At 40.2% G+C, this 144,179-nt stretch overlaps 1 protein-coding gene across 1 annotated transcript; it reads right to left on the bottom strand.

The window, feature by feature from the left end:
* Nucleotides 1-26,506: 26,506 nt before the first annotated feature.
* On the bottom strand, nt 26,507-121,290 carry brinp1 (bone morphogenetic protein/retinoic acid inducible neural-specific 1). The gene is made up of 8 exons (XM_044012986.1): nt 120,961-121,290; nt 97,627-97,894; nt 75,319-75,509; nt 68,506-68,675; nt 52,092-52,197; nt 37,775-38,011; nt 35,110-35,332; nt 26,507-27,947 (listed from the first exon to the last, which is right to left on the bottom strand). Exons 2-8 carry the CDS (start codon nt 97,842-97,844, stop codon nt 26,807-26,809), a joined length of 2,286 nt encoding a protein of 761 aa, XP_043868921.1. The 5' UTR covers nt 97,845-97,894; nt 120,961-121,290; the 3' UTR covers nt 26,507-26,806.
* Nucleotides 121,291-144,179: the final 22,889 nt, after the last annotated feature.

Genomic DNA, 144,179 nt, shown 5'->3' with positions numbered 1-144,179 from the left:
CAATAAGCAATCTGATGAATAAATGACGTAGGATCTGATTCAGCTTAAAACAGCGCAAATAAATTAGAAAAACAAATAAGAAATAATTTACTTCCAAATAAAATAAAGACGTTGTTTTCAGAGAGACACGGGGGACACAAATCAAGAGGGAAGCTCAATTTAAAAATGCAGTGTGCCAGGACAACTTTAAAAAGTGTGTGTGTTTCAATCTCAGGGGTTAGAGTAAAAGTAACAGAGTAAAAACATAAATCAGCTTAAAAGAATATACAAAATACACATTTTAAATACATATAAGGATGATGAACTGCAGTTTAATCCAGGACGGTGATGGAAATGGTCGTGTTTAAAGCCAGAGGTACTATTGTGTTGTACTGAGAACCTTAAGAACATTGTATAAAATACTACTATCTATCTGTCTGTCTGTCTGTCTGTCTGTCTATCTATCTATCTATCTATCTATCTATCTATCTGCCATTGGAAACCTCATCGAAGCTACTTGATGACAACACACTCAAGGTACCAGATTGCTGTTATTTGTACCTATAAAAGACCCAGGCCCATGACCTGGTCCGACTGAGGTCCTGCTGTGGCTTCTCTGGTTTCCTCCCAAAGTCCGAAAACACTCTAAATTGACGGTAGGTGTGAATGTGAGAGTGAATGGTTGTTTGTCTCTGTGTGTTCACTCTACAATGGACTGGTGACCTGTGGAGGGTGAACCCCATGTCAGCTGGAATTGGCTCCAGCGGCCCTGCAACCCTCATGTGGAGGATAAAGCAGTAGACAATGAATGAATGACTTTCTGTCACTGAACACACACACACACGCACAAACATTCTACCTACTATATATTCATTATTTTACCGGCGGTGAATGCTTGAAATTTGTTACATTTAAATGAAGCCACCATGTCATGTTTTATATGGAAATTGAGTGATCTATAGCGCCTGCATTAAAACACACTTTGGGGAAAATCCCCACAGACAATATTCATGTTTTAACGAATAATCTCAGTCCTCTGACTTCTGAAAGAGTCAAATAATAGAACGGAATTAATTTCCCTTTTTCAAACCCGGCGGTGGATAAAAGGTTTTTTGTGTTATCGCTTTCCGGTCGTATCCCACACTGTCCCGCAAATCAGGGTACAATACAGAAGAAAGGGAAAAGAAGAGCACTTAAACTCGGCACAGATCCTTGGAATGAGGGCATGACACTGCACCCGTGTATCCCTTTGTGTAGCGTCGTGTCTGTGTAAATCAGGATAGATTCCACATCCACACGGCCGAAATGACACTCCTGTGAGTTGGCAGGGTGTAGAGAGCAGGTGCGGGAGAAGGTGGGACAACTGTTGCTCAAACTTGTCAGAGAGCAGAAAGGTGTGCGCCGTTGCAAAGCCCTCAAAGAGCCATTACTGTCACGGAGAGTGGTCTTATACAAGGCATGAACGCAAAGACGTAGAAACTGTCTGCATTATAGAGGCGCCAGGAAATCTTGGGTGGACTACTGTGTTATTAATATTAAAGCGGATAACAAAAACAGTTCAGGTATAAATAGCACATTTTACGGGTTATGTAAAAAGGTATGACTCAATCACAGGACATTGCTTCTGCTGTTGCCCTTGCGAGAGTTGCATAAGCAACACATCAAACCAACACGAGCTTGTTTCTTGTAAGAAGAACAAAGCTTAACAAAGGGTTTTTACTAATTCACATTATAGAGACAATTGCAATTATTCCCCGTATTGCCGTCAGACTGGCAAACTCCATTTTGGAAATGTAGTTCTGTACAAGTCTACTTTAACTGGGTCACAGTGTTGACTGTTGTATTGATTTTCTATCGCATGTCGTAATTTATTTGTCCTGTCGTTTCCAGATCATCATTGTGCCGTATCCGCTCATTTTGGGAAACTATAAATGCAGATCACCGCACGTCCGTGGCCATCCACTGACAATTTCACAGTTTCTGCATGTGGTTCCCGGGAATGAGGTGATAGATCTCGTGATATGTTCTCACTTTGAGTAATGAAGTCTGCAAAGAGGTCGCTGATTACTGGTGTGTTGCCTTCTCCAGGAGAACTAACTCCTCTAAATCACTGTTTGATTTCTCACTCGGAATTTTGGCTCTAAATCATTTGCCTCGTCAAATATCTCACTCCGCTCATCTGTAAACAAAACTCATCAACGGAGTGACCTTGATTTTTGCTCTTATTGTGTGCACAGCTACTCCTCTCGAGCTTAATTCCTCATGTGGATGTGGATTTTTATCACCGTAGGAAATTCTCTCCAGAGGCAGATCATTACGACACTCTTCGGGTCTTTGAAACCATCTCAAAAGACTCAGAATGCTACATGTGATACGCCGTGTTCATATTAATTTACTCGCCCGACGCTCACAACTAATATTCAGTACGTATACATAGTGATTCTGTAGCGCTGCTTTTTCGAGGCGTATGACAAGCAACTTTAAAAACCAGGAAAAAGAAGGAGAGAGACTCGCATGGGTCAGAGGAAAATATTAATGGAGGCGGGAGAGCTCTGTGGCTTTTAAATCCCTGGCCTAATGGACTGTATTGACCACATTAATAAAACAGGATATGTGTTTCTAATGTCCTCTCTGTGGTGCATTAGGCTTCGCTTGGTCTATGGTTCCATTTGTTTGTGGCGATGGTAAGCGAGGCTCAAACAAATGTCTGACTCCAAAACTCATTTGATATCCAGCAAAACACTTCCATAACAACAAAGCAAAACAAACAAAAAAGGCGTTTCTTGCACTCGGTGTAATTATATTATTGCAGGTTTAATAAAGGTTTCAAGCAAACAACACAGTATGATCAAATATAACAGGGACTCATACTGTAGACGCAAAGTAATAAAGGGTAAACAATGTGTACTGATATGAAATATTATTCCTACATTATTGTTAGTGTTATTTTTGTGTGAGCCTTTCTTTTAGTTGTGCTCCTGCTTATGGAACGTCTCCCATCCCTTTTTCCTCAATAAAAACCCACCCAAAAAAAGGATTGCACCTGTATTTCACAGTTTTGCAGGGCCACACACATCATAGACAATAATGCATGCTGATTCTAAGTCTCATTGGTTTATACGGGAGCCATCCACAAAGTCACTGCCAGTGTTTGTTGGCGTTGTTGTGTAACCATCAAACTCCAGCCTTTGTACTTGTACCGACCTGCTTCAGTTGGTTTTTTTCCTCGCTTTTGTTTGATTTTCCTTGCCTTCCCGTTGTTCGCTGTCTGTTGCTTTTGCTTTGAACCAACCCACTGCGTCTCAGATCTCTGCGTCCAAACATCAGTCGTCGCCGCAGCTGCTGCACTGTAATGTTACAGTTATACGGTATAACTACGTGTAGCTCGGCGTCATACGGCTGGTTCAAATAGACGCCTCTTTCTCCGACGTCGTCTTTAAAAAAACGAAGACATCCACCCATCCCTCTGAAGACGTCTCAACTTTTTAAACCAGTCAATCACAGAGTCAGTGGTGCGTTCAGTCCCCTTTCACCCTTGAGCAAGCATCGTAGAGATTCATGGCTTTCCTAATTAAATTTTTGCAAATCTGGTGGAGCCCTTGGCAGCCATTATCTGCCAACAGGATTTTGATTAACTGGACACAAATCCACTATTATCTAGAGTTACTGTTTAGAGCTTATAAACAGCAGCCCCTTAATTAAAAAAGAATAATACACTGCATATCATGTCCAAATGAATCTACAACTAGCTTAACTTTCAGGGGGGGGAATCAGCCCCTTCATTTTTGTGCCTGAAACGCGGTAAAAACAAAGTAAGGTTTTGGGGCTTTGCCAGGCATTTAATCAATGAATAATAGAGTTTGTCACAAGGGGGGCGATATTTTCACTGTAATGGGAACTTATGTTAGTGCCTACACATAAAAATGTAGACAATGTTCCTGTTCATTCAACAAACCATGGCCAGCTCTCATATACATGCCAACTTTGTATATTATTACATTTTTCTTGTTTTGGTGGGGGGTGAAATAATCACTTGTACATGACGTACGAGCGTGTACCGTATTACTTCACAATTTATCTGTAAAACGCAACACTCCACCTTATGAGAGGAATCCGTGCTACATGAAACTATTGCCAGGAAAAAACGCTAATATGTGCAGTGTCGCACACTTTCCCTGGGAGATGTCAAGGCGGAACAACGGGATGAGAAAGAACGGGTGATAACTGTCATTGGACGCTATTAGAAGGAACAGGCCTGCACGGCCTATTCAGAATTCTGTTGTGTGTTATTTAACCTGCAGAGCCGATCTCTCAGCTGTGCCTTGCGAGCCGATGACATTTTTTTAGTATTAACTTTTGTAATGCTGGGACTGCAGGTCATGAAGGTCTGGCCATTTTTCTTTCGCGACGTGAAAGTCACGTATTGTGACAAACGAAGAGATCACACATGAAGAGGAGAAGCACGGGTGCAGCAGAAAATGCCAAACGAGGCAGTGAGTTGCAGGAGAAAAAAAGCATGCTTTTCGAGGGTGTCAGCACTTAAATAGGGCCGGTGTATGTATACGTATGTGATGTATTCTGCTGTTTCCACTATTTTAACAACTGCAATGTGCAATACACATCCAAAGCACTCTGCAGTTTGGATTAAAAGTTTCAAGGTCTTAATGAAGAGGTTCAGGTTGCTATGGCGGCTACTTCTTCTGCTGCTCTTGCACTTGTGCACACAGTCAGCACGGCTCGATTCATCCGCTCGCTGTTTTGCTGCCACTTTTGTCCGCTGAAATGAATCGGCGGGGAAATCCAATAGGGTTCAGAAAAGCGTTCAGAAAAGCTGCATCCATTTTGGTGTTGACAAGGCTTAATGTCTGCAGTGATTTAATCTTGTAGACAATGGTGTCACAAATAAAGGGGTTATTAGCATAAATATCTGTTTGAATACAGACTTATCTGTCACTTGTTTGCCTCGACTGAAGTGAGCGTGCAAGCCAAGTGGTCCCAGCCCATCTCGTTACTTTCAAATGTCGAGTTCTGTCTGTTGAATTCCACCCTGGCGAAGGTGGTTTGAGCTGCTATGTGTTATTTGAGCGATTCATATTTTACATGTACATTAATACTTGAATAATACTTGAATTTCAGTACTTCTAATCATCCCAGTTGTGTCCACAGCTGCCATGCCAGTACATGTAAGTAAGGAATAAATAAAACATACATAAAAAAAAGGGCTTATGATGCAGTTTCCTCCCTACTGTAAGATTCAAACGAGAAAATGCATTTCCAAGAACACGGTTCAAACCTGTAGGAGAAGCATAATTCAACACGGATTAATCCTTTTCATAATTAATGTATAATTTATCCTCACGCCATTAAAAATGCAAAGGACTAGTGAAATACGTTGCTATGATTTTTGACTGATATAAAATCAGATGAAACAACCTTGCAAACAGTCCCAGTCTGAGGAAGATGGGCAATTACATTTAAGGATCACCCTTTGAAGGTTGCTCTTTGAGGAAGACGTTTTTTTTTTTAACTTTAACATCAATCTTGGGAATCAGCACAGACCTTGCCAGTAGATATCACCCAGACTGCCTCAAAGAGACTTAAGATTTCTTGATAATTTTTTTATCTTTCCATGATAGCTGCTTCGCTCAGGTACTCCGGAATTACGTGAACGTATTTTCCGCAAAGATAGCGTGTTGACATTTTGTTAATGGCTGATAAGATACGGCATTTACCGCTGCGCGTTTTCCTGCACTACAAAACAGGGAGGGGCTGTGTAAAAAAAAAATAAAATAAAAAAGAGAGAAGTGACATCAAAGGCAACCCCCTGAGATACCTGGACCTTCCTGTCTGTCGACTGAGGAATCCTCGTGAACCCCTTCCTGTTGGAAATCACTCGTTTATGCCGTGACCACTGGCCATTACGTCAGCTTTGTTGAATTCAACGTAAACAAGCAATAAACAAACACCATGAGGGATCTTCTTGTGCGTCATGGATGACAACGGAATCACCGACCAGTTTGAGTACTCGCGGGCCGCGCATGCTTCCGGTACCAGACCTCATTCCAGTTCAGTGCGCAACGCCCTGTTTTCGGTCAAAAGAGAGAAGCAAAGACGACTGTAGCCATGGAAACTTGCTTTGGTACAACTCAGCGCTCACAAAACACAAGGACACAAGGAAATCATCTCGTCGAGAACGGATTGCGAGTACGTCGAGCATCTTTGTTGACATTTTCCGGTGTTTTCTTTTTGCCATTCTTTTTCGCCCCTTCCCTGAACATACTCTACCCTTTGCACAGATTTATCTAGATTTTAAAGCCTGAGCCCGCCAGCAGCCTCAGCTCCAGCTGACTCCCATCATCCATATAATTTTGTTTTGACGGGCCACAGGCCACAAAATAATTTGACACAACTGAGCCTTACTTCTTCCCCTGTCTGAGAATATTGTGACCTTTCATTATAAAGCTGCCATGAATGCAGTTCATTGCCATAGCTTAGGGATTTGGTGGAGTGGATTGATTTGAGAAAAGACTGTGGGAAGCACTCTTCTTAATGCTGGCACTGGAGCAATATTTTTTTTTTCCTCTAAATCTCCCAGACTCTAAAGTGAAGACTTTTACCTCAAATTGATTGATTCAGAAGCCGATGGCTTCAACCTCTGCTGAAACATAATTTGTCTCTTTTTTTTTGTAAGATGTCTAAATTGAGTGTCTGCATACAGCTGACTTTCTTTGTGCATAGTTTCTACTCTGAGTCGTCCTGCATGTATGAGCATTGTCACCATTGTCTATTAATGAAAAGTTAATAAAAAAAAGAAGAAGAAAATTGATAATGGATGTCCAGGTGTCTCAGGCAAAAAATGTATGCTGAGGAGGATTCACTTCAACCTGGGTGTCATAAGTGAAAGAGCAGCAATGCAATCTCCTCATTAACTCCACCGAGGCACCCAAGAGCAGGGCCCATAACCCCCATTGCTCCAGTGGAGCTGCAGAAATGAATGTTCACATTGCTTGGCAGCTCGTAGGTGTGAACTTTGTAAAAAGTTACCAAGTCACGCCCCCGAAACACGGAGCAATACTCTCAGAGAAAAACGTCATTAATAATGGAAATGCGCAACTGCATTTTTTAAAAAATATATAAACTTTGCATAACTTGTATAATAATTTGGACATGTAAGGAGACTGTAGTGCAAGGTGATCACTTGTGGCCTTGCTATTTTAAAGGATGTACAGAATACCCACAGCTTCTAATAGTACGACAGAATATTAGGGCGTAACCGAAAATCTCAGACGGTCATCTGCAACCTGCGTCAACATGAGAAAAGTTCCACAAATAAAGGAATATTTTTTGTCACGTCAGCACCACATTATCTGTAGCATCAGGACTTTGAAAAGATTGTGCAAGAACATGAGTCTGTTTGGAAGAAATCATCTCTTTTGTGGTCTGGAGGAGGAAATGGCTGGTGGTGGTCGCCTGCAAGCATAACGCTGGTTATATCTGTGTTCTGCTGCTATTTAATAATACATTAGATCATGATTTAAAAGAATATCTTAATATTCCGACTTTTTTTTCATTCTTGAAAGATTACATTTTTCTTCTCTTCAGTTTGGCTATAATAGACATCTTTTTTAACAGCTTATATCTATGCCAACTTTAAGCTCCAGGTTAAACCTTTAACAATGCAGGAAACCGATCTCATTATGCAGCTTTTACACAACTTCATTTGTACGCACAGAATATTTCAACAACATTTTCAATGCTTTGCCCATCAGAACCACGTTGAGATGGCTCAAGACGTTGTCCAATTAGTGCAATGTCTCACCTGTGTGAAGTAGGCCTGATGAACACAGACAGATGATGACAAGGACACGTGTCAACAACAACGCGGTGAAATCCACTTTATCCATTAAAGGGGCATTTGGCTTGTACACTGGATATGTCTGCGGTGGAAAGAAAATCAATTAAAACAGCTTCATTTAATTTCCTGATAGCTCTACTTAATGCTAAAGAGATGCAAATGCATATCTGAGGTATAATAAGCCCAGCCACAAGCCGGATTCCCTCCATGCACAATGTGCGACGAGCCTGACTCCCCTATTCAGCATTTGGTGAGTGTCTTCCTCTGCGAGAGAAACTCCCAAGATGCATTCCCTCAACAGCTCTGCACCTTCAAAGTAGCCTTATGCAAAGATGCCTTCAGACTCTATACAAGGGTACCTTGAATTGTCAAGAAAAGTAAAAGGTGAGCGGAGTCAAACCTGCGGTTTGTGCGCGTGTAAAAAAAAGTATTTGACTGCCGTATTGTTGTCTGGTTTGACAAAACCAATATTTCAAAAGAAAAAATGACATTTCAGCTGTGGAAGAAATGTGTGGGAAACTTAGTGACAGAATGAAAATATACTACCCATGGTTTCCCCTCTCACATGCGGATGGGTCTGCTTTCTGCCATGTTGCATTAAACTAATCCCTTACAGAACCAAAGCTGACATATCCCTGTCACATTTTAATAAGGAATATAGTGAAGGTGAGCGCATATTTGATTTCGGTGTTAAGGTGTTGGATCTTGAGTCAGAAATAAAGGGAAAACTAAGGCAATCAATGCTTACAATCCTCTACCATGCAGGGGGAAACATCAATAGGAAACAACAGCGGGGAAAAGAAAAAGCACTAGGTTTGACATCTTAAATAAACAACCCATTTGGTAATGGCAATGTGCACACTCAGCGGATGCAGGACGTGGCATTATGAGGCTGACAAAGGCTGCATTGTGATTCAGATCCTTCCGTGGTCGCAGTGTACATCAGGTTTGGCCCCAGGGGAAGGAACAGGCCTGCCAGACATTTCTATTACCTTGGTACATGAGATGACATTGTGCTGTAAATATTTACAGGCATGTATCCAGGCCCGCTGTTTGTCAGAGGATGGGATATTTAAGCCCCGTTATTAGACATGATGAATAAGAAGCACGGGGACCTGCATGGCTCATTAAGAATGACTGAAATAATTACAGCGGTACAGGGCAGATAAACAAACATGTGTGCGCTTGAATGATATTGGTTTCTTATCCCTCCGGTGTTGCTGTTTGTTGTTAAGATATTCCGGTTCTCAACTGACCTTATTAGATTTAACATTGATGACACGGTGACTTTCCCCATTTTGTCAGATGCCGTTTTCTATAAACGGATAGTGGCTTAAATAGGATTTTCTCCCGGGGTGCAGGAATAATAATCCACTTTGCGATGTCACCTAACGAGAATTCCACCTAAGTGATGGAAAGTGAGCCTTTTTGCTTAGACATAAAATCCGAGGACAGCTGTGCGTGGAATGTCGATGCACAAAAACAACAGTGGCACAATTTGACGTTATTTATTTATTTATTTATTTTTTTCCTGTCTGCACAGCGTCCTGGACTGGTCCCTAATCCCAACGTGACAGTAAATGGTCAGACATGTTGCACAAGAAAGAAAGAGAAAAACATGTCATTAATCACAGTGTAAGGTGTAATCAAGTGTAAGGCCAGGGAGGCAACAGCGCCCTCACACAATTCATCTCTTGTTCCTTTCTTTCGTCCTCCTTCTCTGTCCCTGATTCTATTCCGCCTCCGTCATCTTTTTTTTTTCATACCTCAGACCGTTCCCTTTCTTCCTCACTGAATTCTTTCTCTCTTTTTTCATCCATCCGTCATCCCCTCAATCCATCCTTCAACTGTAGCATTAATCACATTTTTTTTTTTTTTTTTTCATTTCCTCTCCTTCCTCTTTGGATACGTCGCTGTCTGACTCCCGGTTTCTGTCCATGATGGTTCTGTTTGAACATTTTATTGCAGCTAGGAGAGATGAAATTCCTCAGACTCGTCGCGATGGCTGTTCACAAGCAAACCTATGATTAAAGAAATGTGATAGTGTATTGATCATTGATTTTTGTGTAGACGTGTAGATGTTTGTCTGACGTCATTTACTAAGGTTATTGTGGTGGTAAAGAGTATCTATCTATCTATCTATCTATCTATCTATCTATCTATCTATCTATCTATCTATCTATTTATCTATGTGTGTAATTAGTGTTTTTCTTCCGGGTCCCTGAAAATATGGTCAAGACAGGAGGTAAAATATAGCTAAAAGGTGCAATCCATGTGACGAATGCAAGGCAACTACATTTACAGCTTCAAAAGTAATGGCTCTGGGAAAATCACTGTAGTTTTTCAGCCGCAGTACAGTGTAATCACATTTTTCATGTGATGGGGTAAGTATTAGAAGAGGAGTGGGGAGAGGAAAAATTTCTCAAGGACAAAAGCATGATGCATGCTTTGCCGTGTGATGACTGCACAAAACTCAGTACTCCGGGATTCTTTTATTGCTTTTATGTGATTTGTTCATGGGTTCTTCATGAACTGGAATTCATTCCCTTGAAATGCATTTCTAAATGTGAACACAGAACAAAACAAAAAAGGTACAAAGTATTTACCTTCAAAAGGCTTTTCAACAAGTGGCTTGAAAATGTTTTACTTGAAAATCGGTTTTTAATTTCATCCAATTAATAAAATCTGTTTATTTGAATATTCATTTTGGTGTTTGCACAGTTTCAAATGAAATCCTATTGAAATATTCTTCTATCCTTATCCATGGTAAATTACGATGAGGAATAATACACAACCTCTTACATGGACATCCTGGGGGTGTGTTTATAGGGATATGGATACTGTGTACACATATATATATATATATATATATATATATATATATATATATATATATATATACATATGTATATATGTATATACATATGTATACATATATATACATATATATATGTATGTATATATATACATATATACATACATATATACACATATACATTTACAGTATATACACACATATACATACCACACTTCCAATTTATTGAATTAAGTGAATAAAAGTCATTTTAATCTTTGATAACTGTACGAACATTTTGATAGAAATGGTTTCTCCCCATCCAAGAGAAGTAAACATATAATCTATGGCGACAAACTGGATCAACAGTATCAGTCAAAAATATCAGAGGCACATTTTCAGAAACCCAGCTCCTCTGATCTGTTGCTGCACAGTTAGAAACAATAACTTGCAATATTTCATATTGGAAATGAACAAACACAATAATCATTCGTAGCCTTTGAGCTGACCGGCATGTGATTAAAGGGCTGACAAACAACTCATACACCGACATAATCCGAGTCCATAACCAACATGAACACGCTCCGGCTTACCCGGGTTATAGGGACGTGATCCAGTGGCGAGGAAACCACTGGGTGCTGTCACTTTCTCTGTGACAGGTAGCACGCAGGGATCTAATGGTTTGCCCCCACTGTCAACTGCATCTACCCTGCAGGACTGCTAAGGTGTGCAGCTTTGTTGTTTGCTCCCCCCGAGACAGCTTGATGAATGGATATCTGAGTGAGTGGATAACTTATTTGCCCCCAAAAGATTTGTTGCTTCAGCCTTTTGTGGACACTTCCCAAAAGTACGTTTCCCGAAAGAACATTTTAATAAAAGAAATATTCAAATGTGCCTGGAGACAATGTAGCCAGCCAAACCTGTTTGGCGAAAAATAAGCAAAATGATCAAATGCACCTTACTGCTATTCTAGCTCTCAGTGGAATATTGAATTCATTTAAGCTGTGGAATATGAAGAATGTGAAGACAGCGTTACAATACAGCCATAAGGCTGTTAGTATTAGAGATATTTAGTTTATTTTTACATTAGCACATTAGCAACATAAACGTCAAATTCATTTTGATTGGATATCGGAGAGATAAAAATCTAAAATCTGATGCAATCAATAAATCCTTTATAGATGTAAAAATGTAAATGAAAATCAGCAACAGCATTTAAGTCCTGTTGTGGGTTGTTTATGTGTCTTTCCTCATTCTTTGGAGAATAATGTCTTTGAAATAGCTTATTGATGTTATTGTTGTATCAAGAGGAAATGAAATGGGGAAAACACAACTGTTCAGTCGCGGGTGGGTAATATGTGGTGAAAGTTAGATCACAATATTCCATCATGATGTCGCAATAAAGGTATTTATGATGATACTTTACAGAATTTCAAAGTAATAGGGTTTGTTTTGAAATGGAACCACGTGTACTTCAGTATAATGACATATTTATCGTGCAAAAACAGAGAAATAAATGTAACATAACTCAATAATAACATGGACAACTAAATTTAATAAAACACCAAACAGGCTTGTACAGTTTTTAAAAAAAAATACTGCTAGTAAAACATATTTAGTATCAAATTGTGTTTAAACACATGATATTTAGTGGTGGGCCGCATGTAATCGTGGGCCGCCAGGTTGACACCGCTGGTTTAAAAGGTCTAAAATGACCGAATACTCAAGTTTGTGATATCCGTACCGGTATCGGAAATACAATTGCAATCATTTTTAACCATGTTGTAAAATGGTTTTGTAATATTTGTACAATATTAACACAACTAAACTCTGTGTTTACATTACTTGGTAAATTCTATTTCAACTAGGCAATCAGAGATGGCAAAATCCCCCCCCTTCACGCAACGAGCCTCTGGCGGCCTCTGCTGGTCACGTTGGCAAGTGCGGCTGCACACACACACACACACACACACAGACAGAGCCACCAAAAACAATACTTTACTCCCACTCCATGGGGTGAGGTTATAAGCTCATCGGCAGAAGCAATTACAGATTGGAAACCCCTTCGCTTTAAAATTCGGAGTTAGTTCAGGAGGTTTATGAATCACTCGCATGCACTTACAAGGGTGGCAAAAACAAACTGGTGCACTGTGTGATCAAGGTCAGTGTAGTGTTTTGCTCATTCGTGCTCCATCACATCCATCTCTTTTGCTGCATCCAGAAACGCACTCTTGCCGCATACATTCCATTACAATATTACAGCACATTTAGTAGAGAGCTTAGGTTATTTCCTCTCATGCTGACAAAAACAATTTCCCTCTCAGCTCTTAATGAGGATTGCAGAGCCTTTCAAATTATGGCTCCACATAGCTTATCGTGTCTTGGCCTATGTGATATTGATGAGAGGCAAGCAACTGCATTCATGAAATTAAGGTCCCGAAGTCACCGCAACAGAATGCACAGCAGTTAGCATTTCTTTTCATGATTTAAAGGTTCTACTCGCTGGCAAGTGCGTGGTTTACTGCTTAATTCCCGCTCATAATTCAGCGGCAACATCATTATATACTTTGAATCACGGTCCGCACACAAGGTGAAATGGGAGAGTGAATGAGAAGAGGTACAAATGGGAGCGGGACAAAGGAGGATGTGAAAAAGAGAATAGGAGAAGTGTTTAATGACAAGTGGAGAAAGGTGGGGAACAACACAACAATAAGAGGGCACCTGTTTGCCATGTTTATGTCCCTGTGATAAAATTATTTATCCGCCAGCTCATGTTTATTCATCTTTGCACATGATCAATTTCCAATCCGAGTCTGTCACAATCCTTTTTCTTAAATGGGCCAGGTTTGGTAAACAAGAAGATGGCTGCTGCTGCTGCTGCTGGTGTAGAAAGTCAAAATCCAACAGTTTATTTTCATGAATAGAGGAACAAAATGAATGCTGTAAACCTGTGTTCATATTTTTTTTCCCTGACATTTCGTTGCTCCGACCGCCTGTAGCTGTGCGACCTGTAATAACGGCCCACGGAAGTATGATAAGGAACTAAGAGCTTTCAGACCCATTTGCAAACAAGAAACGAGTCCGTTGATGCCAGGTTACAATATATTGTCGTTCATAACCACAAGTGTTTCGTTTGCGTTTGTCACAACGACGTGACATAAACCTGCAGTGATATTCCAGTAGGATAAGAAAAAGGGTGCAGAGGGTGAACGTTTATGAAAGCTACCGGAGTGAAGGAACTGTTGATTTACTAGAAGTTTACTATCATTATGCAAATATGAGCATGAAGGTGATATTTCCGTCCACACGGAGACGGCGCTTTAGGGACCTGAAACTGTATTTTTTGAAAAATCTCAAAAGGCCAACCTTGCTTTCCATGGAGACAGAGAATACACTACTTTAGGAATATTCCCAGCTGTCAATGTCATTCATTGTCTTGTGTTTGGAGATTGTTTGACAGAGTAACCAACTACTGTCAGTCTGAAGTCTGCAAAGACACGAGAACACGGGTTCTAGAACACTTTGGAGTTTTCACACACACGGGGGGGTTAGTGAATACAGTTAGATAGATGCGGAATTGTGCATTCTCGTAAATTATTTGGGTTTATGTCGCGTTTCTTAAGAATTACAAAAAAAATTTGTGTAAAGTCGCAAAATATTCACAATAAATATACATTATTTCCCTTTCTTTCCCCTGGCTCGGTTCATTCTGTCTCTGTTTCAGTTATTATATCAAATGTTTACAACGTCTTCATCTCTGTTATTTTGATGCTGGCATATGTTTTACAGCATTTGGAGTCTTTACGGGAACCTTTTGAATACGGCAAGAAAAAGATTGTGTACCATCCGTGCCGTTTTCGTCTGGACTTGGCCGTGATCAAATCACCTTTCAAGGGATTTTTTTTCCATTCAGTTGCATTTGGAAGTGCATAAAAAAAGGATTACTGTAAAAATGGGGATGAAACTAATTCCATTATAAACGTACATTCTGTGGCTACATTCTACGTTGTTGATAACACACACACACACACACACACACAGTTGGCACTCCTGTAATTCAGTTTCAAGGTCCACTATGTAAGAATGAATGTCATCTTTTGGTGAAACTATAGATTGATACAAACATAAGACTCCTCCACTCACCCGCCTCCCTTTCTCAAGTGTATTAAGGAACTACAGTGGCCTTCGTGTACCAGGAAGGATGTCGTTCTCCTTCATTGGCCTCTGCTTTAAAATTCTAAACCCATACTCTGGCTTGTTTTTTCATTTAGGCTGCGAAACCAAAAACATTTCATTTTAAAGTGATACCCTTTCACAAACATACTATATTAAACACTGCTGACAATAAACTTGAATTTGCTATAATAATGACATTTCTCCAAACCACTGTGTCCTAAATATCTTTAATGCTACAGTGGATTGCAGTGCATAGGACACTCATACAGAATGATGAATGTTAAGTGTAATGTTCAGGAGAATAGATGTTTGTGGAGTTATTCTGGCAGCGGTCGATGTAATTTCGCATGTGCACGCCACGGTGTGCTGCTGAAATTATGCAATGCACCTTCTATATCTTATCTATATTTTTTGAGGGCATAGGGATGTGTATCTCGGCTGAATAATATATAAGGCCGAGAAGAAAATGCACACTATATACAGAGCCAATTCACTTTTAGAACAATTCAGTATTTCTAAAGAAATGAGACCCAATTTCCGTTACTTTCTATTGGAGAAACGTTAATATACACTGTTATTTTTTCCCAATCACCGCAGTAATGAACATTTCGATATCGGTTCTCAGGAGAAAGTTCAGCAGTGTCAGCGAGGCAGGTCAAAAAATGGTCAAGATTCCCAGAAAGCAGTTGCCGATGACAACAAGCAGTTGACAGATTGAGAAGGACCGGGCAACATAAAGCAAGACTGATGTGACAGGCGCCTCTATTAAGGCTCTGGCCAGCTGACAGACTGTGTCACACAGACGGACGGACACGAGACAGAGGAGAGAGACAGACAGACATGCAAGGTGTGATGGCGGAGAGATAGACAGATGCTGTAGACATTGGATATGTATGCATGAAACTTAGTATGACATGGACTGTGTGTGTGTGTGTGAGGCGTCGTGAACATTCCAATTCATTTTTAGCGACGAAGCCATAAAAAATGCGAGGGAACGTCTCACTCAGTATAACTGTCACAGCTGCAATTAACTGTTAGGACGAGCAGTTAGAAAATATTGTTTGTGTTATCGTCATTCAGTATGAAATGTTTTTGCCTTTGAAGCGTCTTCCGTATGCTTTTGCTGTCTTTTATCGTTTTTATGTCCAAATTAGACGACTACAAAACGTCTCACTGTCTGTACCGTGTGGAGTTTCACAGTGGTTCATTCAAAGAAGATTCGGCGATTCTCGCGCGCCTTGTTTCAATGGAGACTGTGTGAAGTTTATCGTGAAGGTTCAAAATTGGCCTGGAAGCCGGAGAATCTGCGTCTTCGTCGCGTGTTTTTGCAAATTGGGAGACAGAGAAACATTGACGGATTCAAAAACACGTTATTGTAAACAGTGTGCAAACTATACAGGGGGGGGGCTTTCAGGGGGGCTCACGTACTTGCGGCATATTTCCATCGTACCTCAACTCAACACATCCATTATTACAAGCCTGTATCTAGTAAGCCTTGTATTACTAGAATAGAAAGATCTTCATTCTTTTCTTTGTTACGTGCCCACCAGTGACACTTTGTCCGAACGCTAATTCCGCACTTTTTAGACCCACTCGTAGGGCGGCGGGACCTCATTCCCAGAATGGAAACAGTGTCCGCCATCTTTGCTACCAGTTACGCCAAAAGGACCAAAGAAAAGAATGAAGATATTTCTCACGATTTCCTGAAATCTTGAAAACACAATTTTTAAAAAAAAATACTACCCCCAATTCTAGTAATACAAAGCTGAATGCAAAGGTAAAGTTTTCCTTTAACATGCAGTAAATTGTAAATAACGGCCAAATATTGGAAGTTATTCTGTAAAAATGATGAGCAAAAGCACTTAAAATAAGGGATGAAATAAAAAAAAAGTGGAGAGGGTTTTTTGAGGGTTAAGTGTTAAACGGTTAGAATGTAAACAAAAAGGGTCCCGGTTTGATGAATCCAAACTAATGTGACTCATTTGCTGTGGTCCTCTCATCTCTACCCAGTTCATTTTGGACCCATGTGACAGGCAGCATTCTCCCCAATAGCATCGGAAATTAGGGGATGTACTATACTGCATTATCTTCCTGAAGGAAATCCATCCCTCCAGAGACAATGCCAAGGTGGATTGAGGCTGCTGGTGTCTCACGGTGGTCCAAACACCGAAAACAAATTGTGAACTGAAACACTGCGTCCTTCATACATATGTATTAAAGACGCATGTGTCTCACAGCCGCTGGTCGGATATGACATACGGTAAATCCTATTTAGGGAAAAATGTATGACACTAACGCAGGTGGTATACTTTCAGCATACTCTTGCCATTGTTATGGAAAACAGAATGGCACGCTGTCATTTGTTTGAATGAAAGATGACAGTGTGCTTTGATGGCAGCAGTGAAAGGCAAACAAATAACTGTTGAAATAGAATGAAAGGTGCAACATTAAAAAAATCACATTATTTATAGATCTGTTTTGTCGGGTTTCGCGAAAAAATATCAAAATGTGAAATAACAATGGAGCTGACAGCTGCTTTGTGAATCAGACACTTGTTTTGTTTTTTTGTGGTTTATCAAGCAATTTAGCTTCTTTTTTTGTATTTTTTTTACTGACCACAAAGTAATTACTGCTGTATTCTTATCAGCATGCAGCAACGGGTTGTGCCTTCGACGTAAAATAATAATATTAAGAAAAAAAAAAAAAAGCTTCTTAAGTTATAATCATCAATGCGACTGCGTGACCCTGAGTTTCACCTACCGTCGCCCTGACTAAAGCACATCAAAGAAACTTCAAGCGCCACATCTGGCCCTCTAGAAAAAGAAGCCGAGAAAGTGATGCAACCCCGGGCATTATTCTTAGAAGTCGTAATCTCCTGTGGTTAAAGGGACCTCAAAATATAAAAGGGACCGTACTGAGAGACGAGGAGGAGATGAAACCATCTTTGATTCCCTCTGTACTCGGGAATCAGTTATCAGTCATGATTTTCACTGCATTCTCCACCACATTACATAAAAGGCAGCCGGAGGTTTCAATTAGCATTTTGTGTAGGTGCGGCATCTACCTGTATGGAGCATACAAATGAAGGCCTTTTTGTTTTTTTGCTAGACCTAACAAGCGCAGCCTGAAGTGGAGGAAAAAGCTTTGATTTGGGTGTATGGGAATGTGACAGTTATGTATGGAACTAAAAGAATCTCCTCTGAACACATGGAAGTGGGTTCCCTACTCAAATAAAATAGAATAATCTCGTTTTGGTCCAATCTTCTTAAAAAAATATGGAATAAATTATTCACCACATGGCACCTTGGGTCTAATACTTTAATCACAGCGGGTCTTTCTCATGTTCTTCTCTTCAAGGGAGAATCTGTGAATGTCCAGAGTCCGGGGTCATGATAATTAAATGATCTTTATTGAAGGCAAACATGACATCATGCCTATCGTCCCCAGGGATATGGCGTCGGAGTTAATGATTTTTCAGGGGGGATCAGATCAATAGACGCTTTATTCTTATGTCACTTCAATTTAGTCATTCAATTAAAGAGATGGTCATTTGCACACTCCAGCACATTAATCACATTTCACAATTTCACATTCACGCGTACGAGTTATAATTTAGGTTTTAGGTATAGCGGTTCTTCATGTCGAAGAAAGGAAATCAACATAGGTGGTTTCGGTGTATCATTTCTGTTGGACCATGTTTTTCTCCATGAAGTCAGTCCTGAAGGACAATTTAAACCTGTCTTTTGTGGACACGCAGGCAAATGCTGTAACTTTGACTCCCCCCACTGTCCAGAGCCGCTCACTGTATTACATCAACATCATGTTCAGACCTGACCCGGTTTCGCTTTTGCAGTTCCAGCTGCAGCACACAGTATGTGCACCTGCAGGTTCCAGGTGTAGCTGGTACTGGTATCACATGATCGCTGATTCTGATACTCCGTTCCCACCAGCTCTACTTTCTGGCATATACTACAGTGAAAGTGACCAGATAGTTCATCTGGAGTGGGATTATGTTACAACTGTGGGAGTTTGACAGGGTCAGAACTTGATGCAATGAGAGAAGCAGTGAAGCTTGGACTACACCAGAGGTGTCAAACACAGCACAGTTTAAGCTCAAGTGGGCCGCACCAGTGAAATAATGGCATAATAACCTCTAAACAACAAGAACTCTGAATGTGTTTCCAGGTATCTGGAAGTGAAAAATACAGTATTTAAAACCTAATCACAATGTGAAATTTGCAGAAATTCATCCTGCGGCCCGGATTGGACCCTCTGGTGGGCCGTGTCTGGCCTACACGCCGTACGTTTGACACCCCTGGAGTATACAGTACACTCACACAGAGGGATACCGACGTCATGTCTATATGAACTCACAATTCTTTTATCTACTGTGTAAGCTGAAGCTTGTTTGTGTCTCACGGCGTTTGCATGGGGGATGTTTATCGTCTTTGCAGATGGGGAAATAATAACCTCTCTGGGAGCCGTTTCACAAGCGCAGCCACGTCTTTGAATAGACGCTGAATTTTGTGCTTGTGAAAAGGAACATGTCATAGTTCATGTTCGCCACTCTGTCCTGCCATCCGTTTAATATTTGGACTGAAAGTTCATGGTTTGCCCGAGGTTGCAAGGACATTTTCATCCCGTTTCTTACTCTCTGTGTTGACGTGAGCTCTCTCTCTCTGTACATGTATATCATCTACGTATATACATGATAATATATAGCTTTTAAAGACATTATCATATGCCTTTCATCCTTAACGTGCTCCCTCTAAAATCTCACTTATCTTCGCAGACCAGATGTTCGAGAAGAAAAAAAAAAAAAAGAAGAAGAAATTGCTGCAATTTTTTTTTTTGCTGTTGACGCTAGTGGCAATATTTTATGCAAAAATGCTAAGCGCTCATCAAGCACTTTATTTTCACTACCTTTACATTTGTGTAATTATGTGAAGCAATTATGTGGCAGAATTGCTACAGGTCACACGATGTGTTGCCGCATCTAAACACTGGAGAGGAGAACATGTGATCTCAGTGCGGCTCGCCGTGGTAAAACGACGCAGCTTATAATTATTAAGAAAAAGTTAAACACAGCGGTGTGAAGAATTACTTTCCCCAATTATTCCACTGACAGTTTCTTTGGAAGAAACTATTTTGTCCATGAGAGGATTCAGAGGAGACAGAGCAGACTGGCTGGGTCTAACAGGCCACGGCTTCTCTGGTAACCGTTCCTTAAAAGCATAATGAGCAGAAAAGGGATCTCGAAATGCACAACATGTCAAAACCTTGAGCTCTTTGGGCGACGGCAGACGAAAATGACATCAGATTGCACTCTTGTTAGCCAAGAACAGACATCTGAGTTTGGAGTGGTCACGGCGCGCACCGAAAGTGATGACTCTCGATCTCTGCTGAGGCAAGCAGATGGTGGGGTCAGAATTTGGCATCAACATAATGAATCCGTGGATTCATAGCCAGCAGTCTGTCAACAGTCCAGGCTGGTGGTGTTGGTGTAATGGTGTGGGGAATATTTTCCTGGCTCACTTCGGGCCCCTTAATACCAATCAATCATTGTTTAAATGCCAAAGCCAATCTGAGTGTTGTTGCCGGTCCACGTGAACCACTTTATGGACACGATTTACCATCTCCTACCGACTCCTTCCAGAGAGATAATGCACCGTGTCCTCTCAAACTTCATTAGCCTCTGTAGTCAGCAGATCTGAATCGGAAAGAATACTTTTGGCACGTGGTGCGAGGGACATTTACGGCATCAGAAGGGACTCTGCCGATGAACAAAAAGAATACATAAAATAAGACGGATGAATGTATGCGGCAGGTACAATTTTTTTTGTTTCCCATGTTCAGATACTCACAGACAAACACGGCTTTATATCTCCTCAGAGGATGGTCCAGGTGGCACATCGCTGCAGAAACCATGGGTTCAGTGCTTGGCAGATGTTCCCGCAGCTTTACTACGCGTTCCAAGCAACACAAGTGACAGTGTTCGCTCGCACACACACACACACACACACACACACACACACACACAGAGCATGTCTGAGTTTCTCCTTGTGAGAGCCGGGACCAAAAACAGCAAACAAGATTCCTGTAAAATGCAGAAATGTCGAGGAATCTCGTCGGGCCCCACTGTGCCGACCAGCGATCCGTGTACTAGAACGATGACAGAGGATTTATACACGTGTAATCGTGGAAACGTTCTGAAAAATGTACGAATTAAACTCAACCGTACATTTTTTGCAGCTGCCATCTGTCAAGCAGTGGCTTATGCATCTCTTATATCTTATGAATATGACCCCATGTATGAACGTAAACTCTCACAACAGTTTCTTTTCTCTGAAGCTCTTGCCAGCACTGATTTCTTCCTGTTCAAATTGATTTATTTGCTTTCTTCCCACTGCTGCCAAGTGCTTGCTCATCGCGTGAACCGATGTGTTTCTCTTTCTCTCTCGTAATATCGTGAGGTCTTGACCTCACTATGTAAAGTGCCTTGAGAGGCTGTGATTTCGCTGCTACACAAATACGACTGATTTGATTTGACTGCTTTTAGCCAGTGGAGTACGACAAGAACGGCAAAACAGGAAATGACTAAACGGATGAAAAGATTGACTTAACAGATCGGGTCCTGCGTGCTGTTCAATTGGGTGGCGATGAATGCCTGACTAGATTGGAATTCTTAAGCATAAGTGTTGTTTATTTCATGCCACAAACAATAAAATGTGACGACACACAAACAATCCAGTGGCAATGGAAGAAATCATTGTTATTAACATGCGTCAGAGACCGGATAACGTCCGCGGTGAGAGACTCATCGGAGGAAGGATGTGGACACGACAAGGAGAGAATGTTACCACTTACACAAGGGGAAAATCGTACAAACAAGCCTTGCTCTTCTTATTAAATATAGCCTTTTAATGAGAAATAGATTATTATATGAAACATTCATTTGAAATAAGCCGATATAATGATCCAAACAGAACAGCAAAAAATTACACAGGCAAGGTATTAGGTGTAAAAATCTTCAGACAGAGTCATGAACACATCGAAGCAACACTGTGGTAGCATAACGCCGTACGAGTAAATGTGCTTGTTTTATGGACCTTGCAAGTGGCTCGAACTAAACTGAAATGTACAGCATGTTTTGACAATATAAAAACAGTCATACATTGTCGTGAGTCTAATTAATTACATAAAGACATAGGTGCCCTGTGTTTTGTGCTAATGTAGTCAAATGGAGGGCCTTTTTTTTTTCTTTTTTTAAGTAGTCTTTGTATTACTTTTCCACGTTTTTTTTTTTAATATTTTATATAATATTGTCACTGTAGCAGAGCCGTGTTACGGTAACAGAGTTAATATTTACAAGTATATTGTACAACGGGGAGGGGACATTATGTTTAAAAACAGCGTCGCTAAAAAGTTTCATTTCAGGGACGGTGTTTGGTACTTTGTTTCTATGGTGGCCGACTTTCCCCACATGCACAAACCTCCATGAAGGAGATTCCACGTCTGGACGTAACCATGTACGGTCTTAAACGCTGAAGCTCATCGTGTAATATCTAAATATTTTTCTCAGGCTTTAAACAAGTTAAAGGGATAGATAACAGGCACTTTAATAAATAATAATAATAATAATAATAATAATAATGATAATACCATGGCAACAATTCGGTAACATGTTATGCTGTGGTAATTCGAGCAAGCTCCAAGTTTAGTGCTGGGTCTGATGAACTCAAACAATAGCACGGGTCTTTGAAACAGCTTGCAGTTACCACAGTGTCAGCCCCTCAGAAAAAGTTGCTCTATGAGCTGCAGCAGGAGGATTATGACCACGGCTACTATCTACGCTCAAGCAGATGTACCGGTCACAAAAGAGTACATTTTTACTGCTATCCATTGGTCCACTGTGCTCCTTCCTCCGCTGCTGTTTTCTTACTTCCTCTGAAGAAAAGCTGTCATCCTTAGCCTATTTTGAAACAACAGCACCCCAGCGCTTTGAAAAAAGCAGTTTTTAAATTAAATACAACTAAATATTGGGACTACTTGTGGCGGTGTCAAGTTATTTAAGCTGTGAATCAGCAGAAATTCATTGGATTTTGTCAAGTTCCTGAATCAGAGACAATGTTGTTATTTTATAAAAGCACCTCTCAGGTATTTAACAGCTTCCTGAGGACTGACGACATAAATGGATCCTCAATCGTCGCACGGAGCCAGAGCCAATTTCTACAACATGACAGGAATGCACATCCAGAGACAGCCATTTAAGTTGCGTGTGTGGATGCAATTAGATTTGCAGCAGCTGCTTTGGGTTCATAAATTATTCAAAACCCTCTACTTTTTGCACACTTTACTGGATTGTTCTTTAAATGGAAAAAAAAGTGAATTAATAATGACTCTAAACCCCATAGCAACAAGGTGTAAAAACATGCTTTTGGATTATTATTATTTTTCTTAATATTCTTTTCAAAACTACTGAAAATTGCCGTTTACAAAAGTATTCAGATCACAAACTTCTTTCCAGCAATTACAGATTCACGCCTTTGTGCAAGTCTCCACATGCCTCACACACCTGGATTATCCTGGTTTATTCGCCTCTTATTCGCACATTTTCTTTGAGCTCCATCAGTCCCTCCAAACGTGGGGTTTAAAGTCATAATATATCACGTTTCGGCTTTAAAATATCCACAAAGGGACCAGACTAATGTCATAGATTTTGTTGAATAGTGTACTTACATCAGCCAAGTGGTTAAAAAAAACTTTAGAAATTCTGTGCTAGTCAAGGTAATACACCTTTTGAATGTGGTCTCTTTTTAATCCCTATGAAAACATCAGATGGAGGGAGTGAGTATTCAGCACTACTAGTCGGCCAGTTTGTCGTCTTTGTTCCATTTGATCAAGGGTATGTGTCACTCATGTTTCACGACTACTCGTTGCCTTTTGTGGGGCCAAAACTCTCCCTGTAATGCTCAGGGTAAGAAAAAACAACTGCTATGATCCTAACTTGTTTTCCCAATGTCACCAAACTATAGGTTTTGGCAAAAATGTTCATTTTGAAATGGGATTTTTCTTCCTTCATTTATTCATTCTTGCTTCTCTTAAGTCTGTTCGCCACACAACTCTGCTCAGAGGGTTCAATAACATTTGTCTCATCAGCTGCTGTGTCCCACTTGTTTTACTCCTTCTAGCCAAACTACAATTAGGGTCAGATTGACGAAATAGTGACAATGTGTTCTTCTGTTGTGTTCTCTCATACCTGATTAAGGACCTCTGAAGCTCTTAGTTTCTCACGTCACCTCCCCTTCTGTGGCCGGACATTTTAGCTGGATGCCAACTCTGAAGGCTCAAGGGAGTCCTGGTTCCAAACTTATGTTGTTTCAAAGTATTATTCAGGCCACTGAATAAACACTCAAAACTCCTAGAGAAGGTTGCCTACCCCCCGTCTATGACCCACGCTTTGCCCCAGTTGGAGTTTAATGAATTGTGGGAAGCACATGGTTGGCTTTTTCTTAACTGTGTCCAATCAACTCAACGAGCCACAGGTGAGCGGCCGGATAATTAAAGCAAACAGGAGGCACCTGACCACAATTTGAAGTGTGAACACTTTGGTACAAATGCATTTGAACATTCAATACTTGATTTTTCATACAATTAAAAACAGATAGACAACGAAGTAAACCGCAAAGGTAACGAGGGCCCTAAGTTACATCCAAAAAGGGCTTTCCTCAGGGCTACTGCTATGTCGTTGCCGTTTGAATTTGAATATTTCGAATTATACATCCAAAAAAGTGAATTAGATTCTGAGAACTGGGTCCCTCATTCCATTCTTATCCCACTCACTATGTGTCGCAACATAAAAAACAAAACAAAAACACAAACAAATAATTTACAATCTTCAATAAAAAATACAAAAAAAATGAAATTATGCAAACAAACTTCCAAGACAAACAGAAAAACAAGACGGAAAACCCAAATAAAATGTCAATACACGCCACGTGTCAAAACACCTTAAGCGTTCTTGTACATTCTTTCTAAAACGCTGACCTTATTAAGCAGCCGAACACACGCGTCGCCTTCTTCTTGCAGTAAAACAAATGAGGGATCGCTGCTGAACGTTTGTCCGGTAAAGTTTCAGACGCTTCGGCAAACGCTGCACTTTACAACTTGCAGTTTGTTATTCATTCACATTTTGTCCAGTTTATCCCGAACAACCTTGGTGGAGTTTATGTCTGACTGGTTCCTTATGTTGCTGTAGGATGAGTCCTTGACAAACAACTTTTTCTCTCTCCCGTTTTTGCCTCCACTTTCAGATCCTAATTGGCTCCCATGGCTGCAGGAAAAATGGTAACTCGCTGAAATAGCCCGTTCTTTTATCAAATTTACATGACTGTTAAGTTTTTTTTTGGGGGGGACCTTAACTGTTTTTTTTTTATACATTTAATGTAATGGATTCATTTTTATTTTACAAGTAGCCACTGCTTCCTTTCATATTATTCAAGGATTTTTAGATTCTAAAAAAAAAAAAAAGGGGGTCATCAGAAAAACGTTGTAGTGTGTCATAGTTTCAGACAGTTTTACACGTGGGCATAAAACCTTACAGACTGATGACTGCCAAAATAGTATTTTAGGCTTTAATGTACAATTTCTTCATCTTTTTTTTTTTTTTGCTTTTTTTTAACTGACACATTAAAATTCAATGGATTTCAAAACAATTTCCATCCCGCATATATCTCTGTTCATCTGCCCAATAAATTGAGGAAAAGAACAAACAAACAAACAGAAAAACATACAATCGGAACACCTTTTTTTTTCTTTTTTTCTTTTCTTTTCCCCATGTCATGAACTAAGTACTATAAAACATGGATGAACTTTATGTCTACCTCAGGGAAGTGTATGGCTTAAGTTGTCTTGCAAATGTGCCTGAACGATGAACGTTTACATTTTGCTCTTGGTGCTGACAAGCTCCACGAATCAGCAGTCACAACATGTACATTTTTGCAAAGCTGTACAAAATAGCATTGATTGTTAAATCTTCAGACCACAATATTGCACTCACGCACCAGGAGGTACTGCCTTGTGAAAAAACACAGCTCGAATTTCAAACACGGGAAGAAGCGATCCAAATGCAAGATTCAGCTCTTAGACTGGAGTCAATCTCAAATGACACATTCAATTAACGAACAGCAATAAGCGTCAAGCAAAATCAAAAAGAAGGGGAAAAGGTTATGCGCACACTCCCACACACACATTCACCCACATATATATGTATAATATATAAACAGCTGGCTTTTGTTATTTGACGTGACTATTTCGTTGACTGCCCTGTTGTGTGCCGTACGTGTCAAAAACGATGACAGTGAGCGATGCAGACTCACTGTGGATTTGAAATGTTATAAAGAGTCTATTGGTAATGTGTTCACTAATTTACTCACTAGGGCTATTTTATCCTTACAATGTATAAACATCTGTGATATTAAACTGTCCGTTGCGTCTCAAATATTCTTGAACATTGGCGGAAATAAAAGGATATCGGGTCTGCCCTTGTGTTGTCATTTTTCCATTAAAAACTTTTTTTTTTCTTCATCTTCTTTTTTGCTCAGTAAAGAATGGCAGTTTCAGATAAAACCTTTGATCCCTTGGACTAAAATCAAGGCCTCTTTTCCACTGGTACATACATTTATATTTCTTTTTTTTCCTCTCTCTCTCTCTCTTGTAAGTTGTTTTAGGGAATGACAGACATGCTGGAACAAATATGATACAGTCCTTAGAGTTTATCCGTTTATCTTCTTTATCTTCCTGAAATGCTTTTTATCACTGCCTTTCTTTTTTTCTTTTTTTTTCTTGTTAAGAATCGTGGTTACAAAGTTAATATTACATCAAAAGGCAGAAAAGGTCCAAAAATGAAAACGAGAAAGAAAGTAAGATTAATACCCCGTTATAGTCCACTTGTTGGGTGTTTGTGTGTTTAGTTTGTTGTCCTTGTGTGAATGTTATTATGCTCAACAAAGTTTGGCAGTCAGGTGATCTGACTGTTTTAGTATTTCTGTGCTGTACATGTCCAAGGCATGATTAACTCGAATCATCTCACTGTTGTTGAGCTTGAGCCTATGCTTTAACATACAAGAGAAGAGGTCCAGCTGGGGTTTCCCGGGGGCCGATGGAGGGGCTAAGCGGTTAATCCGATCCCTAATGTCCAGTAGCAGGAGCATAACAGATGAGGATGAGTAGAACTGAGTTCCTTGCGTGTACGACTGGTTAACCTGCTGCACGGCACTACGGAGCAGGTCGGCGTTGAAACGCAGGCTGTAGCCAAAAACTTGAATATCAGATATTTTTATGTAGATCTGCCGTTTGTTAGGGTCTCCAAGATCCACTGGACCCTGCCCTGTGTCATTGCGTAAGCCGGTTGGGATCTTAGCGCGACTACGCAGATAGATGTGCACCGTCTCAAAGAAGGTCTTCCACCGGTTGCCCAGCAGAAGAGTCCAATTGAAGCACTGGGAGTTCTGCAGCCGTACTTTTTCCCAGCGAGGGTAACCGTGCTCACCAAAGGGCATGCTCCAGCCCTCTGAGTGACTGCCACTGAAAGGGTTGACATAAACAAAGAACATGGGATCAATACTGCTATTTCGCATCTGGCAAATCTTCATTGACAGACCAATTATCATGTGAAGGTAGTCCATCCGGTTTTTGTTACTTTTCAGTGTCAGGGACATGCGCTTACGCCACCGAGGGTCAAAGAATGTCTCGAGGCGGATCTCATTACTGATGAACGTCGTGTGAATGTAAAGCCGTGAATCCATCTTCTGCAAGAGGTACTTGAGTTCCAGGTCCTGAAAATCCAAATCGGTTTCGAAGCTGATGAACTGCTCGCTTCGCTCTGAGTCCACGTTCTGGGGCTCGCAGCGCCCGCGGTACAACTTGTAGCCTTTGTTGCAGGAGCCACACTGTGAGATGTTGGCCAGGCTGCACATGGCACAGCTGTTGTTGCCACCTATGACACATGGGATGGGTCTCTGGCACAGGGTTACACCAGTGTGGCACACGCATGTCCTTTGGCTCTCCAGGAAGGTCCCCCAGAACCCATTCTCGTTGCAGTAGAGAAAAGACTGAACCCGGTTTAGCCACTGCATCACAGACCTAGAAACAAAACAGGATAGAACAAAAAACAACAGGTGTGAGATAGAAGAAGGCTCCAAACTTTAAACTACCCATGTCAGTTGTTGTTGACAGAAACTCTGGACCCCATGCTGCCCTTGTGTTCTCTATTGCTTAACAATGACACCAACGTAAAGGATACATGGACGGATGTGGGAGCCGATACTTACATTGTCGAGTTTGGACAGGAACATAGTGTCTAACATATTATTAAACCTGCAAATGATTCTGTTACTGTGCGCCTCCTCCACAGTGAGGACTGTGATCACGGTCCTGCTGTGTGGGTTTTTATCGAGCGGTGTGCATCATTCTTTTTCACTATTAAGGTTTTTATTTTGATTTTTAGTCAAATTCCTTCCTTTATTCCTCCCGCGGTGAAGGACAACCAGACCGTTGAAGTCGTACATCAGCACAAACACCTCGGTACTGTGATCGATACCGTGCTGAGCTCCGAGCCCCAAGTGGATGCTGTTTGTAAAGTGCATGTATTTTTATCACGAGCGTCGCAGGTTTTAATGCCGACGCCACTTGTATGAAAATGTTTTATCAAATCTGTTCTTACTTTCTCTTTTATCTCCTGGCAGGGGGTCACTTTCAGGGTATCGTGACGGTGTGCGGCAAAATTGCTGGAACAGCACTGAGTGACCTCCACGACCTGTATTAGGTCAGATGCTTAAAAAATTCATCCATCCTCCTTTGTGACATCCTCTGAGGGACTGGTTCACGTTGTTGCCACTGGGGCGCAGATATAATCTAATCATATATAAAGACACACTCGTGTGTCAATGGATTCACTTGTTGTTGCCATTGTCAGTTAAAAACAGGTCTTCTAGTCAGGAACAGGATCATTTTATTCCCTTCAACAAGGAGGTGGTGTGGTATCTCACTCAAGTAGAAGACATTACTTGCTATTCTTATCTTGTCTCTCCATTCCCCCTAAGGCATCTTTTCTTGTCATCTTGACAGTATTGGAACTTCTACTCTGACTATCGGAGATTCATTCTGAATCCTGCTTTTTTAGGGCTAGTCAAGGTTAGCTTGACATGTTAATGAACCTAAGCATTAACTATGATGGATGACATTGCATTCTCAGCAGACCAGTGAGCCCCCAGGCTATACCCAAAATGAGCCCAGAACGGATCACCTATAGAGGACAATGGAAGCGCATAGTTTGATCCAGTTAACTTTGCCTTCACAGACAAACTTTACCTCCATACACTTAACTTTATCTTAACTGATCTCATCTTTTATCTTCTTACTTTGTCACTTTTTTTCTCCACACTTTATCGTGTTCTCCCAAATATTCAGGCTGACAAATTTGCATGGAGGATAAATTTGTCCTTTCCCTTCAAACTTGTATAAATAAAATAACAGGTTACTGAATGGCTGGAATTCAGTTGAGCAGAACTCAAGTATTACATGATAATCCTGCTTTTTTTCTCTCTCTCTCTCTTTCCTTTACAGTCCCGGCATTTCATTTCTCTTCCCCTTTCGCTTGAGTGTCTTGTTGGAAATGTGTTGTACTTTTTCTGCTCTAACAGTAGTAGGTGAAATGAGTTATCTGAAATCACTTAAACCTGTTAATGACAGAAAACTGAATCAATGATGTAAAGCTAAAGACCTTCTGCACTCTTTATATTTCCCTATAGTATACAAACAGCAACTTTACTGGTATTTGACATGTATATCAATGAGTCATCAGCATACAATGGGACTCTGAAGCATGACTGAATGGATAGAGATTGGAAGTATTCCAATGGGGGTTTCACAGGTTTTCCCTCATAAATGTCGATTTTAACTACAAAAACACTGACATAATGTGTCACAAATGCCACATTAAATATCCACTCACCAGTTGTCTATACTGTGTATAATTTAAGGGGTATAGGAGACGCTGTCGCCAATATAAGCTGACATTAGCTGAGAGACAGAGTACACAATGAACAAGTCAACACTCCACCTCCCTTGTGGGGCCAGGAGACAGACAGCTGTTCACAATCACATTATACACCTACAGGAAATATTCTGTAGAGTTTACAATTAACCTAATCCCAGTCTGCATTGTTTTTGGACTGTTAGAAAAGGTAGAGTAAAAGGACAAACATAGAAAGAACTATGTTTGGGGTATGAATGTGTTGCAGATTAAGGGTCAATTTTCTAATTAAGTTGTTTGTTGCCATCACTATAATTCCAATTGCTTTAATTTTATATCTCTGTCACTGGCAAAATCTGTTCAGATAGAGGTCTCGTTGTTTGTGTGAGCAAAATTAGACTCTATTCAGTCTGGAAAGAATGATTTTACTGCTGGCATGGATGCTTAATATTAAATATCTTGAATGAGAGATAAAAAAAAAACAACATTGTGACATTTAATACTCTACAATCAATTTATCTACCATTTTTTTGTCAACACTGCAACCCAGTGGTACACTCCAATTCCCCTGTTTGTTTTATTGCAGACGTGGTACTTTAGCTTGTGTAAAGTTGCGATTTCTTGAGTTTGTTTGCTTGTGTGCAACAGTGTGCTGATATCTGCTTTTTGCTCTCGCTCTGAAGATGAAATGTCTTAATCTTGTAGCGTCGACAGTGTATGTGATTATACTGTATATCACTTTCCATTGCTCTGTTGCAGTTTGGTTGGTGTTTTTTTTTTTTTTTTAGAGATGGATGTATTACGTTATTTTCCTTCAGCCTGTGTTTGCTGTCCGCTCCAACAGAAATATAAAAGTATCACCAGCAAACAGCAATGTGCTAGTGTACAGGGCTTATTCTATACCCACTGGTGAGACATTCAAATGGCATAGCACTGCCAATAATATCTCTTCTCATCATTACTGTGATTATTACCATTTTCAGAGGAACTGTGAGGACCATAATACATTTTTAATTACAAGTCCACACTCCTCTACAGCTTACCTTTACATGCAGTGTTTGGAAAACATTTTGATTAAGTGAGAGCTGTTGATACGTGAAGAAATTCAGATCGCTCGGGTCCAGTGGTCAGTGCTCGGCATTCATTGCAAACCCTTTGTGTATTCTTTGACCTTTGGTTTGTTTACAACGCTTGTTACTCACACACGCATCAACATTCACACCACTGACTCTTCACATTCATTCGCAAACCATCCTGATTATATTCTTTACATTAAAGAATTCAATTCTTACGTGTCCATGGGTTGGGCTATGACACACTTTGCTTGTTCTGCTTGAGCTGTGCAACAATTATTAAATGTGAGTTGTGAACTTGTATTTTATGTTTCAGTGATTTGTTGTAGAGTTTGTTTATTTCAGTTGTTTCATTTGATTACTTTTGGCATTCAGCATCACTTCCTCTTTAACGAGTTGGATTGAGTTTGCGGGGTGAGAAAATTGATTTGTTCTGAGTTTTGTGCATTAAGTTGGATTAACAACATAAAGTTTTTTTGTTGTTGTTTTTTTTGTTTTGAGTGAGCTTTAGTCCTGGTGCCACTTTGTTTAGTGTGTGTTAAGTTTTCCCTGGGAGACAGTACTGTGGCTCCTTGGGGGGCATCTATGACTTCTTACCACAGTCGTGTGCAGTGATTGTGCTATTCAACCCTGGATATAAGACTATAACTGTGGTTGAGTTGTATAACGCTGGGCTGTTAAACTTGGTGGGTGGTAAATATAAACCCATGATAATGTTACCTGAGTTTCTCGGCTTGACCCGCTGCCACAGTAACTCAACCACAGATAAGGAGACACTAGGCATCTAGTGTTTCCAGTAATTGCAGAATAAAACACCTTTTGTTTTAAAATAAATCACTGGAGAAGAAATAGATTTTGCTCACATGTGCCTCAGACATTGTTTTTTTGGAGCTTTTTATTATTGGATTGGACATGGGCTCAGTCTCAATGATTCCACCTTTGAATACATTTATTTATATATAAGTCCAAACTGAAAAAAAAATACATTATATTATTTATGTCTTGTTTAGTATTATTATAATATTAATGATTCCATGTGATATGTCTTATAATGCAAGCCAGAACACAAATGTCTTTAAGACTCTTAAAACTAAGCAGTGTCTCGTCAAAATGAATCTTAACTAGGGGAAAGTAGTTCATCATGTTGAGGGTACATATTTTGTAAATATACTTGACTTTGAACATGAATAATTAATGGCTGCAAATGATTTGGCTGCGAGTGATGCTACTTCATATCTGTCACTATTAATCATTTATACCAAAGACAGACGGCTACGTTCATTCTACTTGATACACGCCGCACTACCCATTACAGGAAAGGCAATAGCAACGCCAATACAGTGCACGTATTATGTTTCCACACATTCACTTCGGAGTGTTCACAGCAGGAATTTACAGTGCTTTTAATAAATGGAATCCTTGTGGTGAGGTAACCATAACTGATGAGGTGATGCGCAGTTGTAATTGTGGCCACGCTAACAACAATGCATCGGATGCCTGTCTCTCATTAGCTGATGTAAATATGTTTAGTGACTGGCTTAATAAGTACGACTCTAAGGATGCATGTCAAAACATAAACGAAAGAGGACCTGCACTTCTCAGGATACATAATTTACTACCTCAGTTAGTAACTCTATCTTTTAATGACTTAGCAATCTATTTGCACATTTACTCAAATTCAGTCCAAGCTGGCCTCCATGATGAACTAGCCTTGTATAATTAATCTATAAACATTCATTCTTGATCTAAGAATGTCATCTTGTTGTTTGTGCAAAAATAGATACAATGTTTTTTTAAAAACAAAACACACAGGGATAATAAAATATGTCATTAGTTCTGTGTGAAATTTCTATATCTTAGTTACCTTGACTCCTCTGTCTAACCCATGTATTTATCATTCTGCTTCCTGGTTAGAGTGGTTGCCTCTGGAGTGGGAGGTTGATGGTTCATACCAAAGACATAAATAATTCTTACCACTCAGCATAAAAGGTTAGGGTTATCCAGGGGGGTTGAAATACTCCTAGTCACTTCATGCTACAGAAACCGGAGATAAGCACTGCCTGGATGCTATATTGCTACTTCCTGGAGTGTAATGATCTACCTTCTTCCCTACGAAATTGCACAGCAATATCAAGTTGTTGTTTTTTTTACGGAAGTTATGACAAACATAATTCTAAATGGTTCTCTAGTCTGAGATGTAAAATGATGAAGGAACAAAGTAGTACAGACCCTTGGGCACCACTGTGTTCTCCATTTGGTGATATGACACAGAGTTGCATATTAGAACAAATTGCAGTATGCCAGTGGGATCAGCGATGATCCAAGGGACCATTGGGGGTTCAACATGCCTCGCTCAGAGGACATCTCCCGGCAGAGCAGCCTCTACGATGTTAAACCAATAAGTCAGTGAACATGCTTCTCACAGTGACTCTCCAAGTGGGACTATGCACAGAGTAGCAGGTGGATGACAACGTCATCCTTCCCATTGTCAGCCTGATGCATGAACTGGAGGGGATCCAAATGGTCTCTCATGAGGGATCTGGCCTGCTGTCATTTAGAACCCTGGCATGCCCATTCTTGGCCACTGGGGCCAGGCAAGATGTTTTTCACATCATCATCAGCACACTGTGCAGCCTCACTGACAGGTTGAAAATGTGCTAGAAGGCCTCCCTGAGGTGTTTGGCACACACACACCTTGAAAAGACTTGGGTTGATGCTTAAAGGGCCTCTAGCTTTGCTTCAATTCCCTCATCCTTTGATCAGCTGTTATGGACTGCCCAGAGGAGAGGGTCGGGTTTGTAATGTGTGTAATGGAATTGGCGTTCTTGAATCCAGTACAAGGGGAGAGGCAGGTATGCAGCGGTGAACTGAAGCAATGGGTTCACAAATTCACAAATAAGTAATAAAACACAACCTTTTAACATCATATACATATGGGATACCGATAGAAGCGAGTTCTCTCTTGATTTATAATGTTAACAACATGTTTATGAGGAATTAAAGGCTTCAATTGCTAGTTTTACGTCTTTTGTGAATTATGCTCCTATTTAGAGGTAAATAGATGACAAAGTGTGTCCCATTTAAGTGCAGGAGATGTCTGTGTTTGTGTGTGCTGGATAAATCTGAATCTTGTGGCTTCAAAATGTTTGCCTACATCCAATTTTTAGTTTTATTTAGAAATGGATGGACTACATCTGTCTCACCCATGCATAATATTAAACGTGTGAACGTTTATTTGGGGAGTTGTTTCTTAACAAAACTGATTGTCACTACATGTACAGATTGTAAAGCCCAGTGAGAAAAATTGGGATTTGTGAAGTTGGGCAACACATACACAGGTGATGAAAACAAACAAGTCCTCCATCAGATGGATGCAAAGCTGTCTCCCACACAAGCAGGCAAATAAACATGATACTCTCTTTTCCAGGGCCATCAGGCACCCTTGATGTGTACTCCATGGAAGAGGCAGCGCATACTGTGGCTGTTTGATAACACTTGAGAACAAACCTTTGCCAACTCTCACAGACAAACGTGCTTCTCAGTTCTCATCAGTGACAGATCCTCATTTTCAGACCACTTAAATTAATATTTCCCACTTTCGGATTCCATTAATATGGTGACATCCCCTAAGTTCCTAACTGCCACACGAAACATAGGACTGTTCCATGTGGCAGCTTGGATCTTTCCATATTTGGCATATTTGGCATAGTGTTTTCTGATGTTGCAAGAGCAAAGGGGGGGAAATTCCTGGTGTTTCAGGCAGCGCCGTCGCCGTGCCACATCTGCAGCGAGGCTCTTAAGCTGCAGCTGCAGAGAGTGTTGACAGATGTGTGCAATGACCTATCAAGAAAACTACCACGGTTACATTTCTTTTTCAGACTGCACTGTGAAGTACAACAGTGAGCAACAGTGCTTTTGGCATGTGCAAGCCTCAGCACTAAGTTGACTTGACGGACAGAAAGAACAGAACCGTGAGTTCAGATATATAATGGATGGCATCCTTACCGTCCATCCTGCATGAAGTAACAAACAATATAAAATCATATGTATTCTCAGAAAACTTTAGCTGAAAGTTATCACTTGTTTGTGAGGCACAATTTTCACAAAATATCGCCAATGAAAATGGAAACTCTGGGTTTAATGTTGCTGAGTACATCCACATCTAATTTTCATGTGGGGGGGTCATATTTCTACCCACCTCTCCCTAGGCATCTGGTGGTTAGGGTTGTGGTGACAACGGATGCTGAGACCAAAGAGCTTGCGGGCGGTGCGCTGGATCTTGAGTCGCTGGATCTCCAGGGAACTCTGGAGTAGCCTATAGCGGGCTTGCAGGTCCCAGTCACTGCCCCACAGGAGATGCACACTGCTGATGGGCAGGAAGTGAGTGGAGGGCAACCTCTTCAGGAAAGACTTGAACTCATCTGCATATGAGAAAGAGAGAGTAAGTAATATTTTCAAATACCAATGCTGCTCCTATTACATTGCTGAACGTCTCTGTATATTTTGTGTTTTGTGTCTTTTTGTGGGAAAAAGAAAACATGCTTTTAGTCCGTGCTCCCACGCAGTAACACATTTGCGCTAAGCAGTGGTGACGATACTCCCTTGTCCCCGCTCCAGGAAACTTATGAGCCCGTCTGACTGACCCTGATTTTTAAACTCTAGCTCTAATTAATTTATTAGCGACAGTGAGCACAAAGATGTTAATAAACCTCCACTGCCAAACACAGAAGGATGTAGCACAAGAAGTTATCTAGTGTGCTATATATATATAATGAGTCATGACTAGATCGTTATTATCTTTGAGGATCAATAAAGGAGCATCAGTGAAATCATAGAGTAAACTATTTAATGCCTTAAGCTTCTCCTTGGCAATGACAGTGGTCAAGTTTAGCAGCTCAAAAACAGAACGCTATCAACATAATTGTGTCTATGCACTACACAGAATCCATATATATCGTCTGTAAACGTCATAGTTTAAGTGATGCACAACTTTCTAATGCACATAATCCTGAACTAAGACAAAAAGGACATATTTAAGACATGCAAAGACATGTGCTGTACGCCAGCACCCACCTACAGACCTCTCCAAGACAGTTTAACAGCATAAACCACTGAGCTGAGAGCTCTTTTTCAGTCACAGCTGAGAAATGTCAGGATTTCCCCCACTTTCCTTCCAGGCATGTCAGCTTCCTTCCCACTTTTCTTTAAAGACGCTTGAATCTGCTTTCTTGTTCTGAACTTGCCATACTCCTCCTCCCAGTTTTCAGAGATGTCAGGTACCGCCCTTGCCTTTTTCCGAGAAAAGCTGGGTGTATTCAGCCCCGTCAAATTAGTCGTATTCCCTCCCCAAAAAACGTCTATCTTTGCAGGCGAATAGTCCTTACACACAAGCATCTAAACCCACCTGAGATACTCTTTTTGACGTAGAGTCCAAATGGTCCGAATAGTCTCCTTGAATGACTCTTATCACAACTCGCCCAGCACACCTTATCTAAAGATTACAGCCTTCGCAGTGCAACCACACTTTGCCCCTTGTACCATTACATTTCAATTTGTTGCCTCTCAGGCCTGTAAGCATCATCATTCACAATGTCTCCAAGTCTCATAGGCATCCTACTTAGCGGCAATTGAGATTTGTATAGTAATTGTACCAGCGAAAATGAAACGGTTAAAATTGCCTGCAACTTCCTTTGAAATCAATGGTTTGCAATCGCATCAACAAATAGCTAGTGATCTTACAGCCAGGTGAAAAACACTCATTTTCACAACACTGGAAAGTCTTCCACGACTTACCTGTTGTGATTAAATACCACTTTCCCAACAGAGATAAAAGTTTCTTCCAAGAGGAAACAGGCAGGCACTGTGCATAATTACTATGGGCAGGAGAAAATTGTCAAGGTGCATGCCCTTTTCCTACTATTTGTCTTTGGCAACAGTGGTTATTTGTTGAATCAGAAATTGCATCACATGCGTTTCTTATTTATCCCTGATAGAGTGGGGCATGCCAGTGCTTACTTTAATGCCTACATACTGTGGAACTTCAGTGTGAGCGAGTCACCCCAACATGAACCCAAAAAAGCAGTTGGTTTGGTCGATCTACAAACACATCTCTCAATCCCCTTGTGTTTCTGTGGGCACATTCAGTGAGGTAAACAATACATAGGGTTTAAGCATTCCTTTTTTTTGTCCTCACTCAAGAGAATGTTTTGCATTCAATGACCTCTAAGAGTCATATTTAGTTCCTTCAATGGGACATAAATATATTAATCTGTTGCTGACAGACTTCATAGGGACCCTTGTTCAGCACATCAATAATATATAGAACAGCTGGGCACAGTAATGCACTTTTTCTTAACCAAATTCTTCTGTGTCTTGTCTTTGCATTAGTGAAAGGCGAGAAATGTGCATAGAGGGGGGGAAAAAAAAGGACATATGAAAGTTGTCACTGTTTCCAATCATATGTAAATGACATTGTAAATGCTCTTTATTTATATGGCCCCTCTGTCGTCTCGGTGTCAACAGTCATCCCATATCTAAATAACAAATTAGGCGCTTTGTCAGAGCAGCCCAAATGTGACCCATGAGGCACTTTTCTGATTTATCTTCCCTGACAAAGAAGGCTCAAGGTTATAAATATTGGTTGGTAAACATTGGTTAGAGAGACACTGTCGTTGTCATTGTCGTTAAAAGACGACTTTGTTTGCAAAGACACACTGTGTGTGCGTCCACTTTGATGCTCACATCATGTTTGCAGTAAATCTATGTCAGAAATGCGTCCAAACGAACAAAAACCATACTGTATTGTTCCTAAAATCACATTTTATGGCAAGTTCGATATAGAAATGGAGGATTTCCCCTCTTACCAGAGCTCTCAAAGTCTTTGTAAGAGGCAGCCCATGACTCAGACATCCCCAGCAGGGTTTTCTCCATGATCTGGATGTCGGTGGTGGGACAGTTGCATTGTGGATACTCCTCGGCACACTGACAGATGCACTGGTTGTTACGGCACACGTACTCTCCTTCTCCGTTGCACATAATGTAGCTCAGAGCCGACTGGACAAACTTCTCCTGCAGGTATTCTGGGAAAATGACCTGAAGACCTGAAAGAGAGGTAAGTGCAGTTTACTATGTGAAGCACATTTGAAGAAAAAATGCAGTTCAGTACAAATGAAGACATTAAGTAAATCAGAGTGCTTTTTAACTAGCAGACACTAAGCTCTTATTTTATCTCATTCTATAAATGTCTTTTTTTTTTTATTTGTAAATGTACAGAATAAAAAAACCTCCTTCAGATGAAACATCTCTTTTAACCCAAAATGTCTTTTATTCTTACTAGAGTAAGACTCCATTGACAAATGTCATCTCCACTGAGAGAATAAACACAGATGTGAAAAAAAGTCTCTAGAATTGAGGGGGGTAAAAAAAAAGAAGAAGAAAAAAGTGGCTGTAAAATGGCTGACTGCCCTTCCAAGATTGCTTTGTGTCATAAGCACTCATTCATATTAAAAAAAAGAAAAAGAAAAGGAAAGGGTTTCAAGCTCAGTCGTGTTCAACTTGAGTCATCTCCGTCTGTCGCTGGTCACTCATGATTTGTCAGTGACTGATGAATGCTCTCTTGTGCCATGTTGATTTATTAAGCACAGAATTTGTTTCCCTTCATGAGGAATTAGTGTACGCGAGACTACGTGTCATTGTGTGGCCATTTTGTTGCTCGTGTATGTACCCGTTACTCACACCACAAGGTATAGATACATTTCACACTGAGCCATTGTATAGCTGACTCTGGAGATCTCATTGAAATGAAGCTGGGAGAACGAGCGATAAAGGCTCGGTGAAAGGCTTCCTCTTTTCGGTCCAGGTCTGGAAATATAAATCCCTGGCTCTACAAGCTACTGGATTGGAAATGAACTAAACCATTTTTTTCCCCTCGGTGTATTAAACTGCATCTTGCAAGGCAGTATTTTCCTAATAGGTTTACCTGGGCAGAAACAATGCTTCAGCACGAAATATGCAACCAGGAACCAGAACATAATATGTGATTGAATGATAAATTATTTCACTGTTTTTTCTTTTTTCTACTCGCGTATTTCACGCAAAGGTGAAATCCATTTATATAAACATTTATGAAACAGCGTAATGTAGCTGAAATGAAAGGGAACGCAAGCCTATAATTCACCCAGCACACATGAATCATTTTCTGGGTGTTGTCATGGAGTCAAATTGTATCTCTGATTTTGCATGTGGAAATTAATACTTAGCTACAGCATATGCTGAACTGATAACAGTGGGTAATTTATAGGCAAATGAAGAATTTATTACAGCATGCGTCAATATTTGGCCCTGAAGCCAAAAGCACAGATTCACCATCCATAATCATGACAAGAGCCTTTGAAGAATAGTAAAATATCCCATTTTTGTTTAATTAATGGTGTGATAATGCAATTAATAATCGTCTGTATTCATTTTCGTTTGGTTCATATTCACGATTAAATCTCATAAAGGTAAATGAAGGTGATTAACGTGAATTCCGTTCACATATAAGTATACCGCGAAGGATAATGCTTCACGCTTGTTAGGGTGCAAAGAGTCCCCCTGCTACGAAGCAACGTCTCCTTGTAATGTCGGACTTAATTTGAATATCACTCCGTTTCCTTCTCCTCTACACCTCCCCAGAACCGCTGGCCATCGGTTGCTGAAGGGAACAGAAGGAGGGATGGAGTAAAGGAAATGGATTGATCATGTCTGACCACAAAAGACTTGGGTTGCACGGGGCTTTTTTTTTTTTTTCCATCAGGCCTGTCTGCGGCCCCTGGAACCAATATTCATTTAGCTTGATGTATTCCTGGGCTTGAAACTTTAATGTGATTTGTGGGAGAATCCAGATGGCAAGTTCACGGATCAACGCAGCTCACTGACAGTGCTGGTGCCAGCGGCCGGGTGCACAATAACACCAAGTGCCTCCCTATTTCCCACTTCAGTCTAACCATACCTCATCCCCCTCCCCAACCCAACCCTCAACACACAGACTTTCTTTTGTTGGTATCACACTGCTGGTGCTGGGAGATTGCAGAAGGAACCATTCGGGATGCTGACATTCAGGTCAGTACTATCACTCTTGTGATCTCTTGTTTCCACTCTCTTCTTCCCACAGTGTTTCGGTCCCTGCATTTCCCGTGCTTCTCTCGCGCCGTCTCTCTGCCTCTTACTTCTGTTCTCTGTACACATCTCTTCTGTCTTACTTCATTACACTCACTCCAACTCCCGCCACACTCATGCACATGCCCCCTTGACTCATCTCCCATCATCCTTTGGCTCTCATTCACTCCATCAATCACTCCCCTCATTCCTGTTTTTTCACCTCTTCTGCTCTCCCCTAAATTCTCCCACTGAGCACGTACCCAACTACTGGAAATTCGATGTCTTGTCCACCCACTGTGGTGCAGAAATGATGTCATGTAATAAAAGTAAATCCATCAACATTTGCTAGTGCAGTGGGGGCTGGAGTCAGAGTAAGAGAATTGCGAGCCCACAGGCCAAAAAAATTAAATGAGAAACTAATCAAGGTAAAACCATTCATCTTTGTGACTTTTGCAGCTTTGTTGTGTTAGTGTAGGAACATACAAAGAATGACCGTATACAAGAAGGGGGTCATTCGCTTGCAGCGTCTTTTGTTTGCACAGACTGAAACACACACATACTGTATATGTATATATATATATATATATATATATGTATATATATATATATATATATGCCTGTACTGAATTGGCTAAAAGGGCTTTTTGTCCGTTCTGCACCTTTTGCATAGAATATGTTGCAGATGTACGGGAAACTAACAGAGTTAATTTCATTGAGTAGTTTTAAATCCAAACTGAGAGTTCTTGAGGCCGACTCCACTTTTTTTTTTAGTTTTCTTTTCGTTTGTCCGTGTTTTAACGGTATCAATTTGTAACTGTGTTGAGTGTTTTGTATTTGCTGCTGCCTAGATTGGCCAGGACTTCCTTCAAAAGTTTCTTAATCTCAGTGGGATTTTCCGGGTTAAATAAAGGTTAATATTTAATAAGTATAATAATAATAATGACGACTTCTGGATGTGTCCACGGAACGTCACATTTTTCTAAAGTGGAAAATACATTGTTTGATTGTTCGTTGTTTATTCAGCAAGTGTTTTTCTGTGTTTATTTGTTTCCATATGCATCAAGCACCAACGCTGCTATGAGGGAAATGTGGTGCTGATAATTCACTGACTTCCTGCACGTTTTAGATGTTGCCCTGCTCCAATACACCTGATTCAGATGAACAGCTTCTTATGAGGCTTCTGCAGATTTGAATCATTGGGAAACATTAGTCTATTAAAGGCAGTTTTCTTTTTCTTGGAAGTCAACGGCTCTTCTTCTGTCTATTCCTTGGGCCTTTTCCCATTTCCAAAGGAGCTCTCCAAAGACGTCTGTTTTTTACTATTTTTTTGCTAGCTTGTAAGCTAAATTTACAAGCTAGACTAACCGTAACCCAGACGAGTGTTTTTTCAAAATAAAAGATCTTTCAGACTCTGATAATCAATAACATATTTTTTTTTTATTCAGTCTGCCTGTGGGCCCCGGTAACAAATGACTCCCAAATTTTCAGTTACTTACGAACAATGGATGCAACAGAAGCCTAAACCCAGACGTTGTTTTCCTCCACATGTGTTTTTTTTTTTTAATGTTGCATGTGAATGACCCCTGAGGCTGCACTTTATATGGCATTGTGGTTGTTTATGTTGTTGAGATAAACACTAGCTCCTGGAATAGGAAGCAACACTTTCCATCATTAAAGAGTTGCTGATTAAATGAAAGGCGCTTGCTGGAATTCCCTTGCAACCGTTTGATAACCTCCAACTTCATGCTCTGCCAGTGCACATAATTCCCTTCAACCCCTATGCCTGGCTTGCTCTAAATAAATAGGACCTCAAAATGGCAGTTAATCTCACCGCGCACATCAGCGTTTGATGCATTTTCTCCACACAGGTTGCAGGGCTATAGGCCGTCAAACATTCCATGAATGCACAAAAGAAAAGGAGAATGCAACTGTGACTTTGCCGTTTTCATTATGTCTTTCCAGAGAGCTCTATTTCTTACATGGTGATAGATGGGGAGTGTAGGCCACAACTGAGGCTTGTAACTGCCTTGGCAGTAAGTTGCCTGCTTATTGCAATGCCACGCTCCGCCTCATAAGTTACAGTTTCATTAAAGATTAATTGACCATTGTGTGGCGGCAATTTTGCAAAATAATCATTACTTAATCCACCAGTGCAATAAAGTGTATTACTTCAACGGGAGCATTAAATTACCATTGGAGATTACTGTTGCGGCCATGATACAAAACCAAAGACCTCTGAACTGGAAGATTGTCTGTTTCTCCTTAGTCCAGGTCTGCCCAGGCCGCTTAACTGATCCCTAGGTACTTAATACAGACGGGGCACATAGTTTTAAGATTTGCCGCGTCGGCCCATTTCACAGTGAGTGACGACTTTGAGGTAAAGGTGCAGCAAAAGAAGCTATTTATCCACTTTTCTTGAAAAGTGCATAAATTGCTCTCTGTGACCGTGTGTGTGTGTGTGTGTGTGTGTGTTGAGTCTGACAGAGAATAACATGTTTCACTGAAGCTATTCTCACCTCTCAGAATATGTTAGCATTTTTTAAAGTTGTGAATGAGGTGTACTTTGCATTCAAATGGATCGCGTGTTGCTGAGCCTGTGCTGAGTAGATTATTGTAGATTATCATAAGTGTTCTAAGCACTCTGGAAGGCAGCAGCTTGTGTTGTCAAACAGGGATGTCATCTTATTTGAGCATTTGTGTGGGATAATGCTGTGGGTTCAAGCTCCTGAATCTAATCAGTATGTTCATCTCAAATATCCTGTCATGTGTGCAAGGCAGCACAGAGCATGTTTGTTTTTGTTTTTCCCACATTTTTTGCACTATATTGAGACATGTATATATTTGAAACAACAGGGAGAGGGGAAAATCCCATTTCCTAGAACATATTAAAATGTCTGCATATTCATGTATGGATACACTCCACTGTATCTCTGTGCTACAGAAAGACTTACGGCACACAATGTGCTTCACACAATGGCTATACAGCGATGGTTTCGAAGAAATGAACTTATCATTGTTGTTAACAGAGAAAAGCAAAGCCAGGACGTAGGAGCAGCAATCACACAAAAGCATAAATTACACACAAACAATTGTCCTGACATGTGGCACTTGCTGCCTTCTGAAAATTGCACGTTGCAGCAATTGCTAGATTGAGGAGAGCAGACCGTCTGGAGGGGTAGATGACCTCAGCATGGTGCTGAGTTATTGCCAGTTGTGCTGCACACTGGACACTGACACAAAAGCTAAAAAACTAAGTAAGGGATTATTTTCCCTTTCCCTCTGCTGCGTGTGAGGCCGCACAAGACCCAAAACAATTCCACATTCTGCTTTTGAAACGGCGCCCTCGAAGTGCTAATGTACTCAATTTCCGAGATCCTCTGAAACGCGGTGGATACTCGCTGTTTTACAAAATAAAGGCTTCATCATGTAATTAGAGATCTGGATGCTGTTGGCTGCTCGTGCTCTTCAGTTACACTGCTCAATCTGTTCCATCATGCGCTGCCATGTGTCCCCGCACAGCGGTAGCAGTAGGGCCTCGGCTGGTGAGACATCGCACCAGTGTTGCACATTAATGTGCACACACGCACGCACAAACACATATGCTCATGTACATGCAAGCGTACACACACACACACACACACACACAGCCAGTGTGCAGAAATCACATGTTTTACAAGAACCCCAGAGAGAGGGGAGGAGGGACATTTGACAAGCGCTGACATTTCCATTTCAGCCATAAAAGACGCCGCTGCCCTCAAAGTGTCACGATGTTGTACGTGCACGTGTCAGATTTAAAGCCCAGACGTGTAACCCAACATGACATAAAACATCCCTAAATGCACACATCAACATACATATTTGCTTTACATTCTGCTGAATATAAACCATGTGCTGATTCATGAGTGTGGCTCCTTGCACAAGGTTGCACATTTCCGATGTGTGTGCGGTAACACGTCAATCATTTACGATAAGACAATACCAAACGTCTTACTGCCGCCGTAAATGCTTCACAAATTTACTGCTTTAAAAAAAAAAAGGTTGGAGAGTTAATTTATGTAAATAGTCTATAGATTAAAAAGTGCCTCATTATACACCTCAGTATTCTTAGTTATGATATTTTAATTATGCATAATGTCATTACACCCAAATGATTCATGGCCATTGACTCACTGTTATCAAGAATTTAAGCAACAACAGTCCATATAATTGAGCCTACTGTACTCTGTGTCCTAGCTCTCCTGCAACGTTTCTTCGAACAACAAAGGAAAATAAGGTAAGGAAAGCCAAACTCGCTTGATGATATAGAGACTGTCAGAGATAAAGAAAAGACCGCAGCTGGCAAGAGTGAGGGGTTGGATTGGGGTGAAGGAGATTTACGACCATCCTTGCCCAAATGAAAACTCACACTTGATTGACCACTTCCGATTGAAAGCTGACCTCCCGGTCAACATGAAGGGATTTCATCAGGTACCCGAAGAGTCAGCATGTTAGGGAGAGACGTGGAAAAAAAAAAACGTACGCAGCCATCCATCTTGAAAATGGCCCCCGGCATTATCGGCCAGTTCCTCAAGCAAAAAGGACGCATGTTTTCATGAAGGTCCTCAGTTTGACACATGAGCCTGTCTGAAAGGTGCGTCAGTGCTGCTGCCGACCACCTCAGCAACAATCAATAGGTAAATGTGTTTGTATAAAGATGGAAAGACAATACAACACAAAAAGCACTCTGTTTTTGTGTGTGTTTATGGAAAGATGCAAATTGAGACAGAGATAAAGACGGGTGGCAGAGAAAGATGAAAAATAAAATACCTAAGTGATCATCCAGCTTTTTGCGCTCCATGTTTTGCTCAAACGATTTTGCCTCTGTAAATGAATCTCTAATAAACCCAAGGACACGGTCTTTACTGATACATTTTTAGTCTCCGATTGAACTTTTCAAGTCTGTCATCAAATACAACTTAATTGATTTGTCTGTTTGTTTGTCTTCCCCAGAACATTTGCAGCTTTTTCACTCGAAAAGAGGGACATTCATCGAGCGACAGAGCAATGAGTATCTAATTCATCACTCTCCGCATGACTTGCCTACAGGGCAAGTTTAATTTATTTTCACTTCACCACTTTGAAAACTGTTGGCTCAGGCTATTCTAACATATTCATAAATCTTCCAAGATAGGCTCATGGCTCCTCCAATACAGACTCTTGAGGAAACTGAACAACAAGAAAAGGGATAAAGCATGTGGTGGAGGCAAGGAAGCAAATTAGTCTGCTTTTGTTTTGGAGCAAATTTATGACAGCCACATTGGTGGTGACTGGGTCCTTGCAAGGTAATGGTTTGCTGCGCATCCAGAGCTGTTCATCTTTCTTTGATCCAGTTGCTACGCTGCATGTAACTACATTGCCATTTTCAAATGACACAAATGATATCCCAGTTTTGTGCCCAATAAACAGAAAGTGCCTTCTGTTTAGTCACCAATTCAAAAAAAAACAGGCAATCAGTGAATGAATACTAACAGATGGCAGGGAATTAGAAGATAAAAACAATATACATTTCACTTAATTCCTACCCCTTCATATATATCTTAACTTCAAGATCCCTGTGGAAGAACAAGGTGCAAAACCAGCCAAAACCAATATCATCAGGCTTCTATGCTTTAGCCTTGAGAGTGGACAATCAAATAAAGAACAAATTACTGAGGAAGAACCAATGTGCATTTAAATCCCCATTGCACTAAAGCTGAATAGTGCAGACTCCTTCCAACTGCACATGAGAGAATAAACAAACCGAACAAAAAAACCCATCTATGTTCCAGTGTTTGAGCTCAGTTTCATGGCGTTTCCTGCAGATGCAGAGTCTGCCTTTGGTCCAGTGGATAATTTGAGACACAAAATGGGTCAATTATATCTTGTTCGGAGTCATCAGTGAGCACAAGGTTATTTTGTTATTTATGTTGGGTGACAGTTTTAAGATCAACGAGTTCCTCTTGCATGTCCGCAAATAGTCTGCTAATGACACACTCTGATGCCCATTTCTTTGTGCTGAAGTTGGCCGCCAGTAAAAACGGTGCCTATAACCTGCAGTCAGGCGATAGGCATGCCAACATGTAGAGCTGAAACCTCAAAAGTCCTATCAAGTTACAGCAAAGGAAAGTTTCATGTTTAATACATCAAAGCTTCGCAAAGTCAAGCATGAAACCTAACGTGAAAAAAAAAAAAGGTTCCAGTGCCATCTTTAATTCTGATGATTGTTGGGGAGAAAAAAGAGGGGCAAACGGAGGAAACACAAAGCGGTGGTTAATTTGCCAAACGCATCACAAAGCAAAACTGTGGGCGAGAAGAGGGCTGAGTTTGGCCTGATAGGTAGCTCCCTTGATGTCTGATTCCACCACAGCACTCAAAACTATATAAGACAGAGAGAATATCCAGGGAGTGTCGTATCCGCAGTGTGTTATCTGTAGCTCGCAGCCTCACCAGCTCACAAGGAGCAGACCACAGGGGTGAGAAGCAGAGGAAAAAAACATCCCTTTAGAAAATACTGTTATTTTAGAAAAAAAAAAGAAAAGAAAAAATGTCTTTGACCACAGCTAAATTCACTAGCATGCTTATTTCTTCGCTCTTAATTTAAACCTGGATGCTGTCTCAGGCCATTTTAAAGCTAATCTCTCTGAACCAAATCACCCTAAACGCTGTGAAAAATGTGTGGTTGCAAGCTTGTCGTCACTTTCTTGTATGTTTTTTTCAACAAAGTTTTAGGCCTCAAGGTGTTTTAAAGTGCTGAGGTTTGGAGTGAAAATAATAAAAGTGGAGAAAAAGGCATGATTAAAAGTTTAATTACAATATAATGAAACAGAGTGGCTCTCCTATTACTGCATCCTTGTTGTAGCTCATGGTGCTGCATATTAATACGATCCCCCGCAGTTTAGTCATTTCCAATTGTGCAGTGGCATTATATCTGAAGGGACTGCATGTGATTTATAACAACTTTTAAAGAATAATAAGAAATAATATGTTTAGCATGTCCTAAACATAGTATTTCTTGTTATTCTTCATCAAGATAAAAGGCAAGAATGTATGGATTGTGTTCCATTGTTCTACTACTAGAAGCATAATAATGATAATATCTATAATTATGTATTACATTTGATAGGTATCTTGTTTCACATTGTAATCCAGCAACAATAAAATTGTGTATATTAGTGTACAAAGTTTCCTTTTAATAATTTGTTCTATTAAGTGTCAATTTCATTAATTAATCATATTTAATATCCAGTTTTATGATACATAATTACATACAGCTGAATGTTAAATTTTCATAAAGAAAAAAGTAACTCAACAGTTACCTTAGCTGGTAACATATTTTTAAAGTGCAGTAACCGAGTTACTTACATGTGGGAGAAGTAACTATAAGTAATTGCTTTTTTTTTTTTTAAAGTAACATGCCCAACACTGATTGGTTGTGAAAACACAGAAATGTTTTGATTGATATAAATGAGTGATTAAAAAAAAAAAAATCAACAATAAGAAGAGATGACTAACAGAGATAAAACTACATTAATAAATATAAAATGTGTGGGTGCACTTGCAGGCACCCACACATGCACACCCACACACCATGGATCAATTTACCACCTGCTTCACACTAACAGAAAACGAGATGTGCACAAAATCACATATGATTCTGCAACTGCACCCGATGCAATTGCAGAATCAGTAGAAAATGAAATTTGTTCGCATTTCTTTTTTTTCTTTTTCATTCTTGTGCTAGAGGTAATTCATACAGCCTTTCCCACCCAATGTCAGTGGGAGAAAAATATATGTATAGAGAGGAGGCAATGTGGGGCCGCCATAAAACCCTGAGCACGGAGTGTCATAAAAGTTTGTTTATATTATGTTCTATCACTCAGTGAGATGACACATCTTCCTGTACTTAGTCTCTCTTACCTATAAAATGTTACTGAGCCTGTGTTGCATATATGACTGGCAAATATTTCAGCAATGAACAAATTGATGAAGAGGCTAAATTAAGAGGCTGAAGAGGCTTTAGACTAAGAGCATGCTGGAAAAAACATAGAGAAAAATACTTTTCTCTATGTCAAAGGTTTGTTGACGCAAACCAGGACATTGAGGATAGAAATGTGTTGTCATGGTTTAGATGCAATTTTATCATGTTTTTTTTCCAATTGTACCCATTCAAATAAATAAGTGACTATGCAGCCAGAGTCATAAATACTATATGTGTGTACAAAGTAAATGGGTAGATATCAAAATGGAAAAAGACAGCTTAAGGGGCCGATATCTACATGTTATTGAATGGTTTTCTTAAAAGGCTGAACAAGATTTTTCGAGATAATAATGATGTTTTTTCGGTAATTCCCGAAGAATCAAATCAATACATTATGTTGCTCTTTTGGAAGTCGCAAGAGACAGGAAAGCTCTTGGCATGGCCAACATAAAAGAGACAAACAGCCACTTATAGTACATACATGTCATTTAAAGTCTGTAATTCAACTTAACCCCACTCTGCATGTATTTTGATGGTATAGGGAAGCAGGAACATCCAGAGAAAACTATTGCAAACGTGCAGAGAAAATGCAAACTCCTCATAGCCACACAATGCACCGAGGAGCATCCTGCGGCGAGGCACACGTGCTATGATCTAAAATTACATTTCACCTTAAATGTTGCATGGACGTTGCATATTTTATGCCGCTGCCAGTTGACATGATCTCCCACACTATGTGACTCCTCCCCACAGTTTAAATGCCAAAACTTTGCATTTTAGCTAACTGTCTGGTAAAAGGTCAATAGGCATTTGAAAATGAGACACTGCTCCAGAGGTACACTTTATCTGTCAGGTAATATAAAATATGATCTACTATATCATTAACATCATATACATATATATATACACATATGTACATATATATATATATATATATATATATATATATATATATATATATATATATATATATATATATATATATATATATATATATATATATATATATCTATTCAGATTCATCAATTTATTTAGAGCCTTTCAAGAACAGAGGAAGCATTTAAAGCTCAGCTTTGGTCTCAGGAATTAATTTAATATGTAGTGGTGTAGCGTCATTTGCACACACTACACTTATGCACATGAAGAAGTTGTGTGGGACCAAGGGAATTCATGATTATATACAGTACTTTAACACTTGGTTTGAAAGGTGTTGGTCGTGGATCTTTGGTTATGTCACCATTTGTCATGTTCATGATTGTTTGTTATTCTCCTACACTGATTGTAAGGGATTTCACAAGCACGCCACTAACTAAGAGCCAGACCCTTTGACCACTAAATGCACTTACGTCTTCCTTGAGTCGATGTGAGTGTTGGTGCCAAATTTGGAAATGTTCCCTCAAGGTTTTCTTGAGATATTGTGTTTACAATATTGGAATGGATGGACAACCTGACAAAAAAACATAATGCCTGCGGCAGACTGCTGTCGCCAGCGCTGAGACCTAAAAGCTCAAAGTTGTATTCCTCCAAACATGGGACCAGACACTGAAACTCAAATAAATATGGAGTGCAGTCAACTTCATATGGAAAAACACTTCATGAAGGCAAAATGAGGTGGGATCAATTTAAGGAACCCCAACCTGTGTAACTGCTAATACAATTAAATCAAATCTGTTGTTAACTATAGTTTCTACAACCATAATGGTGTCTACATATCTCATGTGCAACCACCTCATAAACCCTTACACAGAACTAAACAGCAACAACCAATACCAACAACCTTTTGACTTCCTAACCAAAGCAACCAAACAACATTTGGAATGTATCAATTTCTTGCTTTGTTCAAAATAACACTTCACTGATTTGAATTTAGCTTTGTATTACAAGAATAGGGGTAGTCTTTTTGAAAAATTGTGTTTCTCAACATCAGTTTCCATTGTGTAGAGAAATATTTTCATTATTTTTTGTTACGTGCCCACCAGTGACACTTGGTTCCGAGCCTTGGTCCGAAGCTTGAAACTGCAACGCTAATTTCGCACTTTTTAGACTCATTCGTAGGGGGACAGGACCTCATTCCCAGACACAGTGTCCGCCATCTTTGCTAACAGTTACGCTAACAGGACCAAGTGTCACTGGTGGGCACGTAACAAAGAAAAGAATGAGGATATTTCTCAACTCAGGGGAAACTGAGGTTGGAAAGCACAATTTTTCAAAAATACTACCCCTATTCTAGTAATGCTAAGCTAAATGCAAATCGGTGAATTATTCCTTTAATTTCACCAATGCACAAGTATCAACTGTACAGTACAGATATGTTTATTTCTCTATGTGTCCGTTTTCATTGATACAGATGCACATACTGTGTATTATACTGTAGCCTAATGTAAGTGACATTGAATTGTGAAGGGCAGCATTACAACTTTCTGTGTAAAGTAAGCTGGAAATGATTGGAACTCAATGCAAACCAGAGTCTGTAATCTAAGTAAATTTAAAGATTAGCCTGCACCACTTTCATACACATGGTTGGACACTGTTGTTGTTGTTGATCTGAGATAATAAACTGAATTGTTCACAGAAAACATTTCAAATAATGACTTGAACTTGGGTTCATGACAAATTAAAACTGAAGGCTGAATTATTAAATGACAATCTCGTTATAAATACACCGACAGTATTCAAGGCAAAGACCTTAAAAGCTCTCTTTGTGACTACATGTGTCTTCATGGGCTGTTTGAAGTGCCATCGCTTTGACGAGGACTTTAATTGTCGAAGTTAGACTCTCAACAGTCCTTCTAAGTAAAGACAACAATGACAATTGCTTTCAAAAGGACACATTCTGAGGAGAATTCTCACCTTTTGCCCATGCACACACAAACATATGGACACACACACACACACACACACACACACACACACCATTATAATACAATACAATCAATCAGTACAAGAAACACAAAACTAAGTCTAAGTCAGAAACCACCAGAAAGGCTTTTCTATTCCTTTGGCTTTATTATCAAGCCAAAAGACAGAATCATTCCCTGACTTCTCATCTATCAATTGGGTAACAAAGCAGCCTTCAAAGCACATGGCCATTACATTTGGAGCTTTTTCCAAAAACCTATAGAGTCCTTGGAATGATTGGCAGTGAGGACCAAAAAGTGTTCCTTTGACAAATTCAGTAATACTCCCTCCAGTGAGGGGAGAAATGTGGAAAGAAGGGTTCGGATTGAAAATATGCCTCTGTGATGCTCAAACTGCTTTTAATAACCTGCGTTCACTCAAATAAATCAAAGAACCAATCACTTTTTGCAAACACTTGACCACAGTTACAGAATCTTTCATCATTCTGTCCCCCAGGGAGACTGTCACTGCAAGCCATTATTTCTTTTAGGCTAATTATTACTCATGTCAATATTTAAGACGGACCTATTTGCGCTTAAAAGAACAAAGCAGCTAACGGGAACAGTTGCTTTTTGAACACAGTGATTCATGAGTAAAATGTTATTTCATTCAAATTAAAAGTGACTCATCTACGCATTGCACTCTATGCCGAGATAGTTTCCAAATTGGAATATTTCCAAAATATAACTAAAGTTCCTGAAAATGTTCTGTCCCCTTTGCAACCCCAGATACAACTGAGTGATGTGAGTAATTGTCCTTTTTTTCATTATACTTGCATGAAGAGTGCTAATTTCTGCTTTCATGTCTGAATATCTTGAACGGTTTGTGCAGGTGGACTGAGTTCAGGACTGTTTTTGAACAAAGCTTTGACAGATTCACAGTCGTGCAGGAATGCAAGCAGGCATCTACAGTACAACCACAGAGAATCACATCACGATCCATCGGGGGTGGGGGCTGGGAAGCAGATCCATCCAAATCCCAATTAAAAAATGCATTGATATTCAATTTCTGAGAAGGCATGCAGGAACCATATTCCTTGTCCACCTATAAGCATTTTAGAGGCCACAATGGAGTTTGACCTTACTGGCCTGTTGCTCAAACACCACAGGGCAGCATATGGAAAATATTGATAGGCTGGGTTTGTTTACCTTGCAGATGAAGCTTGCTCTCAGGGCTCTGCAGAAGGATTGAGCTGACTGAGTCCAGATTGTCATAGCTGCTACACCCCAGTGGTCCTGTCCGTGTCTCTGTCACCTGCGAGAGAATTAGGAACGGATGAAATACACATTTGAGAAACAGGCAAATGCAGGTCTGAAATGACGCCCCCACATTTACCATGTAAAATATTAGTGCACGATCAGTCTATCCAGACAGCGCTGTTTCCACTGCTTCGCCATAAATCCATTCCACTTGATCGATAGATTACCCAACTGAAAATCAAATCCAGGTTTTCCTTGTTACCTACCTACAATAAAACTCACAGCACGCACACATATCGTATCCCTACAGCAAGTGAAACGTCAGCCTCAGTGTCAACTCAAACTGTCCTGCTTTTGCTACATAGACACACTTTTAGCCCTAGGTCATGTTAGATCAATGTTAAATTCAACTAAACAATGAAATCAGCAGTAGTGCACAGAGCATTATCTGCTGGTATTTTTTTTTATTATCAGCAAGAATAAACTAATCACATCCAAAAGGTTTATTGGGAGTTTATTGGTCTATAGTCTGACAACTTCCATCCATCCATCCATCCGTCTTCTGCCGCTTTATCCTCCACATGAGGGTCGCGGGGGGGCACTGTGGCAATCTCAGCTGACATAGGGCGATAGGCAGGGGACACCCTGGACAGATCACAAGTCTATCACAGGGACACATGGAGACAAACAGCCATTCACTCTCAAACCTATGGTCAAATTTAGAGTCTCCAATTTAATCCCCATATTGCATGTTTTTGGGCTGTGGGAGGAAACCGGAAAACCCGGAGAAAACCCACACACACATGGGGAGAACATGCAAACTCCATGCAGAAAGGCCCTTGTTCCAAACGTGTCGCAGACCTGGGATTTCTTGCTGCAAAGGCAAGAGTGCTAACCACTACACCCACCGTGTGGCCCTGGTCTGACTACTGCACTACTACTACTTCACTTCAAAATCCAGCTGATGAGAAGACCACTGGGTTCAAACAAGGTCACCACAACCACTTATGTAAACTAGGCCATGTCATTTATTGATGTTATTTCATGGTCATTTCTTTTGGACTTTTTAAAGCACATTTATTTCAGTTTATCATTGAACATAACGCACAACCCAACTCCATCATCGCTCTTGAAATAGGTGCTTGAGACTGAGGTCAGCATGTAGGGACAGCGGAGAGAGTTCCATTGGCGAGGTGAGCGATGAAAGGTGCTGGGCCAGTTATGAATAAAATGTGATGTGGATGGTCTCAGAATTGTATGGAGCCTCATTTATTTGAAAATTACAACCACATATACTTGTTGAATCACCCTAGGCTCGAGTAAAATGCAGTGTGTCAAATTAATGTCATCATCTTGGTGGGTTTAAAAAAAAAAAAAACAGGCCTTGTTGAATGAGGACTTTTTATTTAATCTGTTTCTGAATTAGTGATTGCATTGGTTTTTTTTTACTCTGTAGATAAAAGTACACGTAACAACCAGCCCCACATTATAAATGCTTCTGATGCCCATGTGTGTAACTGTGTGTGTGTGTGTGAGTTGTTATAAATGCCGACATGAACAGGTGTGTCCAGTGGTAAGCAGCTGGATATGAGAATATGTTTATCTCCATACTCGTGATATATTCCACTCGTAGTGTTTCATGCAAGACAGGATGAAAAGACAGGGACCAGCCAGCCAATATTAGTCGCCAACATATGCTTATGAATACTGTAGCAGTTAAGTATTCCACTGATTTCAACTTCCACGTAAACTAACTGTATACAATTATATGAGTGTATTTATTACAAATCTATGGCTGTGTCAGTATAGCACTAGATCAAATTCAGACGTGCTTTCAAATGACAACAGTTTTTTTTTTTTTCTTAAATTGTGATGACCTCACTGCATTATAAGCAACACATGAAAGTAAAACATTGACGACCACTTTCCTTGAACCGCATCCTTGTTCCGTTCCACGGAAAATCACAGAGAATATAACGGCAGTTCCCGCTGCCGACCGCAGCCAACTGTCAAAAGAAGTAATGATGCTATTCAGCAGACCTGAAGAGACTGCTAAAAAATAGAAATTAACAAAGAAATGTAAGCCACCAAGAGTAAAACCTCTTCCTTCTACCGTTGCTTTTGCTCATTAAGTTCTTTCAACTTTCAAGTTTTACACAAAGCCGTATGACAGTTTTTAAGGAAGATTCAAGGAGAGAAAAAGGCATAGTTTTCAGCATTTTGTGAAGGAACATTTCGGTTTGGGACTCAAAAGTAAAGAAATACTTAAACTTTTATGGTACATCAGCACCACATTATCATCAGCATCAGAACGTTGCAAAGAGTGTGAAAGAAACTGAATTTGTTTCAAAGAAAGAATGACGCAGACTCGGCGGCTGGTAGTTGGTCGACTGCTGGTTACATCTCATCATAACATCTAATAATGTTTGACTTTATTCTCAAAAGATTTTCTTTCTCTCTTCAGTTTGGCCCTAATACTCCCGGTGCCACAAAGATAACATTAAAAGCAGCTGTTTTCAGGAGTAAGTGCAGTCCTGTCAACAGTAAAGACAGATTGTTGAGTTTTTTGATGCTGCTATGTTCGTGACACTTTGGATGAACAGCTGCGTTCTAACACAAAACAGAAGCATTGATTTGGAGTTGTGTTTGTTGACCACCTGGCAAATGGCAAAACAGTATTTTTATTTGATTTGATTTACTAATTATGTCCATCAAATACAGAGACCAACGAGGTCCATGTGCTTGGAAAAAGCAGGGAGCATGCAAAGGTCAGTTGTGAGAGCAGCTCAATCTTAACTACTGTACACGTTCCCTTTGTAAGAGGAATTACCTCACTGTTTCACTGTAACACTGTGCTGTCGGTGCATCAACTGCTAAAACACCCATTAACATTCCGTGAAAACACAAATTGTCAATGAGTTACTTCTACTTCGAAATTAATTAAATGAGCGGAAGATTGAATTGAGGTCTCCAGGAAGGACTTTGCATCTGTAGCCACACTGAACCCAGCAAAACATCACCATGATGGATGAAGAAAAAACACCAATTTGTCTGTAAGATGTCACCACCTACGGTCTCTAGTAATTAGCGCATTCCACACCCGTATGCGTGTGTGTGTTTGTGCCCGTGATTGATGACATGATACCATTTTTTTTACTGTCTTTGCCGTCGATGCTGCACCAGATGGCGGGTTGACAGGCACAAAATTAGACAGATGCATATCTTACCCTTGGAATCAGTCTTTTAATGGGAAAAAAAAGGGGGAAGACAGAGAGTGAAAGACTATGCAGTCTTAGTATTCGGTGAGTTTACGCTTGAATAAATCTTCCTACAGTTGTACTTTGTTGCAAATGACACCAGTCAAGGAAATCATAGCTTTTATGTGTCCTTTAAATACCCTCAGTGTTCAAGAACATCTGCATACACTGCACCGAATAACTGTCATCTGTCACCTTTGTCAGCACGCTACTGTTCTATTACATCTTCATATAAATGTGTTGACAGCAAAGGTCTTTAATGGTTAGAGATAAATCCATAATGGACTGAGGGAGGAACATCACTTGATATCACATAAGATAAGATACTTTTTAAAACATGTAATACACATCCTGGAATAAAAAAAAATATAATCTAACTGACAGTGACGCATAACACCCAGCGTAGCGCAGACGAGAGGTTTGCATTACTGAAATTACGCGACGGTTTGTGCTTTCGCAAACCGTCGAATGTCAAAACCAACGTGTGGTTATTACGGTAATTTCCCTCGCGCTGTCGCAGGAAGACGGCGAATCAGCGACAGATGTTATCTTAAATACGTTTTATACTGTTCAAATTTCAAATTTAACGCGCAAAATCGGGTGTTGTGTACAACTACAGTGTTCAAAATGAAAACTATTTGGTTTTCTTCATTTGACATGCAGTCAGTTGTAAATAACTGCCAGTTATTCTGGAAGAAATGGGCAAAAGCACTTACTCACAGGACATTTTGTGACCCTTTTATGGTTAAAATAAAAAGCAAAAAAAGTCCAGAAGGACATACGGCAATCTTAGGGGTTAAGTGGGTGAAGCGTAACAAGGTAATGATTATAAGAGGGAGTGACTCTTTGTTGTTTATTCAGAACGTGAAAATGCTTTGAATTTGGTGTGTATATATTTCCTAGGCATATTCCCATTTATTTCCTTCCAGCCAGGCATTGGACTTTTAAGTTGTGAGTCCTTGCGAGTGCATATGCAGATTGATTACAGAGCCATACTTGCCTATCACACGCTACCATCTTGATGGCTGCTGACAGTGCTCTTTTTTTTTTTTTCCTCCCCTCCCTTTTTGTTGTGCTTATCGCTGAATGAATTACTTCCTACAAAAGGTTGTGTTGCATGATCCATGGTGACTGAACAAAATGAAAATCTGTCCTCTGTCGCCGACGGGCATCTTCTCAGGTGGCAAAGCAGGCTAATGCACAAGTGAGCCCAGGCACATTTACATTGGTAGTAAAACACACGTCACACATTTTGTGACAGGTGTGCATAACACATGAGTGTAGCTTTGCCAGAGCCGTTTATTATACAGCATTTTTTTTTCTTTTCTTTTTCTGATTGGTCACAGACATGTTCAGCTTTATGGATTAGAGTGACCCCTGTAATCTGCATGACCTCACTGGAGCAGAATGTCTCGTTTCTTCCTCTCCAGCAACACACCATCAGAGTGCTGTGGGCCAGATTATGAAAATGGAGAATAACGTAATAAAAATACAAGGAGCAATCAAATGACTGAAGTGGGCCAAAGGGGATTAAGAGGATTTAGATTATTAAGCAGAACACAACAGCGGAATCCCACTGGACCAAGACAGTATCACAGCCCACAGTCAGAAACCACGGTTCTGGAACATCCTCTCTAATTGTCATCTGCCATCAAGAAAATCATCTAACCAAGTAAATAAGAGATGATGCACATGAGATCCGGAGAACCAAATGTACATGTTCTACTCCCCCGAGCCCCCATGGTCGGAAAAGTTTCTCCTGTCTGTGCAAACTTTGTTTGAATTGCAAATGCAGAATATCTCCCGGCGACATACATAGAATACAGCTGATGTATATCAGCTGTGTGTCGGCAAAATGTGTTGCTGTGTTGACGCCCCCAGACATTACAGTATATTGGATTATTTTTTATATTTATCAATCCTATATGCACCTGCCAGATACATTCATAATCATGTTAAGTGTGTGCGGGACAAACATTGTGACTTAAATAAGCTTATGAAAAACATATATTGATATTACAGTATGTTTATCAAGCAGCTTTTGTGACCCACTCTAATTAGGCACTTGTCTCGCAGGGCATATTATTACCAGCACTTTCTATGTGTTTTTAGCCTATTGGATCAATGAGCTTGACAATACACAGATTATGTAAACAAAGGAGCAAAGGGATTATTCCCACAGAATGTATCCAGGAAATAGTTTGGCTCTAGGCTTTAGGCCGAATTAGTGATTGAGAATGTCCCATCAAATACAAAATTGTATTGATTCCTTTCTATCTGTGTACAATTTCGGAAAAAAGTCATTTTATTTTTAAGAGGCCGAACGGGAGCTCAGCACTTCCTGTTATCTGTATCTCCGTGTATTGATTGAAATGACGGTATAGAGTAACATTGTTATTATTTGCAGTAAACAAGTCAGAATGTATGGAATTGAAAAAAAGAAGACAATCTCTCCACAGACTTAATTAGTATTAGACTTATATGAGTATTGCAGCCCCTGCGAGTATGAAGATAGCGAAATGTGCATTAAGATATCACCCTTGGATGTGTTTCAGTTGTGCAATAAAAACCACTTTTCACCAAGTTCATTAAAATTATCACAGCATATGGAGCTCTCATTACTTCTATAAGTCCTGTAGCTTGTCATGGGAGCACAGTGTTCTAATTTCATTTTTTTTTTTTAAAACCTTACTAAGAGGAGAATGTACTTGGAAACCACACTTCATATCATGCCCAAGTTGTTCTTCCTAAGGCTGGGAAGAAGAAGAAAAAGTTGTTTTGAAGCTATATGAGATAAGGAAAACAAGGGATGAAGGCACAATAAGATGGCATGGTACATGGAAGAATACTGTAAGGCTGAAATGTCTTCATTACACATCGCCTCTGCTGAGCCTTACTAATCTGCCCATCACCTGCCATTCTCTTAATGACTTGCTATTTCTGGCTACACAGAAATGAAGAGACATGCTCCTCTCTGAGCCTGGTAGTGTAAGATTTTTTCTGCCTTGTTCAGATCATATTACATGTGGCTACATTGTTAATTTAAGTCAAGTTAGGGGGACAATGTCACTGTATTTGAAGAACATGTGTAGGAGTATATAAAATATTCTTGTATGCAATGTTAAAGTGTTAGTCATCTCCAGTATGACATATATGTATAACAGTGGCGGTTGCTGGTCTTTGAAACAGGGGACACTTATTTCAGGCCCAGTTATTTATATATATAAATACTGCAAACGAACAACTAGAACAAGAAAACGCGCTAATTGTGTTAAACTGAAATAATTGTATAATAGTGTTTTTATTTACAGTGTCTAAGTACAAATGAAAATGATCTATATCGGCGAGCAAATAACACACAATGACTTCTCTCACAAAATGTACACAGGACTGAGGCAGAAAAGGCTCCGCTGTCGTGTATCTTTCTGCAACGCTGTCAATCAAAAACTGGTTCCGCCTTTCGGACAGTTCCTCCAATCGTCATGCAGAAGCCCAGCTTCCACATTCGCCCCACCCATTGCTCCACTGACTCAGAGAGAAGCCGAGCTTTTGTGGAAGTGACGTTTTTGAAACATTTGTCCAATCACCGTCGAGGTCACCACAGTGAAACAAAACCTATTCTGTGCCATCCGATAGAGTTTTAATGCATAGGCTGCTACGGGAATATAAACATCACTTAAGACGATCGGTCATCTGTGATACAGCTGACTCTGATCACACTAGTGACACGTTCTAATAGCATTCTAGTGCCATGTGAATACAACACAGCATTTGACAACAGCTTCCCTTACTGTTAGTGCTTCAGATGCAGCCTATTGCAGATCAACAATTTGCTGCTGAACTCAATTTGCCCCCATAATAAGTGCCAGTCATAGCCCAAATAAAACAGCATTCTGTTGATGATTTATATGCACTGTGTTTGTTGTGCATAATGGCTGAAATAAAACACCAAACCCTTTCAAATGAATAATCCCCATTGTCTGTTTTTATTAACTGCTGAAAAAAAGCCAACCTTAAATTCAATGATATTTAAATGACTTCTATCACTATCACAATTCTTGTCTTATATGGAGATATAGATTAAATGAGGAGAAAAATATATGACCTTAATGTTGCTATTTGGCAGTGAGACAACCACATTTAAACTTATTTCTTTTATTTACTTGTTAAGTATTGACTGAGAAGTGTGAAGGAGAGGAAGATCCTTGATTTCAGCACCATGGACAGAGACACTTTACAAGCTATTTCTTTCCATTTTGTAATTTGCTTTGTTTGAAACTGCATGTTCACAATAAACTATGATGCATTTTCCATTATAAATAATATATGTACTCAAGTAACACTGCTTATATAATCCATCATGCTTGTGGCAAATGTGTTTGGATATTTTTTTTTTTGGATACTGAATTTGGATACTACAGATGACAATAAATCTGGGTCAATTTTGTGAACCAGTAAAATTTCCCGTACATTGCACAGTAAGAGGCTCATGTGACTGGAGAGTGAAATGAAACAGGGGATAGTGGATTCGGCTGTGGCTGCCACACTAACACCGACCAGAGCACTGCAGCATCCTCAGGAAATATGCATATTGAGCGGTGGTGTAAATCAGCCCAGAGTGGCTGTGTGTGTGTGTGTGTGTGGATAGGTGACCTTGTGTGGGATGCAGTAAGCACACTGCCCAGCAGGAATGCATTCTTCCGCACTTAATGCATGAGTGACTGTACAGTAGACATGCCTCAGTCCATCGCTCCTCAGCGGCACGCACACATTCATCAAGCATGCAGACACATATACACACACACACACACACACACACAGTCAATTCCTAATCGTACGTCTTCCTGCATAATCACACTTTTCCACAGGAAGACACTCACTCGTAAAATTGACATTTTCTTTCCATTAAAACACTCCATTGGGTATCTTATTTTCATTCCTAAACGACCCTCCCTCCCCACTGGAGTCCTGGCTCGCAGCAATCAGGTTCAGCCAGACCAAGACAAACAACAACGTCATTTATTTTTTATCAGCGAGATGTGATATTGTTCACAGTGGGAAGAGACTTTGTTTTATATATATATTTTTTTTTTCTAAAGTTGAAGTGAAGAATAATATATGTATATGCTCCTGTCCCTATTAATAAATGACTTATTTAACCAGCACAAGGATTATTATTTATCTGTGCTGTGTGTGTGTGTTGTTAGCGGTGTGTCAAGATGATAATGAATACAGATTTTGGCACAAGAATCACGCAAATGTGATTGATGAACCAGTAAAAATGGATAATACCTCTTCTGTTGTGTTTTTTTTTTTTCCTATTTAATAAAAGAGCTGTGATACAATTATGAAGATAAATGATGTACAGCAGGAAGCCCTCTGATACTGAACAATCTCATTAGATCATAACCCCCAGGCCAGCTTGTTTAGTACTGTGCGTTTACTGCGTTCTTGTTTGAGTGTATATGTATATGCTTACATGCTAACGTAGGTGTACATGAACATATCTGACATGAGAGACTCAGAGGGGGAGAGAGGGGATTTATTTTACAGTTTTGTCAGCAGAGGATGTGTTATTTTGTTTGCAGGTACATTTGTTCTTTTGCACCGTGCTTGGTCATATTTCTTTTTTTTAACGCTGCAGTGGTTTAGGTATATTTTTCACGGCAACAAAAATCATTTATTTTAGCTGATGCATTTCTGGATAGGTGGGTCTCAGGTAAATAATAAGAGGGCACGGTGATGGCACAGGCTGCACAGTGGAGATATGACGTGCTTTTGATTAACGTCTACATGTAGCTATGAACTCCTCAGGTAGACAGAGAGGGGCATTAAGGATGAAAGGCTTGATAAATTCAGCCAGCCACTATACACGTAATCTATCAGTCCACACATTTATTGGCCAGCAATTTGCACAGACGAGAGTCTCACACACACACACACACACAGGGATCTTTTGCTTGCTGTTCTGACTGATTTAAATTACCAGTGAATTGTATTTAACAATAACATTAGCGGCCCCTTGGGGACCAATTTTATATGTAACCTTAATGGCACGCTAAAATGTGTTTTCATTATTCCAACCATTGTCGCCGGCACAGCGTGTGCAACCTGTCGGAGTCCAATAACAATCAAACAATTGTTTGTATTTCTGGCTGATTAAAAGACGGCAGAGTTTGTAACAAGGGGAGCTTAGCAGTGGCGCCGGCACAGATGTCTGATGTCATCAAAGACTGACTGTTTTTTGTCCTGCTGACTGCCCTGCTGTTTGCACGCCCTCTGCCGCCTCATTAGTATTCTGATAATGACACTTGCAGAAATACATACATTGTGTTTCACATACTAGAGATGCATATTTTATGCATATTTTCCATTTCATCATTTCTTGTTAGAATTGTAGAATATGTGCAGTTGATTAAGATGTAATATTATGACTGGTATTCTCTTATTACCTATGTATATGGCATACTTGTATATTTTAATGACATGGACACACACTGTGTAGAGACAGGTCTTTAACACATGACTCAGCAAAACATTCCATCATTTCCTGATACGAAGCGAAACAGTTTTTGTTACTGTTTCATCGCGGTCCTCAGATAACAGACGTTCACAGGAAACAGTTCTGTGATATCAGGCGAAGAGCCAAACCAAAGTTGGCGGTGAACCATTTGGGACATTTTGTTGAAAGGAGGGGGCATTCAGCAGCCTGTCCCTGACATCTGCACAATGTGCAGCCATCTCCGAATTATGGCCTCTTTTCTCTTCAAAACTCCGAGTGGAGTATAATATAACTGCTTGGCTTTATTTGCTAATGGATACTCCCTGGGTAACAAAGGTTTCATCAACAAGGTCCGTCCGCGTTTGTTTTTATCTTGATATTGAAGTCTCCTCTGTTTAATCTCATTGTCGGGACACTGCTGCACAGTACAACAAACAGTAAGACACCCTGAATAATCATTGGCTTGAAGGTGCATTTCCTAATAGTGTGCTGTGTAACCATTTGTGCTCTGTTGATTCAACGGGTTTTCAAATAAAGCTGTCAAAGTGGTTTCAGTATTGTCTCCGTCTCCGTTGTGACCTAACAGAATACACGATCACTGAAAGCATAACTATTCAGTATCTACTTTTATATGTATTCATTAATTATGATTTCTTTTTTGGGGGGTGGGGTTAAAGTTTCATGCTTAAACTGAGGATTAAACATAGTTACAACACTAAAATCAACGTCCCGTGTCCCTACACATAAAACTATAATGAAAACTACCTAAAGTAATACGTTAGGTTCTATTTATCACACTAAAATATCAATTCAACATCTCATTATATATAAGCTTTCATTTCAATTGTCATGTTATTCATGTTATTTAGTTTTTTTAAAGGTTTGTTTTTGTTATTTGCAGATTCATATTGCAACAGTAATACCATCCTGAATATTTTAATTGCATTGTATAAGGACATACAGTTCAATACAATTGATTTTAGAACATAGAGAAGCATAGAACAAAAGAAAGATCTTGTGAGTTCAGCAAATATGACGAGCAGATCTGACAAGGTACCATGCAGCACTTTTCTATTATGTAAGTAAAACAATTCTATAGTGAATGAGTGGAATCCATGCCTCACCACCCGCCTCACAGCATTTTCAGTAGAAAAAAGACAAAGAAAAAAGTGGCTGTGACTTTTAACTTTCTTACTCGCAGACAGGAAATATCTAAAATAGTTCTGCTGTATTGACATGTGTTTTTCCTCCTGATTGTAAGTTTGCACTCCATAGCAGGTCTCACAGCCTTTCTGAATCAATATTGGAGGAGCAAAGCCCTTGTTCTCTGTGTTTATAGATCCTCGCCTTCTGCAGGACTTTGCTTCCTCTGCACATTCTGATCACTGTCTGTCTGCTGGCGACGTGACTGGAGAGCTGCAATTTATGCTGCCATAGTACTGTATGTAGCCAAGAGATATGAGAAGGCGGTTGAGTATTAGATCATTTCTGGACATAAACTATCCAGCAATCACGCACATTGTCCATTTTGAACAAGCGAAATGGAAACACCGCCCTTCCCTTGCATAGATAATCTATTTTAAGGTCTGAGACAGCGTTCTGAGGGATTTCAATTCTCACAGTGTTGGTGTCTGACAACATCATGATCAGTATACGCTTCACTGCGGCACTTGCAATTTCTGAAGGATGTTATAATTACATTAAGTGCTATGCAGGAACTCGGTGCAACTTAAAATCATATCTTACACAATTAGCATATGGTGTTAAGGAGTTCTGTAATAGTTACTTACTCTCAGGGTTTATGCAATCTAAAGTGTAACAGCATTTTTTGCAGAATCCTTCAAGACTTTTGCATGCGACATGACCTTGAGACTGTGAGAGAGAATAATGTAAAGGACATCTCGTTGATTTTTGCTAATCACGCTACCTCAAACAAATTACACACAGAGGGAAGCTGGGGCTTTTAGGGCCCCTGGGGTAGTGGATTGTTTTGCTCAGTAATTAAGCCTAAAAGTGCATCATTACACACAAAAACACACCATGTCCCAAAATGTGACTTTGATGAATCTCTAAAGCCCCACAATAGGTATTAACACTTATACTGTACCGGCATGATTATGTATATTTAAATGCACTTAACAGCGGCTGTTAAGTGCAAACAAAGCAGCCATTTCACCCCCCGCCCCCCCCCAACATACACCACTAACTTAATGCCCCATGCAAACAATGACATGTCTTCACTCCATAGATCAAACCAACTGAGCGTCTATGCTAAACTGCTAAAACCGCACGACACTTCTATTTCGAGTTTCCACCGACTCACTGCAAAGTTTCCCAGGATGGAATATCTGATAGGTGGAAGACAGGCTATCTTGCATGCCTGTATTACCATTAACTAACTCACTCAATCAGCAATCCATTTGCGGCCCATTTCCAAGCTCAGACAAAACATCTTGGCATATGCTGCGGCTCCATCAGTCTTGATCAGCAGATATGCAGTTGCGAGCGCTGTATCGATACTCTCCCCTCTCAACGCCTCCTGCCTTCCCATTCCTGAGGAACTGACTCAGCAGCCACTGTCAGGTTTGCTTAATTTTGTCACAGTTGACTTCCTGCTACCTGAAGTCTCATCTGCCAGAGCCCCTTAATCTACTTGTCACTCAGAGCAGCAGAAAAGCTCGAACGGTGTTCCCTGAATGAAGACAAGGAGGTAAAGCACTGGTGGATGATGGGATTGCTGGTTCGGGGGCTTTGGTGCAGGTGCACAGACACAGGTGTGGCAGCAGCTGTGTTAGTTTTGGAGACACCGGAGAGAAGATTGCAATACTCTGTTCACTGATTAGCAAAAAGCCAAAAGGAGGATCGACAACAGAGAGGCTTGAAACAAAAATTCCATAAGAGTAACTTAAGAAAAAGTACACAGTTTCATTTATAGAAGCATTTATGGGGTGCCTCATCTCATTTTGCACTCTATCACACTTTATAACAGCTGTACAAACTATTAACTTGTTCCTTGTGCCCTCAGTATCCAATTAAAACAAACTATTTAAGCAACGTTCTGATGTTTTCACCATCTATCTGCTTAACGCAATTAAAATGCCCTTTATTAATGCTTCTTTTGGCAGAGCCATTGGCAAGAGGAGCATAAGGCTTGCAGTTGTTGTGCTCCCGCTGCCCGGGATGAAGACGTAGAAGGAAGTGAGGTGAGTAAGGGATGGGCAGCCCTAAGGGTGTGTGGTGATGCAGAAAGGAGACATAAATTTAAATTAGTTTTCATGGATCTTTGGAGTCAGTGTGTGTCCACTGTGCCTGCAGGATGCTTGCACACTTGCCAGTCTGCACTGCAAAAACGAATAGTTTGGTGAGAATAGGTAGACGCGTCCTGTCCTGCTGCATAATGTAAATAACATTTCCATAAGTGCATTTGTCTGTGTATTTGTATTTTTTTTTGACACTTTAGGACCTTTTCTGGCATAAACACTGACCTCGTCAGGACCTGAACAAAACCTGCGTCCTAAAGAGGCAGAGCCTAATTTCTGAGTTTAGTGCTTAGGTTAATGTAAGGGATAACGCTTTGTTTAGGCTGCCTGTGTGTACATGCCTGTAGTAGTTTGCGAGGACAAGGGCATGTTGTGTGTGTGTGTGTGTGTGTTCTTTTGGTTGTAAGAATAGGATTTGGTGCATATACTGCAAATCTGCTTTTTCAGATCGGAAAAATATCATCTCAAAGTTTTTAGTTGTGGGTGGCTTGGCGACATCTGCATTCACTGGTGGCGTCAGTTAATGACACTCTTACACTATATCAGCAAAGGAACAAAAACAAGTCAGCCGATAATTTGCTTTTCTCCATCACTCTGTAACCGACTTTGATCTTATTTGATGCTGCACACAGCATCTGTCTGCAAACAGCGGGGCGCTGAGGAAAGAGTTAGTTGTCTTGCTGAGACGTTAAAGGTGTTCAGTCTTTCACCTCCAGTTCTTCCTCTTCCTTTTTTGTTTATTATTTATTTCCTGCACCGTTTCAAAAGAGTCCTCTGTCGTAAAATTCAGAAAAAGACCCATTATGTTGTTTTGTAGACACATTTTTGATGACCGGTTACTGCGCATAGAACACACTGCATTCGTATGACAGGGCCACATGGCGGCATAGTGGACAGCACGGATGTCTTGCAGCAAAAAGATCAGGTGTGAATGTGAGAGTGAATGGTTGTTTGTCTCTGTATGGATTGGCGATCTATCCAGGGTGTAGTTCCAGTTCCCTGTGACCCTCTTGTGAAAGATAAAGCAGTAGACAGAAAGCCATACGGACAGACTTAATAATCATTTATTTAATTTATTGTACTTCACATTGTATTTAGTGATATTCACAAGAGGTGATGTCTGTAGCAGAATAAATGCATGTGTAGTATATATATTATAATAATAAGACATACTGATTTTCTGTGTTGCAGCCTATTTCCACATCTGCAATCTGGCTTCTGCTAAAATTGTGTTTGCAGACTGGGGGAAACCAGAGGAGACTAAATAATTATGATCACCAGGGCTTGAAATTAACACCCACTTACTCACTCTGTATTTTTTTTCTTTTGCTTTGACTGTGGCAGGTAAGAATTCTACCTGAAATTTTCATGGCTGAGGTTTTCAGACTATAAGCGCAAAGTTTTGGCACAGAGGCATTAACTGTTATTATTATGTTTTTCTCTCCCACCCACCCACTCTTTTTGTTCCTTTTTCTAACTGCACAAAATGCCATTTCCTGTGCAATCGTCTTGTTTTCCATTTCAATCTTGCGTTGCCCTTTAGAATTCATGTTTCAGTAAATGTCTAAAAGTAGGATGAGCAACTCTTTTATACAGATCACAATACTTTGCTGATGTGTACACCAACACACTGTAATGTCTCTAGATGTATTTAAAAAAAACTGAATTCTCGTGGACATACACTGATGCATTTCACAGCAAGTAATCAGTGCTTAGTTGTTCGGGGTTAACCGAGAACCTACAACTACACAAGGAGCATAATAGAGGCGAGCACTCCTTGCTGCTGAACTGCAAACATGGAAATCAAGTTGACATCCTCACACAACTAACAGAAGCAGTGCCGTACACTCGGGTTTACTCCGACTACTTTTTTTTTTTTGGTTGTGACGCATGTCTTGCCTTGTAAAATAGGTGCGTATCTGAGCAAGGTCATTGCAGACAAGAGATGTTGCCCCCAGGCCCTCAGACACAGTAGCATTATTTATTTGTCATTTTAGGTAAACACATGGAATCGTAATGCTGGCTCCTGCCAAACTGCCCAAGTTGTTGTGGCCGGGCTTCATTTTTAATTCAACGTTTTGTTTTTCATGAAATAAATCTGCCCTGAGTGGCTTTTTCTTTTTTTTTTTATTGTTCACTGACATTCAATTGTATCCTAAAAAATTACACTTAGGGATCACAAGCTGACACAGGCTCCCTCCTCCCACATGAAACAAGAATGAATACTCTTCATACCGACTACTCGTGATATTCATTGCATTGCGGCGACGTGGGCGTATCGAGGAGAAAACACCATATTGACTATGATGAGGCGAGTGTGACGGACAGATGCTGGGATATCACAGGTTACGCGTTTGTTTGCAAATGGAAGCGATGTGGTGCACAGCTCGTCCACTGCAGGCGGAATGCAACCGTATTCGTGCTGTGAGCGAGTTGATCCGACCATGCAGTGGCAAAATTATGAACCATATAAACTCAAAGATCAAATCCGTGTCAGGTTTTGTTTCTTGTAAATGCATGCACAGTTGAAAAGCCATTCCTCTCCCCCAAACAATTTTTACCTGCACTGATTCAAAAACACGTCACTAGTTAGGGGTTATCTGAAAACTAGCCACTGCTATTTATGTTCTACGATTGCATCCCCTTGCCTTTTCATTTTCTTTTAATCATGTGATGGTCCAAACAAAAACACACAAAAAAGCATTTTCTCAAAGGCTTATACATCAATCTATGTGCCCCGCTTTTATTTTTACATATTTTTTATTTTTAGTTCAGGAGGTGCATGTTTATAATTACACTAATGCATGCAGGTGTTACCGTCCACCCTTAGCGGCAGTGCTTTACCCTCTTGCCACTGCTACACTTCTATTTCAGTAAATTGTGAAATGTTAGTATTATGACTTTGAAAAGTAATGCTTCTCTGAACTTAGCGTAAGGCAAGTTCCTTTTTTTCTCCCCTGTTTATTTATTTGTAGTATACGCCATCTGCTCCCGGAGTGAGTGACCAAAAGTTGTTTACTGTCAAATACATTGTTTGCGTGGGCACACTGTGTTTATGTTTCCCTGGCAAGACAATCTCTTCATAACAGCTTTTATAGTTCTCTGTCTAGTCTCTCTTCAGCAAAGGTGGAAGTGGCACAGTGTAGTAGCAAATATTTATAGGACGCTGAGGTCGGCTGGGCAGAGAGTGACAACTGGAATTGCAATCCTAAATTTTAATTTTAATTTTAATTTTAATTACCTCCTGCCTCCTTAGTGCAAACGTGACAGTCAATTTAAAAAAAAGTAAAAAAAAACAAAAAAAACAAAATTCCTCTTATAAATGGAATTGGATTTGCTCTGACCTTGATGGCATTGGTAGAAATCTGGATCTCGTGCAGTTTCCTCATCGTGCCGTCACGGTCAATGAAGTATGATGAGGCCAGCTGATGAAGGGCCTCCACGTTCTGAGTACTGTTAACAAGCTTCCTGTCCAGCTTGTTCTTGGCTAGGTACATGGTGAGTGCCTCCTCTCCTGCAGGTGGGACAAGGAAAGAGAAATATGATGAAGTTCATGCTCAGCAATTTGGAGTTTTTTTTTTGTTTTTTTTTATGGGGAAAAGACAGACTATTGTATTTAAGTGATGAAGTTCTGTCAATGTCTTCATTTGTGAGTGTTGTCCAACTCAGTCTTATCTCAGTATGCCAGTAGAGCTCATAACACGTGAGATAAGTCAGAAGTCTAAAAACGGAAGCGAGACGTTTCAGCTTGAGAAACCAGGCGCCCCAGTTTTCCAGGAGCAGTCTCGATATTTGTTACCTTATCCCCAGCAGGAACCGTCGCTTGTAATATACCTACATTTGCCCCAATACCCAGCATTATTTCCAAAAGACGGCTAGAATATTTTACCTAAGTACCACAGGGACTTTATCCTGTTTCATTTTATTTTATTTTTTTTTGTCTGCTTGCAGGCAGGGAGAAAGACATGCATTATGTGAACACTGGAAAAAAACAACAACATTACTGATTGCAGAAACTTAATTAGTGCAGAGAAAATTAGAAAACGGGGACGAACACAGGAGCTACCGCCACAAGTGTTCTAACCTTGAGTTAGAAACTTGAGAAGGCCTGCACCCTCTATCTGTATTGTGACATTGTTCGGCATGTTCCACAATTACCACATGCCTGCTGACTTTTTGTTTCAGCTGCACGACTGAAGAAAATAACTCTGGTTCTTGTCCAAATGAAATTCCTGACCCCGCGCGTTGACACCGTCTGCAGGAAATGTGTAAAATGTCTTTCTTGGCGGTACGGGAAAGAAGATTAGACGTGAACAGCCTCACCTGATCGAAAAAATTTGGATGAGACATCACTGTCGAGGAAGTGGAGATAAATATTTCACTAATTAGACGTCAAGTTTAATGCGCTCACAACTGATGTGACGAGCTGCGTTCCGATAAGCACTGAGGTGCTGAACGTGTAAATGCAACACACATCTCCAATCTATACCGCACCCCTGAGAGCTAAGTGAAATCCCAAAAGCCCTGCCTTCTGGGTTTCCCTGCTGTATGCTAATTTCCACAGGAAATACTGGAATTGTATGTGTTCTGAGTGACTGACCTTTTAGTGAGTGTCTGCAAAGGAGAGGAGCGTGAATGCTGAGAGCAGCACCAGGGGCCAAATATTTACAGAGCGCGAGGCAATCGCTCCTATTTGCATGCCATATGTTTGTTTGTTGACACATTGTAAAAGACTGAGCGGGGCGCTCTGTGAATCTTGGCGCGACATTTTTTTTCTTTCTTTCTCCCCCTCCACCGCGTCTTCCATTTTCAGAAACTGATGCATAAAAAGGCAAACACGGCGAGGTTTCTTTTCGAGTCGCACAGGTTGGCGTTTCCAGTGCTGTGGATGGTGATGTGGCCCAGAGCGATGCACCTTACTGGTGGCGACCATGACCAAGGGTGGGTAGCAGTCTCTTGCCTGGTTAGTAGAAGCACTGAGGGGACAAAGCCCCCATTCTCTGATGCTGCCATGCTCTTTTCCCCTTCAGGGGTTTGCAAAGTTACTTACACACACTTGACTCTACACTGCCGAACAAGAATAACGGGCCCACATGAAGCTCTTGATTTGTCGTTTTCTTTTTTTAATCTCTATCACAACTGAACATAAATATTTTGTAATCATTACCACTGTGGCTGTAAAAAAAATCATTTGTGTAAGAAATACCTTGTGGTACAATATTACTCAGTTCTGTGGCACAGAATTGATCAAAATCAGCACGAGAGTGTGTGTGTGTGTATGTAAAGCTATCTACGGCTGTAAATCATATTCTGCCATCACACACACACACACACGCATATTTGTGTGTGCTTGCTTGTTTTGTGAGAAACCAGTTTGAGTTTTATACTTTGGGACATTCTGGGACATTTAGTTTGGCTGGTCCTCACTTTCCGAGACACCGTCAAAGAGCTGGTTTGAGTGTTACGACTTGAAATGGGTTTCAGCGACAGGGATTCACTCAATACACAAACTGATACCGTGATGTTTATTATTGTATGCATTTAAGTATCTTCTTTTTATAACTATAAAAGGTTTAGCATTTACAATATTGACAAAACTTAAATCAAGACTCTCTCTCTCTCGCGCTCATAAACAGGTGCATGTCGATCTTGTTTTTGACGGTACACGTTTACTCTGTTCACAGCAGTACAACAACAACTACAAAGACGTTTCGAGTGTGATGTGGCAAACAGTAGTAGTTTTGACAAGCTGTGTTGTCTTCGGCAACAACCGAGGGCACCGCCGGAGTCGTGCACGTGAACTCTAGCCTCAGGCTTCAGTGACTGCGAGTCATTGCAGTCAACTGTTTCTTTGCACCTCGCCGCTGAATGCATTAGGTGACTGCAATGAAAAAGGGCCTCTGATGCAGTCACGGGGTTGTGTAGTCACTGGAGGAGAGTAGACACGGTCCCTCCTATATGTCAAATCTTGAGCTGGCATGTAAAACAAAGGGGTCACCAGTGCGAGAAATGTGTTTTTGTTTCTCTTAAACTAAAAAAAACAAAAAGAAACCTTTTCCTCACTTAAATACAACTTATGTCTGACAATAACCTTGTGTGTTACAGCGAGACTGTGTACAGGATTCACCATTATCTTGCATTTGTCGTCCAGGTACTGTTGTCGTCTCAGCAGTGGAAAAATGATTACAGAACATTATTCAGTGATTTCTTTTGCATATAGTTTATCTCAACACAACTTCCCTAGACTCTTCGCAATTCACGGTGAAACGGAAGAGCTCTCAATCTTACTCAGAAGTGATTTAAAAGGTTTGAGGGTGTGAAAACGACAATTTTTTGCCTCACAGCTTTAGCAAAACATAAATCTTCAATGTTTTTCTCTCTCGCTACCTTCTTATAGCTTTCTTGTAGAGTCTTGGTTGTACAGTAATCACTCTAAAAGCCTTGGGATCCACTGACCACACAGAATTGTTGGGAATTGGCAATAAACTTTGATTCTGGTTTATTGTTTACAGCGGCTGGAGGCGAATCAGACGTTCCATGCATCTATGTCCATTTTTTTGTTGTTGTCTTTTTCAGATCCAGTCTCTGCTCTCAGTTAATACTCAAGTATAGATTGGTGGTGTCTGTTGTTGGGGAATCAGAGATTTGTATTTTTTTCCCCGTCTGTTACGGCTTATGCCTCAGCGTGCAGGTTCAAAATACACATCCCTTGAAGCCTCTTTTTAAAACGCAGCATATATTACACCCAGACATGAATCTTTCGGGGGGTTTGAGGCAGTTAAAAGCTTCATACAGGAGAAAAGCAGCAGGCAATTACTTTCAGCAATGCCTTCAACAATTGGTGTCACTCACTACTAAACGACTCCTTCTTGTTTTAAATGCGCGTGAGAATGGACAATAATGACAAAATAATCCTCTCCGACGGTTAAGGATTTAAAAGGAGGCTGGGGTGGAAGCTAGGGGGTGGGAATCACAGGGTGCGATCTACTGACGCCAGGCGTGTGAAACTGGCAGGAACTGTTTACTTTAGAACGCCTTATTTATTAATTAAAATACAGATAATTGCCCTAGGGGAGGATATATTCCCAATCTGATATTTTGAACCAGAAGCCCTAACAGAAAAGCCTTTATCATGAGCTGTTAACCTGTTTAATGCAAAATCATCAACTTATTTTGTCCACCACTGCAGAAAAATAAAAACCTAATGTCACAAATGACGGTTGCAGGCACAAACAATGATTTTGTAATGAAAGTAACATTTTTTTGTTTGCTTGTTTTCTTAAAGTGAGAAAGAGGTCACACTTTATTAATAGCATCCACATATAATTTTGGGCGAAAATAGTTTTAAAAATAGGATAAGGGACAGACTTGCATAATCAGGTGAAATCATTACCTGCAGACAGCTCCCGGTGAGTAAAGAAATGAAGCTTGATACTGAAGCTGCAGGGTGTCTGCTACATCGTTAAGTAAACATATGTTAATCCTAATGTCGGCCGCGCGGCAATAGCCAAACTTGCAAATAGAAACTTTAAAGACAAGTTTAAGGCATACGGCTGTGGATTTAAGTGCGAGGCATCAATCTTTCCCTAACCCTCACCATCATTACGTGCCTCAATTTGTCCTTATACCTTAAAAATCGCCTTAGGGAGTTCTGATAGTTCTGTTTAGAATGAGTGTTACTAATTAAAAACCATTATGTATATCCTTAATCGGTCCACATCTACTCAGTAATGTGCGCATTAAAGGCTCAACCCTGGAAAAGGAGTATGCGTGCTTGTTCCATATCACTGGTTATGCATTGTGGCCTCTTCTCATGAGTTCAGACAGAGGGAACCTCTAATGGGTCTCTTTACACTTGACCACTCAACTTTACCTCGCCTTGGAGAATACGAGCACGCCCCTTTGCTCTCGAGTGTATAATGACTCTTGAGACCACATAGAATAGATGGCTAAGGACAGAATTGTCCTCTTCTTACTTTATCACTCGTCAGGTGTGCCCATTTATTGGTTCATATAACCGTGTTCTTTAATGGGCAACCCCGAGATTGAGATAAGAGCGTGCTGACCCATAACTTGAAACAAAATGGCCTCAAGGTTACAGATAATATGGTGATAACTCAAAGGTAGCAAAGAGGAGCCAGAGGTTAAAATTAATGAAAGGCAAGGAAATGCAGCGAGAGAGCGGCATTTTAGCCACCTGGTGCATCCTCGGAGCACAGGAACACTTAATTTCATTTAACCTTCATATCATGTTTCAGCCCAATACTGAATTTCCAATTTCCAAAATGAGTGTGGCACCATGAATTACCTTACAAGGCAGAGAACATGATATTGCAACCCTAACGCTCGACACCTGATATCCCTTTGCACTGTTCACTGCAAAACTATCATAGTCTAATCTAGACTGTGAGACGGTTTCAGATTAAAAATGTTTGCAGAGGAATTTCTTCTTGTTTTTTTCTTACTTTTTCACAATGGAAGAAGTAAAACACGACATGAAAGTATCACAACTTTATATGATTGTGAAGCTATACACATTGCATACACTTATATACTGCGAGGTAACAGATTAGTTTATTATATCTTTAAAATGCAGTTGGCAAAATAATCACAGTTGGGTGACTTAATTAATCCCTTCGAGATGGAGATAAGAGATTTGAGAAAGAAGTCATTTATTTTCAGCAGAGGTGCTTAGCTTTTATGCTGAAATCATCCATTAGATAATCCCATACCCTTTTCTATGACAAGATGTTCTCCAATAGGTACTGCAAGTATAAGTAGGTATTTTTAAATTTGTGTTCAACATTCAACTGTATTTACCCGAATGGACCATATACAGCGTGTACAGACATTTACGAACATTTTGAGGATTATATGCACACAAAAATGAATAGAATTGTAATGGTCTGTGACTATAACAGCAAAGGTGTTTATTCTTGACGAAATTTGCCAAAATGTACACGTCCGTTTCGAGTAAACGTTGATTCAGACACAGCCTTGACAAAATAAGATGTGGTGGGGAGCTAAAATAGCTGCCTGCAATATGCACAAAGTCGCTGTCAAACTCATCATGAGATGTTTACACAGAGTGTGGATGAGTTGGCTGAGCCACCACCTGTTTTTTTATTTATTTATTTTTTTTTCTCCCTGTGTCTCAATCTGGTTTGACAGATTTTAAGTATTTTTTGGTAGCTTTTTTTGGTATAGTGCTCACTGTATATACACTTTCAATACACAGTGTGAGTTATAGATTTAAGGAAGCTGTTTTGAGGGTTTGTGTTGTCTATATTTAGTGGACAGTTAGATCTTCTTCCCACACATTTGTGCAACGTGAGAAAGAACCTGATACGTGGGAAACTGATACATTTTCGCGGATCAGATTGTCCCTCCCCCAGCACAAGTGATACCTCTCTGTGATCAAAAAGCTAAATGTTTCATTTGTCGTCAGTAAAGGTTGGGAAAAGTCATACTCGTGCTGGCTTTTCATTTTCTATTCATCGGTCATCGGCGGACAGAGAAGCTGCTCTGCCCCACATGTCTTCTAAAATGGTCTTTCACTGAGGTCAAGTTAAAGTCGCCCACACCCTGCTTTCGGTGGAAAGTTATTTGTTTGCAAGATTTTCTCCTTTCAGCTTTGTCCTGTTCTCTTGTGATGTAGCTGCAGTTTTGCTGTGGGAGAGTTTTTTTCAGCACCCCAGAGAACAACTTGGCCTGAAACTGTTTCACGAGGCTGTTTTGACATTGTTGCCAACAGGCGGATGAATAATCCAGGACACCATAGTGCTGTGGTTTCACAGTACAATAATATGGGGTCAGTGAACTGTGATGTTTGTCTTTCTTTTTTTTTTTTTTCATACTCTATTGCATGCATTATCTGGGATTAGTAATAATATATTCAAAGGCAAAGTGAGCCCGCTTTTAAATTATTTATATCAATTCTGTTTAATTAATAAACTTCACATAAAACATTCATTTTGATAATTAGCAGCTCGGTATTTAATACGCTTTTCAATCCAGTCTTATCTGCAGCCAAAGAAATTTATTTTCCTGTCACATGAAACCCCAAACCACACGTAAAAAGCATTTTTAATAGTGTGCAAAAACAATTAGTTAATCAACCATGAGAGAGCGAAATGAAACCAGTGAACCACTCTTACCTCCCAGGGTGGCTGAGATGAGAATGTGTGTTCCATATTTTTTAATGATGGTCTCAATGAACTGCTGAGTCGTAGGTCTACGGCCCAGCAAGCGCACACTGCGCTGGAACTCGGGCATGAGTGGCACAGGGTTCCGGATCAGGTCCCTTCTCTCTATCGCTGTGTTCCTCACCTTCCAACGTGCAAATTCCCTGTCAATCACAGGAAAAGAAAGACACAGTGTTGGAAAACACTACACATGTAGCACATGTACATTGTTCCTCAGTCTGAAGGGAATTTTCTCATCATCACGTTGCGACTTCACTGTCGCAAAATCTATACAATACAAAATCCAAAGACTTTTTTATTTACGAACAATACAACTTGGCTAAACTTTGGTTATTGCCTCCTTGTTGTGTTTTTCTGCAGCTAAGATATACTTCACAGCACAGTTGTTAAAAAAAAAAGAAGATCCTTCAGAATACTTGCGAGGACGTTCATGTTTGCTTTTGTACCAACCGAGACACACATCAGAAAACGATTTTCAAAAACAAACATTACTGATATCTCTGCGACTCGGCGTCGGGAAAACAAAACTTAAAAAGGACAGAAAAGGAATAGTAATGTCATGTGGAGAAAAAAAAAAAAACATGCAAAGAAAAAGACAGTTATTGAGTCAAAAGCAATAGCTGAAGCACACCCGGGGAAACTCAAAGTCAGTGATTAGGGATTCATACATAAATGATTCCTCTGTGTGGTGAAACAACTGTAATAGTCATGAAACAATTGGATTATAAATGCAATTCAGTGTATTTTCTGTGAAGCACAAAACCAAACAGACTTTTTTTGTCTCAAAAGAACGACGCATTTTTGTGATGTAAAATTTAATCGGCACCTCATTTAAGTAGGGGATGATTCATCCACACGGACTGTGCAGATTCTCTGGGAGACACACTGGAAGTACACGAACGTGCACACGTACATACATTCAGAAACGGATTAGTGTAAGTCTCTGGACTCTTTCGCATTCTGCACACTGCAGACATTGGTGTGTGAATAATGAGTGTAATTAGACGAGAAGTGTTTGACCTTAACCCCGACAGACACGCCCTCAGATCATGCACAAACCAAAGGTTTCAGCGTCTCGGTAATTTCACCCATGAAATCTGAGCTCTTGCATGGAATATTTCTTGCCGTTGATGTATTCTTGTTATGACTCCGTCAAAAACAACGTAATTCATTGTGAATTACCAGATGATGAAGGACAGTATTGACAGAATACATAGTGTATATTGATATCAGACACAGCTGTACAGCATTGCTAGAAAATGCAGCTGTTTCCCTACATTTCTTTGCCAAGTTATAACTGTTCCACACGTTTTTGCACACACACAATTTGAGCACCTCTCTTAATTATAATCAAAACACACCAGGAGGCATGGTCTGAGTTAGCTCAGGCCCATAGTGGGTGCCAACTGCTGTTTTGGGCAGCCCGAGTACAAGTGGGAAGGAATTGGTCTCATAACCAGAAGGTCGCTGGTTAAATCCCGGGACAGGCCAATGCGGTGTCAAAAGTTGTGCGAGCAGTAAAAATGTGCAAATAATATTATTGCATATTTAAAAAAAAAAAGTGAGAAACAACTGCGCTGTGTGCATGCCACCACACGCGCGCACTGCCCTTGTTTTGCATGCTCCCTCCTTGGTCTCCACCCCCAAACTACCAAAAGTCTGACTTAGTTGTTCCTCACTCGCAGCTGTCTGAACTGCTTGCCGGCACCCAATCCCACCACTGCACCCCGGGCTGCCCACTGCTCCTGCAAATTCACTATCAGTCATTGGTCTGTGTGCAAAAATGACCAGTTCAAATAAAACACCACTGCTGAGAAAGTAAAACTAAGGCACACATAACATAATGTTACCCTTTTTAAGCCAGAAAATTGAACTTCAAAGCCTTTTCTCAAAGCATTTTTCCTTGCAGCCCTCGTCATACTGACGACATAATGAACAGGTTGATTTGTTACTAAATGTGAATTCCCTGACGTGGAGTCAGCGATGCGTCAGTCTTCCTCAGCACAGCTTGATGCTCCATTCAGCACCATATATTAGCCTTTTAAGTTTCATTCCTCTCTGCCAATGTACAGTTATGTCATCGTATAGGTTTATAATGCAACCAAAAAACTTTTAAATCTCCGCTAAAGGAAGGGAAATGCTTACAGCGTTAAAACTGCCAGAGAGCGGCAGAGCAGTAAGTATTAAAAATTGACAGAATGACGACATATAATCCGACAAAACAGACAGGCAAAAAGAATGTCTGCATTTTCTTTCAACTTTCTAATCACTGAGTAATGTTTTCCCAAGCATACATGCAAAAAAACTGCTTGCAAAAGTCTTGCACAGTAACAACAAAAAAAGAGAGAAAAAAATGCAATTCCTCAATATCGCAAGGACAAGTTCTCATCTGACGGGACATGGCTCACATCTCATACTGGTACACGCTGATTCAGCTTCCACTCCCTTCCCATTGCTTCGCTTTGTAAAAGGCACCCACTGCTGTTATTTATGAAATCTGGAACAAACATTCAAATTATGAACACAGTGAGGGGCCTTTTTTTTGATTTACAGCCGATGCACAGGAACTTCTTTCTCTCTGTGTTCATTCATTCACTGCTGCTGCACCTCACTGGCTCCTCCCTGCGCTTGTATCCTTCAGTGAATCCTCCTCAGTGGCTCTGTCACTGCCAATTATTATATAAAACTTTATGTGGCGCCCATATGTACTTGGACCCTTCTGACCCAGATTAGACATGCCAGCAGATGGAACCTGCAACGTGATTCAGTGCTTTACTCCACGGATCCAAGACCAGTTTAATGACCTATCAAAAGAAGTTAAGAGGAGACAAATGGCATTGTGGCTGCATAGGGGGAAAACAGGAGCAAAGGTGATTATTGCATTATGGTGGTGAGTAACGTGTGCGAGGGGGTGGCGACACAAAACACAAAAGCAATAAATAAATACTTAAATGTGTACATTTTTTATCGTGAATGATACTAAAAGCCTTAGCTGGCGCACTTAATAGCGAAGCCGTATTGTATTTGAGTTGTGATTAATGAATATTATGCACGCCTTGTTCCCACACATCGACGCAATATATTATATATCAAGCATCATTTTTGTATTTTGAAGAGATACGCTGCTGGATTTGTTTTTCCTGATGAAAATCACAATTTCTGTCTCATCTCAGACCAAACAACAACCGACGATAGATCAACCAACGTCGGAACGTCTGTCTTTTTGTCTGTAAATCGCACAAACGTCCACGGGGTCGCTTCAAACTGAAATGTAAGAGAACGGGTGCTGCCCTAATTTGACGTAAATCACACTGAGAACGTTTTGCAAAGTGTAATATCTCTTGCTCTTTTCGCTCCGGGTGTGAGTGTGAAGCAAAAGGTTCAATTCAGGACAATCTGTGCGCTGCAAACATTTTCTTCTTCTGGCTTTTGCTTGACCAAGGGTCTAAAATAGAAGCAGACATGATCTGTGAGTCCAGAAAATCAACTCAAGGCAATTTGTCAACACCTGAGCAACAGTTTCAGGGGAAAAAAAGGATTTTTTTTCTGTATTTACCACTTTTATGAGTGTCTCCAGTGTCTCCAGTGTCTGTCCTTATTAGAACCAAATTAACTAAACACGCTCATGGCTATATACTGAGAACTCATCGTTTCAGGATCAAGTGAATACAAAATTCAGTGTGTAACTGAGATGAAAGAATGAAAACAAATTAAAATTTTAACAGAATGTACTATCACATTTATGCCAGTGTCCCAGTTTTTTTTTTTTTTTTTCATTATGTTGGATTTTTTGATGTTTACACAAGATGGAATTATCCATCCCTTGCATTAATGGGTCAACAGTAAATTATGCCAATTCTACTGCATTATCCTGCGAGACTTCAGTCATGATCGGCTGAATTCAATCGTTTCACACAAGTGATCATGTTCTTGACTTAAGTTAAATGTTGCCGTCATGGAAAAAAATTTGATATGTAGTCCTTGGAATTTGAATTTTCAGACTTCCTACGTCGTTTTACATCACTGGACAGTTACTGCTGCTTAATACTAAACTGTTCAACAGCTTGTGAAAAGTTCCAGCTTTACAGAGTATTTGTCAGTAGTAGTTTTAGCACTGCCTGTGCAATCTTTCATCAGAAACGAGTCCATCAAGGAAATTGTCACTCTCTGTATTTTATTTTGGGGGGGGGGGCAGTGGATCAGTTCTAAATGTAGCAGAGAGTGACAGAACAAGACAAAAGTGCCAAAGTGAGCTGTTAGATGAAGAGATGGGAGAGGTGACAGACTGTGCAACTCCATCTCCTCAGAAAAGGTAACCACCTCCATTATTATTGTGCACTGCTGCTGCTGCTGCTGCTGCTGTGTGGGAAAGTATTCATGCCAGGCACAGCGGGAATTAAGTTTGCAATCAGTTCATCCAGCTCTACTGTAAACAGAGGCGTTCACCGTGGCGTCACGTTAAATCATATTCACAGGGTTCTGTCCTTAATGATGGAACTAAATGACTGAAAACAATCTGTCCGAAGGGGAATAAATTAAATAATAAAACGGGTGTAATTATAAACTGAATTTATCATCGGTGGGTTTTGGGGAATTGAACGTTATCAGCTGCAAATGTTCCTTTCTCTTTAAAAGCCAGGTACAGTGTTTCTCCCCCCCCCGCCAGACCTGCTGCCATGTTTGCCGACAGAGAATGAATGTGCACCCATGCAAAGTGAGAGCATGAAATAATGTGTTTGCGAGACGAGCATACTGAACCTGAGCTGTGCCACTGAATTTAGACCCGCTTGTTTTGGGTCATAATTGACACCCTTACATTATGTGCGTGTGTGTGTGTGTGTGTGCGGAGATATTTGCTATCTGATCAATGTGTGCACTGAGCAGAGGACAAAAAAAAAAAAGCTTTTCTACCACTCGTATTATTGCCTAAACTCCCTGCCAGTAATGGGATGTTGGAAAAATCTTTACAAATCCCAAACGTACAAAACATTGTGCGCTTTTAAAGTGGATAGTGCATCGTGTGAATCAATACGAATCTTTACAACGATGCAGTATCCTGTCATATAACGTACAATTTCAAGTTAAAAGGCGTTATAGATTCTGTATAATTACAGTATTTTAAAGGACCGCAGATGTATATCTTTATACTTTATTTATTATTATAAATATTATACATATCTATAACCATAAGGAATGGAAAGAGTGACTATGGCATGTCACGACACCTTCCAGGCATCGTGTTGTCTGCTTCAATTAGAGGTGGGATGTATTGACATCCAGTGAATATTCCCTGATGCTCTGACAGGAGCAGGAAATGATCATATAGTGTGTCAGGACAGGCACTTCCTGACATTGGAGCACAGATTTAAAAAAAGAGAAGAGGACTTACAAGAGGATGACAGACATGCGAAGTGAAAGTGTGGCTGTACAGAGGAAAGAGGGACACTCTTTGGTTGAGAGAAAATGTCTAATTTAGTGAGAAAGTGGCGCAGCGACAACATGTTATTTGGCACCTCATAAATGACAACGGGACAAAAAAAAATAAAAGCAAGTCAGTGAATTACAGCAGCTTGTCATATTTGGCTTCTTGTTTCTTGCTTGTCCTCGTCTCATTTCATATCAAAGTCTCCTTCGCAGGCAAAATGCGATACAAAAATCAGAGGGGAAAACGTTGCTCAGTTACAGCTTGAACTCTGACACGTGACGGCACACACACACACACACGCGCACACACACACACACACACACACACACACACACACACACACACACACAAAAAGCCCGAGCAATTTCCTTCCACTTGAAGCAACAACAAACGTTTATCATGAAACAAATCAGATAAAAAAAAAAAATGTTACATTTAGCTATAAACATGTCATTGTTGTCAAAAAAGCCCTGACTTTATTTGAAGCAGACTATAAAGGGGGAACAGCGTGACATCCGGCGTTTCACGAGGACGATTTGAAAGACGTGTCTGTTGTCGGAACGAGAACGATAACGATAACACAAGAACAAAACTGCAGTTTGTGCAGCGGCCTCTTCTTCTATCTGCTTAGCACTGTACTGTATAATACTAATATATAACTGTGTAGTGATAATAAGACAGCGCTTTGGTAAATATTTACACCTGTACTATAATGTGATATCGGTGCAAAAATGGAATTTCTTTCATACAAGTTATTACTGAACTCGGTGAATAGCACATTTTGGCTCATATTGAACTGAATCATGATTTGTTTTAAATCCTTAAAGAGAAAATCCAATTGCACCATAATGAACCGTTCATACTCGCCCCGTACACTTAAAAATCTTATTACGTATAATTGTCATTTTTAGCGAAGTCAACAGCAATTGTTGCTCGGCGGTTTGGAAATAATCGTAAATATCTGAATCTGTGACAGGCGTCTTTATTTTTAGGCTCCAAGTTTTATTTCATGGATAAAGATACAATATTCATCAGGTTAAAAGTCTCGCTATGCTCGCATATACAATATTGATGCCGCTGAATGTTTTATTTAGGCTTATATTATCAGGTAAACCGTGTTGTGTTATTGCCTTGTGTGTCCACAGAAATCCGACTCATCCACGGCAGTCTGGAGTCATCCAGTTGTCCATGATTCATGTTTTATATTCGAGTCATTCAGCGTCATTATACGTCTGAAGAACTAACGCTGCAGGCTGAGAGAGGAGTCATCGAACACATTGCTCTCGATGACATTCAGTACACTGTAAATGATATCAACTTTTTTTTTTTTTTACATTTTTTGAATGGACAGAGAGCAGAAATTGAAGCCGCTTTTACTAAACCGAAATAAATGAATCGATCTTTTGGAATTGAAATAACAAATATGTCTCTGCTTCAGGGGCCCCAGTGTTTTCATGGCAACATTTGTCTGAATAAGCTGCGCGCGTCTTCGTCAAGTGTCCCCTCCTTGCCGGTGTGAGACGGAACAGACAGCATCGGGTTTTTTATGCTCTGATGAACGATGAACCTTTCATTTTAAGCCATTTTTTCCAGTACTTGTTTGTTAGAGATGACTTCACTGATACTTCAGTGAAGAGGACGCAATGCAATAACATCATTTTCAACTATCATGTTAACAAAAAATCTCCCGAATGCAACAGTCCATTCACAACAGCCACTTGAAAGAGCTGGAGGTAGCGGCTCCCGTCTCTCCCATCACAAGCCTAAAATTAAGTAAGTAATTATCAAGTAAGCTTGAAAATTTACTTAAAGGCGACATAGACCGGAAGCTCCAATTAACGCTCCGTTTGTGTGTGTATCTGCGTCATTACCTCGTTTATGAAACCCTAAAGTTTCAGAACAAACAGTTCAGCCACTGCTGAGAAATAGTGTTGTATTATTTTCCTGGGCTCTGCAAAGCGGATCGGCACTTCCCTATGCTGATGATGTCATCAGAAAACCTCACCACTCCTCTCACCACTGTAGTGCCTCCTGGTGCGGGCACTAGTCCGGGCATATCCGGTTGCGTACATTCAACCGCAGAAGAAGAAGAACTACTCTCGTTGTAGCTGCTGAGATGCAGAGCATCCACCGTGCCAGAGGGGGAGCTGTGTATCTGAGAGCTGGCCTACCAATCACAGGACAGTGGGAAAGCTCTCGTTGGCTGGCCAATCACAACACAGCCCACATTCTAGGGGTGTGGTTTTGGTCTGAAACAGCGCGGCTGACGAGAGCGTCAGTGCGGAGATATTTTGATCGGCTCGTTTGCAGCGACTAGGAGGTTTTTAATCATGAAAACAAGTTAATATATGTAAGTAGACCTACATAACTAACATATATGTGTGATACAAGCATTCGATGTCGCTTTTAAAAAAAAGCACAAACAACTGCCTATGAAACTCTGCTTTAACCCTTAGTGCTCACACATCTGTGCACCTATGGTAATTTGCTGTGGGAATAATACACAACTCCTTATATGTACATCTTGGGTGGGTGTATTTATAGGTCACATAGTCAGGCTTGAGTTTTTCCTTTGTCTTCTTAAGTCACAAAATGAGCTCGTCTTTCTTTTGTTTTTGTTCATAAAAACGAGCCAAGTGAACTTTGAACTGCGCTTTCCTCAGGTTTCGTATAGCCTCTGTATATACTGTATACGTGTAATGGTAATGGAAGAAAGCAGCCAAACTGCTCTGTGTTCTAAGGGGTAATTCACAGCCTTAATGATCTGTAGCAGTGAGCTTGTTAAGTCCTGTAGGTCTGTCATCTTTCCTTCCTTTCTTTCTTCCCAAAGCAGAGAAGGCGATTGAGAGTGAAGCATCTTCATCTCATCGGCAGCCGCGTTTCACTCACCAACACCAATAACCCCGACGTTCACATATTTATCAACTCAATTTGCCGCGCGGAGAAAGAGGAATGAAGAAGTTCACAAATAAGGAGGAAATTATTCTCACGCCATGGGCAGGTGCAAATGAAACCCAGACACCGTCCAAGTTTGCGACTTTAAAAAAAGAAAAAAAAGAAAAAAAGTTTGGTAGACTAGGGAAAGAGGGATTATTTTCACTATGATGATTTGAATTGCCTATGGCTAATTAAAATTAATTAGAAAATGATCCAACATATGGGGGGATTTTGCATTATAGCATCCTGCATTATTAACAACAAACCCATTTAACATTCCTGAGACATCATTGATTGAATTTTTGCCACGCTGTTCTCATGGAGCCAACGCTTAGCTGACTGTGGTGCACCATGAGGGTCTCAACAGAAAACACTGGCAAGCTGTTAGGACTGGGAGAGACTTTATTCAATAATGGTAATTCCCATATGAATGACTTTGTGAAGCTATTTTGTCTTCCCACACAATATTGACTTATTCTCTGTCTATGCGTACATGGTGTTCCGGCACAGACAACAGCGCCGCGTGAGCTCATCTGCTTGGATATGATATGTTTTCGGCGGCATAATAAAACGGTTATTGCCACCCAGACCACGTGGCAGCGCAGGGTTTATGGCCGTCCATTTGTGTTGCATTTCGTAGGGCTGCCTCTCCCGGGAAGAGAAAACTTGTCAACGCCACCCACCGAGGTGGGCTGCCGTGATTTACATCTCACGTAGCTTTTTCATTTGTCCGGTTCATGTGATTTGCTAGGGACCGGTGAGCACCAGAGGGCAAACACCTGCTAAATAAAACTTCATTTGGACTGTCCTCCACTCTACAAGGACAAACTGTGCCATTACCAAAGGTCGTATTATTGATCCTGACATACTAAGGACAAGAAAACTCTAATTTCCAGACTGAGTATGAGGCATTGGAAATGAATCAACTCTTTTTTTTTTTCTGATTTCAATTTAGTTTATCACTTGGTGTGTGACCCATCGCGCATGACAGTGTACACAGTGTGCTAAGGAGACTATGGACTTTGTTTTGTTTGAATTCAGAATACTAGAGTCAGAGTCAATATTATGTGCGGCACTCTTTGCTCTGGATAACAAAGAAATAATTAAAAGTGAATCATTTTGGTTTGTAGACAAAACAAGACATTTGAGAAAATCATCATTTCCAGGTTTGACGAACACCGACACAACATTTTTTACGGTTCTCTGACATCTTATGGACCAAACGAGTAATCGAGAAAATAACCGACAGATTAATTGATTAATAAATATGTATTTATATATATATGTATATATATGTGTGTGACAGTGTCTTGAGAGTGTTGAATGTGAAAGGCAAATGTCTAAAATCTATCTATCTATCTATCTATCTCACATATATCACAGTGTGTATATCCCAACACAAGACAACGTTATTGTTCAATTACACTGAATCTCTCCTGCAAATAAACAGAAACTTGCACTAAACATACTCTAAATGTAACAATAACAACAATCATTTGCAAACCTCAACTAAAGCGATGTTTGCTGTCTAAACCCATCACCACAGACAGGATTCTGAACCTCTGGCCTTTTGTTTGACATCCATGTGCTTCATGCACTCACCATCTGCCCCACTGCCTCTGATAAATGCAGAATTATTATTTTTTCCCGTTTGTTAACGATTGTTAGTTGGAGGTGAGAGTGTATGGTTCTTAGAAGGCTATAATAATAGTATTTCTTTCGGGAAAGGCCCCCATAATCTCCTAAAAAACCTTTGTTCCTGTGCTGCCACAGTATTATGCAGCAGCTTGACGGTATGAAAAAAAAACAACAATCCGGGCCTTTCATGGTAATAAGGAGGAAAAGCACGGCAATAAATCAAACAGACAGAGATACAATTGAAATCCTGTATGAATTTCAGCCACTGAAACCACTGAAAATATTACAGAATGAATCTTAATCCCATGCTCTGGTGCACAAAAGCACTCTGCAGAAACAGGCGGGATGTTATTTTGGTTGGACCGAGCGGTGTTTGTTTTATTTATCTTCACATCAATTCTGGCATGGGCTACATTTCTAAATGCAGCAGTGTGCATAGTGCAGGAAACCAGACAGGCTATTTTGAAATTCTGTCATGCTGCTGAAAAAAAAAAAAAAGAAAAGAAAAAAAATAATAGATGACATCAGAATAAAGGCCATGTAAAAATATCCATGTCATTAAGATCAAATAAGACGTTTGTTAAATGTAAATTGCGCGAGATTCACTGTCAAGTTAATGAGGGCAGTGTACAGAGCACAAACTGTCCAACACAAAGTTTTGCATATTTCTTCTGCATGATTTGTGTGAATGAATTAATCCAAATTTGCAAATTTACACTTAAAAAAAAGATCCCATGCATAACGAGGGTGTTTTAAGAGTGAGTCCTACAGTTATAAGAGATTACGTGCCTTTAATTCCAGCAAAAAAAAACTATTTAGTAGTCACAGTGCAGGTGACTACAGTGCGTATAGCAAAAATCAACAATATGACGTCATGCCTGCTGCCTGCAGTGTCCATCTGTGTAAAATGGTGGCATCAGTCCTGCAATGGTCACACTGCTATCAGAGCAGAGGATGCAAAGGGAGAGAGAAACAGGGAAACAGAGAGAGAAGAAAGAACATTTGTTCAAATGGCTCTGATGTACAACACTTAGAAATAGAAACTCTGCCTTTAACAAAGACAGAGGCAGCCATCTTGGCAACAAGGCTGGTGACATATTTCATGATCAGGCTCCTATCTAAAGGGGAGGGGAGAGAGTCACGACTGCACTTCCAATGGTCAACCACGTTCAAAAACTGTACGTAAGATATCACTAATCATTTCAGATTCTTTTTCCATGGATTACGTTTAAGTTTTTTTTGTATTAATATCCTCACCTGTCAGTTGAAACTGATGGCTTTTTCAAATATGATGTAAACAGACTGCCAGCCACTGATTGGTCAGAGAGCGTCGTCACTGGAGGAGTCACGACGTCAGACACAGGAATCGAAAGAACAATGTTGAACTGAAGATCAGTTAAAAAATACTTGAAAAATATCCTGAAAACTTGTATTAATCGCCAGCATTCAGCATTTAATGATTGAGTACAACCGGGTAAAAAAACAACATCACGACAGTTTCATGACGACCCCGCCCATCATTGGGCGGTACTATAAAGTGATGGAAAACAACACGCCTGGTACCCAAACCGTGTAGAGTGGAGACTAGTAGTGCTAGAACCGTATTGTGGAAAAAGTGGCATAAGTGTGTGTTTGGGTCAAGACAACAACACAATATGTTTTGTATGTTTCCCAGTTCAGCAGATGGCTGAGGTGTCATAAAGCACTCGTTTTCCATGATGCACACAGCTGCCATCGTTGCGCTTATAAACAATTCTGTTCAGGATTCCTCGAGTGCTGTCTGCTCCTTTACAGCATCACTGTCTTTTATTGTACAGGCTTAGTCTGGGACAATCTTTGATCTCTGCCAAATTGTGTATGGACTGCCTCTTCTTCGGAAAGGTATAGTTTTCTTTTTTTCCTTTTGTTCCATAAATTCAAAGGTAGAACAAAACAGGAGGGAAAGGTCAAGGGACTTAAATGATTTGGAGAGTGACTTTTCTTTCTATTACCTGCACTGATTTCGGTCCAAACAGTTTTCTGAAATTCTTTTTGGCTGGGTCATCATTTTATTCCATTTTACACTAGAAGAAAATTGACTGACCCCGTAACAAAACCTCAGCAGGCCGAGTAGAGGCAAAGGGGAAATAAACAGCATAAATCTAATTTTCTTACCATCATAATGACACAGATAATGGAATAAAGGAGGCTCACTGTAACACAGCACAACAGTGTAACCATGTTTTCCTCAGATTGCTTTATATGTTATGATAGCTACATTGAAACTTTATATGACATGATACATAAATAATAAAAAAAAAAAGATTATTATCTCTTCATTTTCATTTCAAGCATCCTAGTTATTAACCATTAATTGGGGTATATCAGACGTGGAACATGTTTGCCTAAATTGAATATGACTGCTAGCATAATAGCTTTGTTAGTGCACTTTGTAATGCTGATGAGGCAATGAAATGAAAATGGATGTAATCAAAAACAATCTCTTAATTCAGTTTAATCTCAAGAATGTGATGGGACATGGTGCCGGAAGCTAACGCATGGGTGAGTGACACGAGCATGTGTTTGAATCTAATCAGCTGTGTAATGTGAGAAGTTCTGCTGATGAACTAGTCTGGCTGTGTGGGCAGGGACTGAATGGCAATGTGAGCCAACGGAACAAATAATGGGATGAGAGACCCTGAGATGCTCGCACTCAAGTGAAACACAGCATTACACGGAATGTCAAAATATCTTGAAAGTATTTTCTTATAAGGAACGTGTGGATGAATGATCACCTCAGAAAAAATATTGTTTACACTGTATTCACAAAAACCAGGAGAGGCTCAAAAATGTATTCCATCTATTCTCACATGGCTCCATCTCAAATGAAAAGTCTTCCTCTGCTACTGTGTATAGTTTACAATTGATGAAACACTTCATCACCTTCCGTGTCCTGTAATGAAATCACAAACAATGCCTTTGCATTCCACATATAACAAAGCACTACCAAGGTCAAAGCATGCATGCAGTGGGGAAAAAAAAAACAAAAAAAACCCCTTCCTTTTGTTAGTGCTTCAGGTGCAGCCTATTACGTATCAACAATTTGCTGCTGAACCCAATTTGCCCCCATAATAAGTGCCAGTCATAGCCCAAATAAAACAGCATTCTGTTGATGATTTATATGTACTGTGTTTGTTGTGCATAATGGCTGAAATAAAACACCAAACCCTTTCAAATTAATAATCCCCATTGTCTGTATTTATTAACTCTGGAAAAAAACAACAACCTTAAATGCAATGGTATTTAAATAATTTTATCGCTATCATCATTCTGGTCTTATATGGAGGTATAGATTAAATTAGGAGAAAAATACATGAGCTAAATATTGCTATATGGCAGTAAGACAACCACATATAAACTTATTTAGTCATCGTGTGAGGTATTAACTGAGGAAGTGTGAAGGAAAGGAAGATCCTTGATTTCAGCACCATGGACAGAGACATTTTGAGAAAGTGCTTTTCAGGGCACCACACTTTCCAAGCGACTTCTTTCCATTTTGTCATTCTCTTGTAAATTGCATGTTCACTACAAAATATGATTTCGAAATCAAAACACTGGCTCTTAGACATTGCCTAAACAAGTGTTATAAAGGACACAGGCACGCACAAGTTAGTGATGATCCGTGATGTCATGACTGCGTTTCACGTCTGAAAATGAGAAACATGTCATTTCACGTTAAAACCCACTTATCGAGCCTCTGCTGTGTGTGAGCCTCAAGAGATCAGAACAACCTTCTGAGGATATCAGGCCGCCAAAGTCTGTGCCCTCCTTATGAAACTCCATTTATACCCACTATGCACTTTTCACCGAAAGAAAAATTATCTTTCCTCTTTCCCCCCTCACTTGAATCTTCATGAATACTCCATTTGATTGTCCACAGGGTCAGTTTGACATAAGGATCATGAATGACAAACATCCAGCTAATATCACTTTTTTTTCTGTTATTCTATTGTCCCATTATTTCTCAGATACTGATGGGAGAACATTAATGTTTATCTATGGTCTGCCCTTCATGAATGTAGATGGGAGTGGACATTAAACTATTTCAAACACTGCTCAGCGTAATGGATTGACTGCAGCCTGAAAAATTTGAACATTATGAGCTTCCCGAAGGTGGGATTTACTCATGAGCTGTTGCATAAGTGTCCCCCAGACACCGATAGCTCAACTGTTTGTTAACTTTATGCTTTTTGATAAACAAAAATGTATATTTGCATTGTCTTTGTTAGTCTGCTTACTTGTGAAATTGCACTTGTTTTTCTCAAGAAATTTCAGGTTGTTATGTAAAAAATATGTTTAATTTAATATAAAATAAAGGGAAACATTTGGGGTTTATTTGACTGGTCTGGCCTACTTGAGATCAAATTGTGCTGTATGTGGACCCTGAGCTTAAAATGAGTTTGACACCCCGGCTCCAAAGTATATTCAAATGAATGGTTCCGTTCCGTTTTGCATTTCGCAGATGTTTAAATAATTCATCTTTTTATTACGCTAACTGTAATGAGCTGCGGCAAATGAACACTGGATCACAGGACAACCTGGTGATTTGTCAAAGCGCTGAGCTATATAGCACAAAACAGCCCGACTGGAATGAACTGTGGACACGTAACCTTTTCCCGAGTTCCCGCAAGAATAGTGTGTTGCACTCCACATTTCTAGCACAGTTAAGATGACATGGCCAACATTTGCAGGGTTTTGTTGGAAGTGAACAAACTCAGATGTTCTGCAGGACGCCTGGCATTAACCTTCTCTGTTCCAGTTCAAGTGCAGCGAAGAGGATTCTGAATAATAGCACTGCTGCTGAGGTGTTAAGAAGAGTTAAGGAGACCAGTGCCTGTGACACTGGGGCTGGAACATATCACGAACAAATGTACTATATTATGTTGTGTGTCTTTTGTTTGAATTGTTTTACATTAAATGTGTTTGTTAAATGTATTAAATTGCAAAAATGTGCAATGTGTAAATATGTACTAAATTACAAAATTATTATTACTATTATTATTATGATTAATATTGCTATTGTTATGATAGTAATAATAATAATAATAGTAGTTGTAGTAGTAGTCAGATTAGACCATTACAGTTTATTTCCCCTTCCTCACGCATACACCAGCGTGACTGACATCTACATGACCCTACTATGTCTGTTGTTTTGCGATCAGGGCCAAAACAGCTAACACCTCTGGTGAGTACACAGAGTTACATAACCTTACCCAAAAACATGGTGGATCAGAGGAGATTTAACGACCTCTGTGGGCTGACAACATCTTTAAAAGTCGAACTGAGAATTCAAGAGTCAGAAACTGGGGTTAAGGGTGAGTGGGCGAGTGAGACCATGGGCTTTACTTTTGTGGATTAAAAGTAAATGTTTTATGAGAAAAGAGAGGACTTGCTTATCACATATTTAAAAGTGGTCAAACATGGCTGTTTCAAAGCTTGTTGTTCTTGGTGACGTCGCATTGCCTTTCTTGGCGGAAAGTGGCACAGGCTTCCCACGCAGTGAATTAGTCAGTACTTAACCCTGACAGTTTCTTCTAGCCTCCTGTTTCTCCTCTAATTACCATCCCCTTCCTTGGCAGTAATTAAGTCATCCCGCAGGAGAAGGGTGGATTGGTATGGGGGTGGCTTTTTATCACGAGGTTGGAAAAAAGGAAGTGGCATGAAGACCCTCCCCAGATCAGCCCATGGTGATCCTCCCAAACAAAAATAAATAAATAAATCCACTCCCAGTATCAGCGGTCTCCCAGTGAATGTAATTACAGTGCAGCCTCTGGATGACACAGTGTTTATTGTGCGTATGCGTCTGTTTCTGCGGATTAAAAGATGGGTTTTTTGTTTTTGCTGTCCAGCGCAAACACTGTTTAATTAATTTGAAGTTGAAACATAAAAAAGGTCTGTGTGTCATGGTAATCATTTTATTTTCAGGGGAAAATAAATGCCCCAAAACGTGGATGCCCAGCAATAGTCGTGTATTCTCAGTTTGCCTGACTGGCTAAGACAACAGCTTGAAATCCAAGTGCTGGGAATAGTTATTGCTTCAGTCAGCAGCAAATGGAAATTCACGTCTGCTGCCAAACTGTGAGGCGATGGCCGGGATCCTGCATTGGTGACTGTCTGATTTTCTGAATCACTCCATAAATCCATCACTTGGAAAATTTGTGAGTTACAGATTTTATTTCCTCCTTTTGTGTATGTGAGACCAGGCTGGAAGAGGAATTGTGATTTCCTCAACTCTAAACCGTCTCATGCTATAATGTATTATGCATTGAGGACAAAACTATTCGTAGTTTACGCAGTTTTTACCTATTATACTATTATATATATACTATTACTATTATTATATACTAATATTATACTGTTGTATAATAAAATGCCATCCAAACTTAAGTGTGGTGTCATGTGATGAATCATTGTGTCAATCTCCCTGTGTTCAAAGTAGATTTCCCTTAATTCCCTACTTAAGCTGGCGGCAGCTGACTGGAAACAAGGAACAAGTGGTTTTTGCAATTATATGGTCGGCACTTGCAACTCTTTTATTGAGTTCTACTCAGTGACATAAGTGCTTAGTGCAGATGGCATATTTATTTATTTTAGCTCCAGCACCATATTGCCAATCTTTCTGGAAATAAAGAGAGTTGACAGAGTAGACTAGTGGATGGGTCCGAGTCACAGCACACAGATAATATAGTTGTCGACAAATTTAGGTTTCACCTTCTGAGCATTGCTAAATATATACGACGGAGCCAAAGTTAACTTCATTTTAATCTTTCGAGAATAAAGTCATAATTATTATTCAAGCCAAATCTCAGTTGATAAACTGCAACCTGCATCAAGATGGGGAACGCGGGGCATTTTGTGAAGTTCTACTTTGGTTCTTCACAAATAAGGAAATACTTCATCTTTTGGCACATCAGCATCACGTTATCATTACCATCAGGACTTTTAAAAAAGATGGTGCTTGGAGACTGAGTCTGTTTGGAAAGACAGAATCACACAGACTCGGAGGAGGAGGAAATGGCTGGTAGTGTTAGAGTGCCAGGCGAGAGGTGGTTACACATCTGCGTTCTGTTCAAGGAGGTTTTGTCGTTTCTCAAGAAACAATTAGATTGATAATTACATTTCTGGATCCAGAAGGAGTGGAACTTTGGCTGCCCTCCAGTGCGTTCTGTTGCTATTTAATAATAATACATGAAATAATGAGAAGTATTATAACCTTTTTAGTACTACGACTTTATTCTCATAATATTACGACTTCATTCTTGAAAGGTTGAAAAAAAATTCTCTTCATTTTGGCCCTAATAGTCTGTCGTATAAAAATAAGTAGTGGGGAAAACAGTTAAAAGCCTTCTCTTAAGTCCTGGATGTAAATGAGATTTTTTTTTGACAAATAATAAATGTGTGATGTTTTATGAACTATGAAAGGTTGCAGAAAGAAAATACATACATAGGGTGTTTTTTGTTTGTTTGTAGGAGAGTGGTGCACTTTTATGTGCTATTTACAACACCTCTGAGCTACTTCACTACTCCCTTTGACTTTGACCTCACTGCCTGCGTACCTGCTTCCCCATTCACTGTTTTGATGCTACACTCACTGTACCTCTATTTTGTCGAGTTTTTCTCGATCACACACTTTTAGCACCTTCCAAGTCTCGCTGCCTAATGGCATCGCAGACCTCACTGATGTCTCTGTCCTCTTTCTTCATCCTGTTTCATCCCTCCTGACTTCCTGAGTGTTGCTCTCCCTCGCTTCCTTTGGCTACAGCCTGCTGAATTAAACATCGCCGCAGCCCCCTCTCAGCAAACTCGCCGACTACATCAAAACCGCCTTCTCCCAGCCTATCCAATTACAGATGGCTCATCCAAACTAATTCAAGACCCAAGTCAGACAAATGTTACACCTTGTTGCTGCTTAAAACAAACGGGAGCCAGATCAGCACTGACAGACACACCCACAGTAAGCATAATGAGTCACCTCCATGTGTTTTCATTGGGAAACAGAAAATGAGAATGAAAAAAAAGTTCAAACGACAGCTGACGTGAGCATCAACATAACATTTGATGAACAGTGTAAAGTAGAGTCTGATTTAAAGTTATTTGCCCATGCAAATCACTGCAGATTATTCATTCAAGGTTTTGTGCTGATCAAGTGGTTGTTAGTAATAATTAATTCATGGAGGAAATGTTCAGTTAGAGATATGCAAAATGTGCTTCCAGAAAACTGCGTCATGCCTGTCAAAAACGGAAATCAAACGCTGGTTTCGGTGAAGGACTAGGGATAGAAGTGGATGACAAAGATTATTCTTGGATATCCGTGAAATAACAAAAACAGATTTGTCATGTAACGACGCCTCCACTTTGCTTTCTGCCAATCTGTCAAGCCTGCTCTCATAAACGTGATACACGCACACCGTAGATGCATCAACTGAAACGCTGAATGGAGCGGCATTAAGCGTTGCCAAATTAGGGCAAATTAGGGTATAGCCTATGGCCAAGTGGAAAGGGGGCTTGTCTTGTAACCAACCGGAGGGTTGCCAGTTGGAGTCCCCACCAGCCAAAGGGCTGAGGTACTGAGCAAGGTACCCAACCCCCCATTGCTCGCTGCTGCTCAGTGGCTGCCCACTGCTCCTCCTTCCTAGTAGAGGATGGGTTAAATGCAGAGACAGAATTGCCCCTATAGGGCATTAATAAAGAATATATAAAAAAGAACTGCATTGTGGGTCCATTGCTTCGCTTTGCCCATGTGACGTGCGTCACAAGCATTTCTTCGAACAAAGATACGGCCACGCGCGGAACATAATGTGTGTATGTGCAGGATTTAATGAGTCAGAAATTTAATGAAGTGACAGATAATTGCAAAGCCATGGAACAATGAGACAATGAAAGAAAACACACAATGGTTCAATTTTTCCATTGCAAATGAGTAGGGTTTTTTCCATTTACTTAATACATCCTGCTATCACACTTACAGAGCATATGAGACTTCACTCTTGATGACTGTGTCTGAACTCAGTAAGTATGCATTCAACTAATTTCAGCTTTTGTTAGTACTGTGGGCAAAAAAAAAAAAAAGGGCTTTGAATTGGATGGAGTGTTATTTTGCTTTTATTCAATCCCATGGATAGATGCTGAGGTTTTGATGAGCGGAGGTCCAATGACAAGAGTAGGTCTATCAACCCTTTCTATTCAGACACTTCAGCGTGCCTTTTCAAAGTGTAATCAATCAGAGCTATGCATTTTCATAAATATTTTTATTCTAAATAACAGTCCCCATCTCACTTCTTTGATTACAGTGCAATGCTGATTTGAGCCCTTTAAAATGCATTAATGGCTACTAGATTTGCATTTATATTGGATTTTCACTCAAGCTCACAAGAACCTGAGATAGAGCTCTGCGAACAAAGACCAAACAGAGAACACGCATCATCTGATACACATTCTACCCCCCATAATAGAGTACAAGCGACTGAATGAAAGATGCTTGTATGACCAAAACAGGCCATCGAATTTCAACAGTTACTGAAGCACACACTGATAGACATTATTGAGCTGTGGCTCTGATACAAGAGCAGAACGAGGCCGGCAGTGAAAGTGGCTTTCTACTGACTGATGAATATGGGGGAAGCATTCATTCATGTACACAATACAGGAAAATAAAAAACAGGATCCAGTTGGGAGATTGCAATCAGCGGTGGCACAGTATGATTACTTACACAAAACACTCTCCAATCATTTCTTTAAGTGATAGACGTTTATAGAAGCAGAGGGTAATTGGTGCCCAGTGGTGTGTTTTTACCCTTCAAGCCACAGTGACCTTTTCAGAGGGCCAGGCACGGGGAGAACGGCACCTCGTCAATCCGTGTTTATCCTTCAAATTAGGCACAATGCCCGTGTTATTAAAGATGGGGCAGATTTGTTTGTTGCTGATCAGATTGGTATTGTCCATGCGGCGTGCCTCTGGGATAATCTCTCTTGGTAAGAGAACCGGAGTAGACTGGATGCTTTGTCTCCCTGCAAATCTGATTCAACCACTTCCCACCACTAAATCGTCGAGGCAGAGAGTGTCCCGGGGGAAATTTACAAAGCGATTCAGTCCTCGTTGCTGGTTAGAGTACAGCAAGAGCCGGGCAATCATGTGCCATGGAGCACCGAGCGTATGTATGATTTCATTCCAACTAAACACTACACCAGCTGATGTTACATTTTTTTTTTATTCCTAACCTCCATTTGGACTTAATTGTTGTGTTCCACATTGGGTTAAAAATCTTTGGAAAACACTTGGACCTTTGGGGAAAATTTCACACCCTCCAATACTGTCTATGATTTATCAATTATTAATGGAGTACTCAATTAATCATCAGTTTTAATAACCCTTAAATTAATTTGATAGAGTTGATTTTAATATTCAGAACAAACTCTGATTTTTCAGATTCTTAAATGTGAATATTTCTTTTTTTTTATAAAGAAATAAACCAAATTGAATAATTTTAGTTTGTGGACAAAACAATTATTTTGTCAACATTTCGACCTTGAAACTATGACATTCTCCGACAACATTTTCTGTTTTTTTACGGACCAAACAACTTAATGATTAATCAAGAAAATAATCAAAATAAACAAATGGATTATTAAAGTAAACCTTGGTTATATAACTAAGTTTTAGAAACAACTGATGATCATTGTGTCACATATGCAACAAAGTACACTGCAAAAAAAACTGGGGGAAAAAACTGACGATCAATCACCAGGTCAGGAAGTCAAGTGCACGTAATAACGCTTTCTTTTTTAAGTCAATCATTTGCAATCACGGTTCACGGAAACCAAATCAAGACACACTGCCGAGCCTTATTTTAAATTGTAGATATGGATTTAAAAACAATACTTTTAATTGTCACAAGGAAAGGGACAGGTGATGGATGAGATTGGCGCTAATAATGGTTTGTTAAGAGGGAGAAACAACTAGAGCCACCTGGGTCGGGCAAAACTCCCAGCAGCACCCAACACTCAAGTGCACACACTATTTTAATAAATCACTGCAGCATCACACACACGCACGCACAACCTTCCACTGCTGTACGGCGTCTGTGAAAAGCTGCTTTAGTACTTTTGCCTCTGAGATTCATGTCTCCGTGCAACATCCCGCTCTGTCAAGTTACACATTATGCAAATGCATTGTTTACTGTTCATGTGACAATATCAAGGCAGGAAAGCCGGTGGGGACTGCGGGTTGCGGCAAGTTACCAAGAGAGATGGAAGAAAGGGGAACGAGAACAAACTCTGCGAAAGAACTGCCAAAGGAATGTGGCAAATGACTCTTATGCTTCCTCTGTCTTTCTGTAGTTCAGAGCTTGGAGAATACAGCGCCAAAGCCTGAGTCTTTAAGAAAGAGGATGTCTAGCCATCTAATTCCTCTGCTTGTACCTCAGTATGTCGACTATCAGAAGATGTGCAATGCAAAGCAATTGGAGTACAAGGAGAAAAGATGGACATAGTGTCCTGAGAGAATTTAGTGATCAGTTTAGTGGTTTAAAGATGGATGTAATTGTAAAGATTCTGATCCAGGTTAAGGTAAGAAATGAATGTTTATATGTCATAAAAAGACCATGATATGTAAACAAAGATTAAGGAAGCATGTTACATTGAAATACTGACTTCAGTGACAACAGTGGTACAGCTGGTATATTCACAACGCTAGTTGCATAATACCGTTGGGCCCTTTAAGGCTGGGTTTAGCATAAAGACATAAGAAATAAGGGAATATGAAGTTTTATTTTATTTTAATGTCAAATGACTCCTTTGTGCCAAAAAATCTCAGTTTAGGGGTTTATTTTATCATTTTTATTTTACTATTAGTTTGTTTTCATTCTGTGCGACCCGTTCTTTCAACCACATGCCTGTCTATGACTCGCCAACCTTGTGTTAACAAATACATAACATAATAAATAAATGTGCAACTCAAACTCTACTGTGTGTCATTCAGATAAAGCAACACAAAGACATGGCACTTGAGTAGCGGCAAAAAGAGTGCAGAGGTCCTATAGCGGAACAATTCATTGCTATAAGAAAGAGAGAGTGAGTGTGAGTGTTGATAAAAGCGGCACTTAATAGACTTAAAATGTCAACAGTGTTGCGGTTCACAGCTAAAATCTCAAAATAGAAAAAGCATTTAAACAGGCTCTAAAAAGCTAGTGTGGAATCAGTCCGCAGGCTGAAAGTGAACTCACCTATAAATTTTATATCTGGTCGTAAATCCTTTGCTGAATTTTTCCACAAAGAACAGATAACTTTGAGAGTGGTGGAAAGGTCCGCGGTCAGAGATGAGCCAGTCATATTGCTTGGTGACATGTTGCTCAGTTGCCAATGGGTCCTGGCGGGAAGACTGAACTGTTATATGGTCCCATATAAACAGGAAGCAGATGACCTCAATAAACCTCCAGTTCATGCTTTTTTTTAAGCCGCTCTCTGTTCATTCTCGCTCCATTATGTGGAGACCTGATGGGAGACAAGAAAAGAGGGAAAGGAAGAAGAGGGGAGGGATGGAAGGAAGGGAGGAAGGGAGGGAGACAGAACGAGAGAGCTGTTACATGACAAAGTCTATTTTAGCAAAACAAGAAAATGTCATAGTGTTAGGTTAATTGTGTTGTACTGAACAAAATAAGATGGTGCCCTTGTCACTGTCACTTTGCTGTGACATGATGTGTATTTGTTTTCTGCTTTCACTGAATTTCTCCTCCCTGGAGGATTTTTTTTAGAATGCCACACAGATTGTGCCTCTCCATATAAGGCTTTTGCAGATGAGCATACAGTACATGCAGGGCTGTGTGAACGTCTTTCCTTTTTTTTTAATTGTCATGATAAATTCTGACAAGGTTACAAGGCTTCCTCATGATATGTTATGACATCTAGCCACTAATGTGGAAGAGCACCATCTCCCTTTACCCAGTGGTGTCAATTACGGCGAGAGGAAACTTTCAACTATTGACTCGCCACTTCATGAATAGTTTAAAAATGTTGTGAGACAAAACGCCGTCTTTATTCATCAAACACACAATGAGACTTCACTTTTGGTCCCACTAATGTTTCAAGTGATGGATAGTTCAATTGCAATATTGCCCTTAGCATTACACAGTGGTACTGTAATACAGATGAAGAAATGCTTTTTTTATTTACATAAAACTGTACATGCACTGATAAGCAAAGGAGCTATGTTTGTAGGAAGACGTCATCTAAAAACAGATCTAAACAAGATAATGTATTTAAAAAAAAAACACAAAGTATGACTTACTTACATGTCCTAACATGCTCAACAGCACTTCATAATTACCTTATCTTATTATATCTCGCAAAAAAAAAAAATCCTTTTTACATTGAAGAAAAACTCATCACATCATGATTAATTCAAAGAAAGAAAAAAAAGATTTCAAACAAAACAGTAATTTCACTCTGGACATTCGTAAAAACTCGGCAAAAAGAAAACTCTTCCACTGATAAGGAAATGACTTTCATCAGCAATTGCATTCCAGAACTTTGGCCCCCGACCGTGGAGTGCCCCAAAGTGTGCTGTCAAACATTACTGTGTGCAAAAAAAAAGTCCATTCTATTCATGGCTTATTAGACAATAACACATCATAAGAGAGCAGAGAAAATGTAATGGGCCTAATCTTTCCCTGATAAATAGATGATAAACTACTTGATTGCAAACGTTGAAGTAATCACAGTCGCTTTCTAAAGGGGAGATTTTCCTCCTGTCACAACGTGATTAAAAGTGGCAGATCACTTTCTTGACATTTTGAATTAATTCCTTATTTAATTATTAAAAACTATGCTTCGCCAACTTGTTAAAGGAACAGGAAAAAAAAGAAAAAAAGAAGAAGCGATAACCGGTGTCTACTTCTGTAACTAATTATGCTGCCAAATTTATAAAAATCAGCTTGTGGCTGTCATGACACTTCTATAACTAAGAACTTAAACTTAGAAAACAACATTTCAACTATAATTGTATATTTGACAAGTTAAAAAAAACATCACACATCACGCAGATGCTTGGTGGCAATGACAGGATATGACAGTGTAGTTAACGGGCCTGGTTTAGTCTAATTACTCTGACTAAATTAGGGTTGGCTCGCACACTAAAGTAATACATGGCCTAATGTAATTTGATAAACAGGAATGATGCCGAGGAGGTTATTGATAATGATATGGCCTTGTGTAAAGGTGCGAGTGTAAATGAGCGATAATTCATATGCAAATGTGTGAAGAAAAAAAAGCCGAGCTTGAGCGAATCAATCTTTAATGAATGAACTGACTTAATTATTTTGTTGGCGCGTTACACTTGGTTCTTTTCAATTCTCATTTTTGCATCTTCTAATAAAGCACTTTAAAAATAAGTGTATATAATATAGTACAACATAACATAACAAGTATTAATTAAAAAAAAAAAATCCCACCACGGCTTTTTGTTGCTCTGTGACTAAACCAACAATGCTGCTCACTCCCATGTTCATACCTTCTATATAGAACACTGAGTCAGAATTAAAGGAACAAAACACTTCCACCAACAGTTTTTTTTTGTACATGCTCTAAAGAGCAACCCGCTACCATGAAAAATCAGTTCTGCAGTTGACTGAGAGGCTTAGTCATTTCCACCACCTGAGGTATCAATGTTGCCCTGAATCCCTGGAACCTCCTGCAGGGAGTTACATTTTCATCCATATGGCCACATGATGAGAGTAAAATCCTGCTTTTTTTTCTCCCTGTACACCAGGTTTCTATTCATCTAACATCTCTCTACTTTGTACAGCCATAAATAAATGATCAAACTCATGCAAGATTTGAACATCATCTCACCTTAAACTGATCTGTACGCAAATCATCTCCTCAGTCAGGATTTGTCCTTATAATGAATAGAGTTCTTGTCATTCAGTGATGGATTGATCGAAATGCATTGTTAAACCGTTCTGGTTACTCTGAGACAGACAGCGTTGATGGACACCGCTGTGCCTTAAATAAGCCTAAACTAACGAGATATGGTTGAATTACGTGCTTTGAAATGAACCCTTTGCTTCACTGCAGTTTGGGCCGTACGTGCACTTGCAGCCACGGGCTGGCAGTGACATTTGGTCCCGAGCTCTTGCGTCCATGTCCTCTCACAACAGGTGTCTAATTAGAGAGGACCAGGGTGGGGGTGCACACAAGCTGAGGGCTACCAAATTAAACCAAGGTAAACATGGCATTGGTGTGTTCTGTGTAAAATAAAACGTGTGAAAAACGTTTTGGCAGTTTAAGAGGCACAGTCCTCATCGGGAGAAGGACACGGTTGGTGGCGGATTAACACCACATCGGCGAGACAGGAATGAATGCACTGCCACCATCCCAGTTTGAGGATCGATACACGTCGATTCACATGAAGCGGGGTAAATGAACCTGTCATATTTTAAGGGTCGGAGTCACGCTGTACCGTCCGCCAGCTGCACAGCAGGAAATTATCGGCAAATTTGGAATTAGGCGCGCTCCAAGTCGTCCCTTGAAAGACGACACAAAGGCTTTCTATTTAAACTTGGACGCTGCAGAGACCGATCAGCAGCATTTACTACACAGGAAAGTTTCTCTCGGTAATAAACACATTTCCACATGCAGTAAATGCTGACTCACTCAAATGGAATACACAACCGTGTAAATAAGCCTCTGATGATATTAAATTAGCTTGGGAGGAAATAAAACATTTGGTTAATAATCTTTGCCCAGATTCAATGCCATCGCAAGGAGAGCCAAACCATTTGGCAAAGAACCACGGGGACAGTTTAACAGCTGGATGGGTGCCATCTGCAACGGCAAGTCCCTCACAGGTATTGAGGAACGGAACTGCATCCACGAAGTATGAAAGGAAATCAGGGGGATTTCGGGAACGAAAATCATCCACACACAAAAAAACTCCCACATTATAAACGTCAAGTTAGTGGTCAAGGGTAACTCTCACCAACTGCAATGAATGTCACACGAGCTGTATATTTTCTGCATGTTGTGAAAACACTGCCGCCAAACCTTACGCTGAGTTGCACAAGCCAGTGACATACTGCCATGAAGGTCAGAATAAGTTGTGGACTGAAGCAGTGCAGCACTGGAGCGATGCTGGCACCGTGCCCCTGATCTCCACTGAAGTGGATTTGATATGTTCAAAGAGGAAATGCTTTCCTTGAGAGGGATGCTTATGGCTGATCTCGCTATGATGGAGCGAAATATACTCACAGGACCTGGCTGCCAAAGGAGAAAATGTATAATGGTTCAGGCTGCAGAGCAAACACGCAACACCACCCTCCCTCACCATCCTACCATACCATAAAACTGAAAAAAATTAGATCTTTCTTCATAAAACACTTTCATTTCTGCAACTAAGCTCTGATTGGAAGAGACTGGATTTGCATGGCTGGTTTGTGCAATCCCTTCTATTTTTTTTTTTAGTGCTAGCAAATTCCTTTTTTCCCCTCAACCTTTCTTTAATTGTGTGACTCCTGAGATCATGTTTCCATGTTCATTACGTACAAAGACACTAAATCTGACATGGATCTTACAAATTTGACTGAACAATTTAGGGAAGATATCAAATTTATGCGACAGGATATGATTTGTGACATGTTTTTCAAATCAGCTTCACTCCGGTATTCTCTCTGTAATAGATTCGAAATGTGAGCACGACACCATCCAAACATTAAAAGACTATTGTGTAGAATTAATTAAAGTAAACTAAAGGTGATGCTATTATTGCATGTTTTTTTAAATGTGCACAGAACACACACAAACACTGCAGCCTTTGCAATCCACTAATTGCTTTGTATGCAATTGATTTTTTTTTTTTTTTATTCGAAAATGATTCATTGTTCAGCTCTGCCGTGCGGTATGACAAAGAAAAATATTCTGTTTTTCTCTTACTTGCAGATTATACCTATTTGTATAGTGGATTAGTGAAACAGAGAGGAAGAGACAGAGAGTGGATCGTGTTTACCCTTGAATAAGCAGAGCAAAAAGGGGAGGATGTCTGCTTCAGGAAATCACAAGATAGGACAAGGGAGGCTTGTTTTCTCCATCCTCCTTTTAAACAGCCTTATTCATGCCGCAACTCCTCCTCCATTCTGGTTAATTCAAGGGGATTCAATCTCCATTCTGGTCCAGTCACTTGCTATGCCAATCAATTCCCCTCTCTCCTGTGTGGGGCCCTTAGTGTCCCTCTTTATTCTATAAAGTTCATAAGAAAAGGGAGGCTTGTTCTCCTTATTTATATTCTAAATCCCACGGAGGCAAGAGATCAGGAAAAAATGAAGCCTTTTGCAAAAGGACAGGTAGACAGGAGGGAATTGAAGCAGATACTCTGCATTATTATGCTATTCTTCTACCCATTGCTTGTTCCCTTGTTCACCAATATGTATTATTTATTGCCTGCATTATTTGTTTATGGGACCGTATAGATATAATAAAAATTGGGTTCTCTTTGAACTGTTATGAGCATGACTGCCGCGAATCAAATTCGTACTCTGTGATGCAGGTATAATGCGCACAGTGACGTTAAAACTTTAATGTTACGGACGGCTGGCAGCCTAAAAATGAAATGTATACTCCTCTGGGTGAGCTCATATTGATATGACCTCACAGGGACCAAGGGGTTATGGGAGACTGATGCAAGGGAATGACAAAATGAGGAAAGAGAGAGCATAACATAGCGTTTAAATGTGCCAAACTGGAGTCTTCTGAATTCTGGAGGTTTGTAATTGTGCTCACAGCCATGTCTGGAAAAAGTGTGGTAAAGGTCTGCCACATGCAATTGCTGGGAAGCAACAGAGGAATGGGGGGTGGGCGGTGGGCGGTGGGAGGCCGGGCAGCTGTAACTAACTTCATTTGTACTGGATTCTTTCTTCCCCTCAATCTCTCGCCTTGGTCCTCTTGTTTCTTTAAAACGGGCTGCAGTGGCACCCTGACCTTCAGAAATCATGGCTGAGCAAGCAACACTCGTGCTTGATAATTAAATTCTCTGGTTGGTCAGCAACCAATCAGCTCAGCTCGGGGATCAATGGCTGATTTTAAAGAGCAAACTAATTCACTAATGGTTAGAGTTATTCCAATTTACCTGGATGCTGAATTATTGTGTCCAAACCTATTCAGTGAGGAGAAGGATCGATGCACGCCGAAGAGGGGGAGGCACAGAAGGGGGAGTGTGTTGCATTTGTCATGTGAAGCAGTGCAAAGGATTTGCTGGGAGGTTTATTTGATAGCTGCTCAGTTGAACATCAAGAGTGCGGGGGCGGTTTATGAGATGGCTCTAAACAACTACCATCTCTGTCATAAAGCAAACTAATTAATAAGGTTTCAGACTAAGCATCAGAGCAAACACTGTGGATGGTAACGGTAGAAGGTTTCTGGGCATCAGTCTGATAAATAAAGCATATTGACTTGAACATATTATGAAACAAAAATAAAATTCATGAGGATTCTAGAGGAATGATATAAAAACACTGCAATGCCTGAATTATAATTTTGTTCCAGGCGGATTTCTCCCCTTCGCTCTATGATTTTATTACACAGTACTGACACCATGATGACTGCTGCGACGGAGAGAGCTCAACTTATTTTCACAATATGTCTCTAAAACACATGTGAAAATGCATGGCAGCGGTGATTTAGTCCTTTGGTAACTTCTTTCCTTTCCAGGAGAAGGTGTTTTGAGCTGATAGGAGAAAACAGAAGCACAATGCCTCTCTATCCAGCATCACTGATGCTAGCTACGGCCAGGGACGCCATCTGGTAGCACATCCACCACTGCTTCTATATGCAACTGAGGCCACATTACAGATGAAGATTGATCATTTGTCAACTTGCAAATTGGCTTTCAAGTGCTTTCTCTAATTACTCTGTGTTTTTATTGATGAGAAACCACTGACTGCTTTCCTTCGATTTACTTCGCTGGCCACGCTCTTCGTTTTGAATATGTCGTTTCTCACCTTTCTATCCAAAGGCAACGGGGGCAAATAAAAAAAGGGAGTGGGGAAGGGGGCGGGGCTAGCTTAACCTTCAACCTTAACTGATTTTCCATGCTACCTGTTCTATTTATGTTGCTCTGCAAAAAAGAATAGGATTAAAAGGAGAAGAAAAAAGGAAAATGGCAGTGCAAGTTTCTATTCCTTTAATTGGTCACACTCAAAATGCACCCAGAAGACCCTGTGAGCAGGAGTTGCTGGGAGGATGTAAATGACACTGTTCGCACAGCAGTTCCTCATTGTGCGTGCATGGAAATGTCAAGTGATGTTATCAAATGTACGATTTCCTCTAAGTAGATCTTTGAGGTCTGCACCGAAAAAAAGAGGGAGGAACAAACAGCGAGGGACGTCTCAGAGGGAGTCTGAGACATTGAGATGCACAGATATAACATGTACGTCTGTGATATAACTAAAGTATATGCAGTATACACCCACACTACTGTCCTGCTTTACACTTGAACGCGTGGTCTTCCGTCTTTCATTTCCGACAGTTGCGTTCCATAAATTAAAACAATCGCAACACGCAGCTGTAATTACCAGCAGAATGAAACAGCGGCTCCTCCTTCCTCCTTTCTGCCTTCTGTGACTGATCCGTCATAATTGCTTGTGTCTGTAACAATTAATTCAAATCTCACTATCTGCACCGAGGGGCGGGGTGAGAAGTGTTGTTGCGAGGCAACCAAAAGTCTGGAATGGGATTGCAGAGCAGCGTTTTATTTTAGAAAAGACATATGTGAGAAAGTGTCACCTTATCAGGGTGAGGACGAGATTTGCTGATCCAGTCTCATTATCTGAGGTACAGGACTCTGGTAGGGGAAAAGAAATGTTGCCTCTTTTCTTCTTTTTCTTTTTCTTCCCCCATCCTGGATTTTATCAGTTCCTGCACAAGGTGAAGCCTGAACAGTCCAATGTGTTTCTCTCAAACTCATTCCTTCCTGGTTGAACTCCTAACAACCATCATACTTGAGCAATGTGTGCTGACGGATGTTCATAAATCACAGAAAAGCGGTACATTTCTGAGTGTTAACGCTGATTCAACTTACGTTTTCATGACAGCCTTCCTCTTTTACCCATTTTTTAAGGACGGTAGGATCTCTGACTGAAATACATAGTAGCAGCTGCTGTCCTCTCAAGGGACTGGACCACTGACAGTATGTGGAGAGAGGTTTTGTCCAGGTGCAGTGGGTTATTTTTGTTTGCCTCTGCTTCCCCTTTTTACTCTCTGCACTCTGATGACATGCCATTCCTGAATTTACCGACCTCATTTTCCTCTCATGTTTACTTTCCTCTACACCCTTTGACGAATTGCTAATCACAAGACTTTGGCAAGAGTTCCTTATCTGACCAACCGCTTTGCTCTCCAGCAGGAGGAAGAATGGGGTGTTAAGGCGATGGCCACTGCTCCTATTGTTCCTAATTCAAAGCCATAAATTTGGGAAATAGAAGGAAAGCAGGGGAGCAAGAACAGACTCAGTGGGAACCATAAATCAGCAAAATCTGCAGAGATGCAGAGCAGATGGTGAAAAACAAAAAAAAAAAGTACCTCCATCTCAATTCCTTGCAGATTAAGCATTGCTAAGCTAAACTGTTCCATAGTGTGCAGGTATTGCGTCAGTGCTCTGCATGAATATCTTTATTCTAATGGTGTTTTGTCCAGTGCCAGAATTAATTCCCCCCCTCCCCTACACTGTGAATGGACACACAGTACAATGTCAATTGCAATGTAGAGTCATCTATTGACCTGCAATATTAGTCCTTTGTAATTCATTGTCGTAAAGTTCATTACAGGTCTCGCCCCCATGGAGACCCATGTTGAATACCTTTGTATTTGTCCCTTTTTATACTGAAACCCACACTGCATTTGCAAGAGTCTCTATATTTGCTTCACGCCTCCAGCTCAATTGGACGCATCTGCTATTCAGCCCCAGGAGCGTTTTCAGTGATTACCCTGCAGTGCCAAGGACAACAAAAATGAAGTCCCACAACGGATGGAAATCTTTCACTTGGATGTATTTAGAGAGGTTGTCACTGTCTAATTACAGGCACAAATATGATTGGCCAATAGATTCGAAAAGATACATCACAAAAAAAAAAAAATTCCATTAGTTATTTATCAACTTTTGTATTGAATGCCATCATGTCTTGGCTCACACTGCCTTTCACTGAGTGCCTCATAGCGTCTTTGCATGGTAGTGGTGGGACTTGAAGAGAGTATAGACAGTTTTGGGGGATGATACGCTGTCATGTGCACTTATATGTATGCTTACAGTCACAGTATGCAGAGGCACATGTACAAGGGCATCCTGAGCAGACATATCCAGGCCCAATACGACTAAATGGATTGTGATTTTTTTGCTGAGAAGAGCCCTTTCTTTTGTGCGCCACATTTCGTCTCCTCGTCGTGTGAGGTTATCGTTGCAAAAATGTGCCCTTGATATGTGTTACAGCAGCCCACTTGTACCCGTCCCCACGTCAAGATTAAAAATAGAGTGTCTCTTGACCCCGTGCCTTTGAAATTCTCCCACTGATGCTGTGGCTCTCTCCTAAGCTTTCCTCATTTTATCCCATAGCTCAGAGGTTTTTGCCATAAGGGTATTTTTAATTCACATTCTATCAAGATGGAGAAACAAAAATGGAATCATGAAGTGAACTGTGTTGCAATAGTATGTAAGCATGTGTAACAATGCCTAAACACTGTATAGTAAAATAAGAGGGTGACAAGAAATTTATCTGCTCCATTATATAGTGCTTTGGTACTTTCTAAATCTTGAACAAAGGCAGCCAGTGGATTTAATTGTAACTGCTGTGGATCCATAATGTATGAAGCTGCTGTTTCAAACCTACAGGGAGTGAGAGTTTAATGTTCAAACAACACATGTTTAGTGGAGTATAAACTACAGGGATTATAACCAACAGGTGGACTATATGCAGCATGTATCATCAAAGAAGACATTCTGAGGCTGCCAATTCAATTTAATACACTTGTTCAAGTCGTCGGAGAGTAAATTTTGTTCACAGAAATGATTATTATGATGGTGTGTTTAGGGACGATAAGAGTGGATGCCCCTGCAAACTTTCGGTTGGTTGATTTCTTTTTTTGCCCGCTTCACTGGTTTCCAACCAAAGTAATTACATACTCTTTTTCCACATGAGTCAACCTTCATTTTTTTTATTTACAGGACTTCAAAATCCTGTGTGTATATCTGAAGTTAGGGTTAATTTTGTGTTAATGTGAAGCATCAGTTTCGTTCAGCTCTGTATTGCAGGATGACCATCAAACATTAAAGCAAGAATATTGGTTTTTTTTGTTCTGATAATAATTCTGGCAATAAGGTGTTCGTACAAAGAATAATCTTGATTGTGTAAAACAGAGTTTTAACACATTTGTGATCAGCTCCAATGCAGATAACAGAGAGGGAGTGACTTTTAAGCTGACATGATTGGAGGATGAACTAAGAGGAGGGTTGCCGCTGGAATTTTAAATTGATCGGATAATGGAAGGAGCCGGGAAAAGAAGGATGGGAGCCAAGAGGTGTGGCTTCAAATGAGTAATGAATGAAAGAAAAGCCTAGTGGTGAAGAAATTAAAAATGAAGCAGCCCTCCTTATTAAACTTTTGCTAACCTCATTTGCAGTGATAAAAGACTTGTCTGATGAACCAAGAACACTGAAGCAGAGCGTCAAAGTACAAGCACGTTGTATAGAGTCCCTTCTGAGCCCAATAATACGTTGGCAGAGTGGATCACTTTATGTTTCTCCTCTAAATGTGATCTGCTTTCAAACACCCTAAATGTAGCCAGATTGTTATCCAGCCAAAGGCTACTGTATTTTTTCCCCTGCTCACCACTTTGACTTGAATATGCTACATTGCCTCTTCTCCGTCCTACATTGGTGTCATGTCGGTGTGCTGAGTGTGCATAAACACTGGAGAGGATACTGCTCATGCAAGCTTCACCTAGACTGGCCTCTCCATCATTAAAACTAACAACACCAGCTCCATCAGCAGCAGCGAGGTCTCCGGGGATCGCCACACAAGCGTTTTTTTGTGTTTGTGCGCTTTCTGAACTTGTATGTGCTAATGTAAATGTGTACTAGTCCTTGTACCCACAGATCCAATCAATGTTCTTCCATTAGCAAAAGATGGCATAGTGTACTCTGGACTGTACAAATGTAATGTATGTATGTCTATAAATATATGGTTGAGTGAGCAGAGATATGGAATCAATGAGCAAGATCAATGAAACACATATTGGTAATGTGTCATATTTTACAAAATACTATGTTGCATTACAGTATGGCAATTTGGACCTTGTCTAGTTAATACACAGTTTCCAATTATTGCGACTTTGAATTAGAACACCTGACAATTCTCTACATCTGACACTAAGTTACTCCAGCTAGTTCAACATTTAATGAGAATGTCAAGAGCTTTCATAATATCTATTCAGGATCAGATCAAACAAGAGCAACAAGAGCATCAGCAAACACACAAGACAATTCCAAGGCAGCACAAAGAGAGCCCGGGCCAGGACTGCTACACACAGCAACCATGCTGTGCACTGCGCTTTCAACGCGCAGCAAACATCGAGCAGGCATTGCATTACACTTTAACGTGACTTAGGAATACCAACATCATTGTAGCATTAGATCCATAATTAATTTTCTGGGAATTAAAAATACAGGAGCGGAACATGCGAGTATCCAGCAGCTGTTTGGATCATAGAAAAGGTTGTTCTGCATTTACAGTGCACACACTGTGCATCTCCTCACAGACAGTACACAGTCAGCAGTTTGATTCAAACATAAATCTGACTGAAACACAAACCGTTTCTCTGTCTGGCTCTGGCGCCCTTGTCGGATTTTGTCGCTTTTTCGTGCTAGAACAGCAATTCAGTGTAACAAATAGGCCCACTGTGGGCCCCATTTGTGATTCTTTATTCATAGTTCAACCACTTAGCACCTGTATGTGTCCGTCCTCTCTGTGTAAAGAACAGCATATAGGCCTGATGCAGATAATCTCAGCACAAGTTGATTTTATGTTATTAAAGGAGGGATTTCAATGCGTATATGTAACGTATTTGCTATTTTAAAGGCAACAAGTGGGAGACCCACTGAAGTTCATTCATCTTCCATCGCTTTATCCTCCACATGTGGGTCACAGGTGGTGCTGGTGCCAGTCCCAGCTCACACAGGTCTGGACAGGTTGCCAGTCCATCACAGGGCCACATAGGGAAAAACAACGATTCATGCTCACATTCACACCTATGGTCAATTTAGAATGTCCAATTAGCCTCAAGTTCAAATCTGCATGTTTTTGTGGACTGTGGGAGGAAATCAGAGAAAACCCACTAAAGTGACTCAGGAATATTTTAATCTGCTCTTTCATGCAGATGACATTTTCAGGTCACCCAATAAAAACATACCCTCTTTTTTACCAGCTAAACACAGATTTAAATTCAACAATTTGCATTTTTTTTATTTTATGGCTGAAGTGGAGTTTATCAGATGAATCTGTGTGTCCTTGGGACAGTGTTTTTTTGTTCTTTTTTTTTTTTAAATAGAATAACGTTTGTGAAGATTCCCCAGATGCCCCCTTTAACACCTCCTTCAGTGCACAACCCCTTGAGTTTGGAAAACGAGCTCCATAATTGCCTTGACCACTTCAACCTCCATCTCGTGTTGACCCCTTTCTCCCCTCACTCATGAATCCCCCATGCTCACCATCTATGCCACCCAAAATCCTGCAGGGAAGAGAATCAGGCGAGAGGCCCCCTCCAATTCCTCTCCACTTCTAATGGGCACTTCCTTGCGTTACATGATCACCGGGTGTCAAGATTAAAGAATGGCTACTGCTTCCCAGAGCAGACATAGATGGGAGACAGAGAAAATAGCACTCCATAATTACTGATAAATCGAGCACACTGACTCCTCTCCCCTCACTTCTTCCCCATCCACCTGGCCCTGATGTCAGTGTGAGGGGCTGAGCAACTTAAGCCGGGAGAAAAGTTGACCACGCCAGCCACTTTTTTTTGTGCACTGCTGATATTGCAGTTAAGTTCAGGCTATTCAGGGCCAATTGACTGACTTCGAGCTTTTATTCGCCCTCCGACTGTCTCCTCTTTGAAGTGGAGCTCACAGTACAAGACTCAAATAAGGAGGCTGCAGCCAGTGCACACTGGCACAAGCTCACACTGCAGCAAAACTATACTTTACTTCACAGCACTACAATCACCACCTAACACTGGTAAACTGCCATTATAAACACGCAAGTGTAACCCTTGCCTTCGGGCCATGACGAGGTCTAACCTACAATGGATGATGGATGTTTAACAGAGCAAGCACTCCTCTCTTCTCAACACTATAGGTGTTCTCTATAAGGAACAATGACGGCACCATTCTTTATGAATAGCCAGCTGGCTCAGTGTCCGCCCTCCACCAGGCAATCGTGCATGATGGGTTGCCAGTTGGCAAACCACAACCATTGTTTATTGGTAACCCCAACAGCCTTGATGGAAACCAAAGAGGAGTGACAAGAGTTCAATAGTGCATGAAAGCCTCTGCTGCAGTGAGACTGTTTGGGTCCGTCCTGTCATGAAGGTGAATTTGAATGTTAAGTTGAGGCTCTGGGCATTATGTCACACCACATAAAAAAAAAAAAAAGGGTACTGTCCATTGGGACGCTATGGGATTCTGACAGGATGATGACTTGAAGCAAAAACATCACAGCATCACGGTAATGCGATTACGGCTCTATAATGTCACCTTTTTCAGGCCATCACACCATCTAAAATCACAACTGGCTGACTGAGGATAAGGGGTCATGTTAAATCATGCCGCACGCAATCGGAGTTACTCCTATACTCTGTTTTAGACATGTCATTAAAAAGAGCTCATAACTTCAAATGGAGTGGTATCGATTAGGGGTGGGTCAAAATATCGATTTGGTGATACATCGTCGTCCTTCCCCGTGCAATACGATAATCAATACACCAGGGCAAATATAGACATTTTAATTAATAAATGAAGGCGCTCTAAAATAAACAGTTTCACTTCGCTGCTCAAATGAATGAGGTGAGGCAATGAGATGTATGCACGTTCAATACATATATTTGAAGCACTTCTCTACATTGTGAATACATAGAGAAATCCCGCACCTGATGTTGTGACCCTATGTGATCGTCTTACAATATACTGATTATCACAGGATCGTTATATCGTGATATTATTGGTATCGTGGACCATGTAACGCATATCGTACAGTGAGGTACCCTGTGATTCCCACCCCTAGTTTTGATACAGTAACATTTTTATTACCATAGTATGGGTGAAGTTGGTAATAGGCCCATGTCTGGTATCATGTGCTACAAAGTCTATTTATAAAGTGTAGATGAGCTAAACTAGAAGTGAAAATGGCTCAAGTGAATGTAGTGGTTCAGTTTTTGTTACATTCATCACTGAGGGATGGACAAATTATCTTAACAAAAGGTTAAAATGAGGATAACTGTGTAAAAGAATGACTGGGTTAGGGTTTATGGACAGTTTATTAAAATACTAGATACAGACAACACCCTTTAAACAGGATTTGTTTAAAGGGTGTCTATATGGATGAAATTTGAGTCCATTCAATGAGTTTGAAATAGTGTTGCCAAAGAGGTAATTTTAGGCTGCTTCTTGGAGGGTTTCAGGTGGTGGCAGAATAAAAAGTAAAAGCAGATGTGAAAAACTCACGTATGCGAGGGACTGGCAGAGAAAGTAACTCATTACACCAAGTCTAACATTGTTTAGATGAAAGGCACGTAATTAAACATTCAAAAGCCTATCAAGCCAATCAGACAGAGAAGACAAGTCGTGTTTTTATACCGGATGCTATCACTAGTGATAAACCTAAGAGCAGAATGATGAATAGCACCTGGAGGTTTAAAAGTGAAGGTAGAGGCATGCATATAAATCACATTCCCATAATCCATAACAGAGAAAATGGCTTCATCCATCCTTTTTTTCCCTGAGATAGCATAGGTAAGTTAGTTTTATTTATGGAAAAATGATGTGTATATGTAAAGAAATATACATGGTGTTACGTGGTCATGTGTCTTTGTCAAGCAAACCTGGCTGGGACTAAAGTTGTTGTTGTTTTGGCCAATGAAGTCTGATCTATTCACCGTGATAGTGGTGAAGGTTTTTTATTAATAATCCAAGAAATACATTGATTTAAAGACTGCATATATATGCTATAGAAGTCTTTTTCCAACAACTGGTACAGTTACATCAAGTCCACTGATACTACAATATCTAGCTCCGTTTATTATTTCTCTGACCACAAGAAACAGGAGGATTCACATCATAAAATAGTGTGTTCGGACGCTGCCATGAACTAAATAGTTTGGCACCAAAAAGATGGGGGTCCCTTTAAATGAGTTCCCGTGACTGGCCCCAACAAATATGAACAACTGCAATTTACTTTCAATCCAATAAGAAGATGTCTCCATTGCTCACACTGACCCTCTTCATTGCTATTGATTTTGTGCCATGTGATAAGTTGTGCTGTGGACCTGGGGAATATATGACACTGAAAAGAGCAGCAGGAATCCTGAAGCATATTTACAGTTATAAATACTTTGATGTAGGTGTAAAGATTTGTCCTGGTCAGAACAAATTATATAAATCTGTTTTTTTTTGCAAGCAAGTACAAAGGTGAGGTTGGAGTCATTGACTCATTAACATCAAGTTTACCGTTTGTTCCACTGTGCTTTTTTTATTCAGCATCGTATCCATTTAGATTTGTCCTTGGTCACAGCCCTCTCTATATTTAAATATGTGATCTTCTTTTCAGAAGCCACGCTGACAGTTAACCTAACCCTCTGTCCCGCAAACTGTGAGAGCTTTTGAAGATTGACCTTTATAATCCGGGATTTTTCTTAACTTTTAATAACGCAGCTGGAATTCTTTATGCATTAAAATAATATCCTGGCATTGAGAGCCCTAGAGTGAAATGTATGGGTTTTTTTTGTTTTACTGGCAAATCATACAGCTGAATGTAGCTTCTATGAGTATGTCTCATCTTTAGAGTTGGTTTGAGTTACATACGGTTGGCTTCAGTATCTGACAGTCAACATCAGCCTTCTTACTTCATCTTAAGCAGACATTACATGTGAGATTTGGTAGGGTTCAGGTTTGCTTCTTGCTTTTTTTTAAATGTGAAATCTTAATTCAATGTCTTTTGACTTAAATGTTTTTTTATGAATGTGCAACAAAACCCAACAACACTTTGTCATTCATACAAAATGTATGAGTACTGGTGCCGCGTTTGCTGTCCTTGCATGCATAGGATAAATATAAATCACAAACACAGGGTTTAAAACATCTACCAAAACATAAAGACTGTCTAAAGGCCAGGCAATAATAGCACCAAAGGAGAGACACCTGAAAGCAACTTCATAATTTATTCATTGCTTTTTAATCATATTCTCCATCTCAAGGCAAATCCACTTTATATTTAATAATGTCCAGAAAAGTATTGCAGCCTTCAGGTGTAACTTTTTGTTTAAAATAAAAACCCAAAGTGGTATAAAAATCGACAGTTGCAGCGACTGAATCCAGCTCAACAGGACAAAAAAGAACCATATCATAAAGTTCTATTTACCATCATTCATTCACTGAATTCATTCAAACTCATAAAAGCAATATTATCATGAAAGGAACGGCTAAGTAGGAATTAGGCTGGCCAAATACAGGAACACAGCTCAAAAACATGATACAAGGTTAGAGGTGTAACCATAGCAACAGCCCTGAAGCTTAATGTTAAATGATCACAGATGTGCGCAGATGTGTAATCAGTCAATTTCCCTCATTTTATATGTGACAGGATGCAGTGCTTATAGGCAGTAGAATTTATCCACTATAGGAATTAAATTAAAGCTATGCTTCACCAATCGGGAAGTGTGGGATTGACGGTAGTGAACAGGAACGGACTATGTTTAGAATTACAATTACTGTGAGATAACAGACACTAACACAAAAGCACACGCACATGCACATTTACGGCTATTTTTCTTAGGGCACTCCCATTCATTTTGGACAGCATAAAACAAAGCATTATCCCTAACCTTCACCATAACCATGTTGATGCCTAACCCTTACTATAATCTAACCAAAATTCAAATCCTAAACCTAAAACTGAATCCGTTCCTCTGGAAGTAGGCTGTGCTTTATTAGGACCAGGTTTTGCTCTATATATACTGACACAGGCAAGGTCAGGCACATAAAAAAATCTATGGTCTATAATCCAAGTGCATTTGTACTTCTGTGAAAGTGCAGTGTCAAGTCATTTCACGTGCAGTCAGATTCACAATACCTATAAAAATCTCCCTGAAATGATGGCTATTTGTTATTAGCACTGATATTTTGGTAGGGTAGCACACGGCTGCTACACTTGCCTGCCACATGGCACAGTCAACATTAATGTCCTCATCTACCTGCGGAAGCAGTTGATGTTTGTCACAAATGGTCTTTACAGTTTTACTTAGCCATAACTGGAATTTTGGCATTAAAAACTATGCTAAATTAAAGAAACATTTGGTGATATTAAAGTAAAGTTGTGGTGTATATGTTGCATGAGTGATGGAGGGCATGAGTGACGCCTTGATGAGTAATACTTGCGTTGTTTGCACGATGGCCTTCTCATCACACTTACGTAAATGGATGCATATGTAAGGAATGATTCACGGTCATGGCTTTAGCATGTTGTTTCATTGATATGATCACTGGACTGTCATATAACGCAGCCTGTGGTCATGAAGAATATTTACATACCTGGTTTCCAGCAGCCTGCACTGACACATACAGTAGCCACATTAATCCTTAGATCAAGTGAGGTTACACAGTTCTTCTAATAAACCAAACTGAATCCGTGCATACATGAAGAATCAATATAATAACTGTGGAGTTAACACAGGAATCCCAAGCAGCTTAGCCAGAGAATAATCCTTTAAATACACCCTCGCTTATATATTTCAACTCCAATTTTAATTTCCAAATCTGTCAAATTGCTCCTGCTTCCCTGCACTGCAATATAGGTCACAGATGCAAAGAGCCACTGATGTGAGCCAAGAGTTCATTGACTCACTATCATCACAGTCGTCACTGGTCAGTTTATGAATCTCCCCTCTCTCCCAAATGACTGCACCACTTTTTTTAATTTTTCAAAGAATGGGAACATACTGCACTGGACTGAAAATAGCAACAGTTTCCCGTCGCTCCCTATCTTCAAATTAAATGGCCCAGACTAATTGAAATGTTTTGGCAAATATCTATTTATTCACAAAGAAAAACTGGCATGGTCCACGACTCCAATGATACAATGTGTCACTATATCCGTCTCACTGAAGAAAACTAAACGTCCGTGAAAAGTTAAAAATGCAGGATTTCTCTATTTATTCATGGAGAACAACAACATGGATGGGGCATCTCTTAACTATGCTTTCTCCACCATTATCCCTCTTCTTCGACCAAGTGACTTCCAAACTAGTGTCCCTCATTCATTTGAGCAGCGCCACCACAAGGAGACATGAAGTAGCTGGTATCGATTGTCGAATTGCACGAGGAAGGACAGGAATATATATATATATCCCCAAACTAATACCTTTGAACCACCAGGACTCGCTAGTCAGCATGAAAAAGGCTGTACAGATTAAAGCCCCTGTGGTGTGGCTTCAGCAGCACACACTGTGACTAGTAAGTTTGTCTATGAACTATTACAATAAGGATGGATATTCATTCTAAATAGTTTGCAGTCAGTAATAGCTCTGTTTACATTACTCAGGCAATTATAAATGTAGATAATGAATGTAAGGTAGGTATTTAATAAAACTTTGACAATAAATATGCTGTTCTACTTTTCAACAATGAGGCAACAATGACGGCGAGAGTCACCAGATACGTGCGTCCATACGTCAGGCTTTTTCAAAATAAAAACAACACAGTAGTATTGCATGCGCAGCATAAATACTTGTTCATCTGTGTTTATGACTGACATACCGCGGGCCGGATAGGGATGCTCAAAGGGCCGTATGTGGCCCGTGGGCTGCTCTACAGTAACAACCAGGAGTTTGTGGGTTTTACCTTATTGTTTGTGGTCTTCTCTAATGACTTACTGCTGTTGATTCTGTGATTGTCTCCTCATGTAAGGACCATGAGACGGACCATGTACACCAGTATGTTCCAAACCACTAAGCGGGATACAAATATACTAGTCTGGATAAACAACAAGCGGTCACATTAGAATAGATACTATGAATCACTTCACTTCGACTACTTCAACCTTATCTTGTTTACACATTGAAGTGTCTTTTTTTTTTCTTTTTCTTACACAATTAATAAGCGACATTAGGGATGTGGGAAGATGGAAGTCACACAGTCACATGTGACTGCCTCCCCGTGTTGCTCCACAAACACGTGATCGCCTCTGTGGTCTATAGAGCTACTTATGAAGGCAACGCACATCGACTGTGTGTGCACGGCACGCACATGTTATTCATAATGGAGCTCAACACGCTGGCAGTGATGACTTCAGAGTCATTGATGTCTATAAGCCATTCTGTTACAGCGCTGACTTTTAATAATTACACTGTATAAGCCAATGAACGGACTCGGGCATCATCCTTAACAGCACAGTTATTGATTGATTAGTTGCTTGAGTACAAACAATGTTTTACTAAATCAGTAATAAGACGATGTTTAAATTATTTTTGGTGTGGAGCCTGATTAAACCTTTGGCAAAGTACAGCACAAAAGCTCTGATCTGTAAACAGTGCGACAGATTGTGTGCCAATTAAAGAAGTTGGAAAAAGTTTACACACCACCTTCATAAAAGCCAGAGGCTTAAAAATATCTTTATTTTTAAAATTGTTAAATATTATTTGAGGAAATACCCAGGTTTTTTTACATTACATCTCCGTACAATCCAGTGTCCTGAGATATTTACAACCGAGAGGACCGATTGTTTTCTTGAAAATGCGTCCCACAACCTCTAGACAGGATCAGATCGTATTATACAGCTGGATGAAATGTGAGAAGCAACAGTGAAACAAATTAAATTAAAGGTTCCATAATTGCCGGCCAGTGCAGACCTCTTGATGCAATGTGAGAGAGCACAGTAACACGAAGCAGGAGATTCAAACCAGCGCTATCTCCAAGACCACGGGAGTGTCAAGAAAGATGAATTACTGTAGTTATTACTGTGTTGTCAAATGTATCATATTTCTAAGCTGTAATGTGCGTTCCCTGGCATTGTTTAATGACACAGGGGTTTGGCTTTGTAGATGCACAATTTAGCATCACTAGCTGTTCCTCCTCCCTATTTTGACCAAATATGGGTGTTTTTGCACATTAGACAACAAATGCAAATACGTGATTTTCTTTTTGACCTTAGTCTTGAGCAGCCTTCACTAATGAAGTCAAAACAAGCATTTCATTCCAGTCACGAATACTTAACTAAAAAAGGAAAAGTAGCATATTATGTTCCAGTTCAAACCTCCACAGCCACAGCCCCTTTTTTTAAGTAATATCAGACAGCAAGCTTTTTGTACTTTCAGGAGCTGAAGGTGCATATATGTTTGTCTAATAAATAATTGATTTCTCTTTGCTTACTCGCTTCTGATGTGCAACGCGTTTCTTGATTGTATCAACAAAAAAAAAAATCTTCTCTCACAAACATTCAGACTGTACTCCCCTGCCGGCAGGGAAGAAAGAGGGCAATACAGAGAAAGACGAGAGAGGCCACCGCATTCAGATGAAGAATTGTGTGTATTGAATGCCTAAGTAGTTTATAACAATAAAATTGTCCTTGTTGTGATGATTTCCTGAGCCCACTTTCAGCTCCCCCGAGGCTTCACACTGTGCCCATATTTTGAGGCTTCAGTAACTGACAAAGATGGTGGAGAACAGTGGCTCCGGCTTTGAATTTCAAAACATTCCCTCACAAAACTGCAGTCGCTCTCTCAGACAATGAGTCAGTGTTTTTCTCCAGCTGAACAAGGATGGTGTTCAAATCAAGGGTTTCTTTAAAGGGCATTGTAAAAGAAAAAAAAAAACTTGAATTGTTAATTAAGGCTTAATATGGTTGAAATTTTATGGTGTGCAAGAATGCAATTAACCACATCTAATCAGCTACCAAGCCTTTAATTATGAGTCTCAAGCTGACAATTCCTTTTGAACATTACACTGCACAAGCATGGTTGGACCCATGTGGAATTATGGAACGGATCGCAGCAGCACAGGTTGGGCAGCCTCTAGTGGAGGTCAAAAAGATTCTGCCGCCTCTTCTGAAATACCGTGGACTCCCCGGCATCTACAGTATGTGTGATTTTGTCACATATTGTTATGTAGCCCTTTTGTTTGTTTCTGATTAAAACAAAAAAAACAGATTTTCTTTATTCAAGCCTCTTGGGAGGCCGCCTTCTGGCCATTACAGCTGCAGCCAGCACCCACATAAAAACAATGCTGTGCCAGTACAAAAATACAAAGAAAGAGGGGAAAAAAGAGAATGGCACAGAGAGGGAGAGCACACACATGGGTTCTGCCAATAGTAGTTTCGTCTACCCAGTGTAAAGAGGGTAAAAACTTGTATATATGTACTGTATATAAAGAGCAGTTTGTGCATCAATTCCTCATAATTATAAAGATTCTTTTCTTGCATTTTTATAACCCACAACACGCTTTGGGACAGACGTATCAGTAAGCTAAGTTGCACTGCCAAGATCTGTAAAAGGCTCTCCGCCACTCCGAGTTCTTCTTTCAGACTGTCGGATAATCATCAACATTAGGTCGTCTGAAGCCGTGACACAATATAGTTTGGAGCCACTGCTGACATTTTCATTTTGGCTATGACACGTGGAATGCTTTCCCCTCAGATAATGATTACATGATGCCAGCGCTTTGCCATTGAAAAGGCCACCAGATTGACTGAGGCATACTGAATAGGGTGGCTTTTTCTCCTGCCATTTCCGCCGCTGGTGCATTTTTTTTCCAACGCTGCACATGTGGACAGGACAGCAAGAAGCGGATCGCGCGGTGGATTGATTTGCCGTCAGCGCAATGTTAATTTTCAACAGTGACTTAAAGTTCATATTCAGTTTGTGCAGGATTTTTCAGTAGTTGGGTGCCACATAGACAGATTCTCGACTTGCTCTTTACAAGACAAACAGTTGTCGCGATGCTCGCTGTGGCATTTTCCATTTTGTTTTATTATTATTTTTTTTTTATGGGGGGAAGTGTCTCGTAACCTGGCAACCATAAATGCACAGGGTTTATTTTATTCTTCGCACTATATTAAGGTTATTATTTAGCGACAAAACAAAACACGAGTGCGTGCATTGGCAGGCATGGAAGTGCAGATTAATGCCTTCGGACCAATTTCAAACCAGAAACAGCTTCTCTAATTTCATAGAGTTGGTAACAGTATCATATACAAGGTATCTATCTTGCCTTTAGCCATTTAATGACACCTAGTGTAAAAGAGCATGAGCTCCCCTTGCAGTTAGTCAGTGGAACAGCAATCAAAGCAACTTCAGGGAACACAGAGCGGCAACTTTGCCTCTGTGGTGCGACTGTGACACACACAGGCGCGCGCACACACACACATACAACAAAACAAGTACGTGCTTGCTCTCGTGCGCGCGCACCCTAATGCGTTCAGAGCCACGTACAAGGCAGACCAGCACGTTCACATAAACACGGAACCAGCTGACTCTATCTGCTGTCACAGAAATCATTACTGGCAGCAATTCATCCATAACATGGGAGAGAGGGGGAAATAATCACGGGAAGCACGAGCGCATCCCACTATAGTCTCTCATCCAAATCCAAGCTGGGACAGCACAGCTGATGGATACCGCGGGTTCCAGGATGAATTGATCTACATGGATGTAAAAAAAATAAAATTGAGTAAGCCTGAATACAAATATTGATGCCCACGACAGAGTGAACTGCAGGCCTGCCACTATATACTCCTTCAGTCTGAGTGCAGGTTTATGCGTAAATGTGCACATTTACGCAATAACCTAATTCGCATCATTCTCTCTCGCGCTCTCTTTTTTTTTTATCCCCGGGTGTTTTAATGCTCCTTTGTGTCCGCACTTCTGCAGCATCATCTCGGGATGCTGCCGACGGAACAAACCAGGTGCATATTCATCGCGGGAGAAAACAACTCGTTTGCACAACATTGGGACACGATAGTGTTCACGATGGTAATTATTTAACAGCCCCCACGTCGACGCTCAGTCCTGCGCGGCGTGGACTAACGCGCTATTGAGATTAGAAATTAAGATGTTAAAAAAAAAACAACGCACCTTTACAGTGAGAGGAAAACGAAATTGCCTCCATCCCGCAAAGGACACGTCAGTAACATGCTGACCGCGCAATATCGCCATAATTGTGCCACATTAAAGCCCTGCCTACCCAACCACTACCTCGTGGTCGGTGATAGAAATACTTAAGAGAGATACCTTCAAATTCTTGTTGGAGGTTTTCAAGCCGCACTCACCTAAAACTGACTCTCCCCTCTCTGCTGTGTCTGTGGTCCGAGACGTGTTAGTTCTCTAGCCCACAACTTCTGCTGGAGCATATGTATCCAGTGCTCATGCTGCTGGCGGCTCGGGCGCTGATGTTGGATTGCGGATGATTTGGCAATCCTTTTCATGCTCAAGAGGGAAAAATCCGTTGTTTCACCCCGGTCTCGGGCATCGGAGGAACTGCACAGAGGGATAAAGTGATGAAGTCCGTCAGGAGACGAAAGAATGGAGGGTGGGGGGAGAGGAGGAGGAGGTGGTGGAGGGGGGCAGCTGTGGATGTCAGATTTATGCCGACGTGTTTGAAAGTGTTCTCCTCTCTCTCTCTCTCTCTCACCGTGGGAGCCGTTTGCGGGTGGAGAGGTGTGGGGTGGATATCTAGGAAGGGGAGGCTGGGATGCACAGACTGAGGGCGAGGAAGGGGAGGAACAAGAACACAGTCTCGTTGTAGAGGACGGTCATGGCACACAGTGAGGGGATGGGTGAGGATAAGAAGAAGAAGAAGCTGTGTGTCCTTACTTTTCTCTGCAAAAGCCAAAAGGCTTGACCACCAAAGATGGTGAACGTGGTATCATAACTTAGAAGCAAGAACCCTGAAACCGTAAGGTGAGAAGGCTGAGACGGGCTGCTCAGAAAGTGCCACGTGTATAAAATATTCAACGTGACTGTATGCATGCATGTTTGATGAATGTCTTAATGTATAAAAAGAAAGGAGAAATGGGTTCTCCAAGGACTTGGTTCAAGAAGGATATTATTCACAGACACAGGCAGGATGTTTAATCTGCTGTGGTCTGCAACAATGCAGAATAAGAGAGTACAATAAACAGAAAACAACAGAGCTTTAATTGTGTACTCAAATGGGAATAGGGATCAACTTCAGGGTTGTCAAATTCAAATGACCTGTGGGTCTGGTAAAAAAGGTGATCTTAAAGTTATAACACAACACAAAATCCCTCATGATTTCACAATAAAGGTATTCATGAAGGTATTTCACACAATTTCAAGTGCTTGTTTGAATATGGTAAGATTTATACTTCACAATAAAAAAACACACATATGATGCGAAGAAAATCTAAAATGAAGTCAATTATAATATTGTTGAAATTTCACGAGTTAGTAGATCAAAGAATTTTACAAATCAGGAACAGGAATTAAAAAGGCAGATCAAACAATCTAATAACCAAAGATTCCAGGAACTGTGTTAGTGAAGGGATGACAAATTAAAAACGTGTTATACTTACGTATGTGTACATATGACCTATGAATGATAAATACAAGTCGGTAACCAAGTCTAAAATGGAGGCGGAGTTAGCCTGAAGTTGTTTTCTGTTTTGCTAGATATATGTTGCTCCTTGTAAAGTATTTATTGTGACAAAGGGGCAGATTTAATCAGACTAATTCTTCCTTTTTCTGCTGCCTTTCATTCAGAATATGGAAATTTCCCTTTCCTTTTGTCAATGAAATAATTAAATGAATAAATGAACTAAAAGAGAAATGAATAATGCAATACATTTAATAATGGTATAATTACAACTGAATGTATGTCTCACAAAAACCATGTTTTCATGATAACATGATATCAAGTGATGGGCCACATGCAATCGATGGGTGGGCTGCATGTGGGCCGTGGGCCACCAGTTTGACACCTCTGCTCCACTCATTTATGTCCATTTTACCGTGATCATGCGGCCTCGACATTAATTAGTAGTTGCAAAGTTGCAAACAAAGGTTCACCTCTTGCACATTCATGCACAGCCGTGTTTTACCCAATATCAGACAAAAGGCACGTTCCATCCACAGATTAAGTAAAGGAAAGGTTTAGCAACAGCTGTGATGCGTTCAGTGACAGTGGGGAGAAAAAGGGAACTTCAACAATTCTACCTTATATAGACAGGAAAATCCATCCATCTTCTATACCACTTTATCCTCCACATGAGGGTCGTCGGGGAGCTGTGCCAATCTCAGCTGACAAACGGCGATAAGCGGGGTACACCCTGGACAGTTTGCCAGTCTATCACAGGACCACATACATAGACAACCATCCACTCTCACAATCCCACCGAGGGTCAACTTAGATTTACCTCCAATTTACCTAATCCCCCACACACACGGGGAGAACATGCAAACTCCATGCAGAGGCCCTTCCTCCGACCAAGAGTGCTAACCACTACACCAACCGTGTGGCCCGACAAGGGAAATGACTGTAATAATAACAGACAACACAACATGAACAGCCAATGAACCCATGCGGGCTTTCTTACAGTGAACTTAGTCGTTCTATTACATGTACATGTCATGTTAACTGAACATGTGGCAGGGGGCTGCTGCTGAATTCAATGTGGAATAAGACATGCAGGACATGAATTTTCTGAAATGACTGTCAAAGCTATAGGTCAATATAAATAAGAAATAAATAAATAAAAAAATAAAGTTCCAATACTTTTGTATGGGACACAATGCACATTGTTTATTGTCAGCTCAAATACATAAACTGACTCAAATTTAACCTGAAAAAATAGGGGATTTTTAAAAAGGCAACAAACTTTTTAGTTTTCTTTATTTTTACAATTTGGGAGAAACAATAAGTGGGGACAATGTATCAGTGTTTATGAAATGCCGAAATGATAGTGCTGATGACTATGATTTATTGTCCTGGCAATACTTTTTTGATATGGAAAGTTATTTAGTTTTAACACAGCCTAAATCACATGGAATTATTGTGTTAGCCTGCTGTGCTATATTCTGTGTCTACTGTGTTCACGGATTCACAAAAGCATGAACTTGCTCCACCCTTGATTGCAAGATAATTATAATAGTGAAGACTGCACATGCAAATTATATGAATAATTGGCATAACTTAAGAAAATAATGAATAGCATTCATCATCTAATTGTTGGGATGATATGTATGATAATAGACGTTAATATCGTAGTCATAACAAACTATTTCCACAAGATGTTGAGCTTGCAGGAAAAATAATCATATTTTCTTCCTTAATTAGAGTTTTAAGTCACGTGAATTTCATATATAGAAAATAACTAGATGGCTGTTGCCGAACAACAGGTGGACTGTCAGTTTAATCCAGTTGAACCTAGCAGTGTTTTTTTGTCAGATTCACGGTTGTTCCTCCACAAGATTACAAATTATTGCAGCAGCGTTGGTTGACATGGTAAAATATGATAAAAGCATATGCCGTAATCACAGCTGTATGAAGAAAAAAATCAACTTAGAAGCTAATTTCCCATGTGATGATCCACAAAGTTGACAGCACCTAAATGTTGTAGTAGATCAAAGCAAAAGGAAAAGATATTCCGTGAATAGATTTTGACATCACTGGAGCTACTGCAATCACAGCTTCACAAGTCCCCAACTCTCCAATGTTCCACTTGCAATCAAGTGCCTGAAGCATCCACCAACAGACAAAGAAGGTAGCAGGCCCAGCACTGTGCTCAACAAGGCTGGATGGATAAATGGCCCTATTACAGAGTCATTAGCGCGGAAGTGATGGAGACACGTGACAAGTTGAACTTGCAAATGCAGACATATTATTCTCATATTATTTATATATGTGTGTGTGTGTGTGTGTGTTTGTGATAACAAGAAGAGTGTTGGAAGGATCCATATTTCAAATTCCCACATCTCCAGAGGGGAAGGGCTGGTGAGGAGCTGTTGGCACGCTAAAAAGAAAGCGGGGGGATTAAAAGAAGCGGCAAACAGAGAAGAGATGACAGAATAAAATTGGCAAGAAAGAATAGTCGATATATTATTTAATTTCTCTTTTTTTCATGAAGTATTTGAATGCGATGTGTAGTTGTGTGTGTGTCACGCAGTCACAAGTCGATCAAAACATCCTGCATTTCAAGCCCGCTAGCTTCTGAAGAAGTAACTACAGATGAAGAGCATGAGATATGATCTGATGATCTGATTCTATACCTAACAGACAGGTTTAGTTCGGGGACTGTGTGCCTCAGGCATAGCCGACAGAATGGCAGTTTCACAGACATATGAAGGTCTTATTAGTGAGTTTGGACTCATATCAAACTCTTTAAGTCTAGCAGGAATAAGGCTGCAACTTCTTGTGGGTTTTGCTTTTTTTTTGTTCTGCGACAGCATATGATTTTGCCCTCAAAAGAACTCTGAACAGGATGTAACTATGTTGGAATAATGTGGGAGCACCCCTTATGTTTCCCCCCCAGACCACCAGCTTTCTGCCACAGCAATGAGAGTTATTTCAAAAAAACATGTCAACAGTGTTCTCTTAAGATGCTGAATAGTTTACTCCATATTCTTCGGTACCATTGCTAATAAGAAACACTGTTTTGAGTGCATATACCGTAGTTAAATGACAGGTTTGTTTGTTTTGTATCTCAAAATCCCCGTTCTCCATGCAGGAATAACAATATTAATTTATCTATAATGACTAAAAATAGCCAGATTTTTGACATATTTAGTTGAATTCAACAACAAGGCTAAATTACTCCTTTTTTGGATGTTTTCAATCAGGGTTTTGGAGATTTAACACAGCTGTCATGTCTCAATGGGCATTGAAATAAGCCAAAACCTAATCTGTGACATCAAATCATGAGGAACAAGCACTTTTGGTATCGAAACACCATATCAGCGCTGTAGCCCACAGTGTCACACAAACTAATCACCAAATAAATGGCCATCAACTTCCTTAATGACTTATGAGGGGAAATTAACAGTAATATGTTATCATTAACACAATAAATCCAGCAGTTCAGATCAGATCGGTGTGTGTTCCTTATCACCCAACATTACAGAAGTTTGTAGCTCACAGCCCTCTGGGCTTTTACCATTGTTAAGTTAAAAAAAATAAAACTATTGTGCTGCACAGATTCAGTTCCATCATCCACCTAACCACAATAATTATGCCACATTCTACATCAGCCCAGATATAACACCCTTACAGGAGCTAAATTTATCTGGACTGTAATGATCTCAAATATACCTCCCTTTTGGAAACCACGGGCTGAATCTTCCTCCTAGCTGCCCAGAAGACTATTAGAGCTTGCTAGATTGACAACCTACTAATGGCTGATCTCTGAGGCTTAGGCCACCTAGATGTTTCTGCCCGGTGTTAGCACATGCTGTTGCGGAAGCCTGTCACATTGTACCCAAACCTCTACCTGCCAAGGCTATGAAGGGGAAGACAGATGTCCAAATAGCCATCAGGTCCATCAGTCAGGAGGATTTTATCTCTCACCGGCTGAGAAAGGGAGGGTCAATTTGGGAGAAGCACATATGAACGCAGACAATACCATCCCGTCCTCCCTGCTACACTAATGAAAAGCAAACACTTTCAGTTTTCTGAAAGTTTTCTGGGTAATAGGTCAGTCAGCCAGCTGGATCCAAACACAATGACAACATTTATTTATTTTATTTTATTTATTTATTTTGTATCACCTTGCTATCTACATGAATCAAGATACAACTCCTGGATAAAACTTTGAATTGAGAAAACATTTCTCATAGCAATGGCGAGATTGTGCCAAAAATAATGCTAATATTATTAGACGTATCATGGTCCTCATAAACCCTGTAACACGCGTCGGTTTGTGCTATTGGAAAAATTCCAGCAGTTTCAGAAAGCTGAGAAGTTGCACGTCAAAGCTAACAAGGCTATGTGGTTATTACGGTAATTTTACCCACGCTGCAGGAAGCTGGCAAAACAGCACCTTTGTCACCAAAGAGCAACAAGTTGGAAAAACACCTGTACATAGTTTCCATTTTTTTACCTGTTTTTGGACATTGAGACAAAAACTTATTTAAAATATGTGCTATGCTATTGTTTAAATGTAACACGCACAATCTTGTGTTCAACTACAGTGTTTTTTTGGTTTTTGATTGTTTTGGGTTTTTTTTAAATAAAACTTTTGTTAATACATAATTTTAACACGCAGTAAATTGTAAATAATATATTGAAAGTTATTCTGGAAAAATGGGCAAAAGCACTTACTCACAGGATCATTTTCTGGCCCTTTTATGGTTAAAATAAGCCAAAAACTCCAGACGGACATTTTGAGGCTTTGGTGTCAAAGGGTTAAATGAGATAAAGATCTCTAATCTCACTGGAATTAAACTTTATTTGTAATAATTGACCGACATCATGTGCATCATGTTCTTCGTGAAGGTGAATGTTGACACAGTGTCAAACTAGTGATGCTTACACATATAAAGACAGTTTTCATAGATGAGAGGTTGCAATTAGATGTGCCAATTTGAAAATTGGCACAATGTGCTTCGTATGAACTTTCTAAGGTTTCGAAGGACACAGTGATGTGACTACACCTTTCTAAAAAAGTGTCAAATCTATTTGGAGAATACACCAAATGTTTTATGCTCACTGACAGGGACCTTGAATTAGGTAAATAATATGAGGAGTGTTACAGGTAATCTCACCGCATGTGGCAATGTTGTAGTCGGTGTGTGGGTGGCCGCTCAGCATGCAGGTACCATATTTCTAATAGCCCATCTGGCACACAAAAAAAGCAAAAGACTAAAGCACATTAAGGCTTCTCACATTGTAGTTTAACAAAGCATTTTTAAAAAGATGATTTTATATGTGGGGGGGCTTCTTAAAAATATTTTCGAGTAAGATTCAATCTGTGCTTTCTGAAGAATTTGCTTAATTCTTAACAGAGGGGCTTAACATATCAGTGTTTTAATGAAATGTTGGTGTTGTCATTAAAACGGGTTAAACCAGTGCCTCTAGCACCTACTGTTTTTTCCTCTTAATTTAGTGAGATTGAAATTATTTCCCCCATGAAATCATGCAGCACCATAGTCAGGTGAAAAGTTTTATTTACTGAAACATATTCCTGTCAGTGTCGGTGCGAATCTTTTTTGACAACATGATACAATGGTCACCGTGAGCAGTGAACTCAAATGGGAGGCATTTTATAGCAAAGGAGTGACAAGATGAATATCGAATGTTAACTATTAAGCCGGCAATATGAATGTAAATACGGTGACAAAGGAAAACACAAAACGCGTTGTAACTTTGACGCATCCATTGTAACCCACGCTGTTGTTCAGAATACTGAGCAACAGCCGAGCCGTGTGGATGTCTCAAATGCATTATTACGAGCACTCTAGTGCAGAGTGTTCAATGATAATACACCTATAAATCACGGGGGCTTGCTGCTGTGCTGTAGACTGAAACTTTCAAGCTTAATAAAAGCTCAGGTCCTAATCAGTGCAGTCAGAGCAGGCCTTCAAACAATAATGTATGGGTATAGTCGTTACCTTGTTGTTGAATGCCACTGTCAAACAAATATACTAAAAAAAAGTATAAACTATTTATGCTTCTTTTTTTCTATTGACTCATTTCTTATGGAGACCCAGACATGACATGGGAAACATTAAAAAAAAAAAGATATTAACAACATTCTCATGAATTACCGGGAAGAGGCCAGACGCTTCGGGATGGACAGAGATAGTGTGATTGAGTTTTATTTTAGGTTTGGAATGAGTTACAAAGATATTCTCAAAAGCCTGGCATTGCAAGGAATCATTATTAGCGAGAGGCATTTAAACAGAATATTAAGAGCCAGGTTACTTTACAGGCAGCAACGTAACCCCGCCTCCGCCTCACTGAATGCATGCGCGCTCCAACAGCAGGGGATACAATGCCTGTCGTGGGAACTACCTTGGCATGACACTTGCAGTGCCAGGCTTTTGAGAATATCTTTGTAGCTCATTCCCAACCTAAAATGAAACTCAACCACAATATTACTGCGCACATTTTACTTATTTCCTGGAAAATAATTAGTATTTTGTGCACATGTTTTACCTATTTCCTGGGAACAAATTAGTCTTTCATGCACACATTTTACCTATTTCGTGTGCACATTTGACCTATTTCCTGGGAACAAATTAATATTTTGTGCACACATTTTACCTATTTCCTGGGAACAAATTAGTATTTCACAAATTAATATTTTTTTCCACCCCATGCCATGTCTGGGGCGCCGTCATTTCTTAAACTGCATAAGTGAATTTTCAGTCATTTTCATATTATTATAACTCCCCTGAGTGATAATAATCCTGAGACAATATACATTAAGGTATCTCAATATCTATCTGCACTAAAGAAAATAGACAAACTATCATCATGACAATTCCACAGTAAAACGGATGAATATGTGTGGAGCTCCGTCTGCTTTCATTGCTCTTGGCAAACCATGCGATTTCAACAGAAATGTTGTTTGTTTCTTGCTTCATACAGGAGAGAACAAAAATATGCAACGGGATTGCAATAGAAAAAGAAAACAAAGCAGCCTTGAGAGCGGTTGTTCAGTCTAAATAATTAAGCAGTGATTAGGTTGTGGCCAAAGGCTGTCTGCTGGGCTCAGTGGCGCACTGTGGACGGTGCTCTCTACTCGCAAAATATGCACAATTGGAGCCAGCTGTGAAAAAAAAAATCTGATGCATTCCACTTTTCTCTTTTTCTACTCTTACTGTCCCCACATTATCACCCTTCTCTAATTCTTAGTCTACAAGTCTTTTCTTCATTCCTTTTTAGAATATATTTTGCCCCTGTCTTTTTCATCCTTTATGGAATCTATATAGTGATGCGAGCACTCACCAGCTTTGGGCACTTACTGATACCTTTATGATATTTTCTTCATTCATTCAGAAATTCCTGGCTACTGAATTACATTATATAATGACTGGTTTTGCTAATGAAGTACTAATGTAGGCTGTGATGATGTTTTAATCACCCAATGCAAAAGGGAGCTTGTAGATGCAGGATTTCAGTATAATATTGAAGCTATGGACCCAGATTTTTTTTTTTAGTTGATTTAAAAAACAACAACATACAAAGTGCCCTGTCTCTAAGTACCTGAGCATATTACAAAACACCACATGTCTCATTACAAACCACAGCATGACGCCAATCAGACAAACTTTACGACTAAAAAAACAAAAAAAAACAGATAGCAAACAAAGTGAAGACAGTGAAGAACTGCAGGATCACTGGATGCTCAACTGAAACCTCAATAAATGAGAGTGAAAGGGGGGGGAAAAAAACAACGTTTTGAGAACTCAGGTCTGGATGTAAAGTTACAGGAGGTCAGCACAGGTGGATGTGTACTTTCAACAACACAAAGACAACGCTGTCTCCTTACAAATGAGAGACGGCAGAACAGTCCAACAAACACAGAGCCAGTGTTAAAAGTGACTGGGGGAAGGCGAGGAAACCCTTTCCAATTGACAAAAGCTTTGTAACTGGCATTAGGCCTGAAACAAAGGTGGCAAAAGGCCTGAAATAAAGTTAGGCACGCAAGTCCGTGCCAAACTGATTACAACACAAATCAAATGAATGGTAAAACAATATTCCATTAAATTGCTTCACAGTATGAAATACATTCAGACTCTTGACTTTTAAAAATCTTGGAACTAGTTAATGGCAAATTGACACCGCCTCAACGAGAAAGTCGCTGTAAAGGAGCCGCACGGGCTGCCAGCAATCGCCCTGGTCCACATGGCGGATTTGAACAGATGCAGTGTTGAGAACAGAGGAGGGCGGAACCAAAGAAGCTCTAGTGAGGCATCAAGGCAAGGCTTTCTCCCTCATGGTCTGTTTAACTACAAAACTAACCATATGCTTTGCATTTAGTTTCTTACTGTGTCTGTCACTTAAGTGTATGCATTAGAATGGGGGTTGGGCGCTGACCCCAGACATTAATAAACCTATAGTAAACCAGATGTAAATTTTTATGGCGGCATCAAATTCAATCACGCATGACTTAACATTTCAGTCCGTAACGCACAAAGCTTCAAGATGATAATGTGAGGAAAGTAAGTGTGTAAATATGAACAGGGTCTTCCTGAGCATGCTAAAAGGCAAATAAAATAATAATCTAGGGGTGATTGGATTTTACAGGCTTTCCCAGTTTGTCTTTGCGGCACTGCATAACACGGCGAGAAATGTTTTAACTATCTCAAGCAGATTCATGTTCACGTGTACCGGATAACAAACAACATATCATAAATATTGACTTCTCATTGTGACAGCTGCAAGCATCTAAGTTCCTGTCTGTGCCCCCTCAGAGAACACACACACACACACACACACACACACACATGCTTTAGTGTCAACACAAGATTCCGAGTTGTGTTTGGAAGCCTGTACAGTAGTAAGATCAACACTGTCTTCTAGCGGGAACAAGTGACTGAGGAGATGACAGATTTAGTGTGTGTTGGTGTTCGCCAATGGTGGCGCAAGGGCGCTGCTCCACCTGTCTCACATGATGGAGAATCACAGAGATTCACGGACTTGAAAAACAAGATAAAAAGTACACAGTTAATGAGTAAATATGGAAGATTTAAAATGTTCTAAGATGAGGTGATGCACTTCCTGTCAGGGGCACAGCAATCATTGGCCATAGACTCTCATTATGTGTCCATGCACAGTTCACTCCTCTCAGTACAAGAGAGAAGCTCACAGGGTGCAGGTTTTCTGCCCCCCCAAACAATGTTTATGTTTTAAGTCACGCAGTTGGTTGAGCCTTGCTGCGAGGGAAGGGGAGAGGGAGGGCAGGAGTGTCATAGAGAGCAGAGAGAAGATGGAGAAAGAAAACTTGCTACGACTGAAAGAGCTTGGACACGACCAGCCAGACATCAAACATTTACTGTTTCCAAAAGTGGGTCCACGTATAAAAAGCATGATGTATGCAATATGTATGATATGATCGCGAACAAAGAATCTGTAGGTTTTGCCGCAGCCTACTGCATACGTGGTTTCAGCACATCTGAAAAAAACCTTTACATACAACAATGATGTAAAAGTATGGGAGTAACGTGATACTTGTATGGCACATTTCATACACAAGGGCAACTCAATGTGCTTTACATAACAAAATGACTTTTAAAGGTTTGGAGACATTAAAAGGTATATTTAATTTTTAACAAATCCCATTCCTTTGATTTATTAATAGCATCCAGCTCATCTCTTGCCTAACTTGCATAGCAACATCTTTAAAGGTGAGTGATGTTCAGATGACAGCTCAATCTCATAAACAAGTGGGCTGGACTTGAAGTTGTTCAGCACAGATGGTAATGCTGCCAGTGGCCGAGTCACTTCATCACGTGCCAATCTTCGTCTACCTCTAATGTAATTAATGTGGCTCTTCTCTGCCCGCTATTTTTTTTTTTTGTTTTTTGATAGATGTAATTAGATAAAATGTGCATCAGTAAGATAAGTCACTAGTCTGAGAGATGTGACAAGAAAGTCATCATTAGCAAAGAAGGGGGTGGGAAATGTGGTTAGCTCGTTTCTCCTTGAAGCAGGTTCAAATCTGAACACACACACACACACATACTTGAATGATTTACATACGGCTGCCAAATTCAAATGTACTGTAAAATGTCACGTACTTTTTCCACTGTGTTGTTGATATACTGATTTTTTATTTTTTTTTGGCCTGCGCTTGCTAATTAAAATCCTGGCTCTTTGTGAAACAAAACAAAACAGCTTAATTTCATTCATTAAATTATTTATCTGAAATCTCAAGGCCAACTGTTGGAGTTGCAGTTCACATCCGTGTCTATCTGACTCATTCAGTATATGTGATGAAGATTGTGAATGAGGGTGCACTGGTCGGACTGCGTTCAGCTTTGTTGTGTACTGAAAATGTTCAATGTCAATAAAGATATTTCTATTTTCTATTCAAGTGCCTCCCAAACTTCAAACATTTGACCTCCAGCTACGTACCCGCTGCTCCTGCACACTTAAAAATCTGAGGGTATAGTCAGGCGTGAGCACCTCAGACTGTGTGTCTATTTATATGCCAGTTTCAAAATATAATCAGGCTGTTTGCAAATCTTTATTTCATGCACCTGCTACGTCACTTTGCGTAGCCCAGTTTGGGAATCACTATCTTATTTTAATGAAAAAAGTATTAATTGTATTTAATCCTTCTTTTCAGATTTGAGTTACGGCACCGCCATATTACACAACTTTTAAACATTCAATTCTCGAGTCCAATTTGACATTGGTGTCACTTGCAGCCATATTCCTCCCAGGCCTTCCTGATGTATCTAGTTCACAAACATGGGATAGAAGATTGTTCACACCAAATTGCATCAGTGACGTCTTCAGAAAATCTATTCAAATGAGGTAAAATCCTTCAAATCACTCTTATAAAAACACATTTGTATCCTAAATCTGATAAGTGAAGATTGTCAAGGGCAATTCCTCCTATTTTCTGATTAGATGTTTGCAGTCACAACGGCGCTCTTCATTTAGTATCTCACTTATCCTTTTATTATGATTTCAAGTGTGTGCTTTTATGAAGGATCAAATGTTTAGACTTCCCTGACATTATTAGTATTACAAAAGATGAGAGGAAAAAATAAAGTCGCTGATACATTGCAAGGCCCCTTGGAACACTTAGCCTCTAATTTAACTGGATTTAACAGTGCATTCAGCTAATAGTCAATTAAACCCTGTGGTGGGGCTTTAGACTACAATCAAGCATGGAAAAAAAAACAGCAGGTCAGAAAGGGTTTCAAAATAATAAATGCAGTGAGTTGGTCGTGATTCAAAATCAAGCTGAAAAAGAAGATTTTTGTAACGTTTCTTCAACAGCATAAAAAAACAACATAAAGTAGGATTAGGAGTGGCGCTGTGATGTCAAAATACAAGTGGGAAAAAGTCTGTGCTCGTAATGAGGGAACGTAAAAGTGAAAAGTGTTCCATAGCGACGACAGGGAGACAGACAGTTATGGTGGACGTTGACATTGAGGCCATTTAAGGCCTTTGTGTTGTGTTACATAAAACAGATGAATTTTACTCTGAACTTCACCACAATAGACTATTGTCTAGACTATTTGTAAGGCCCTTTGTTCAGAAAGCTGCCGCTAGCCTTTTACCAGGGACGCACAGTTATCTCCCCCCATTCTGGCCTCCCTCCATTGGCCCCCAGTGTGTTACAGAATAGATTTTTAAAATCCTTTTATTTGTGTACAAATGTCTCCATGCATGGCCTTGCTCGGCCCTACTTCTCCGACTCGCTGCAGCCATATGTGTCTCGGAATTGTGGACTACTACTATTACAGCACTTTGGTCAACTGCTGTTGTTTTTTTAAATGTACTTCAAAAATAAACTGAATTGGATTGGATTGGACAATACAGTATGTCATGTTAAATTGTGGCACCATGAGTTCACTAAAATGTGAATCTGGTCACCAAACCTCTTCATCACAGCAACTACGACAACTCTAGAATAAATGACTGAAAATGCACATATCCATTGGGTTGTTGTTTGTTTTTTTTACAAACTATAGGCGAGAGAATACTCTATATTATTATTAATGGTAAAAATATATATATATATGTTTGTCAGGATTGTATTTTTTCCCAAAGAAATGAAGTTAGAAAACATTTGATCAGAGAATGTTGTGCAATTGATGTTTTTCATTTATTCCCACCACCTCACCAACCTCAAATTTGTTATCATTGTTATACATGTATAGAATTTTAATGAATGAATGAATTTATTATTATTATCATTTAGAAAGCTGGGCACCAGACTCGTTCTTTTTGGTTATTTTGCTGTCTCATTTCTTTCAACACTCCCCTGATGCTTCAGGTTTGTGATCGTACTGCATTGGCTTTGCTCATTAGTGTCCTCCTACATTTTTATTGAGTGGCATCGATCAGTTCAGGCAGAGTAGGACTTGCAATGGATCAAGCTGAGGGTGAATTTCAAGAGCACCCTCTGCTGAAGCACAGCGCTAACTGCTTCAAACTGTTTGATGTGCTTGTATAAATACGAGCGACAAACGCCATCAAATATTCTTGAATATTTATCTCCTTGAGTGTCATTACAGATGCACTCTTACTCGTGTTGTTTTTTTTTTGTTTTTTTTCTTAAAAAAGGCAAAGTCAAAGTTTAATGTGTCAGTATAAACAACTTGTTAAAGAGTTTTCTTCATCTCTTCATCTCTTGGCTCTCTAAGGCATGTGCCTCTGTCTTTTTCCCTCAGAGATTATTCACACATCTTAAGTTGATTGTTTACATATTTGCAAGAATTTTTGGCTTCAGCCAAGGGCGTCAGTCGGATGGAAAAGTATGTGAATGAGTCATTTGCATGATGTAAATCCGTATGAATATGATAGTTTGGAAAATCAATGGGAAAACATATGGGTAAGTAACGCATATTTTGTCTTGAAATGACTGCGGTATGAGCGGTCTGTTATTTACCCATGGCTGACATTTTCCTCATGTACGTGTGCCAAATCCAGCAGCGATGCTACATTCAAAGCTGTTCCTGAGGATTAATTTGACTGGCTGGATAAAACTAACTGTGTAGTTGCACAGATAGCAAACAGCGATGTTGGAGGGTAAACACTGTGTGCGGGTTGAACTCAAAATGATCCCCAGGTAAGATAGTATAATTATATCCTATAGTGAATATTTCTGTGCATGAATTAGTCTCGTGGAAATACGTGTACACTCTCCCACTCTGGTGCTGCTGCATGATTTGCGTTCATCTCTGTAATAATGATATTGATTTTTTTTCCATTTTCAATTTTCTATATATCCCACAAATTTACTCATCTTTATTCATGCCAAGGTGGGCAAGGTGGAAGTAAGCAAATCAGACTAACTTATCAACGATGAATATATTATTATGTCATAAGCTGTGAAGGAAAAACAACTTTATTTAAAACTTTCAGATGGTAGATTCAAATCTTTTCACCTGGCTTTCAAGGGAGTTGACTTGTTTCTTCTTTTTTTTGATCTCCTTGTTTTGTTTTGAGTGACGTTTTCTTCTTCTTCTTTTTTTGCCACAAACATTTCGAGGACATTAGCTATGACAACAATCTGAGAACCTACTGATTTTGGCAGATTTCAGGTGTAGCAGCTTGAAAACAGGCGTTTTGTTTTGAAACAGTTTTTAAAAACACACTTTTTCTCTTTGGCCTTCGAGTTGTTGATATGTGCGCCTCGTATCTTCTTTAAATGTGGTCTGAGCTCTGTTTGTGTTTTATGTTTTCTTATGTGTTGCGTTATTACTGCACAGCACTTTGGTCGACTGTGTTGTTTAAAATGTGCCTCATAAATAAATTGGATTGGATGGGACTGGATTGGATTGGATATTACCACTAGGGGACAATGCAGAGGTAAATGTGCTATTCCTTTACATAAGTTGGTCTAAGGGGTCTAACTTTCTTTATTTTAATAGAAGCCAACACTATCAAATATCTTTAACTTGTGGGGAAAAAAAATATCCTTTGTGCAGCAGGGATACAGTAAAATGCAATCCTTTGAATGTATTTTTCATCATTTCATTCACTTGCCTACGCCAGTATTTCCCCTGGTCAATCCAGCAGGTTTACTTCCCACTAGCATCTCAGGTTATACTACAAATCTCATTATCTGCAGCAGAGCCGTCTATCATGAAATCAAGATAATGTCATTACGGTTATTAAATGGACACATGTCTCAAATTGGGATAAAATATTGAAGGATTGGGTTGGCAAGTCTTCCCCCGGTCCAAAAAGTCTGACGTGTTCACAGAGACAAATTAGGTTCATTTCGTAGAGTTCTGTCATCACCATCACCCTCCCACACAGCGAGATGTCTGTCCAGGTGGCAGAATTGTTCAAAAATTATTTTGGACCTGGTCCTCATTTTCTACATTAAGTAGTAGAAGTGAGAAGAGATTGACAGTATAATTGTTACACGCAACTCTATAATTATCTTATTTTTAAAATAACACAAACCTATTGCACGGCCCATTGTCTGTAGACACCGAACATTGGCCGCCTAAAATCGTTTGCAGCTCTCCTCAAGTACACAGTGCACTAGTAAATGTCCACCCCCGCACCCTGACTTTAGTGGCAGTAACAATCGATTTATATGATCCATTCTGCTCATATGCCTCGCTGCAGAACCAGTCTTCATCATCTGGAGGTACACATTCTAGGTTTGTGCTTGACAGTGAAAACCCGGGGACCTCCGGAGAAATTACTGCGGCATTGCACCATAACTACCACCCCTATTTGAAGTGAGAAGATTATTATGTGATTTACGACACAACACGGTTGTTGTTGCATTACTTAAAAATACACGTTACATCACGGAGAGACGGATTCATTTGCATCAGCTTGTCTTCGACTGGAGCTGCGAATCCACGCTTGGTCGTACAAAAATGAATTGGCGTGTTTGCTCCTCCTTTCCCACTGCTGTCCTCCATATCTGTAGCACATAATATGCATCTGATAGCCATTAAAAAAAAAAAAGGTTGCAGTCGGCCATCTCATTTGTCAACTGTCCTGTTCGTGGAGATTCTCAGCTCTTCATTTAACATTTCGCAGTGTATCATCGCGCAAGGAATGCAAAACACTGTGAAAATCACACCACCGTGAAGAAACCGAGAGTCAAAAATCTGGGGCAAAAACACAGACAATATACAAAATATCTTCATTGATCCTGCATTTGCGAGGACCTTTCCCCTGCCTAATTATTAATTCTCTAATCTGTAATATCTTGATCTATCTGTGAGTTTTTTGACTGTGGCAATTTGTCTGTTTACCTGCTGGAGGGACAATTTCCATCTGGACGCATACTAAAGCATCGACAAACAGTTCCAAGCGCAGAACAGAAGAAGTGCCGTGGCATCTGGCACAAAAACTGTGGACCATGTGCTCTATACTCATGCCATCTCCACTGAGGACAGCCTGCCGAACATTATGGACGACCAGCATGAATCCCCGCCATCCTGCTAGGACTTCCAGAACACCGGCGGTTGTACTGGGGTTTGACAAGACCACACTGCACTAAGTCTGTCCTGTTCAGGGAGGAGAAGATGTCTCGTGATATGAAAAAAAAAAAATAATCATACTGTGTATATGCAGATAGTCTATATGTGTATATTTAAGTTTACTTAAAGAAAGTCTTATTTAAAAAAAACAAAGAAAAACACCTGAATCTGTCTCCACTTTCACCAGAACACAAAGCAACATTATCTGGCAAAATACTTCACTTGCCAATCAGATACAGAATGTGAAGCATGCATTCTTGTTAGCACAGTAGCTTGAACAATCTATTTCTGCTGCTTACCTTGCAATCCCTGAATCAAGAGATAAAAAAGATTACCGCGAGAGTAATTTCTCACAGCAGTACAATCATCTCCACGACATTCCTTCCCCAAAATAATATAAATGCAGTATTTCGGTGCCTGCTAAGGCTTCAAACTCTTTCATTTCTCAATCTTGACTTCTGGGATCGCTTTTAATTGACTCATCAGTAACTGAAGCTGCGCATCGCCACCAACAGAGTCCCTTTAATTTCCAAAAGCCCCGAAAACCCATTTTCTTAATCATCTCAATCTTCTTACTAAGAGTAATGAATCTCTGATGAATGCAGTTTTATGCCAAAGTTTCAACAGTTAGGATTATTTCATAAAAGACATTTCTCTGAGAGTATTTCTTTTTCCACATCTATGTTCTACAAACTCGTTTGAAAATGGGAGGCAGCTGTTACCGCTTTATCTTCCACATGAGAGTCGCGGGGCACGTTGGTGCCAATCCCAGCTGACATATAGGGTGAAAGGCGGGGGACACCCTGGACAGGATGCCAGTCCATCACAGGGCCACACGGAGTCAAACAACCATCCACTCTCACACTCACAACTATGTCATGTCAATTTCATGTTTTTGGACTGTGGGAGGAAACTGGAAACCCAACAGGGTCAGAACCGGGGTCTTCTATGGAATTAGATTTGTTTTCAAACAACACTTTTTTAAGAAGCAAATAGAGATATTGATTATTGATTATTGATATTGATTCAAAAATATTGTATTATTGTAGTTTTTTTGTTTGCTGTCCGCCGGGAACTTGTTCCCCAAGTATTCCCCCAGTGATGGGGAAAGGGCTGAGTTATGTGTTGTTAATCTAAGAAGTTGATGGTTGTATGGCCATGCTTTACACTCAGCACACAGTGATGCCAAGTGTATAACAACGGCTGTTGCTTTAACACCGATTCCTAATTAAGTGACTAAGTACAACCCTTTTGCACAATTTGCCTGGGACCACAGGCTTCCATTGTATAGTGGATTTGGACACAATCTAAATGGTAATGCTTTGTGCATTTTAAACGATGAATTTAGATTGTCCTAAACAGAGACCTTGCCTTGTTATTAGAGAAACCAGAATGTGCATTAAGAGGTGCTGTGGCACTACTTGAGCTACTTTCAATGTACAAAAAACAAAAAAACTTGTAAAACTAACAGCTATATCAACAATACACTCCTCAAATACAGCGTGTGGCTGTCTTTTAACACAAACGTCCTCCACTTCAACATATTAGAATATTTGAAACACCTACTGGCACAATATTACCCTGATATCGAGATACTATTTTCATTGTGTTGCATGATCCCATTTAATAACAAACTGACTTGTTTGTTTGTTTGTTTGTTGTCCATCATAATTGCAGCGTAAAGCGAAGCAGCAGTATCTGCATTTCACTGCACACAATAGATCCAGCACAATATAGAACAATATTAATTCATTTACTGCTCAATTAAATTGCATGTTTGTTTTTTTGTTTTTGCATTTGCAACCTACACACACATACACACTCACACACACACACACACACACACACACACAGACACGCCTGTCCGGCGGGGGAAAGTGAATACATAAAAGGCAAAAGAAAATGCAAATAGTCTGTGTGTTAGACAGTGGAGAGCAAACATGTCCTGCAGACTCTGCTTCATGAAAGTGGAAATGACATATTTGTGACTAAAACTGTGGAGTTTTGTGAAAATATTTATGCTTTGCGGGGGGAAAATGTGTCTTCTTTTTTTTTTCCATTGTATGGTGCATTTGTGTTTTGGGCGATGCCTGAATATGACAGATAAATGGAAACATCTGGTTGCAGGCAGCAGGAAAGAATGGAAAATGGCAATGGTGAAAAGCTTTGGCTATTCAGTTAAGTGTTCCCTTCAACATGCAGGAGAACTTGGATCCTTTCAAGCCCGGCACAGTAATGTATTTTCAAGAGCAGCATCTGTCATAAGCTGTATACGTCTCTGCAACTGTGGGCCAGTAAGCAGCATCACTGCACTGCAGCTTGATCCACGGTCATTCCATGCCTCGTTCTAATCCCTGTTCTCCACATCACCCTCACCCCCTCCACTACACCTGTCCCTCCAGTCATATATGATCCTGGTTAATGGTGACTTAACCAAGGCCAGAAGTTGAATGCATTGCTCTAAGGGTCCTGTTAGTTTGGTCAGTCAGGAATTGGCCTCAGGTATTATTATGGTGCTTAGAAAAATAAAGCAATCGTGCATTACACATGGGCGAGATTTCTTTTTATTTAAAAAGGCAATGCATCACGTGGATCCACTGACATTTCATTATCGCGTTGAGAAATATCACAGTCACGAAAACACTGGATCTTGACAGAATAACATAGCCCCGTGTATTTTTATATTTCAGATATTTAATACATTCCCCCTGTGATTAGATTTAAGACCACATTGCTATTCTACATAATTGTCAGGCATACCCTTTAGATAATAATGAATGACCTTTAGCACACTGACAAGCCTTACTTCCTGGATAATCTAACCCATCACCATTAAAATCATTTACTAGGTGGGAGGCTGATAGACCTTACCTAACTTTGATGATACCACAAGGGCAGCAGCAATTTGCAGATACAAATCAGAAAATGATTTTTGCTTTACCAATCATCCCTGGGTATTTGCAAGTGCCTGCGGGGAATGCGGGGGGAAAATATGATTATATGCCGTTTTCTGCACTTCAGTCAGTTTTTAATTGAGGGGAAACGGGCATTTAATTAACAATTGACCAAAAGGAAATGAGTTTTATTGATTCGTTTGCCGAGGAACAACATTTATCTATGCATGTGCAGCTCAGTAGTTCAGTCCTTAGAGGGATCAGACAGAGACGGAGTTGTTTATCAGCAAATATTGTAGCAAACACTTTGGTGAGCGTTCAGTATGCAGACACGTGCCCTCGCCGAAGTAAATGAGCGGCCTGAATAATGGGCGAGATTACAACAAATTCATTAATGTCTTGAAATCTAACTGCGTCGGGTAAAATTCAAGTCATGCTCTCGCTGAGAATGATTAGGGAGCTAATATTGAAATTGGAGTGCTGCTGATAAGTTATGTGTTCCTTGCAATGACTGCGGAAATTCATGTAGTGGCTTAAAGGTTAGATAAGCAATCTTGTGGCTGGAGGTTACTGTTTCAACCCCGACTTCTCGGAGACACAGCAATGATAGGATATGATAATGCATTGTGATGCTAAGGATGGAGGTTTGTTTGTTTTTTTATAAGGAAGTTTGCATTTTAAGTGGGACTGGGAGGCAACTAGAGAGAGCATTTAAAAGAGTTTAAATTGTTTCTTTGCTGTCCAGATACTGTATTTTACAATATACACAGAATATATGACTGTAGTGTGAATGTGACAGTTGTTTTTGGGTTACCTTTTAAGGTACGTTTGTTGTTACGTTGAGTTAGTTTGTTTGTTAGTTAGTTAAAACCTGTTTTGCCTTATATCTTGGTCCTGAAAAGTAGCTGCAGAGTGATCGCTCCTCGCTTTCTACTACATCCAGCCATCGTGTCTTGTTTGCTGAAGATACAGGCACCTGTGAACCCAGAGTTGAGAGTGAGTGATATGGAGACCTTGACGCCAGGTTACGCTAAGATCATCTCCAGCCTTCTTCTTCGAATTTACGAATCTACAACTCACAGAGCTCTCATATGACATAGCTTCTGACATGTGTTTGATGAGTAGTGTCAGCACAACATATCCAATGCACTGTTTGTGTAGTATGTGTAGTAACAAATCATATCGGAATGTTGCCGTCACGCTCGTGTCAAACCCTGTTCAAAAGCCTGGCAGTTCAATAGAGCATTGCATATTGTGTGAGAATTGGTATCGAAGAAGACCCATATCTGATTTAATTCAAAATCCCCATCATTATTATTATTATTATTATTTTAAATGCAGTTTTTACACATTGCAAGTTCCCAATGCCTGCAAAGTAAGTGCACTGTGTCATCAAAGGTGAGCACAAACAGGCAACATCTACCAAACAACTGCCACAGAGTGAACACAGACGACAAAGCTAAAGCACGCGAGCGTAGGTTAAAACGCTGAATCTCCAACTGTGCTTCAACTTCTACGGTAAACAAATATACTTTTGATTGCCGCATTTCAACAAACACATGCGCACACATGCTCACACAACTACTTGTTAGAAGGCTGCTGGTGGGTGGCACGGCTGGTTCATTCCAGATCCTCCTCGCAAGCAGAACTGTGTGGGTGGAGGAGCATGTCTGGAGTATGAAAGCAGAGCCAAGGTTGCCGCTCATAACTCTCAGCATACACATGCACCTGCACACTTGCACCTTCAAACTCCCGGGTACAAAAACTGCCCCTCACGTATGCACAAATTAGCTCAGGCACACACCTGACCTTGTTCATGTCTGTGTGCTGGCAGCATGCCTGCCCTGAACAAGGTGGGCAAGAGCGTTTTCGCCAGCACCATCCAGCCTCGGGTCTGATCATTACAGTCAAAATTAACTTACCGTGCCATGGCCCCACACCTCCTGTTTATCCCACTTTAATTTATTTTACCCCCCCTCTCCTTTGCTGCTCTGTCTAGTGCTTTGAGCTACACTGGAGTAAAAGGGTCATGGACCAGAATATAGCTGAAGTGATAATAAACCTCTCTCTGTGCTTTCTCTCGCTTTATTACTTTTGCCGCATTTCATGAGATTAATATGTTGTCTGTTGCACAGGATTAAGAAGAATCACCCAGAGGAGAGAGAGAGAGAGAGAGAGAGCAAATACAGCACATTAAAGGTAAGTAAAAAACGACTGATCTCTCGTCTCTTCCTTGATGGGTCTTGAGCTTGTGGTGACTGCTGATTAGACTGACAGAGAAATTCTGACTTGGTTTCAAAGCAGTCTGTGTGTGCAGGGTGTCTGTGTGTGTGCATGTGTGCGTATGCTTGTCTTTTATGTATGCGTTTGTGTGTGTGTGTGTTTGCATAAATGAGCAGTCCAGTCATTCATCAAGGTTTCATTTCTCAGCTTCATGAATAAAGTGTATGCATTTATTTGATGTCTGGCAGTATGGGACTGCAGTGCAGCAAAGGCGATCTTTATTCATTGTAAATTAAAATTAATCAATTAAAATGAATCGATTCACTGCACCAAATGCCATGTTTGTGTTTGTTAAAGTGTGTATCGCACGAATATGGAAATGATCCCGAATGTGTCTGTACACTTATTAATAAAGCAGGATGTCTGTTGCCAAAAATTGTAATCTTCCTCACTCATACTCATGTTAGGGTAATGGGCCTGTGAAACTGCTACAATTACTTATTTCAAATGGCTTTTAAGTGAAGAAAATAAACGGTTTTCACAGAAGCGGAATAACAGTCGAGTGTGAACAGCAAATGAAGAATAGAGCTGGCAGTAGATGGAGACAAAGCAAATCATGGACGCATAAAACTTGGATACGGAGCTCAAGCGTAGATTAATAACGCTCGATTCACATCATTCATTGAGGGCAATATGGTCAGATAAAATCTTACTGGTCAGTGTTAAAAATGGCACCTGCAATAGCCTTGCTACCTGTCCAGTCATGTCTTGTCCATTATCAACTGAGATTGGCTGCAGCTCTATTCGCAAACCCTCAAAGGATAAAGGAGGTAGAAAAGATAATGGATGAATGCATGGATTTAAACCTATATACCAATATAGCCACTTTATTTCACTAACCATTAATAGCACTGCATTCACACATGGCTCAAATAAACACTGGAAGGAGAACTCTCTATGTATTTCTCAAAGCTGTCACAAATAAGAAGAGATGGAATTTGAAAGCATTGAAAGATGCAGTTCCTGTATGTCCTCGGTGAAGAACAACATCACAACCCTGGAAACTAAAAACAGAGAAAGACAAGACAACGTCGCTGTAATATTGGGATAAAGAAACGACAGACGATGACAGCCCTCAGCTGTCTAAAGCTCTGTTTTCCAACGTTGTCGGTTTTGGAACCAGGCAAAAGGGAGTTCAAGGATGTCTGACAGATGGACAGAAGAGATGCAGGGCCGGCCCCTAGCAGTCATAATTAAGTTGCATAATTGCACGG

The sequence above is a fragment of the Solea senegalensis genome, linkage group LG21 (assembly GCF_019176455.1).
Source record: "Solea senegalensis isolate Sse05_10M linkage group LG21, IFAPA_SoseM_1, whole genome shotgun sequence".
Taxonomy (NCBI): domain Eukaryota; kingdom Metazoa; phylum Chordata; class Actinopteri; order Pleuronectiformes; family Soleidae; genus Solea; species Solea senegalensis.
Note: the sequence above shows the minus strand (reverse complement) of the source record. Positions and strands in the feature narration are given on the sequence as shown.

What these genes read in the sequence shown, in the direction of transcription:
- brinp1 (XM_044012986.1), bottom strand. Translation starts at nt 97,844, where the DNA reads ATGAACTGGAGGTTTATTGAGGTCATCTGCTTCCTGTTTATATGGGAC. An exon ending in ACCAGATATAAAATTTATAG is followed by an intron (nt 75,510 to 97,626) that starts GTGAGTTCACTT and finishes TGTGATTGACAG; the next exon opens with GGAATTTGCACGTTGGAAGG. An exon ending in TTTCTACCAATGCCATCAAG is followed by an intron (nt 52,198 to 68,505) that starts GTCAGAGCAAAT and finishes ATTCTCTCGCAG; the next exon opens with GTGACAGAGACACGGACAGG.